Source organism: Vulpes vulpes, chromosome 1, assembly GCF_048418805.1.
Source record: "Vulpes vulpes isolate BD-2025 chromosome 1, VulVul3, whole genome shotgun sequence".
NCBI classification, from domain to species: domain Eukaryota; kingdom Metazoa; phylum Chordata; class Mammalia; order Carnivora; family Canidae; genus Vulpes; species Vulpes vulpes.
Window position 1 is genome coordinate 130,739,684 of NC_132780.1, and position 110,781 is coordinate 130,850,464.

Consider the following 110,781-nt stretch of genomic DNA (forward strand, 5'->3'; position numbering starts at 1 on the left):
GACAGCCAAAGTTATTTCTGCAACAAAACTTCACCTGTAGGCCTGCTTATTTAGACCTGGTCATTATCAGAGACAACTTCTGGTTGCCTCTTAACTGTTTTCACCAAATAGACATTTCTCCTCTACCCCCTTTTCTGCTATCTGAACTCCTTTCTTCCCTCATCTTATTGTCCCCTACCCATTTTTTTATGTTGTTCTTTTTGGTCAGATACTAAGAATCTCAACTGCTGTATATCCTTGATTTAGAGTGGAAAATGTGGCAGATTTCCTCCTCAATTGGATCCTTTACTCTCTGCAGGCAGAAGGTTAGACGGAAACAGTAATACACAAAACAATCCACTGGGGTGTGAGAAAAAAATTAGTTCTAACAATATCAAACATATATTAGTATACTAGTATGTAATATATATACAATATATAATATATATATACAATATATAATATATATACAAACATATGTTTATATATATATGTATATATGGAATGTGTGTGCAAATAGTTACATGAGTGAGCGACCAAAAATTTTAGAGGCTCCTGACTGAATGAAGGTGGTCATAATAATGAAAACCGTAGCAGAAGACAGAAATTTCTTACCATTGGGAAAGACCTTTTAGTCATCATGCACAAAGCCATTCATGATAAGAGTTATTTGTGATGACTGTTATTTTGGTTAATAGAAGAAAGCATGCTGGAACTGCCTGAATGATATCTGTGTATGTGTAATTGGAGAGACAAATCTTAATTAGATACCTTGCAAAGGTTATGAAGAACTGAGACTAAGGAGTCTTTAGAAGAAGAAAGGCAGACAGGCAGACAGGTAGGCAGGAGGGAGAAAAGGAGAAAGGAAGTGGGGAAGAAGGGAGGGAAAGAGAAAGAGAAGTAGGAAGGAAGGAGGAGGAAGGGAGGAATGAATGAATGAATGAACAAAGCTATCACAAATCTTCCCATGACAGTGAAAAATGGTGAAGACAATTGAACTATGAAGGGCTAAGAAAATTAATTACACTAAGATTAAGACTGCTGTAAGTAAGTGATAGATGAATTCACCTCAGGATGTAATGACACACCTCCAATTGGGGAAAATTGGGCAAATGTCTACCAAATCTTTCAGGCATTAGATCATGTGAGAAAATTTCCTCAACAAGTCAGCCTTCTGGGATTTTCTCCTAATGGATCACTAAAATTAATAGTAAATAGTCAGTTTGGCTTCTTTCATGCAAGTCAGAATTTCATCATTGATGTGAAATAATTCTTAGGGGAAAGGGATAACCAGGTTGTGTACTTGGATCAAGCTCTGGTGCTCCCTTTGAGTAGTGTCTGAAATGCATAGCTATTGGACAGAAGATGATCCACTCCATTTATAAGGAAAATAAGAGGAAGAATCGAAGCAGATTATAAAGTGAGGAGTATTACCAGAAGTGAGATAGCAAGTTAAGGAATTTTCCTATTATTCCAGAGGATGGTTATTTTCTTTTACTAATTCAAATTCCTGAAACCAAAGGGGAAGTCAGTGTTCTCACTCTTGAGTTGAGTTGACTGTGGATTGTTTTCCCCAGACTTCCAGAAGGATCAGTGAGAGTGAAAGAAAGGATATTGAATTTGAAAGAAAGCAGCAAGTAAGGTAAAGCAGTGTTTCAGTCTCTGAGGATAAGACATCTGAGTCAGGAATGTCCGGAAAGCCTTAGAGAGGGAGTCAGTCCATACCCAAGACTGCCATTTTCCAGGTATTGTCTTCAGTGGGTTCTGTGTCATCTGGATTTCTTTGTCAGAGGGAGATCAAGATAAAAGGAACACTCCAAGCTCACTGTTTCTGAGCAGTATGAACTTGGATGTGGGGGAGGCCCTTGTAGATAAGCATGCAGAGGGTTGCAGAGGAACTGTATGGCTCAGGTTGATCAGACCAAAGCAGACTACAGGAGTGTGGTCTATGAGGGTTCCAGAATCTGTGTCATAACAAAGAACTAGAACTTCAGAGGGGCAAGAAGAAAGGAAGAGGAGGACCAAGGGGCTGGGAAGATCCAGAATATTTTGGAGGACTTTAAACTTATGATTTTGGAAGGGAATCTACTCTATCTAAGCTCTGGAATAAGTTCTAACTTTCCAGAGATTTTGAGGCCAGAGATTGTGTTTCCATCATCTTTTACACTGAGATATGTGAAATCCTCCAGCCAAAAAAATTGCAGAGTTTCTGACTCCAGAGCTCACACTCTATTTACAAAGTCACATTTCATTTCAATCTTGGGGGCCTACTGTTCATGATAGTCTATAGATGACATGCCACTTCAGTAAACACCAGGGCCCTAGCCCATACCAGAACTGTATGTCCTGGATCATAGAAAAAAACCACAGTTTAAAAGAGCAACTCTAATATAAAGGAACCAGCCTTAGAATCCTCCAAATGGGGGTGCCTGGGTGGTTCAGCAGTTTAGTGCCTGCCTCTGGCCCAGGGCCTGATCCTGGAGTCCTGGGATCGAGTCCCATATCAGGCTTCCTGCATGGAGCCTGCTTCTTCCTCTGCCTATGTCTCTGCCTCCCTCCCTCTGTGTCTTTCATCAATAAATAAATAAAATCTTTTTAAAAATCCTGCCAAATGATGAGGGAGCTGATGAATCTTCCTGGGTCAGAAGGGCTCCACTGGAACACCACTGTTTATGGTCCCCCTCCTCCTTGATCTTATAGATGGGAGCAGGATCTGGACATGGTAGCCAGCCTACCGACCAAGATGGTGCACACTGGAACACCTCTGGTCAGTGCTCACCAAAGCTCCAACAATCACATCAAGGTGATATAGATGCAGATCACCCTGGAATATTCCAGGGCTGCATCACGTTGGCTTCAGATAGCTCTCTAGGCTATTCCTAGTGTAGAGTGTTCTCGGACTTCCCAGCTAATGTCTGCTTTGGCTCTGGCTACCCCCTGCATGGAGCACCTTGGGACCCCCTGGCCTGCACCTTGCCTTGTCCAGCTATTTCACCACATTCCTGAACTGAACACTCTAGGAACTCCAGCTTGCATGCACTTCCACCAAAGTTGTCATGCCCTGTGTGGAATGCCCTAAAACTCACTAGCCTTTGTGCTGCACCTTGGCTCCAGCCATCCCACTAGGGCATCATCTCTGTGGAGAGTCCTGGAACACCTTGGTTTATACCCACTTGAACTCTAGCTCTTCTGCCAAGGTGCTTTCTCTGCATATAGCCCTAGGACCTTCTAGCTTGCACCCAATATAACTTTATCTGTCCTTCCAGGGCATCCTGTGTACAGAGAGCCAAAGGACTGCACTGGCTTGCACCCACTTCATCTTAGGTGTCCCCAAGGTGCCCCTGAATGGAGATTCCTCAGGACATCCTCGCCCACACTTTCCTCTGTTCCAGCTGCCCCACTAAGGCACTCTCTGTGAGGAGAGCCCTGGGACATCCTAGCTTGTATCCACTTCATTCTATCTATCCTGCCAAAGTGCTGTAAATGAGTACTGCCCTGGGACCCCCACCCTGTATCCACTTCAGCTTCAGTTCTCCTCCCAGGACAATCAATCACTGTGTGGAGAGCCCTAGGACATCCTGGCTTGCACATGCTTCAGTTCAGCTGTCCTTCCAGGGCACCCTCTGTGCAGAGAGCCTCAGGATTGCCCCAGAACATGTCCACTTCAGCTTCAGCCATCCAACCAAGGCAGCCCTATTATGGACTGCCCAGTGACCTCCAGCCCATACCAGCCATAACCCCAGCCAGTCAGCAAAAATCGCTAGGCACACATAGTTCACACAGGAGATGAATATACACGTGACCATTCTCTCAAGTTTAGGAGAAATAACCATTCCATTTAATTTGTAGAAACAAACACAGAAAGTTAAGAAAAATGGAGAGACAGAGGAATATCCCCCAATAAAAGGACAAGACAAAACCTCAGAAAGAGAACTAAATGAGATGGACATCAGCAATATGCCTGACAAAAGAGTTTAAAGTAATGATCATGCTCACCAGACTGGAGAGAATAACAACAGAATGCAGAACTTCAACAAAGATAGAAAATATGAAAAAGAACCAATCAGAGTTGAATAATACAACTGAACTGAAAAACACACCAGAGGGAATCAACTGTAGATTAGAGGGTATAGGACAGGTCAGGGATCTGGAAGACAGGGTAATGTAAATCACCCAAGCTGAACAGCAAAAGAAAAAAATAACTAAAAAAAAATAAGGATAGTTTAAGGGATATCCTAGGCAACGCCAAGTGAACAAAAAATTCACATTATAGCAGTCCCAGAAGGAGAAGAGAGAAAGGTGTAGAAAACTTATATGGAAAAAATCCAAAACCAATAGAATACATTATTTGTAGGTGAACATGGAACATTTTCCAGGATGTATCACATGTTAGGTGACAAAGTCTCAACAAATTTAAGAAGGTTTAAATCAAATATTACATTTCTGACTACAACATTATGAAACATGAAATAAATCACAAGAAAAAAAACTCGAAAAAACAAACATGGAGGCTAAACAACATGCTACTAAACAACCAATAGGTCAATGACAAAGTTAAAGAAGAAATTAAGGGAAAAATACATGGAGACAAGTGAAAATGCAAATACAATGGTTTAAAATCTTTGGAATGTAACAAAGGAGTTCTAAGGGGAAGTTTATAGCACTATAGACCTACTTCAGGGAACAAGAAAAAGCTCAAATAAGCAATCCAACCTAATACCTAGAGGAACTAGAAAAGGAACAGACAAAACCCAAGGTGAGTAGAAGGAGGGAAATAATACAATCAGAGCAAAAATAAATGATATGGAGATGAGAAAGAAAGAAAGGAAGAAAGAAAGAAGAAAGAAAGAAAGAGAAAGAAAGAAAAAGAAAGAAAGAAAAAGAAAGAAAGAAAGAAAGAAAAAGGAAAGAAAGAAAGTATAGAACAGATCAATGAAATCAAGAGCTGGTTCTTTCAAAAGATAAACAAAATCGATAAACCTTTAGCCAGACTTAATAAGAATAAAAAAGAAAGGACCCAAATAAATGAATCAGAAATGAAATAGAAGCAATAACCAATACTATAGAAAAACAATTATAAGAGACTACTACAAAAAACTATATGTCAGGTAATTATACAACATAGAAGAAATGGACAAATTTCTAGAAACATACGATCTTTCAAAAAGTTCAATCTTCAGGAAGAAATAGAAAATCTGAACAGACCAGCTACTGGTAAAGAAATTGAATCCTTAATCTAAAAAACTACCAACAGGGAGGAGGGTGGGGGGTGGGGGTGAATGGGTGACGGGCACTGAGGGGGGCACTTGACGGGATGAGCACTGGGTGTTACTCTGTATGTTGGTAAATTGAACACCAATAAAAAATAAATTTATTATAAAAAATTAAAAAACTACCAACAAAAATCCACCATCAGATGTACGCAAGGTGAATTCTACTACACATTTAACGAAGCATTAATACCTGTTCTCTTCACACTATTCCAAAAAATAGAAAAGAAAGCTTCCAAATATATTCTATGAAAGCAGCTTTACTGTGATACCAAAACCAAAATAAGACCCTAAGAAAGTAAACGATAGTCCAATGCATATAGATGTAAACGATAGTTCCTGATGCATATAGATGCAAAAATCCTCAACAAAATATTAGCAAACTGAATCCAGCAGTAAATTTAAAAGATCATTTGCTACAAACAGTTTATTCCAGGGTTTCAAGGATAGGTCAATACTTGAATCGGTCAATGTTACACATTATATCAACAAAATGAAGGGTAAAAATCATATGATCATCTTAGAATGGATGAAATAAAAAAAGAAGAAATAACAAGTTTTGGTGAGGATGTGGAGAAAAAGCATCCTTGTCACCTTGGTGGGGATGTAAAATGATACCCACTGTGGAAGATGGTATTGAGGTTTCTCAAAAAAATAAAAATAGAATTACAATATGATTTAGTAATTCTACCACTTGGTATTTACCCAGGGAAATGAAACACTAATTCAAAAAGATATATGTACCCTTATGTTTATTACAGCATTATTTATCATAGCTAAGATATGAAAGAAACCCAAATTTCCATCAGGAGATAAATAGATAAGGAAGGTGTGTTGTGCACACATGCGTGTGCACATGCACACGCACACGCACACACATACACACACACACACTGGAATATTATGTAGCCATAAAAAGGGAATGAGCTCTTGCCATTTACAGCAACATGGATGGACCCAGAAGGTATTATGCTAAAAGCAAAGTAAGTCAGAGAAAGGCAAATACCATATTGTTTCACTTACACTTAGAATCTAAAAGATAAACAAAAATTAGAATCAGACCTATAAATGTAGAGAACCAAATGATGGTTGCCAGAGAGGAGGGGTAGAAGGATGGGCAGAATAGGTGAAGGGAAGTGGGAGATACAGACTTCCAGTTATGGAATGAATAAGTTACAGACTAAAAGGTAGAGTATAGGGAATATAGTCAATGGTATTGTAATAGTGTTATGTGGTAACAGATGGTGGCTACACTTGTGGTGAAGTTACAATATAAATCAATCTGAAAACCATAAAGTACATTAGACTAGCAATAATTGTATTTTGGACACTTTATTGTCCTTTTTATATTCTCTAATACATTCCATGATCACACTGTAATTTTACTTTGCCTTTTTAAGCTAAGCAAATACATAAATACATGAATACTCTTGGGGGGGGGGATCGTATGCATAGTCTTCTTTCCTACTCGTCTTTATATTTTGCATCTGCCTGACTAGGCCAGAGTTGCTTAGAAAGTTTCAGGGGGCGGTCTCATTGCATGATGAGAATGTCCTGAGATAAGAGCTGCCTTTGGAGAATTTCCATTTATACTGGTTAGCTACAGTACAATTGACCTGAACATTTGGTAGATTATGCTACTACATCATATGTGTAATGCACATGAACCCACAGATATCTTTAATGCTCATATTGTTTATTAAACAAGTATTTACTCAAACCTACTACGTACAGAGCTCTGTAGGTCAAGTAACACCTACTTAAAATGACAATGAAATTGACACACTGCAGGAGTATCAGTAACTAAATAATCAAGCACAGGACATTGTGCATATTCAACTATGGATGTCATCTGTTGCCATCCTTAAAGGGAGGCTGCACCATTCAGGATTAGACTCAATCACAAGTGACAATGGCTTTGAGATTTAAAAGTTTATTTTTCATTGAAAAGAATTCAGGAATTGAGCAATAGTTCTTTAGTTCTATGAAGCTGTCAAAAACCCAAGCTCATTCTGTGTTCTCTGCCATCCATGTCGTATTACATAGTCAAAGATGTTCTTAGAGTTCCATCCATTGTGACACATCCAGTCATCAGAAAAAGTAAAGAAAACAGGAAAAGCACACATTTTTTTCTTTAAAGACACATCTCAGAGATCATACAGAATAATTCAGTTTGTAATGCACTGGTCATCATTTAATCACATTCATCAGGGGAGGCAGGAAAATCTAATCTTCAACTAGGCTGTTATTGGGTGTAATTATAAGAAAAGGAGCCTATAACAAAGGAAGAAGGGAGAATTGATATGAGGGGCAATTATGAATCTCTGTCTCGGAACATCATCTTGAGAAAGAACCAGAAAGAAGGAAGAAAAAAATCAATTTGTGGCTGCTGGAAGTATTGTAATTATCATAGGGGCTCAAGGTCGTAATTACTCATGGAAAGACAGGCATATGAATTACATTGTTTTCCTCCACCTGGACAAGTGGTTAGGGAGTCAGGGAACCAAAATCTGAAAAATGGTTTTAGGTATCCTAAATACCTAAATACCACTGAATGTGTTCTGGGGGAAGGAAAAAATGTGGGATCTATTTGTCATATTATAGAAAAATACATCTCCAGCATCATAATCCAGGAATACCCCCACACTAAGGGGTTTTTCTCTTATAGTAAGACAGGTTTCTGGGGAGGTGGGGGCCCAGTACTCCCCCTTATAGAGACTGATGGCCCAGAGACCATTCTGTGGAGACACTGTGACCCTCCCCTTCCTTATTACATTATCCATACAAATTCCCAGGTTCTAGGAAAGTGTGCCCTCAACCTTAACCTCCAGTATGAACCTCCCCTAACTAATGTCCAATTGCCCCAGCACACAGGGGAGGGAGTGGAATCTCTGGGTGGAGCTGGGGTAGATCTTGATGTTCTTCTTGCCAGCTTACTCGTCTCCCGTTTTCAGACAGGAGGAGGGAAGGATGGGCAGTGGCTGCATCCAGGGTCACATTTACTGCAGACAAGTGGACTATTATTATTCTGGGAAGGATCTCAGTAGGCCTGAGCCAGAGGTTCCCCGCTCTCTGAGGGTTTCTCTTACCCTGGTTAGATCTAACTCCCCTCTACCCATCTTTTCCTGAGACTGGCCCATAAGGAGTAGGATCCCTCCTGCATCATTATAGCCTGGAACTTTTCTTTCCTCCAATCTATAAGGAACAAATGTACATGAGAATCCACCCTCTAAAACATAGCTGCCTGTCTCACCAGAGTACTGTGAGTATAAATGCCCTAGATTAATTCAGGAATAAGAGCAACCAAAGGAAATACTCTTCCATAACCTTAAATATCTACTTACCTTTTGCTAAATTGTGTTTGACTTGAAGATCTGACACATCCCTATGCTCTCTTTATATAAGTCTTTTCTCTTGTTTTCTTAGTCTAGCGAGATGTTTGTCAAGTTTTTTTTTATCTTTTCAAAAAACCAGCTTTTGGTTTCATTGATTTTTTTTCTCTTTTCTTTTTCTATTCACTATTTTATTTATCTACACTCTCTTCTTTGTTATTTCCTTCTTCATGTTAGGTTTGGATTTAGTTTGATCTTCTTCAAGTCCCCTAAGGTATACAGTTAGATTATTGATTTGAGATATTTATTTTTTATTTTTCAATACGTATATTTACAGCTATAATGTTTACCTTCATACTGCTTTAGCTATATTCAACAAGTTTCAGTGTGTGTATTTTCACTGTTATTTGTCATAGGTATTTTCTAATTTTCCTTGTGATTTCTTCTTTAATCCATTGATAATTTAAGAGTGTATTACTTAATTTCAGGTTTTTAATTGCCAGTTTTTCTTGTTATGATTTTTATTTTAGTCTGTTATAAAAATACACTTTGCATTATTTCACCTTTTGAAATGTTTTAATATTTGTCTGTAACTTATGTTCCATCATGGAGAGTGTTTCATGTGCACATAAGAACAATGTGTATTCTGTTTTTGTGGATGAAATGTTCTATATATGTCTGTTAATCAGTTTATAGTGCAGTCTAAGTTCTTTTTTTCCTTATTATTCATCTTGCTGGTTGCTGTATCTATTACTGAATGTGGAGGATTGTAGTATGTAACTATTGTTGTAGAACTACCTATTCTTCAATTCTGCCAGTGTTTGCAGCATTTGTTGTGGGGTTCTGGTGTTTGCTGCATTTATATATCTTTTTTTTTTTTTTTTGCTTGTCATAAGCTTATTTTTAATAATAAATTTATTTTTATTGGTGTTCAATTTGCCAACACACAGAATAACACCCAGTGCTCATCCCAAGTGCCCCCCTCAGTGCCCGTCACCCAATCACTCCCACGCCCCGCCCTCCTCCCCTTCCCCCACCCCTAGTTCGTTTCCCAAAGTTAGGAGTCTTTATGTTCTGTCTCCCTTTCTGATATTTCCTACCCATTTCTTCTCCCTTCCCGTCTATTCCCTTTCACTATTATTTATATTCCCCAAATGAATGAGAACATATAATGTTTGTCCTTCTCCGATTGACTTATTTCACTCTGCATAATACCCTCCAGTTCCATTACGTTGAAGAAATGGTGGCTATTTGTCATTTCTAATGGCTGAGTAATATTCCATTGTATACATAAACCACATCTTCTTTATCCATTCATCTTTCTTTTTTTTAAATTAATTTTTATTGGTGTTCAATTTACCAACATACAGAAAAACACCCAGTGCTCATCCCGTCAAGTGTCCACCTCAGTGCCCGTCACCCATTCCCCTCCAACACCCGTCCTCCTCCCCTTCCACCACCCCTAGTTCGTTTCCCCGAGTTAGGAGTCTTTATGTTCTGTCTCCCTTCCTGATATTTCCCAACATTTCTTCTCCCTTCCTTTATATTCCCTTTCACTATTATTTATATTCCCCAAATGAATGAGAACATACACTGCTTGTCCTTCTCCGATTGACTTATTTCACTCAGCATAATACCCTCCAGTTCCATCCACGTTGAAGCAAATGGTGGGTATTTGTCGTTTCTAATTGCTGAGTAATATTCCATTGTATACATAAACCACATCTTCTTTATCCATTCATCTTTCGATGGACACCGAGGCTCCTTCCACAGTTTGGCTATTGTGGCCATTGCTGATAGAAACATCGGGGTGCAGGTGCATTTATATATCTAATTGTTATATATTCTTGGTGAATTGTCACTTTTAAAAATATACCCTTTTCTGTATCTTGTAACAATTTTTTGACATAAATGTTGACTTAAAGTCTATTTTGTCTGATAATACTATTATAGATTACTATATACTATATACACAGTACTATCTATAGCTTTTTTCTTTGATATTTGTATGGAATTTCTATCATTCTACTTTCAATCTATTTGTATCTTTGTATCTAAAGTGAGTCTCTTGTAGGAAACATAAATTAAAATTTGGATGATATTGTTTCAAAATTTGGCTGATATTGTTTCAAAATTTGGCTGATATTGTTTCTATTTATATATGTCAGTTTTGCCTGTCTGTGCCTTTTTATTGGAGGGTTTAATCCATTTACCTTTACCAGCTCTCCAGTTACTGATGAGGGGAGCCTGAGTGGCTCAGTTGATTGAGCATCCAACTCTTGATTTTGGCTCAGGTCATGATCTCAGGGTCATAATATCCAGCCCCCAGTGAGATCTGTGCTCAGCTGGGAGTCTGCTAGAGATCATCTCCCTCAGCACCCCCACCTCGTCTCTCAAATAATAAATAAATCTTTTAAAAATAATTACTAGTGAGGAAATACTTACTTCTGTTGTCTTACTATTGATTTTGTGTATGTCCTACAGTTTTTTTTATCTTTCATTTTTCTCCATTGCTACTTCTTTTGTGTTTATTTTGTTTTATTTCTTTTTTTCTATATTTTTCAATTTTTATTTAGTGAAAATTTAAGGTGTTTTGGGTCACCAAATTTTTCTTTTACGTGATTTTTCTTCTTCTAATTTTTATTATGTCCCAATTTCTTTTTTTATTTTATTATTATTATTTTTTAATAAATTTATTTTTTATTGGTGTTCAATTTACCAACATACAGAATAACACCCAGTGCTCATCCCAACAAGTGCCCCCCTCAGTGCCCGTCACCCATTCACCCCACCCACTCCTTCCTCCCCTTCCACCACCCCGAGTTCGTTTCCCAGTGTTAGGAGTCTCTCATGTTCTGTCTCCCTTTCTGATATTTCCTACCCATTTCTTCTCCCTTCCCTTATATTCCCTTTCACTATTATTTATATTCCCCAAATGAATGAGAACATATAATGTTTGTCCTTCTCCGATTGACTTACTTCACTCAGCATAATACCCTCCAGTTCCATCCACGTTGAAGCAAATGGTGGGTATTTGTCGTTTCTAATGGCTGAGTAATATTCCATTGTATACATAAACCACATCTTCTCTATCCATTCATCTTTCGATGGACACTGAGGCTCCTTCCACAGTTTGGCTATTGTGGCCATTGCTGCTAGAAACATCGCGGTGCAGGTGTCCCGGCATTTCATTGCATCTGTATCTTTGGAGTAAATCCCCAACAGTGCAATTGCTGGGTTGTAAGGCAGGTCTATTTTTAACTATTTGAGGAACCTCCACACAGTTTTCCAGAGTGGCTGCACCAGTTCACATTCCCACCAACAGTGTAAGACGGTTCCCTTTTCTCCGCATCCTCTCCAACATTGGTGGTTTCCTGCCTTGTTAATTTTCCCCATTCTCACTGGTGTGAGGTGGGATCTCATTGTGGTTTTGATTTGTATTTCCCTGATGGCAAGCGATGCAGAGCATTTTCTCATGTGCATGTTGGCCATGTCCATGTCTTCCTCTGTGAGATTTCTCTTCATGTCTTTTGCCCATTTCATGATTGGATTGTTTGTTTCTTTGGTGTTGAGTTTAATAAGTTCTTTATAGATCTTGGAAACTAGCCCTTTATCTGATACGTCATTTGCAAATATCTTCTCCCATTCTGTAGGTTGTCTTTTAGTTTTGTGGACTGTATCTTTTGCTGCGCAAAAGCTTCTTATCTTGATGAAGTACCAATAGTTCATTTTTGCTTTTGTTTCTTTTGCCTTCGTGGATGTATCTTGCAAGAAGTTACTGTGGCCGAGTTCAAAAAGGGTGTAGCCTGTGTTCTTCTCTAAGACTTTAATGGAATCTTGTCTCACATTTAGATCTTTCATCCATTTTGAGTTTATCTTTGTGTATGGTGCAAGAGAGTGGTCTAGTTTCATTCTTCTTCTGCATGTGGATGTCCAATTTTCCCAGCACCATCTATTGAAGAGACTGTCTTTCTTCCAATGGATAGTCTTTCCTCCTTTATCGAATATTAGTTGACCATGAAGTTCAGAGTCCACTTCTGGGTTCTCTATTCTGTTCCATTGATCTATGTGTCTGTTTTTGTGCCAGTACCACACTGTCTTGATGACCACAGCTTTGTAGTACAACCTGAAATCTGGCATTGTGATGCCCCCACATATGGTTTTCTTTTTTAAAATTCCCCTGGCTACGGGATCCCTGGGTGGCTCAGCGGTTTGGCGCCTGCCTTTGGCCCAGGGCGCGATCCTGGAGTCCCGGGATCGAGTCCCACGTCGGGCTCCCGGCATGGAGCCTGCTTCTCCCTCCTCCTGTGTCTCTGCCTCTCTCTATATATATATCTATCATAAATAAATACATCTTTTAAAAAAAAACTTTAAAAAAAATTCCCCTGGCTATTCAGGGTCTTTTCTGATTCCACACAAATCTTAAGATGATTTGTTCCAACTCTCTGAAGAAAGTCCATGGTATTTTGATAGGGATTGCATTAAACGTGTACATTGCCCTGGGTAACATTGACATTTTCACAATATTAATGCTGCCAATCCATGAGCATGGAATATTTTTCCATCTCTTTGTGTCTTCCTCAATTTCTTTCAGAAGTGTTCTATAGTTTTTAGGGTATAGATCTTTTACCTCTTTGGTTAAGTTTATTCCTAGGTATCTTATGCATTTGGGTGCAATTGTAAATGCGATTGACTCCTTAATTTCTCTTTCTTCAGTCTCATTGTTAGTGTATAGAAATGCCACTGATTTCTGGGCATTGATTTTGTATCCTGCCACGCTACCAAATTGCTGTATGAGTTCTAGCAATCTTGGGGTGGAGGCTTTTGGGTTTTCTACTTAGAGTGTCATGTCATCGGCGAAGAGGGAGAGTTTGACTTCTTCTTTGCCAATTTGAATGCCTTTAATGTCTTTTTGTCTGATTGCTGAGGCTAGGACTTCCAGGACTATGTTGAATAGCAGTGGTGAGAGTGGACATCCCTGTCTTGTTCCTGATCTTAGGGGAAAGGCTCCCAGTGTTTCCCCATTGAGAATGATATTTGCCGTGGGCTTTTCGTAGATGGCTTTTAAGATGTGGAGGAATGTTCCCTCTATCCCTTTTTCTAATTTTTATATTCTTTATTATGTCTGGATCAAACATGGTGTGTCACAGTTTCATTGTATATGATTTCAGAGTGGATCTCCTTGAATTTCTTTTTGCTTTTATTTTTTTAATTTTAATTTAAATTCAATTACTTAACATATAGTGTATTATTAGTTTCAGAGGTAGAGTTCAGTGGTTCATCAGTTGCAATCAGTGCTCATTATCACATACCCTCCTTAATATCCATTACCCCATTACCCCCATCTCCGCACCACCCTCTCTTCCAGCAAACGTCAGTATGTTTTCTGTGGTTAATAGTCTCTTATGGTTTGTTTCCCTCTGTGATATCATCTTATTTTATTTTTCCGTCACTTACTCTAGGCTCCTCTGCTTTGTTTCTTAAATTCCACATATGAGTGAAATAATATTAAAATTGTTTTTCTCTGATTGTTTTATTTCCTTAGCATAATGCCCTCTAGTTCCATCCACACTGTTGTAAATGGCAAGATTTCATTTTATTGATGGCTGAGTAATATTCCATTGTACATATACACCACATCTTTATCCATTCATCTGTTTATGAACATTTTGGCTGTTTCTACAGTTTGGCTATTGTTAATATTGTTGCTGTAAACATTGGGATCAATGTTTACATTTCAGATCATTACATTTGTATCTTTGGGTTAAATATGTAGTAGTACAATTGCTGGGTCATAGGAAAGCTATATTTTTAACTTCTTGAGGAGCCTCCATACTGTTTTCCAGAGTGGGTGTACCAGCTTGCATTCCCACCAGCAGTGTAAGACAGTTACCCTTTCTCCACATCCTTGACAATATTTATTGTTTCCTAACTTGTTAATTTTAGCCATTCTGACTTGTGTAAGGTGGTATATATCATTATGGTTTTGATTTGTATTTCCATGATGCCAAAAATGTTGATCATTTTTTCATGTGTCTGTTGGCCATTTGTATGTCTTCTGTGGAGAAATATCTGTTCATGTCTTCTGCCCATTTCATGACTGGAGTTTTTGGTTTTGGAGTTTGATAAGTTCTTTATAGATCTTGGATACTAACCCTTTATCTGATAAAACATTTGCAAATATCACCTCCCATTCTGTCAGTTGTCTTTTGGTTTTGTCGACTGTTTTCCTTTGCTGTGCAGAAGCTTTATATCTTGATGAAGTCCCAATAGCTCATTTTTCCCTTTGTTTCCCTTGCCTTTGGTGACATGTCTAGCAAGAAGTTGCTATGCCTAAGGCCAAAGAGATTGCTGCCTTTGTTCTCTTCTAGGACTGTGATGGATTCCTATCTCACATGATACTAATGTAAGTTCCCTCTATCCCTACACTGTGAAAAGTTTTAATCAAGAAAGGATGCTGTACTTTGTCAAATGTTTTATCTGCATTACTGAGAGATTCTTGTCCTTTCTTTTATTAATGTAGTGTATAATATTAGTTGATTTGTGGATGTTGAACCACCCTTCCAGCACAAGAATAAATCCCACTTCGTTGTAGTGAATAATCCTTTTAATGTACTGTTGGATCCTATTGGCTAGTATCTTGGCGAGAATTTTTGCAACCACGTTCATCGGGGATAGTAGTCTGTAATTCTCCCTTTTGGTGGAGTCTTTGTCTGGTTTACGGATCAAGATAATGCTGGCCTTATACAATGAGTTTGAAAGTTTTCCCTTGGGGATCCCTGGGTGGCACAGCGGTTTAGCTCCTGCCTTTGGCCCAGGGCGCGATCCTGGAGACCCGCGATTGAGTCCCACATCGGGCTCCCGGTGCATGGAGCCTGCTTCTCCCTCTGCCTGTGTCTCTGCCTCTCTTTCTCTCTCTCTGTGTGACTATCATAAATAAATAAAAATTAAAAAAAAGAAAGTTTTCCCTTCATTTCTATTCTTTTTTTATATTGTACTGTCAATTGCCTTTATCGTTATACAGCATATTAGCAATCTTTCCATGTTAGTACTCTATTTTTAATTTTATTTATTTTATTTTTTCTTTTGTATATTTTTTTATTAGAGTTTGATTTGCCAACATATAGTGTAACACCCAGTGCTCATCCCATCAAGGATATTTCTATTCTTTGAAATAGCTTCAGAAATTTGGGTATTAATTCTTGTTTAAATGTTTGGTAGGATTCCCCTGGGAAGCCATCTGGTACTGGATTCTTGTTTGTTGGGAGATTTTTTGATGACTGCTTCAATTTCCTTGCTGGTTATTGGTCTGTTCAGGTTTTCTATTCCTTCCTGTTTCAGTTTTGGTAATTTATATGTTTCTAGGAATTTATCCATTTCTTCCAGATTGCCTAATTTGTTGGTGTACTGTTGTTCATAGTATGTTCTTATAATGGTTTATATTTCTTCGGTGTTGGTTATGATCTCTCCTCTTTCATGATTTTATTAACTTGGGTCCTTTCTATTTTCTTTTGATTAAGTCTGGCTCAGGGTTTATCAATCTTATTAATTCTTTCAAAGAACCAGCTTCTAGTTTTGTTTATCTTTTCTTCTGTTCTTTTGGTTTCTATTTCATTGACTTCTGCTCTCATCTTTATGAATTCTCTATTCCTACTGGGTTTAGGCTTTATTTGCTGTTTTTTCTCTAGTTCCTTTAGGTGGAAGGTTAGGTTGTGTATTTGAGACTTTTTTGTTTCTTGAGAAAGGCTTGTATTCCTCTATACTTCCCTCTTAAGACCACTTATGCTGCATCCAAAAAGTTTTGAACAGTTGTGTTTTCATTTTCATTCGTTCCCATGAATTTTTAAAAATTCTTTAATTTGCTGGTTGACTCATTCATTCTTCAAATAGGTAGTGTTTAACCTTCATGTATTTGTTTTCCTTCCAAATTTCCTCCTCTGTTTGAGTTCAAGTCTCAAAGCATTGTGGTCTGAAAATATGTAGAGAATAATTCCAGTCTTTTGGTTCTGGAGAATGATTTATGTGACTCACTAAGAATGAATATTCTGTTGCTTTAAGATGGAATGTTCTGAATATATCTGTGAAGTCCATCTGATCCAGTGTGCCATTCAAAGCCCTTGTTTCCTTGTTGATCTTCTACTTAGGTGATCTATATCCATTGAGGGATATTAACACCTACTATTATTGTATTATTATCAATATGTTTCTTTAATTTTGTTATTAATTGGTTTATAAAATTGGCCACTTCTTTGTTAGTAGCATAAATAATTACAATTCTTAGGTCTTCTTGTTGGATAGACCCGTTAATTGTGATATAGCGACTTTCTTCATCTCTTATTACAGTCTTCGGTTTCAAATCTATTTTGTCTGATATAAGGATTGCTACCTCAGCTTTCTTTTGATATCCATTAGCATGATAAGTTGTTTTCCATCCCCCCACTTTCAATCTGGAGGTGCTTTTAGGTCTAAAATGAGTCTCTCTCTCTCTTTTTTTTAATTATTTTTATTTTTTTTCTCTCTTTTTTTTAAAAATCTAATCTGATACCCTTTGTTTTTTAATTGGAGCATTTAGCTCATTTACATTCAGAGTAATTATTGAAAGATATTAATTTAGTGCCATGTGTTGCCAGTAAGGTCATTGTTTCTGTATATTGTCTCTGTTCCTTTCAGGTCTATGTAACTTTTGGGCTCTTTCTTTACTTAAAGGATATCCTTTAATATTTCTTGCAGAGCTGGTTTAGTGATCACAAATTTTCATTTTTGTTTGTCCTGATGAGGCAGCTCTTCATCTCTCCTTCTATTCTGCATGAGAGTCTTGCTAGATAAAGTATTCTTGGCTGCATATTTTTTCCCATTTAGCCCCCTGAATGTATTATGTGAGGTCTTTCTGTCAAGCCAGGTCTCTATGTATAGGTCTGCTGCTTGCCTCATGTTTCTACCTCAATGGGTTAAGGATCTCTTGTCCCAAGCTGCTTTCAGGATTTTCTTTTTGTGCCTGAAATTTTCCAACTTACCTATTATATGTTAAGGTATTGACCTATTTTTATTGATCTTGAGGTGGGTTCTCTGTGCCTCCTGGACTTGAATGCCTGTTTCCTTCCCCAGTTTAGGGAAGTGCTCAGCTATAATTTACTCAAATATACCTTCTGCTTCTCTCTCTCTCTCCTCTCTCTTTTTCTTCTCCCTCTGGGGCCCCAATAATTCTAATATTGTTTCACTTTATGGTATCACTGATCTGTCAAATCCACCCCTCATGATCCAGTAGTTATTTATCTCTCTTTTTCTCAGTATTTTTATTTTCCATCATTTTATTTTTTTATCACTGATTCTCTTTTCTGCTTCATTTATTATAGCAGTTAGAGCCTCCATTTTTTATTGTAACACAGTAATACCTTTTTTTATTTCTCCAGACTCGATTTTAGTTCTATTATTTCTCCAGAAAGGGATTCTCTTCTATGCTTTTTTCAAGCCTAGCTAGTATCTTTATAATCATTACTCTGAATTCTAGCTCCAACATCTTATTTTTATCCCTATTTATTAAGTCTCTGGCAGTTCGTATTGCCTCTTGTTCTCTTTTCTGGGGTGAGTTTTCCTGTCCTGTCATTTTGTCCATAGAAGAATAGATGAATCAGAGAATAAAATACAAAAATATCAACCACGACTCCACAAAATATACACTAGACAAATCAGAAGAGATTATGAAACCAAGAAAGAAAAAAGAGGGAAAAAAGAGAATATAATCAAACAAGTGGCTAGAACGGAGTGATATATTAGGTCCTGGTTGCATTTTTTTTTTCTGTATGTTAGAAGAAACTAGATCCCAAAATTGTAAATAAAGAAAAACATATGTATATATATGTTCCTCTTCTTTTCTTCTTCTTCCTTCTTTCTTCTTCATTCAAAGAGCAAATACAGTCATACACTGAGAATAAAGGGACAGTAGAATTGGAAATTTAAAGAAAGTAGATTTTTTTTTTTAAGTTGGCTCCATGCCATGTGTGGAGCCCCACACAGGACTTGAATTCATGACTCTGAGATCAATACCTGAGCTGAGATCAAGAGTCAGACATTTAACTGGCTCAGCCACAAGGGTGCTCCAAAGAAGGTGGAATTATTAATGAAACTGAATGCAAAAGTAAGGAAATGCAAGAGTGTAAGTAGCCAAGTAATTAACCACTGAACTTCACATCTCCTGTTCCACCTAAATATTCAGTTGTGGATGTCATCTGCTGCCATATTTAAATGGAGAGTGCATCAGTCAGGGATAGATTCAATCACAAATGACAAATATCCAATATATAAATGTCTTAAAGATATAAAAGTTTATTTTTCACAGAAAAGAATTCTGAAGTTACATAATGGAGTAGGTCCATAAAGAAGCCCAAAACCCAAGTCTATTCTAATTTCTCTGCATTTCATGTCATATTACATAGTCACAAATGTTCTTTCAGTTCCATTCATCATAACACATTCCAGTTAGCAGAAAATGTAAAGAAGAAAAGAATACAATTTTCTTTTAAGGATACACTCCAGGAATCGTACAGAATAATTAGTTTATAACACACTGGCCATCAATTAGTCACATGCAGCAAGTGAAGGTAAAAAATCTAATGTTCATATGGGGATGTCATAGGTCAAGGTAATTGTATGAAAACATCTATAACTGGAAGAAGGGAGAATTGATATGAGGGGCAATCACAGTCTGTGTCTCAGACAATCATAACAATGGATCAGTAAGATGAAGGAAAATATCAATTAGCATCTCCTTGGGAGAGAATTATAGTCATCACTGGGGCAAAAATAATCGTTTCTCATATATTTCTCATATAATTCTCATAAATGAATTAAACATTACCTCCATGGACAGATGGTTAGGGAACCTGAGTCGGGGGACCAAAGCCTGAAAAGTGGTCTTATAGCACGACTGAATGTTATCTGGGTAAAGGAGAAAATGTGGGATCCATCTGTCATATTATAGTAGGATACATCTCCAGCATCATAATCCAGGAATATCCCCACACTAAGGGGCTTTTCTCTTATAGTAAGACAGGTTTCTGGGGAGGTGAGGGCCCAGTACTCTCCCTTATAGAGCCTGATGGCCCAGAAACCATTCTGTGGAGACACTGTGATGCTCCCCTTCCTTGTTACATTATCTATACAAATTCCCAGGTCCCAGGAAAGTGCACCCTCGACCTTAACTTCCCAGTAGGCTCTCCCAGAGCTGATGTGCAGTTGACCCAGCACACAGGGATAGGAGTGGAATCTCTGGGTGGAGCTAGGTAGATCTTGATGTTCTTCTTGCCAGGTTACTTGTCTCCTGTCTTCAGACAGGAGGAGGGAAGGATGGGCAGTGGCTGCATCCAGGGTCACATTTACTGCAGACAAGTGGACTATTGTTATTCTGGGAAGGATCTCAGTAGGCCTGAGCCAGAGGTTTCCCCCTCTGTGAGGTTTTCTTTTGCCCTTAGTAGATCTAACTCCCCTCTACCCATCTTTTCCTGAGACTGGCCCATAAGGAGCAGGATCCCTCCTGCATCATCATAGACTTACCAGCCTGGAACAATTCTTTCCTCCAATCTATAAGGAACAAATGTATATGAGATCTCATCCTCTGAAACATAGCTGCTTGTCTCACCAGAATACAATGAGTATAAATGCCTTAGGATTAATTTAGGAATAAGAGCAACCGAAGGAAACCATAACCTTGAATATCTACTTACCTTTTGCTAAATTGTGCTTGACTTGAAGATCTGACACATCCCTATGTTCTTTTTATATAATGTTCCCTCAGGATAAATAGCAATTAAATATTTAGGATGTTGAAATGAAATAGGGAATATGGCAAATCTGATCAAATAACTTATTTTTTGTTTTAGTTTTCTCAGATTTTTAGCAGACAATACCACTCTACCTATGCTCAACCTATGCTCAAAAATAACAAAACTGCTAAAATTTAATATTTTGAACACATTGTTATCTACTAAAATATTGAGTAATCTACTGAGATCATGGATGCATGCTTTGGAGTTGCTTTGATTTTTAGCACATTGCTTTGCACACAGTAGGTATTGATTTAAAATATCTTCGATAGTAGGATTTTCTGTTTCAGAGTTCATATCACTTACCAGCATATAATTGTGCCTTCCTCCAGTCTGGGGGTGGGGGGAAAGAAGGAAACTTTTTACTTTTTTTCCTTCCCTGTTTTCTCATTGTCTTTTCCATTTCTCCCTTTGTCCCATTTATTCTAAAATCCTTGGGCTTCCTCTTTTAATTCTGTATTATTTTCATATTTCATTTTTTTCAAATATCATAGTAAAAAAGATCATGTGTAGGCCAAGTAGCAATATAGAAGCAAGACAAGGGAGCAGGAGCAGGAAAGAGAGAGCCTAAAATCAAGATGAAGGATGGAGGAAAGGAGGAAGAAATACTGAATCAATTGAAGTTTGCACTTCTGAGAGAATTTACTAAAACTCTTTAAATTTAGAAAGCTAATGCTACAGATGCTTCTTTGGCAACCATAGACATTTTTGTTGTGTTTTTGCATACTATTTTGCTACTTTCAGGAAGGACCCAAGAGATGGAAGAATAGAGCTTTCCAAGAAATAAGCATTACTCACCGAACTTGTATTGAGCCTTCCTCCTGGCTGAGAGAAAAGACATAAACACACATATATGTGATAGATGTTAACATCTTAAGGAAGACACAGTTAAATGTTTGTGTCTGCATATTGGCCAAACAAAATTCATTTCAAAATCAATTATGTTTGGCATCTCTAAAGTACATTCCATGTAAAAACTTCACTACAATTTGCAAAATATAATCTGTATACTATACAGTGTAGGACATGAAGATTTAAATAATTCTTCTTATGTGATCAGTGTAGGAATATCTTAGAAAATAGCCTTAGACTTTAGTGATATGTCATCAATGAATTTTGAGTGAAAAAAGTGGATGAAGGAAGAGCAATTTATTGAATTAATAATTAAATGAATTCAAGTAAAAATGAAAGAGGAGTAATAACTATGACTGGAAAGGGACAGTAAGCAGGCAAAGCATCCAAAAATACTTACATACTTTGGACCACTTGAAATATGGTCAAGAGAAGGAGACTCTCGTGTGTCAAGGTTTCACTTGATGTCAGTAATATGCAAAGTGTGTAAAAGGCCACCAAAAGGAGGAACTTCTCACACTTGGCAACTTTGGAGTCTGAACCCATCCATTAAGAACTGGGGTAATATTATATACAAAATGATGGGCACTTTGTCTCAGAACACATGTTGGGGAACTCAATTTAAAGGGCAGTTTTCTATTAAATGGAGAAAACCACTTCTTCTTAGCCTAATCACCTCACCTCACCAAACTTATAATGAAATTATGACAATCATCTGGAAGATAGAAGCCTAAGAATAAATCAAAGGAATGAAAGGAAACAAAGAAAAAAATATTCTTAGGGAAGACATCAGTAAAAAGAATTCCAGAAGAAAGTAAACAAGCTCCTGCCGAAGTCCTTCTCAAAAAGAAAAAAACTCATGTAAATGTCAGTAAATGTCAAGGAAAACTAACAAAGAAAATGAAAATGAGTTGAAAATTTTCAGTGCACACCATATTGGTAAGATAAATGCAATCAGAAACAAACAAACCCAAAACCAAGAAACAGAACATGAAAAACTAGCAATTAAGTACATTTTTATCTTAGAAAAGTGTGAACAATTTTTCGACAATTAACTGAATAAAAGAAGAATGATGAAGATGTGGAAAGAGGAATTACTAGAATTTCATCTAATATATTTGTCTTATAGACAGTTTTATGTATATAAATAATTCAAGTTTAGACCAAAATATATATTTAACAACATAATTTCCTAAGAAATGTTATCTTGTTAGTAGCTTATTTCAATAAGATTATTAATTTTGAAAATTCTTTTTTTTGTCAGGCTAAATAAGATGCCTTTGAGTGAAAACATTATTTGTATAATTAGTGGTAAACTATGTATAAATCCTAAAATGGTTGGTTTTTTTTTTTTTTTTTTAGATTTTATTTATTTATTCAAGAGACAGAGTAACAGAGGGAGGCAGGGGAGAGAGAGAGAGGGAGAAGCAGGGTCCCCTCATGAGCAGAGATCCTGAAGTGGGGCTCAGTCTCAGAACTCTGGGATCATGATCCGAGCTGAAGGCCCACGCTTAACCAACTGAGCCACCCAGATGCCCCTGAAAAGGTGTTTTTAGAAAATGTCACTGAGACTGGGTATAATAATTTGCAATTCAAATTATTTCTAATTCTTTGCCTTTAACAAACTTTAATTTAGCTGTCAATTGGTAGGACTTTCCAAGTTAGCTTTAAAAATCTATCCTCTTGGATTTTATCATTTACTTCAGAAGGTCAAAGTAGTAAGTTATGAGCTTTAACTAAAATCTTTCTATTCCCAGTAATTTACAATTAAGCAGAGAATTTCTCAGCACATAAATCTTTTAAAAACAAACAGAAAGGAGGATCCCTGAGTGGCTCAGCGGTTTAGCGCCTGCCTTTGGCCCAGGGCGCGATCCTGGAGTCCCGGGATCGAGTCCCGGGATCGAGTCCCGCGTCGGGCTCCCGGCATGGAGCCTGCCTCTCCCTCTGCCTGTGACTCTGCCTCTCTCTCTCTCCCTATGTCTATCACAAACAAATAAATAAATCTTTAAAAAAAAACCAAACAGAAAATATAATGTATGTTGATTACTGACTCATATATTTGGAGGAAATGAAATTTTTAAGATGAGTTATAGAGGAAAATGAATGCTGATTGTATAAGCAAAATGTTAGAAGAGTGTGCTTTAAACACTCATTTTATTTTTTCCCTAAAATGTGGCTCTATGCTTTATTGACATCCCTTAGGAAACTTCCGTGGAAATTTCAAAAGATTAGCTTACTTATTAAATTGACATTTTGTAAAAAGCAGTAATTGAAAGTCTTTATAATTTATACGATTCCAAGATTTTGTGTATGTAGGACTTTTAATTGTCCTACATTCTCTTTTTTAAGAGTTTATTTAAATTCAAATTAGTTAACATATAGTGTAATATTAGTTTTAGGTGTATGCTTAGTGATTCAGCACTTCCAAACAACACCAACTGTTCATCACAAGTGCGCTCCTTAATCCTTGTCATCTAGTTAGCCCATCTCCCTGAGTTACCCTCTGGTAACCAAAAATTTGTTATGTATGCTTAATAGTCTGTTTCTTGATCACCTCTCTCTGGCTTTTTTATCCCCCATGTTCATTTGTTCTCTTTCTTAAATTCCACATAGGGGAAATCATATTCATCTTTCTCTGAGTGACTTACTTTGCTTAGCATAATACTCTCTACCACATCCTCATCATTGCAAATGGCAAGATTTCATTCCTTTTTATAGCTAAGTAATATTTCATTTGATATATATGTATATATCTCACATCTTCTTTATCCATTCATCAGTTGATGGACACATGGCAATTTCCATAGTTTGACTATTGTAGATAATGTTGTAAAAATTAGGGAGCATGTATCCCTTAGAATTCATACTTTTGTATTATTTGGGTGAATATCTAGTGGTGTAGCTGCTGGATCATAAGATAGCTCTATTTTTAACTTTTTGAGGGACCTCTATGCTGTTTTGTAGAGTGCCTGCATCAGTTTGCATTCCCACTAACAATGTGTGTGGGTTCCCCTTTCTCCACATCTCTGCCAGCACCTGTTGTTACTTAGATTTTAGCCACTTGACAGGTGTGAGGTGGGATCCCATTATAGTTTTGATTTGTATTTCCCTTATGATGAGTGATGTTAGCATCTTTTCATGTGTTTGTTGGCCATCTGTTTGTCTTCTTCATCTATTCATGTCTTCTGACAAATTTTTTAATTGAGTTATTTATTTTTTTGGTGTTGAGTCATATAAATTCTTTATACATTTGGGACACTACTCCCCTATCAGATATGTCATTTGCAAATATCTTCTTCCTTTTCACTTTTTGTTTGTTTGTTTCCTTCAATGTGCAGATGCCTTTCTTTTGATGAATTCCCAGTATTTTTGCTTTTGTTTCCATTGCCTCAGATACACATTTAGAAAGAAATTTTGGCTGATGTCAAAGAGGTTGCTGACTTGGTTCCCCTCACCAATTTTAATGGTTTCCTATTTCATATTTAGGTCTTTTGTCCATTTCAGTTTCAATTTATTTTTACGTATGATGTAAGAAAGTGGTCCAGTTTCATTCTTCTTCATGTTGCCATCCAGTTTTTACAACAGAATTTGTTGAAGAGACTGTCTTTTTTCTTTTGGATATCCTTTTTTGTTTTTAAAAGATTAATTGACCATATAATTGTGGGCTCATTTCTGGGCTTTCTATTCTGTTCCATTGATCTATGTGTCTATTTTTGCACCAGCATCATACTGTTTTGTTCAGTTTTGTAATATAACTTGAAGCTCAGAATTATGCTTCCAAATTTGCTTTTCTTTTTTCAAGTTTGCTTTGGTATCTGGGGTGTTTTGTCTTATATTCTTTTTTTTTTTAAAGATTTATTTATTTATTTATTCATGATAGAGAGAGAAAGAGAGAGAGAGAGAGGCAGAGACACAGGCAGAGAGAGAAGCAGGCTCCATTCAGGGAGCCTGATGTGGGACTCGATCCTGGGTCTCCAGGATCACACCCTGGGTGGAAGGCGGCGGTAAACCGCTGGGCTACTGGGGCTGCCCTTGCCTTATATTCTTGGAGGAAATCTCTTTGGCATGTATATCCACTGTGTAGTCCTTTTCCCATCTTCCTTGTATTTGATAGTCTAAAACATCTGTAAATACTCATCTCTGTCTCCCACATTGTAACTTTTCTAAATTTAGATGCCTGTTAGTACAATTTTCTTCACAGAAAAAAGAAAATAATGTCATCTCATACCCATCTTGTGAGAAAAATCTCATCATTTCTAAATTACATAGTAGGAAAGGAAGAGGAAGCAATGAAGAGGGTTCTAAATCAAGTGAATCCTTCTTGGATAAAACTAACACATTAGAACTTTAAAAATACTTCAGCTTTACATACATCTTATTAATGAATTCATTTGTCAGAAAGATGATGCCTCCTTGATTGAAACAAGACAAATGAAAGAGGCAATAATGGAAATATTGATAGGAAGAGACGATGATTTGGAAAAGTAAGATACTGAGACAAATCATAAAATGATGTATACATTTGAATTGAGGTAGATGATCATTATGACAAAGGCAAGGGTACAAAAATATATGAGAAAACAACAAGATACACAGTGGAATACATTACTGGTATTTGTTTTATTTTCATTCTCCTCTAAAATAAAAGGAAGAAAAAACAGCTTATTCCAATGAAAACACAATGTCAGGAAAGGAGGAGATCAAAAATTGGAACTTGTTTCCTAATTTACTCTGTGGTCCAAGTGGACCCGTATTTGTTGAAATTGGAACCTTGAGGTTCCAGACGATATCTCACCAATCAGTGGCAATGTTTTACATCCTTCTACCCCTTCCTTCAAAAGGAACTAAATTAGTAAATAAACTATGAGAGCAGGGAGGACACATCTTCATCTGGAATTCACAATATCAATCATTCCTCCTTCACTGGAATATCACCTATTTTAGATAAAATGAAAATATGTATATGTATGTATATATATATAGGAAAGGTACTTAACTGTGATGAAAAAAAATACAGTAAAGGCACCCATCTGTCCAAACCTGTACATTGTAGGTAGTCACGTGACACCTAGAATGTACATTAAAAAGATATTTTCCTAAATCCCATTCCCAAAATATCAACAATATAATTAAATTGTCATTATAAAGAGAGAATATTAAAATTAGAATGATTATATTAGGCTTTTTTCAGAAACCTCCTAGGTCAATTATTTCTTTTGTCCACATAAAATAATTCATAATTAAGATGTTACTTTGAAATATTCTTAAGACATTTAGTCCTTCTGCCAATATTTGTTTATTTATTTTTATTATTTATTTTAATGTTTCAAGTTTTTATTTAAATTCCAACTAATTAACATATAGTCCAATATTAGTTTCAGGAATAGAATTTAGTGATTCGTCACTTACATATAACACTTAGTGCTCATCACAACAAATACACTACTTAAAACCCATCACCCATTTAGCCCAATGCCATGTCGACCTCCTCTCAAGCAACCCCCATTTTTCCCTTAGGAGTCCCTTTTATGGGGATCCCTGGGTGGCGCAGCGGTTTGGCGCCTGCCTTTGGCTCAGGGCGCGATCCTGGGGACCCGGGATCCAATCCCATGTCGGGTTCCCAGTGCATGGAGCCTGCTTCTCCCTCTGCCTATGTCTCTGCCTCTCTCTCTCACTGTGTGCCTATCATAAATTAAAAAAAAAAAAAAAAAGAGTCCCTTTTATGGTTTGCCTCTCTTCTTTGTTTTCATTTCCTTATGTTCATCTGCTTTCTTTCTTAGATTCCACATATCAGTGAAATCAGGTACATTTTTTATTCATTCATCAATTGATGGATGCTTGGGCTTTTTCCATAATTTGGCTCTTGATGATAATGTGCTATAAAACATTGGGATACATGTGCCCCTTAAAATCAGTATTTTTGTATCCGTTGGGTAAATAACTACTAGTGTAATTACTAGGTCACAGCATAGTTCTATTTTTAACTTTTTGAGGAACACCCATCTAGACTGTCTGCAACAGTTTTTATTCCCATCAACAGCATAAGAGAGTTCTCTTTTCCCTGCATTCTTGTGAAATTTGATATTTCCTGTATTGTTAATTATAGACATTCTGACAGTGTGAGGTGGTATCTCACCATAGTTTTGATTTGTATTTCCCTGATGATAATTAATGTTTAGCATCTTTTCACTTGTCTTTTTGCCATGTGTCACCTGCATATTGGCAGAGGAATAGTATACATCAAGGTGGTAATGGAGGGCATATAGATTAAAATGCAGGAAATGTTATAGACACCCAAGAAACCCGTCATTTTGAAGGAGATCAAAAGTAATGGAATATCAAAAATTAATATTTTTCCTTGTAGTCATAGTGAAAAAACAAAAGTACAAATGGAAAGATCAATGTAAAAATGGTGGGAGATAACCACAAAGAAAATTTGAATTGGCTGAAAAATTTATTTTAAATTAACCCTATAAGATTTCAGGTGAACACTCACAGAGGCATACAACAGGGGTGCAGAGATCACTGCTTTCTAGAGATATTCACTGGTAAATAAAGGATAGGAGAATAGAGTTAATTTAATGAATTGACAAAAATTTTAGGAGTTTAGTTCTGGTTGTTTAATTTATAAAAATATTCTTCTTCCTTTTCATAGTGTTTAGGTTCCTATTTATCCAGTTTGTTAGCTTTAGAGTGGCCATTAGCTGCTTTAAATATATTTGTCAAATCTCAGTATTGCAGTAGCTACATCATATAAAGTTCCCACAAATACTGTACAAGGGGATACTGAAATATTGCTCACATAAATAATGTGAGGTCATGTTTTGGGGTGCCTCTATTCACATTTTTGTCCACTGATTAATTCACAGTCTTATTTTATTTGAATATGTTAACTCATGGCTGAATGAAGATCATCTTAACTAAATAACATGGTTGCAAAATCCAGGAAGCCAAATGAACAGGGTTCTCAGAAAGATTCTGTTTCTCACCAGAGTTATACTATGCCTTCCTCCTATGTGAGAGAAACCATATAGACACATATATATGAGAAATGTTTTCTAAACATTAGAAATGAGATATGATTAAAGCCCTACATCTGCTAATGATTGTTTTTGCAAAATGGCCAAGTCATGTCCATTCCCTATTTAAGGAATCACATGAAATCCATTCCATTGAATAAATCTCATTGAATACCATGTGATATGTAGGGACATGAAGATTTAAATAATTCTTGTGGTGAGATACTGAAATTGGTATAGAAATATCTTAGAACATAACCTTAGACTTCAGAGATATAGTATCAATGAGATTAATTGAATGAAAAATGCTTGTATGGGGCACATGGGCAGCTCAGTCAATTAAGTATCCAGTTCTTGATTTTGGAGGTCATGATATTAGGGTCCTGGGATTGAGCCCCACATCAGAATCCACACTCAGTGTGGGGTCTGCTTGAGGATTCTCTCTCTCGCTCTTCCTCTGCCCCTCTCTCCTCTCTCTCTGATAAATAATTTTTAAAAATGTATGTATAAAGATCCCCAAAAACAATTTATTGAATTACTAATTGAACAGATAAAAGTGCAAGTGAAAGAAGAGTAATAAGTATGGTTGAGTGAGAAAATAACCAGTTATAGTCATGTAAAAATATTTATATAGGTCTGATCACTTGATAATATGGTCAAGGGGAGTTCAATAGCAAGTCTCAAGGTTATACATGAATACAGTATGTTCAGAGTGTTTAAAAGGCCAATGGAAGAAAAAAAACTTAACTCAGAAACTTTGGAATCTGATCCTTTCAGATTTAGGATATTTTCATATTCACTGTACAGGGCACCCCAATTCAAAGAACATGTGGGAAAATCAAAGTGAAATGGTGTTTTCTAGAATATATCTTGCTTGAAAACAAGCACATTCTTCCTAACCTAGTCCTTTGCATCTCACAAACCTTAAAATGAAATTATAATAAGTATCTGGAAGATAGAAGATGAAGAATATATGGCAAATAAAGGAAAGGAAAGGAAAATGGTGGAGAGAGAGAATGAATAGGGACATTAATATTGGAGAATTTCAGGAAGCAAAAATAAAGTGGATAGAATAATTAAAAATTCAAGAAAATAAAGACCAAAGATGGGGTGGGTAATGAGTTAAAGAATTAGAAAATGCCAAGAAAAAAATCATTTCTATACATTACCAAAAGAATGTGAGTCTGAAAAAATTTACCAATTTTTCCATGAAGTTCTTCTGAAAGAGAAATGGAGAAAACTTTTAAATGTAAAGGCAAATAAACATGGAAAAGTCAGATAATTGGAAAACTGCCAATGCAGTGCAACAATCATTGCAATAAAATGGACCACCAAAGGAATAAGAGTCTGAAAATAATTACCAATTTCTTCCAGAAGTGCTCCTGAAAAATAAAATGGAGAAAATTTTGTAAATTTGAAAGAGAATAAATATGGAAAAGTCAGATGATTGGAAAACTGCCAATGCAGTGCAACAATCATTGCAATAAAATGGACCACCAAAGGAATATGAGTCTGAAAATAATTACCAATTTCTTCCAGAAGTGCTCCTGAAAAATAAAATAGAGAAAATTTTGTAAATGTGAAGGGGAATAAATATGGAAAAGTAAGATGAGTTGAAAATTGCCAATGAAATGTAAATTTTTAGGATGAACATAATGAGAAAAAAGTAAACAAAAAGCACACAAAAAACCTGAAAAATTTGCAAGAGAGCACATGCTTATCCTCATAAAGGAGGAAAATGAGTGAATTTTCTGAAATAACTAAGCACTATGCAAATGTTGAAGTGTCAGACCACCTAGAATATTATCCCACATTTACGTCCTTATAGATGGCTTTAGGTTTTTAGGGAATTCAAGGTTTGGACCAATATATATATATATATATATATATAATATTTATTTATTTATTTATGATAGACATAGAGAGAGAGAGGCAGAGACACAGGAGGAAGGAGAAGCAGGCTCCATGCCGGGAGCCCGATGTGGGACTCGATCCTGGGTCTCCAGGATCGCGCCCTGGGCCAAAGGCAGGCGCTAAACCGCTGAGCCACCCAGGATCCCCCCAAAATATATATTTAATAAAATAAGATAATTTTATAAAATATTTTACTAGTAGTGGTCTTTTAAAATTAATTTTCTAATTTTGCCAATTACTTTGGCAAGTATACATAAACAAGTTGTCATTAAGTGAAAACAAAACTTGTATAAATAGTAATCAACCTATAAATCCTGGAAAAGTCTTTTTTGTGGATGTTAAAATCATCGAGAAATGAATGGCTGTAATGTGTGGACACAGATTTTTCTGTAAGTCTTATGGTTTCTAATTCTATGAGTTTAACAAGTGTGCTATAATTGTCAATATATAGAACTTTTAAAACAAGCTTTGGTAAACACTGAATTTTTAGTGTTGAACTCAGAAGAAATTGAAAGAATTGAGTGACATTGCTTTGCTCTAGCCCATTTTCTCCCCCTTTCTAACTAACATATATTGCTAAGCACCAATTGCTTAGCACCTGTATCTCTTATAAGCAAAGGAGAAATAAGTGGACTAAAACTGATGCTGAAATTGATTTGAGGGAAATAAAATATGTGTTAATTGTAATATAAGAATTCTATAAATATCCTGAGTGCTATAGAAATACCTTCATGTATTTTTAAGTTGAGCATAGTGTATATAAAATAAAATAAAACAGTGAGTGTTGAGAAAAACTCTCTCGTGTACATAATCCTTCAACCTCTACTGTTTTTGGTGTTAATTCCTCTGCCTGACTCTTTTCCCATCTTTCTTGCATTGTTTGGATCTTCACTTCACCTATAAATCCTTATCTCTATCTCCCAGTTTTAGATATTCTTAAATTATATACCTTCTGGTCTAATTTTCCTCATAAGAAAAATAGGGTTGTTATCACCTCTATCCATTGGTGGAAAGAAAATCTAACTATTTCTAAACTAAATAACTTAAAAGGAAGGAAAATAAAGCATTATGTGATGAGAATTCAGTTCAAAACTAATGACCTAACCTTACGTTGGGGTGATATATATCTGACAAACAAAAGTACTGTCATTTACACATGCATTATTAATAAAATTTACCTAGCAGAAGTGATTTACCTACATAAATCAAAGGGTAAAAACATGTGGAAGTAATAATGAGGGAAGTTGAAGTATAAAACAAGACTGCGAACTTTAGCTGGAAAGATAAAACAATGAGGGAAGATCGAGAAAAATATGTGTATCTTGGAGTTGATCAAGATGATGATGGAGAGTTGAAGACAAATGTACAAGAATCAGATAAAACAAAGACATACACAGAATAATAAGTTAATTAAATTTGCTTTTTACCTACTTAACTAAAAACAGAAGATGAACCAATTCATGCAAAAAGAAAGACTAATATTAGGAAGGAAGGAGGGAAAAACTTGAAACACTTCTATGGTTTCCTTCTGGTGCAAACTGACTGACATTTTTGAGAACTGGAAACATTAAGCTCTAAAGGCATTTTCGCCAACAATAGGTAATTTTGCTTTATCATTCTCACTCCTGTAAAAAGTACATTTAGCACTTATTTTAAGAAAATTTGACCCAGGGATCCCTGGGTGGTTCAGCAGTTTAGCGCCTGCCTTCAGCCCAGGGCGTGATCCTGGAGTCCTGGGATCCAATCCCACATTGGGTTCCCAGTATGGAGCCTGCTTCTCCCTCTGCTTCTTTCTCTCTTTGATTTTTGTAGGTAAATCACTTCTGTGAGGTAAATTCTTTTAGTAATGCATGTGTGAATGATAGTATTTTTGTTTGGCAGATATATATTACCCCAATGTAAGGTTAGGCCATTAGTTTTGAACTCTCATGAATAAATAAATAAAATCCTAAAAAAAAAAAAAAAAAGGAAAGAAGACCCAGTGAAATGGTACATAGGACTTCTTCTGGGATAGCCAGTGCCAAATTATTCATTTTGCATTGGCCTTCTACCATTTTGAATATAAAGCACAACATATATACGTGAGATAGGTTTTCCAAAAGTGTTAAGTAAGCATGCAATAATGACACTTAGCCACCAATAATTGTATCTTTAGGATTACTCATAACATCTTTGCTATATAAATTCAGGTGATATCTTACATTCTAATCCTTGTGAAAACATAAATAAAATGGGAAAAAACATATAGGTAAGAAGAGATATTAAACTCTATGACTATTTTAGGGTCTTATTAGAGAATTTGGTAGGAACATTGGATAGTAGATTCTCATGTCACTCACATTAAAAAAAAAAATCAGATTTAGAAATATCAATGAAATTTCCTTGAGAAAAAAAACTCCTGTACAAAGATTCAAAAGGATGGCGCTTGCAGAATTAATCCCTGGGTGAATTAAAATGTAAAGAAAAAGTGTAATTATAATGGCTGGAAAGAAAAAAAAAACAGGCAAAATTATCTAAAAGTACTTAGACACATGAGAACACTTGACTAATGATTAATGGCAATGAAAGAGTGAGCCTCAGTCTCACACTTGACAGTGAATAACGTCAGAATTTACAGATGTTTGAAAGGAAAAGGGATCAACGATTTAACTCAGTAACTTTGGAGTGCTCTTCCATCTCTTAAAGATGGAGGTAGTATCATTTGTATAGTAATGAGTACCCCTCTCTGGAATACATGATAAGGGACTTAAGTAAAGTATTGTCAATAAATGTAATTGAACGAAAACCATGTGGTTGTTGGATAAATTCCTTTATTTCACCAACTTCATAATTTTTACACACTGACAAGGCATAGAATGAAAAAAAAGAGAGATATAGGAAAAGATGGAAACGACAGGAAAACAGAAGCGAAGGAAACCTAATATGGGAAAAGTGCAGAAACCAAACAATGGGGAGGGAAAGCAGACATTCAGGAGAAGGGGAAGCCAAGGGATGGCACGCAAGTGAAAAGGCAAGAAATGCCAGTGATGAGAGGCATCATAGTGCAGTACTAAAGGGTTGTCAGAATATTAACCATTACTTTTCTCAAGTTCTGAAAAACAAAACAAAAAATTAATGTGTTATTAACATAAATATCAAAGTAAACATAAATGAAGAAAATTAAAATTTGTTAAAAATTAAGAATGTAAAGTAAAAACTAACAGGATGCTGCACACAGGCACACAAGCACACAGACACACAGTCATCTCAGTGCTAGCAGGAGAACTCATTTTGACTTACATAATGTTCTCCAGAAACTAAAAAAAGGTGGAGGAAAGAGTGCTGATTTTACTGAATTATACAGTTAATGAGGAATATTATTTCTAGTGGTTGCATTTTATGGATATCTTTTTATAATGTTATTATTCTTTCTTACTCTAACATGTTCTTTAACTCTTTCTATATATACCTTTCTGTATTTGTAGATAACACATGCACACATATATATACACATATGTTCTTTCTCTATATATGTGTATCCATACAAATGTAATCTCACCAATTACATGTTTATTCATATGAACACATGTTGTACATATATACACATATATGTACATATATATATATATATACAGCTACATAGCAACAAGTAGTACTCTTTTGTAACTCTAGGTATATGATTTTGTAATTCATCGCAAGAAATTAGAAAGAAGGGACACCTGGGTGACTACAGTTGGTTAAGCGTCTGCCTCAGGCTCAGGTCAGGATCCCAGGGTTCTGGGATCAATCCCTGTGTCAGGTGCTCTGCTCAATAGGGACCTTGCTTCTCCTTCTCCTCCCCACTTGTGGGCTTTCTAGCTATTTCTGACTCTATCTCAAATCAATCAATCTTTAAAAAAATAAGTTAGAAAGTGAATAATTCCAATGAATGCATACAAATCTTTTTTCAGCTCTGGTCACTTTCACTTTTTTACTTCAGAAAATATTGTAAGAGTATCCAATTGACTTATCAGTTAATCCTCACAAATAATTATTTGATAAAAATAATCACTAAAGAAGTTTGAGTATTTAACCAGAAAAAATGTTAAAGGTAAATGGTATTGTCATAATTTTATTCTTCTTCCTCCCTCACTTCATCCTTCTGTTCCTCCCTTTCTACTTTCTTTTCAATTACTTATTCTCAATTATTTCTGTGTCTCCAAGCTTTACTTTCCCCATGTCATGATGGTGATCATTATCATATTGAAGTAAACTAATGAAAAGAGAAAATAAGAGAGAAAATTGATAGGAAAGGAATGAGAGTGAAGAAAGAAAAAGAAGGGAGAAAATTAATTGAAGAAGCAGAAATAGGGCAGCCCAGGTGGCTCAGAGGTTTAGCACCTGCCTTCAGCCCAGGGTGTGATCCTGGAGACCCGGGAGACCCGGGATCGAGCCCCATGTCAGGCTCCCTGCATGGAGCATGCTTCTCCCTCTGCCTGTGTCTCTGCCTCTCTCTCTCTCTCTCTCTCTCTCTCTCTGTGTGTGTGTGTGTCATGAATAAATAAAGTAAATCTTTTAAAAAAAAGCAGAAATATTTGTAAAACAGCAGTGTTATTTTCACTTTGGAAGAAACCATCCACATTATGGAGATTTAAAAAAATCTAAGGAGAAATAAACAAGAATGATGCGGATGTCAGTGCTCTCTTTCATCAATGGATACATCATCTAGATGTAAAATCAACAAAGAAACATTGGGCTTGAGCTACACTTTATATCAAACGGACTTAAGAGACATATATAGATCATCCCATTCAATAGTACCAAATGCATATCCTTCTCCAGTGCACAAGAGACATTCTTCAGGATAGATCATATGTTAGGTTATAAAACAAGTCTTGACAAATTTATGAAAATTGATAGCATATCAAGTATATTTTTTTATCACAATGATATGAAACTACAGATCAATAACTGGAGGAAAGTTAACAAATTCACAAATACAAAGAGATTAGGCAACATGTCCTGAAAACTCAATTGGTCAAAGAGGACTAAAGAAAAATCACAGAATTTCTTGAGATATTCTCAAAAATGCTGAGAAAAGGGAATCACAGCATATGGAAACATAAGGGAAATAGCAAAAGCCAGTCCTAAGAGGAAAATTTATAGTGATCAGTGCCTACATTAAGAAAGAAGAAAGATCTTAAATAAACAACTTAACTTGAAACTTCAAGGAAATGCAATAATAAACTAAACCCAAAGTTAGTAAAGGAAGGAAATAATAAAAAATCATACCAGATATAAATGTAATTAAAGCAAGAAAAACAACAGAAAATATCAATGAAACTAAGAGCTGGTTTTTTTTGAAAGATAAGCTAAATTGACAAATGTTACACTATCTTAAAAAAATGGGATACTTAAATGAATAAAATTGTAAATGAAAGAGAAGACTTTACAACTGATACAACAGAAATGCAAAAGATCATGAGATCACTATGAAAAACAAATTGGATAACTTAGAAGAAATGAATAAATTCCTACAAACATACATATGAAGACTGAAAAATGAAGAAATAGAAAGTCTGAACTGACCAATAATGAGTAAAGAGATTGTATCACTATTCAGAGCCCTCTCATAAAGAACAGCCCAAGACCTAATAATTTTACGGATGAACTCTACCAAATGTTAAGCTAAAAATTAATGTCAATCCTTCTCAACTCCTCTAAAAAATTGAGGAAGTGGGCACAATTGCAATCTTATTTTTCAAAGCCAGCATTATCTTCATATAAAGGCAGAAAAGGACAGTATAAGAAAATTCTAGGTCAATATCCCTGATGAACATAAAAAGAAAAATCCTCAACAAAATACTAGCAAACTGAATTCAACAGCATATAATAAAAGTCAGAAACCATGATCAAATGGGTTTTACCCTGGGATGAAGGGAGATCAGCATATGCAACTCAATAAGCATAATATACCACGTTAACAAAAATAAGTATAAAAATCATGTAATCATCTCAATAGATGCAAAGAAAAATACATGACAAAATCCAACACCTCTTCATGATAAAAACTCTCAACAAGTTAGGTACATAAAAATGTACCTCGGTTTTATAAGGGCCATAAATGAGAAACACACAGCTAAACTCATACTCACAGGTGAAAAGCTAAGAGCTTTTCCTATGAGATCAGGAACAAGAGAAGGATGCCTTTAGTCACCACTTCTTTTGAATATAATACGGGAAGTCCCAGCTAGGCAAGAAAAAAAAGTCATCAAAACCTGAAAGGAAAAAATAAAATATTCTGTTTGCAGATGGCTTGATATGATATGTAGAAAAACTCAAAGACCAACTAAAAATGTTTAGAACTAGTAAATTCAATAAATTTGCAGGATATAAAGTAAACATATAAAAATCTGTCGTGTTTCTATACACTAACAGTGAACTATTTAAATAAGAAATTAAGAAAGCTAATCTCTTTACAGTAGTATCAAAAAGAATAAAATATCTAAGAGTAAATTTCACTAAGGAAGTTATAGACGTTCTACTGAAAACTATAAGAAATTGTTGAAAAGATTTAAGTAGACACAAATGAGAAAATATCATACGTGCATGGATTGGAAAATTTAATATTATTAAAATGTACATATTACTTAAAGCAATCTACGGATATGATGCAATCCCTATCAAAATTCCAATTTCTTTTCTATTTCTATGAAAAAATCCTAAAATTCATATGGAACAACAAAAAAACTGAATAGCTAAAGATATGTTGAGCAAAACCAAAAATAAAAACAAAACAAACAGAAAACCTAACAAGAGGCATCACACAACATGAGTACAAAATATACTGCAAAAGTATAGTAATGAGCGGCCTGCTTTCCCGCCACAGTGGATGCAGTGGCCGCAGCCCAGGAGCAGCTGGATCCCGCGGGGTGGCGAGGACGCTGGCGGCGCCTGGGAGAGGAGTGGAGGATAACTTTCAAATCATCCTGAAAAGCTATGAATTCGGCCTGAGATTTAAAGAGAGAACAGCTGGAATGCTACAGTGAGAAGAGTTCACGCTTCTATCAAGGAGGGAAGACAGAAAAAAATAAAGAAATAAAAAAGCATCCAAGGGGGAGGGGCCCCTCGAGGAGCAGGGCTAAGGCCGGCGGTGAGAGTCTCCAGGACAGGAGAGCCCCGGGAGGGAAAGGCGCTGGGGCTCCCAGGAGGGCGGGGATGCCCTCAGGCTCCCAGGGGCACTAACAGAGCACCTGCACCCAGGCGAGAGCGCGCCACACCCCACGGCTGAGCTCCCTAAAGGGCTGGAGCGGGATTCCAGGGGCGCCAGCGCCGGTCTGGGAGCGCAGGGCACCCGGGGACACAGCCCAAGATCCAGCGCTGCCCCCGGGACAGGCGGAGGCCGAGAGGACACAAGGCAGCAAGGACGCTCCTGCTGCAGGGGGCTGGAGCTGTGCAGATCACCCCCCCACCTCCCCACCCCCCCACCCCCCGAGCATCCAGGCCCCTGCGGACTGGGAGCTGTGGTAGTTACTAAGGGAGCTGACTCCAGAGTTGGAGAGCTGGCCGCCCACACTGTTGTTCCTCCTGGTGTCACCTTGTACCTGGGACTGAGCAGGGGCCTCATAGGGATAAAGAGCTCCAACTGAGCCGTGCACCTGGCAGGGGGCTGGGAAGCTCCCCCAGGTGCACAACCTGAGAATCTGCACAGCAGGCCCCTCCCCCAGAAGAGCAGCTGGAAGGACAGGGGAGAAGCAAGTTATTGACCAAGCAGCGCTGGAAAGTTCCAGGGGAAGTCGAGGGATTTACACTATATAGAATCAGAGGATACTCCCCCTTGTTTTTTGCTTTCTGTTTGCCGCCCCCAACCCCCTTTTATTTTCTTTCTCTCTTTTTCTCCTTTTCCAGTACAACTTGTTTTTGGCCACTCTGCCCTGAGCAAAATGACTAGAAGGAAAAACTCACCACAAAAGAAAGAATCAGAAACAGTCCTCTCTCCCACAGAGTTACACAGTTTGGATTACAATTCAATGTCAGAAAGCCAATTCAGAAGCACAATTATAAAGCTACTGGTGGCTCTAGAAAAAAGCATAAAGGATTCAAGAGACTTCATGACTGCAGAATTTAGATCTAATAAGGCCGAAATAAAAAATCAATTAAATGAGATGCAATCCAAACTGGAGGTCCTAACGACAAGAGTTAACGAGGTAGAAGAACCATGAGTGACAGAATACAAACAAATAAAACTGAAAAAATGATCATCCAAAAACTTTGGGATACAACAAAGGGTGTCCCAAGAGGGAAGTATGCAATGCAGGCTTACCTCAAGAAGCAAGAAAAGTCTCAAATACATAACCTAACTTCACACCTACAGGAGCTAGAAAAACAATAGCAAGTAAAACCTAAAGCCAGGAGAAGAAGGGAAATAATAATGATTAGAGCAAAAAATAAATGATAGAGAAACAAACAAACAAACAAAAAGGTAGAACAGATAAATGAAACTAAGAGCTGATTTTTTGAGAGAATCATAGGCCAATATCCTGATGAACATGGATGCAAAATTCTTGACAAGATGGTAGGAAGTTGAGTCCAACAGTACATTTAAAATGGTTCACCACGACCAAGCGAAATTTATTTCTGGCCTCCATGCAGGGTTCAATATTTGTAAATCAATTCATAACATATACCACATTTATAAAGCTGGTGGCGTCATAATACCGGACTTCGATTTATATTACAAAACTGTAGTCATCAAGACAGTATAATACTGTCACAAAAACAGGCACATAGAAATGGAACAGAGCAGGAAACCCAAAAATGAAACCAAAACTATATGGTCAACTTATCTTTGACAAAAGCAGAAAAAATATCCAATGGGAAAAAGTCTCTACAACAAATGATGTTACACAAAATCCGTAGCAGCGTGCAGAATAATGAAACTGAACCATGTTCTTACACCATACACAAATATAAATTCAAAATAGATGAAAGACCTAAGTATGAGAGAAGAAATCATCAAAATATTAAAGGAGAACACAGACATCAACCACTTTGATTAACCTGATTAAATTCTTACAAGACACATCTCTGGAGGCAAGGGAAACAAAAGCAAAAATGAACTATGATAAAATGAACTCAAGATAAAAAGCTTTTGTGCAGTAAAGAAAATAGTCAACAAAACTAAAAGGCAGCCTATGGAATGGGAGAAGATACTTGCAAATGACATATCTGATAAAGGGTTTGTATGCAAAACATATAAAGAATTTATCATAACAACAACAACAACAACAACACACACACACACACACACACACACACACACACACACACACAGACTAATCCAGTTAAGAAATAGACAGATGACAAGAATAGACATTTTCCCAAAGAAGGCCCTCAAATGGCTAACAGACACATAAAAAATGCTCAACATCACTCATCATCAGGGAAATGCAAATCAAAACTACAATGAGATAACACCTCACACCTCTATGAATGGCTAAATTAACAACACAAGAAACAACAGGTATTGCTGAGGATGCAGAAAAAGGGAACCCTCTTGCACTGTTGGTAGGAATGCAAACTGGTGTAGCCACTTTGGAGAACAGTATGGAAGTTTCTCAAAAAGTTAAATATAGAGATACCCTAAGACCCGTCAATTGCAGTACCAAGTATTTATCCAAAGGACAAAAGCAGTAATTTGAAGGGGCATATGAACTCCACTGTTTCTATCAGTAATGCCCACAATAGCCAAAATATGGAAAGCACCCAGATGTCCATCAATAGATGAATGGATAAAGAAGTGGCATATATATATCCAATGCAATACTACTCAGGCATCAAGAAGAATGAAATCTTACCCTTTGCAATGACATGGATGGAACTAGAGGGTATTATGCTAAGGGAAATAAGTCAGAGAACAATTATGATTTCATTCATATGTGGAATTTAAGAAACAAAGTAGATGAACATAGGAAAGGGAGGGAAAAATAAGATGAAATCAGAGAGGAATACAAACCGTAAGAGACTCTAAACTATAGGAAAGAAACTGAGGGTTGCTATAGGGAAGGAGGGTGGGAGTGTGGGGTAACTGGCTGATGAGCATTAGGGAGGGCACGTGATGTAATGAGCACTGGGTGTTATATGTGTTCTATGCAACTGATGAATCACTAAACTCTACCTCTGAAACTGTTAGTACATTATAGTTAATAATTGATTTTAAATTTAAAAATAATTAAAAATTAAAATAAAAAAGTTTTCATCATTCAGTTTGTAAATGTTCAACTAATATCCCAGTATTTAGTATGGAAACAAGAATCACCTTATGCATCATGATCTCTGTGCCACTTCTGCAGAGAAGACACATCTAATGGACTAAAGGAGGTAAACTGCCTGCTATATGGGCTAGAAAAAGAGATTTAGTATCTAATTGATAATTGTTAACCAATCATACTATTATAAATGCCTCTGCTCTCCCAATAATGATACAAAAGACCGACAAGGCATTCCAAGAAAAGAAAACTACAGACCAATATCCATTATGAATATTGGTGCAAATTCCTCAACAAAGTACTAAAACAAACCAAAATCAGCAACATACTAAAAGGATTATTCTGGATGATACAGTGGGAAGAACTCCCACCGGATTATAAGGATGGTTCAATATACAAAAGTTAGTGTAATACACAATATTAATAGAATGGAAGGGAAGAAAATAAACCCATGAACATCTCAGTTGATGCAGAAAAAGTAAGAAAAAAATTTTAAAAAAATTCAACACGTTTTCATGACACTCAATAATCTAGGAATGAGGGTGACTTCCTTAACACAATTAAAGATATCTGTAAAAAATCTACTACTAACATTATACTCAGTGGTGAAAGACTGCAAGGTTTTTTCTAAATTCCTGAACAAGACAAGGATGGCTGGTTTTGCCATTTATATTCAATATACTGAAAGTTCTAGCCAGAACATTAGATAAGAAAAGGGAATATAAGGCATCTGAATTGGAAAGAAAGAATAAATTATTTATTTTCACAGATGATATGTTCTTATAATAATGAACACTTGCAGGGGGGAAAAACAAATTCAGCAAAGTTGCAGGATATAAAGTCAACATGCAGAATTAGTTTCACTAATATATTAACAATGAGAAATTTAAAAGGAGATAAAGAAAACAATCCCATTTACAATAGCATCAAAAAGAATAAAATATTTTTTAAAAGATTGTATTTATTTGACAGAAAGAGAGAGAGAAAGAGAAAGCACACAAGCAGTCGGAACAGCAGGCAGAGGGAAAGGGAGAAGCAGGCTCCCCGCCTAACAGAGCCCAATGTGGGACTCGATCTCAGGACTCTGGGATCATGACCTGAGCCAAAGACAAGATGCTTAACAGATTGAGCCACTCAGCACCCCAAGAATAAAATAAATAAAACTTAACAAAAGACCTGTACACTGAAAACTTCAAAATATTGTTGAAAAATCAAAGACATAAATAAATAGAAAGACATCCCAAGTTTACCAACTGGAAGGCTTAATATTTGTTAAGATTACAATAATACCCACTATATTCCACAAAGTCAATGCAATCCATACAATATTTAGGTGTTCTGTTTTGTTTTGTTTTGTTTTGTAAAGCAGAAAAGCATCCTAAAATTCATATGGCATCTCAAAATAACCAAAACAAAGAAGATCAAAACAGAAAAATTCATACTTCCTGTTCTCAAAACTTACTACAAAGTTACAGTAATCAAAACAGTGTGATATTGCCAAAAGGACAGATGTATGGACCAAGATATACGACAAATATATGAAACAAGAAAAGGAGTTCAGAAATCAATCAATCTTTATATATATGGTCAATTGATTGTTGACAAGGTAACATGGCCATTCACTGGGAAAAGGACAACCTTCTCAAGAATGATGCTAAGAAAACTGGATATTTATATGCAAAAGAGTGAAACTGAACCTTTGTCTTCTACCATACACAAAATTAACTCAAAATAGAGCAAGACATAAAAATAAGAGCTAATACCATATACCTTTTAGAAGAAAACATAGAGAAAGTTTTGCAACATTGTTTTGATAATAAATTATTGGACATGACAACAAAAACACAAACAACAAAATGAAAAAATAGATGAATTTGACTATATCAAAATTAAAAACTTTTGTGCATTTAAAGGAAACTATCAAAATTAGGTGAATGCTCTTTTGGGTAAGAATGTTATTATAGGCATAAAATTATTTTTGCAAGTACTTTTTAAAAACTAAAATGACCAAAAAATAATAATAATAAAAATAAATAAATAAATAAATAAATAAATAAATAAATAAATAAAATGACCAGTATAGTCAATGACAACCAGAAACACAAGAAATCAAGACCACATGAAAGAAGTGCAGTCACTTTGGACATTTGATAGCACCTTAAAACAATAAACACATAACTACCTTTTGATCCAGGAATTCTGTTCCTAGAAATATGCCCCAAATAAATGAAAATAAATATGTGTAGTTATTTTTGTGCCATATTATTTCCTTTTTGTCTATCTTGCATTTTTTAATCATTAACTTTTTTTTTAAAGATTTTATTTATTTTTTCATGAGAGACACCCACAGAGAGAGAGGCAGAGACACAGGCAGAGGGAGAAGCAGGCTCCATGCAGGGAGCCCCTGGGTCTCCAGGATCACAGCCTGGGCCAAAAGTGGTGCTAAACCGCTGAGCCACCAGAACTGCCCTCATTTGCTTCTTCTTTATTTTATTTTATTTTTTGCTTCTTCTTTAAACATAAGATAGAATGAACTTTGTGTGAGATTTTTAAATTTCTGAATAATAAAAAGTCCCCAGATTAAGATGTGGTAGAGAGGCAGGGCCACATTATCAAGAATTTATGGAAAAATATTGTCTATTTTCTTAGTCTAGCTAAAGATTTGTCAAATTTATTTTTTTGCAAAAAATAGCTTGTAGTTTCATTGATGTTTTCTGTTGTTTCTCTGGTTTCTGTATCAGCCCAACATATTATCTATCCTGGAGAATTTTCCTTGAGACTTGAGCATAATGTGTATTCTACTACTGCTAGATGGACTCCTCTTTATTTGTCTGCTAGGATAATTTATTCTACACTGTTGTCAAATTTGCTGTCTCCTTATGATTTCCTATGTGGATGATCTATCCATTCAAAAAAGTGGGGCACTGATGTTCCGTACAATTATTGTATTGCCATATATTTCTCTCTTTAGTTAATACATGCTTTGTATATTTAGGGGCTCTAATGTTGGAGCATGTATTTTTTTAAAGTGCTATATTTTATTGGTAAATTGACCCTTTTTATCATAATAAATGACCTTCTTTGATAGTTTTGACTTAAAGTCTATTTTGACAGTTTTGACTTAAAGTTGATTTTGTATGGTATTTAGTCAGGCCTGTTCCGTTTTGCTTACAATTCTTATGGAATATATTCTCCCATTCTGTCACATTGAGCCTGTGTATAAAGTGAGTCTCCTGTAAGGAGCAGATAATTGAGTCTTACTATTTAAAAACTCCACTAGCCAATTTAATTTAGAGTCTTTTGATGCAAAATTTAATCTATTTACACTTAAAGTAATTATATATAGGTGAGAATTTATTTTTGGCACTTTGTTAATTGTTTTCAATTTCTTTTTTTCTTCTCTTTTTGTTTTCCTTCATAATACTGTGATTTTTTTTTGTAGTGGTATGCTTTCATTCCTTTCTCTAGTTTTATAGTTTGTGTATCTACTACAAGTTTTTTATTTGTGTTTACATAAATATGAAGCTGGCATAAAGCATCTTATGGATATAACAGTCTATTTTAAACTGTGAGCAACTTTTGATTGCTTTGGACAGCATTACACTTTTCCTCCTCTCCACACTATGTATTATTGATGTCACAGCTTACATCTTCTTATATCGTGTATCCATTAATAAATTATTATAGCTATTATTTCTAAAATACTTTTATCTTTTAAATTTCATACTAGAGTTGAAATTGATTATGATCAAATGTATGTACCACAATACAGTATTAGAATATATTGTGTTTAATTATATACTTTTACCAGGGAGTTTTATACTTTCATGTGCTTTCTTTTTTTTTTTTTTTTTTTTAATTAATTTTTATTGGTGTTCAATTTACCAATATACAAAAAAACACCCAGTGCTCATCCCATCAAGTGTCCACCTCATGTGCTTTCATGCTGCTGATTAGTTTCCTTTCATTTCAGCTTGAAGAATTAGACATATAAAGCATCACTAGTGATGAAGAACCCCTTCTCTTGTTTATATGAGAATGTTTGCCTCTATTTTTGAAGTACAGATTTTCTGGGTATAATATTCTTGTTTGGCACTTTTTCAGTGTTTTGAACATATCTTACTCTCTCTAGATCTGTAAGATTTCTGCTGAGAAATCCACTCACACTCTTAATGGGGGCTCCTTTTTTTCATGGATCATTTTTCCTATGCTTTAAAAATTCTCTGTTTGTCTTTGACTTTTGATAATTTAATTATAATGCATACATTAAACTTATTTATATTCTTGGGGCTTCATGAACCTGGATGTCTATTTCCTTGTGTTTGTAAATATATCTTTAAATAGACTTTCTGCACTCTGTTTCTTTCTCTTCTTGTGGGAGTCTCATAACGCACATATGGATTCACTTGATTGATTCCCATAGTCCATTAGACTCTCTTCTCTCTTTTTCTCTTTTTGTTCCCGTGAGAGCATAATTTCAAATGACCTTTGTTTTTATTGGTTGTACATTCTGCTCATTCAAGTCTGTTTTCGAAAACCTTTAGTGAATTTTTCAATTTAGTTTTCATACTCTTCAGCTACAGTATTTCTATTTGTTTCTTTAAAAAAATTTCTTACTGTTGAATTTCCACTTTATTCATATATTCTTTACCTGTTTTTGTTGAGTTGTCCATTTGTGTTCCACTGTAACTCACTGAGCTTCTTTAAGATTATTATTTTCGATTCTTTGTCAGACAATTTACAGATCTCCATTCTTTAGGGTTAGTTACCGGAGATTTGCCTTCTTCCTTTGATTGTGCCATGTTTTCTTGATTCTTCATGTTCCTCGAATGTTTGCTTTGTTGTCTGCATGTTTGAAAATGAAGCTACCTCTCCCAGTCTTTATGGACTGGTTTTGACTGAGAGATAATTTCACTGGTCTGCAGTGTTTGAGGCTGACCTTTTGGGGAGTGCACTCTACAACTATGGCCAATGACACCCTACCTTCCTTCCTTCTTTGAAAACAAAAATCAAAAAACAAAAAAGCCCTCAGTCTTCCTCATCTCAATCAAACCAAACAGTGCCAGCTGTGGAAGAAAACTCACTCTTTTACTTTGTTGCTGCTGTCCGGCACTCAAAATGAGGCCAGATGGAAACCAAGTCCATGTAAAGTGGTCTGTGTTACTGGGGGTAAGTCCTCCTTCACTTCTCTCCTTGATGGAGGAAAAACCCAAGTTCTGTCTTTTTTCCCAATCCTACAAAGCAGTTCTTGCTGTAGGAGCATAGCCTCCCTTTTCCTTTGTTAGTAGCTGTGTGAAGTCACCAGACACTGCAGGTAATTTGGTGCTCCATGAGGCAAGAGAGAAATAAACTCCATAGGGGGCACATCTAAATGCTTACTTTCCTGCTCATATTTTGTTGAGGATTCTTGCTGTTATCAATATTCAAATGTCTTTGTTTTGCTTTGGTATCAGAATAATGGTGGTCTCATAGAATGAGTTAGGAAACATTTGATCTTCAACGTTGAAGATATTGTGAACTATTGGTTTTAGTTCTTTGTTAAATGTTGGATTGAGCTTGCTATTGAAACTATCTGGTCCAGGGGAGATTCATGGAGAGATGTTTAATGATTTTATTTGTGGGGAGATTTTTAATTACCAATGCAATCTCCTCAGTAGTTATGGGTCTATTTAGATTTTCTGTATCTCCATCATTCAGTCTTAGTATGTTGTGTGTTTCTAGGAATTTTGCATTTCATATAGGTTATCCAATTTGTGTACAATTACTTCTAGTACTTTATGATACTTTTAATCTCTATAAAATAATTATAAGATCACACTTCCTTTCTGATTTTAGTTATTTGTGTCTTCCCCCCTTTTTAAAGTCAATTAAGTGAGAGACTTGTCAATTTTGTTAATTATTTTAGAGAATCAGTATTTGGGTTGATTTATTTTCCTTATTCTCTATTTTTTTAAAAATCACTCTTGTCTTTATTATTTCCTTTTTCTGCTAGCTTTGGGTTTAGTTTGTTACTTTATCTAGTTCTTAAGGCATAAAATGAGGTTGTTAATTGGAATTCTTTCTTATTTTTTAGGTTAGGCATTTAAGGCTATAAATATTCCTATTAGCACTGCCTTTGCAGCCTCTGCAAAGATGCAGCCTCTACATCTTGCATGTCATATTTTCCTTCTCATTTGTCCATAGGTATATTCTAATTTATCTTGTGATTTATTATTTGACAGATCGGTTGTTTAAGAGCATGTTGTTTAATTCCCACATATTTGGGGATAATCTAATTTTCCTTCTGCTCTTGATTTCCAGATTCAGGCCATTGTGATAAAAAAAAAAAAAAAAAAACTTTGTATAATTTCAGTCCGTTAAAACTTATTAAGAATTGGAGTTTTTTCGTCTAACATATAATCTATCCTGAAGCATGTTTGATACACAATAAAAATGTGTATTCTCCTTTTGCTGAGTGGAATGCTGTGTATATGTTTGTTAGATTCAATTGTATTTCAGTGCTGTTCAATACTTCTATTTCTTAGGGATAATCTGTCTAGTTCTATCCATTGTTAGTAGTTGGGTACTGAGATCTCCAACTATTATTGCAGAGCTATTTAATTCCTCTTTAAATGCTACCAATATTTGCTTCATGTATTTTGAAGTACTGGTGTTGGGTGTATATGTTTATGATTGTTATATGTTCTTGGCGAATTGACTCTTTTGTCATTTCACAGCATCATTCGTTATCTCGTAATAGTTTTTAATTTAAATTCTACTTTAATATTAGTATAGGCACCCCAGTTCTCTTTTGGTTGTTATTTACACTAAATACATTTTTTATTCTTTCACTTTCAATCTATTTGTGGCAGATGAGCTACTGAGTCCTTTCTGGACAATATAAAATTGGATTATTTTTCTCTTATTAATCTCTCAATCTATGATTTAATTGGGGATTTTAACCTACTTACACTTAACGTAATTACTGATAAGCAATGGATACATTAATCATTTGGTAATTTGTTCTCTGTATGTCTGAAAGCATTTTTGTCCCTTTTTTCCTCACTAATGCCTGCTTTTGTGTTTTGTAGTTTTTTTTGTGATGTAATTTAATTTTCTTCTCATTTCTTTTTGTGTATTGCATATTGTGTGTGTGTATATATGCATTATATAGTATATATTTTATTATATATAAATATACATATAAATATTATAAATATATTTTATTATAAGTAAAGCATATGTATTTATTAATCATATTATAGATATATATTTTGGAAGGGATTACATCTGTCATAAAGATTACATATAACATTCCGAAGTTATAATAATATAATTTTGAATTGATACCAACTTAAATTCAACTGAATCTAAAAATTCTTTTATACACCTCCATTGTTCTGTCCCCAGTTTATGTTATTAAAATTGTCACAAATTACCTCTTTATGTATTTTGGACTCATATAGATTTATAATAACTCTTTATGCATTTGGTTTTTTAAATGCTAGAGAAAATAACAAGTGGTATCACAAATCAAAATCACAATAATATTGTTTTTTTATATTTGCCCATTTATTTCCCTTTCTTGGTGATCTTTATAGCATTATATGGCTTTCAGTTCCCATCTAACATCCTTTTATTTCAACCTGAAGGAATATCTTCAGCATTTATTGTAGGACAGGCCTATTTTTAAGGTATGCTTCAGCTTATTTTCACCTGAGAATGTTAATTTCTCCTTTATTTTGAAGCTCAGTTTTTCTAGGTATAGTATTTTTGGCTGACAAGTTTTTCTCCCCATTCAGCACTTTATAGCTGCCTTCCCTTTCTGTCCTCCAAGGTCTTTGGAGAGAAATTGGCTAATGATTTTATTGAGCATCCCTTATATTTGAGGAGTCACTTCTCACTTGCTGTTTTCAAGACTCTGTCTTTATGTTTCAAAAGTTTGATTATACCATTTGCTGTGAATCACTTTTCATATATTTTTCTTGAAGGGTTCATTGAGCTTCTTGGATTTGTAGATCCACATATTTTATCAAATTTCAGAAATTTTCAGCCATTATTTATATAATCTCTCTTTCTTTCTCTCTCCTACTTCTTGGGCCTCCATCACACATATATTTGCCCTCTCTTGATAATATCCCACAAACGTCTTAGACTATATTCACTTTACTCCATTCTATATTCTTCTAACTCCTCAGACTCAACCTTTTCAACTATCCTATCTTCAGTTCACTGATTCTTTCCTCTGCCTACTCACACGTGTTATTGAACATCTCTAATAGTTATTATATTTTTTAGTTCCAGAATTTCTATTTTGTTCTTTTCTATAATTTCTATTTCTGTATTGATATTTTCATTTTGTTACTATATTGTCTTTCTGATTTCTTCTAGTTATTTGTCTGTGTTTTTATTCAGTTCTCTGTATATATTTAAGACAGTTTTGAATAACTTTGTCTGTAAACCTGATGTCTGTTTCCTCTGGTATGATCTGAAAATTTATTTTCTTCATCTGATGGTAATGTTTTCTTGTTATTTGTATGCCTTTATTTTGTTGTTATTGTTGAAATTTGTACATTTGAAAAAGTAGCCCTCCCCCAGTCTTTCCTGAATCTTTCTGTACCAAGGAATTCCTTCACTGATTAGCTGGGCATGATCTGAGCGTAGGGATGATACCAAGATGAAAGCTTAAGGTTTTCTCAGGTCTCTTTTGAGCAGTGTCTTATGTTGGCCTTCATGTGTTTTTCTCAATTCTCTCATGTACCTGGGTACTTTTAAATTCCTTAACTTTCCAAAGAGTTTCCTCCCATGTCTCTCAGAGTCTGAGATTGTCTATTGTATGTCTCCACCTCTAATGACTTGCCAAAAGGGTTTCTGGGTCTAGGCTCCTTACTACTTTCTTTAACAAATGCATTGCACTTTTTCATGTCTAAGATACAAATTAGATAAGACAGATATCAGCCCTGAAGGTAGCCCCCAGGCATCTCCTTTGCTCCCTCTGGTATAAGGAACGGAAGTGGGAGGTGTGCTGATATTTCCCCTAAACCTTGGTAGAGGAGGGCAAAAGGCAAGTAAATATGCTACAAACTTTCTTATCATTTGAACATGTTTCAGTCTTAATTGGACATTCATCTGGTTACTGTAGATGTTTGACTATTTTCCAGAACACTTAAAATTTATTCAGCCAATTTCTCTGTTTGGGTTTTCTTGAGGATCAAGAGAGCTTCATACTTGCATTTTGCTGGCATCATTCTTTCACTGTTATTTGTTAAAGTTTCTCAGTCATCTTTTGGTTGGTTAAATCTTATCCTCTACTAGAATCTTTAGGACTAATATCCTCCTTTCTTAAGTTTCCTGAAAAATATGCTTCAATTTTGTATTATTTTGAAAAATATACTACTGATAAAAGTTTTTTTTTTTTTTTTTTTTTTGTGGTAGTCTTTCTTTTCATCTGGGGATCCTAAAGATTTTTTAAATTTATCTTTAACCTTTGATATTAATACTAGAACTAGTTTTAGAATTAATTTTTCTGGGTCAATTTTTCTTTTACTTGAAAATTTTTCATGCGTTTTTATTTTATTTAAAAACATTTTGGGAGGAGGGGCAAGATGGCGGAGGAGTAGGGTCCCCAAATCACCTGTCCCCACCAAATTACCTAGATAACCTTCAAATCATCCTGAAAATCTACGAATTCGGCCTGAGATTTAAAGAGAGAACAGCTGGAATGCTACAGTGAGAAGACTTCACGCTTCTATCAAGGTAGGAAGACGGGAAAAAAGAAATAAAGAAACAAAAGGCCTCCAAGGGGGAGGGGCCGAGAGGAGCCGGGCTGAGGCCGGGGCGAGTGTCCCCAGGACAGGAGAGCCCCGTCCCGGAGAAGCAGGAGCTGCACCAACCTTCCCGGGCGGAAAGGGGCCCGCAGGGAGGTGGAGCAGGACCCAGGAGGGCGGGGATGCCCTCGGGCTCCCTGGGACACTAACAGGCACCTGCGCCCCGGGAGAGTGCGCCGAGCTCCCTAAGGGCTGCAGTGCGCACGGCGGGACCCGGAGCAGCTCGGAGGGGCTCGGGCGGCGGCTCCGCGGAGGGGGCTGCTGGCGGGAGCGCGGTTCCAACAGCGCAGGCCCCAACAGCGCAGGCCCCAACAGCGCAGGCCCCGGAGCACAGGGCGCCGGGACACAGCCCAGGATCCGGCCTCCCCCCGGGACAGGCAGAGGCCGGGAAGGCCCAGGACAGCGAGGACGCTCCTGCCGGGAGCTGAGCAGATCAGCGGCCCCGCCCGGAGCCTCCAGGCCCTGCAGATGGAGAGCCCCGGAGTTACTGCGGGGGCTGAATCCAGGGCTGCAGAGCTGGCCCCGCCACTGCGGTTGTTCCTTCTGGGGCCTCACGCGGTGAACAACCCCCACTGAGCCCTACACCAGGCAGGGGGCAGAGCAGCTCCCCCAAGTGCTAACACCTGAAAATCAGCACAACAGGCCCCTCCCCCAGAAGACCAGGTAGAAGGACCAGTTCCAGGGGAAGTCAAGGGACTTAAAGTATACAGAATCAGAAGATACTCCTCTGTGGATTTTGTTTTTGTTTTTGTTTTTTTTTTCTTTTTGATTTCTGATTGCTTCCCCCACCCCTTTTTTTTCCACCTTTCTTTCTTTTTATTTCTCTTTTTCTTCTTTTTTTCCTTTTTGTCTTCCTTTTTTTTTTCTTTTTCTCTTTTCTTTCCTTCTCTCTCTCTCTTTTTCTCCCTTTCCCAATAAAACTTGTTTTTGGCTACTCTGCACTGAGCAAAATGACCAGAAGGAAAACCTCACCTCAAAAGAAAGAATCAGAAACAGTCCTCTCTCCCACAGAGTTACAAAATCTGGATTACAATTCAATGTCAGAAAGCCAATTCAGAAGCACTATTATACAGCTACTGGTGGCTCTAGAAAAAAGCATAAAGGACTCAAGAGACGTCATGACTGCAGAATTTAGATCCAATCAGGCAGAAATTAAAAATCAATTGAATGAGATGTGATCCAAACTAGAGGTCCTAACGACGAGGGTTAACCAGGTGGAAGAACAAGTGAGTGACATAGAAGACAAGTTGATGGCAAAGAGGGAAACTGAGGGAAAAAGAGACAGACAATTAAAAGACTATGAAGACAGATTAAGGGAAATAAACGACAGCCTGGGGAAGAAAAACCTACTTTTAATTGAGGTTCCTGAGGGCGCCGAAAGGGCCAGAGGGCCAGAATATGTATTTGAAAATCCTAGCTGAAAACTTTCCTAATCTGGGAAGGGAAACAGGCTTCAGATCCAGGAAATAGAGAGATCCCCCCCTAAAATCAATAAAAACCGTTCAACACCTCGACATTTAATAGTGAAGCTTGAAAATTCCAAAGATAAAGAGAAGATCCTTAAAGCAGCAAGAGACAAGAAATCCTTGACTTTTATGGGGAGGAGTATTAGGGTAACAGCAGACCTCTCCACAGAGACCTGGCAGGCCAGAAAGGGCTGGAAGGATATATTCAGGGTCCTAAATGAGAAGAACATGTAACCAAGAATACTTTATCCAGCAAGGCTCTCATTCAAAGAGATAAGAGCTTCCAGAACAGGCAGGAACTGAAAGAATATGTGACCTCCAAAGAATTTTGCAAGAAATTTTAAGGGGGACTCTTAAAATTCCCCTTTAAGAAGAAGTTCAGTGGAACAATCTACAAAAACAAGGACTGAATAGATATCATGATGACACTAAACTCATATCTGTCAATAGTAACTCTGAATGTGAACGGGCTTAATGACTCCATCAAAAGGTGCAGGGTTTCAGACTGGATCAAAAAGCAGGACCCATCTATTTGCTGTCTACAAGAGACTCATTTTAGACAGAAGGACACCTACAACCTGAAAATAAAAAGTTGGAGAACCATTTACCATTCAAATGGTCCTCAAAAGAAAGCAGGGGTATCCATCCTTATATCAGATAAACTAAAATTTACCCCGAAGACTGTAGTGAGAGATGAAGAGGGACACTATCTCATACTTAAAGGATCTATCCAACAAGAGGACTTAACAATCCTCAATATATATGCCCCGAATGTGGGAGCTGCCAAATATTTAAACCAATTAATAACCAAACTGAAGAAATACTTTGATAATAATACACTTATACTTGGTGACTTCAATCTAGCTCTTTCTACCCTTGATAGATCTTCTAAGCACAACATCTCCAAAGAAAAAGAGCTTTAAATGATACACTGGACCAGATGGATTTCACAGATATCTACAGAACTTTACATTCAAACTCAACTGAATACACATTCTTCTCAAGTGCACACGGAACTTTCTCCAGAATAGACCACATACTGGGTCACAAATCGGGTCTGAACCGATACCAAAAGATTGGGATCGTCCCCTGCATATTCTCAGGCCATAATGCCTTGAAATTAGAACTAAATCACCACAAGAAGTGTGGAAGGACCTCAAACACGTGGAGGTTAAGGACCATCCTGCTAAAAGATGAAAGGGTCAACCAGGAAATTAAGGAAGAATTAAAAAGATTCATGGAAATGAATGAGAATGAAGATACAACCGTTCAAAATCTTTGGGATGCAGCAAAAGCAGTCTTGAGGGGGAAATACATTGCAATACAAGCATCCATTCAAAAACTGGAAAGAGCTCAAATACAAAAGCTAACCTTACACATAAAGGAGCTAGAGAAAAAACAGCAGATGGACCCTACGCCCAGCAGAAGAAGAGAGTTAATAAAGATTCGAGCAGAACTAAATGAAATCGAGACCAGAAGAACTGTGGAACAGATCAACAGAACCAGGAGTTGGTTCTTTGAAAGAATTAATAAGATAGATAAACCATTAGCCAGCCTTATTAAAAAGAAGAGAGAGAAGACTCAATTTAATAAAATCATGAATGAGAAAGGAGAGATCACTACCAACACCAACGAAATACAAACGATTTTAAAAACATATTATGAACAGCTCTACACCAACAAATTAGGCAATCTAGAAAAAATGGACGCATTCCTGGAAAGCCTCAAACTACCAAAACTGGAACAGGAAGAATAGAAAACCTGAACAGGCCAATAACCAGGGAGGAAATTGAAGCAGTCATCAAAAACCTCCCAAGACACAAAAGTCCAGGGCCAGATGGCTTCCCAGGGGAATTCTATCAAATGTTTAAAGAAGAGCCCATACCTATTCTACTAAAGCTGTTTGGAAAGATAGAAAGAGATGGAGTACTTCCAAATTCATTCTATGAGGCCAGCATCACCTTAATCCCGAAACCAGACAGAGATCCCACCAAAAAGGAGAATTACAGACCAATATCCCTGATGAACATGGATGCAAAAATTCTCAACAAGATACTAGCTAATAGGATCCAATAGTACATTAAGAAAATTATTCACCATGTCCAAGTAGGATTTTCCCCGGGACACAAGGCTGGTTCAACACTCATAAAACAATCATTGTGATTCATCATATGAGCAAGAGAAAAACCAAGAACCGTATGATCCTCTCATTAGATGCAGAGAAAGCATGTGACAAAATACAGCATCCATTCCTGATCAAAACTCTTCAGAATGTAGGGATAGAGTGAACATTCCTCAACATCTTAAAAGCCATCTACGAAAAGCCCACAGCAAATATCATTCTCAATAGGGAAGCACAGGATCCCTGGGTGGCCCAGCGGTTTAGCGCCTGCCTTTGGCCCAGGGCGCGATCCTGGAGACCCGGGATCGAATCCCACGACGGGCTCCCAGTGCATGGAGCCTGCTTCTCCCTCTGCTTGTGTCTCTGCCTCTCTCTCTCTCTCTGTGTGACTATCATAAATAAAAAAAAATTTTAAAAAAAGAAATAATTCAATGGGGAAGCACTGGGAGCCTTTCCCCTAAGATCAGGAACAAGACAGGAATGTCCACTCTCACCACTGGTATTCAACATAGTATTGGAAGTCCTAGCCTCAGCAATCAGACAACAAAAAGACATTAAAGGCATTCAAATTGGCAAAGAAGAAGTCAAACTCTCCCTCTTCACCGATGACATGATACTCTAGGTAGAAAACCCAAAAGCCTCCACCCCAAGATTGCTAGAACTCATACAGCAATTTGGTAGCGTGGCAGGATACAAAATCAATGCCCAGAAATCAATGGCATTTCTATACACTAACAATGAGACTGAAGAAAGAGAAATTAAGGAGTCAACCCCATTTACAATTGCACCCAAAAGCATAAGATACCTAGGAATAAACCTAACCAAAGAGGTAAAGGATCTATACCCTAAAAACTATAGAACACTTCTGAAAGAAATTGAGGAAGACACAAAGAGATGGAAAAATATTCCATGCTCATGGATTGGCAGCATTAATATTGTGAAAATGTCAATGTTACCCAGGGCAATTTACACATTTAATGCAATCCCTATCAAAATACCATGGACTTTCTTCAGAGAGTTAGAACAAATTATTTTAAGATTTGTGTGGAATCAGAAAAGACCCTGAATAGTCAGGGGAATTTTAAAAAGAAAACCATATCTGGGGGCATCACAATGCCAGATTTCAGGTTGTACTACAAAGCTGTGGTCAACAAGACAGTGTGGTACTGGCACAAAAACAGACACATAGATCAATGGAACAGAATAGAGAACCCAGAAGTGGACCCTGTACTTTATGGACAACTAATATTCGATAAAGGAGGAAAGACTATCCATTGGAAGAAAGACAGTCTCTTCAATAGATGGTGCTGGGAAAATTGGACATCCACATGCAGAAGAAGAATGAAACTAGACCACTCTCTTGCACCATACACAAAGATAAACTCCAAATGGATGAAAGATCTAAATGTGAGACAAGATTCCATCAAAGTCTTAGAGGAGAACACAGGCTACACCCTTTTTGAACTCGGCCACAGTAACTTCTTGCAAGATACATCCACGAAGGCAAAAGAAACAAAAGCAAAAATGAGCTATTGGGACTTCATCAAGATAAGAAGCTTTTGCGCAGCAAAGGATACAGTCAACAAAACTAAAAGAAAACCTACAGAATGGGAGAAGATATTTGCAAATGACATATCGGATAAAGGGCTAGTTTCCAAAATCTATAAAGAACTTATTAAACTCAACACCAAAGAAACAAACAATCCAATCATGAAATGGGCAAAAGACATGAAGAGAAATCTCACAGAGGAAGACATGGACATGGCCAACATGCACATGAGAGAATGCTCTGCATCACTTGCCATCAGGGAAATACAAATCAAAACCACAATGAGATCCCACCTCACACCAGTGAGAATGGGGAAAATTAACAAGGCAGGAAACCACAAATGTTGGAGAGGATGCGGAGAAAGGGGAACCCTCTTGCACTGTTGGTGGGAATGTGAACTGGTGCAGCCACTCTGGAAAACTGTGTGGAGGTTCCTCAAAGAATTAAAAATAGACCTGCCCTACGACCCAGCAATTGCACTGCTGGGGATTTACCCCAAAGATACAGGTGCAATGAAATGCTGGGACACCTGCACCCCGATGTTTCTAGCAGCAGTGTCCACAATAGCCAAACTGTGGAAGGAGCCTTGGTGTCCATCGAAAGATGATGGATAAAGAAGATGTGGTCTATGTAGACAATGGAATATTACTCAGCAATTAGAAACGACAAATACCCACCATTTGCTTCGACGTGGATGGAACTGGAGGGTATTATGCTGAGTGAAGTAAGTCAATCGGAGAAGGACAAACAGTGTATGTTCTCATTCATTTGGGGAATATAAATAATAGTGAAAGGGAATATAAGGGAAGGGAGAAGAAATGTGTGGGAAATATCAGAAAGGGAAACAGAACATAAAGACTCCTAACTCTGGGAAATGAACTAGGGGTGGTGGAAGGGGAGGAGGGCGGGGGGTGGGGGTGAATGGGTGTCGGGTACTGAGGGGGGCACTGGACAGTATGAGCACTGGGTGTTATTCTGTATGTCGGTAAATTGAACACCAATAAAAAATTAATTTATTAAAAAATAAAAATAAAAACATTTTATTTATTTTTTCATTGAAAACACAGAGAGAGAAGCAGAGACATAGGCAGAGGGAGAAGCAGGCTCTCCACAGGGAACCCAATGTGGGACTTGATGCCAGGACTTGGGATTATGCCCTGAGCCAAAGGCAGATAGATGCTCAACCACTGAGCCCACCCGGACATCCCATGAATTTTGCTTTTAAATATGATTACTGGTTCACTATTTTGATTTTCTTTTTTTTTAATTTTCTTCATTCTTCTTGATTTTCAAGATTTTGAATCAGTAATATGGAATGTTCAATCTTTTTTTCTGGCATTTCTACTACTTGTTTCTGATCCTTTTTACTTAAAAGAAAAACCTTTAAAAATTCTATTTTTTTTGTTTTATTCAATATTCTTTACAAAATTTATTATCTTTATTCTATTATCTTTATTCTTTATTTTTTTAAAATGTCCTTTCTGATTTCAGTGAACCTTTGTGCAATTTCTTTATTATTTTTGCATTTCTGCCTTTGTATTTGCATTTTTCAGAGGGTATAGTTCTCCTGGGTAGCCACTTTACTTCCCACATACTTTCAAGTCCCTTTTCCACATTTAGATTTTGATCTACCAGGTCCCAATCTTTGTTTAGTCATTTTCTTTCCTTTTTGATTTAATTTATTTTTATGGGACTAATTTTCTGTTACTAAACTTACTTATTCTTTCTAGAATCTGATTTCTTGTATCCCCGTATGTAGACAATCATATCACCCAGAAATAGAGAATGTCTTCTTTATTCTTTTCCAATATGCATAGTTTAATTTCTGTTTCTTGCCATATTGATCTGGCTAGAATCTCTACCAACTATGATGTTTAGATGAGAGTGATAAGAGCACACATCTATGTCTCATCCAGTTTTGCAGGAAAAGCATTCAGTCTTCATTAATTGTGATGTTAACTGTAGTTTTTTTGTTTGTAGATGCCCTTTATCAGGTTAAAGACTTTCACTTATATTTCTAGTTTGTTGATAGTTTTCAACAAGAATAGAAGTATGGATATTGAATTTTTATTGAATATGTTTTATGTCTTTATTGTAGTGATCACATTATTTTTCTTTTTTAGGTCATGATATGGTAATTTATATTCATCACTTTTTTTTTTTTAATCTTGGACCAGTTTTGCATTCCTGGAATAAACTTGATTTAATTACACTATATTATCTTTTGCATATGTTGCTGTATTTACTTGCTAATATATTTTGAGAAATTTTTTCTATGTTCTTGGAAATATTGACCTGTACTTTTCTTTTAGAATTTTTATCTGATTTTTTGTATCATGATAATGTTGATTTTATAAAGCGAGATTTTTCTACCTCTTTTATATTCTGGTAGTGGTTTGTAAACTGATGTTATTGCTTCAGATGTTTAGTAGAATTCCCATTGAAACCAGCTAGGCTTGGATTTTTCTCTGTTGAAAAATTTTAAATTACAAATTCAATTTATTCAGTAGACATAGGACAATTTAGATTATCTATTTATTCTGTAATAATTTTTGCCATTGGCATTTCTCAAGGAAATTGCCTATTTCTTATAATTTGTTGAATTTATAGGCTTGAACTTGATCACAATATTGTCTATTTTTTAATGTCTCTAAGTCTTTAGTCATTGCCTTCTTTCATCTTAATCTTGGTAATTTTTGCCTTCTCATACATACATGTATATGTTTTACTTGCCAGTCTGGCAAGGGGTTGATCAATTTCATTATTTTATCAAAGTACAAACTTAGCTATTAATTTTTTCTATTTTTCAGCTTTCAATAGAATTCATTTCTGATATTATCTTTATTGTTTATTTCCTTTTAATTGCTTTGAGTTTATTTTGTTCATTTAAAGAATTTTAATGTGGAGCTTTAGATAACTAATTTGAGACATAAATAAATAAACTAATTTGAGACTTTTTGAATATAAGAATATAATAAATTCTTCTCTAAGTACTGTTTTAATGACACTCATAAATAATATGATGCATTTTCATTTTTATCCAAAATATTTTTTATTTCTTGATTATTTCCTCCTTGATTCATATTCTGTTTAGCAGTGTGTTGTTTAATATCCAAATCCTGGGGGGTAGGGTATAATTTGTTTATATTTCTGTTACTGATATATAATTAATTTATGATCATAGAACACAATTTGTATGATTTCTATTACTTCAGACATCTTAAAATATGTCTGTCACCTGGATTTTGTTTTTAGTTTATGTTCTATGTGCAATTGAAAACAGTTCTACAATCATTTGTAGAGTGTTTTATCAATGTCAAATTGATTGAGATTGTTATTTAGTTATTCTAAATCCTATTGTTTCCTGTCTACTGAAAGAGGAATGCTGATATCTTCAAATATTATTATTATTTTAAAGATTTTATTTATTTTTTCATGAGAGACACAGAGAGAGGCAGAGACGTAGGCAGAGGGAGAAGAAGGCTCCCTGTAGGGAGCCCAATTTGGGCTCAATCTCAGGACCTGAGATCATGACCTGAGTCAAAGGCCAACGCCCAACTACCCAGGTGCCCTTCAAATAGTATTCTATCAGTTTTCACTTCATGTATTTGACGTTTTGCTACAAAGTTAATATTTTCTGTTAATTTAGGAGTATTAATGATCTCAATGAATTTACTGAGGTTTTTTGTTTGTTTTTGTTTTTAAAGATTTTATTTATTTATTTGAGAGACAGAGAGAGAGAGAGAGAGAACCGGGGAAGGGGCAGAGGGAAGAGAGAGAAGCAGACTCCTCGCTGAGCAGGAAACCTGACCTGAGGCTCGATCTCAAGACCTTAGCATCATAACCTGAGCCACCTAGGCCCCCTTTATAATTATTTAATGTCTAATTGTATCCCTTATATTTTGTGTTCTATTTTTCTTATTAATATGTCTTCTCCAGCATATGTTAGTATTGTACATATTTTTCTATCCTATTTATTCATTATTTATATTTTTTATTTATTTTAACCAATATTTGTTTTCAATGTGGGTTTCTAATAGTGTGTAATTGGGCCTTTCAAAAAGTCCAATATGATGATCTCTGGCATTTTGATTGACATATTTAGTTCATTTAGAATTAAGATATCTATCTTAACCGCTGTTAAGATAGATTTGAACCGCTGTATCACATCTGGTTAATGTTTGTCCCTGCACTTTTTTCTCTGTTCCCTCATTCTTGTCTTCTTGTGAGTTATTCTAGCACTTTTTAGTATTCTATTTTAACTTAATTATTGTATTTTGGCAATATATCTTTACATTCTATTTGTTTACATTTGCTCTAGGAATTAAAAAAGTTCATACCTAAACTTTCTTATTCCACTTAGAATGAATATTCCACCATTTCAAGTAAAATGTAGACATCTTAAATTCATACGTGCATTATTACTTTCCTTTTCTTATGTCATAGTTTTCGGGTGTATTATTTCACATATCTGAGAACCACACACTGTTAAAATTATTATATTCAATAGTCATTCATATTTTTAAGTTTAAATATTAAACAGAAAATATTTCACATTTACCTACACATTTATTATTTTTGTTGCTTCTATTAATTTCTGATGTTCCTAGTTTTCCCTATGCTATTGTTTTCCTTTATTTCCTTTATTTATTGTTTCCTATTGTGTTCCTTTCAGAACAGCTTTCTTTGTCATATTTTTAGAATAGATTTCTTAGTGATGAAGTCTCCTAGTTTTCCTTTATTTTATCTGCATTCTTAAAAGATTTTTTTCATGGAGTATAAAATTATGAAGTGATGTTTTTCATTTCAGTGATTTCTTTATTGTTTATATTCTACATGAATTTATTTTTATTTATTTTAATTATTTATTATCTTATTCTACATGAATTTATTGTTTTTATTCGGCATGAAGACAGACAAATAGATCAGTGGAATAAAATTTTGAAACCAGAAATAAACTCATGATCAATTGATTTTTTTTCAAAAGATGCCAAGGCAATTCAATGGGGGAAAGGAATAGTCTTTTCAAGAGTCAGTGCTGGCACATCAGATATCCACATGCAAAAAGATGTCTTGGGATCTTTCCCTCACCCCACACAAAATTTGAACTCAAAATGTGTCATAGACCTAAAGGCAAGAGCTAAAACTATAAAACCTCCAGTAAGTAAAAATTGGAGAAAAATATTTGAAACTTTGAATTATGCAAGGACTTCTGAGATAGCAAGCCAAAAGCTTGTGATAAAATAAACTGCTAAATTGGACTTCATCAAAATAAAAACCGCTATGTTTCAAAACACACTGATAAGAAAGTGAAAGAACAATACACAGACTACAAGAAAATTTGTTCAAATGATTTATCTGATAAAAGATATGTATCCAAATATGTAAGATTTCTTAAAAGTAAAAAATAGGATGACAAACATTCCAATTGAAAAATGACAAAATAGAGATGCCTAGGTGGCTTAGTTGTTTAAGCATCTGCCTTCAGCTTAGGTCATGTTCCCAGCATCCTGGGATAGAGCCCCATGGGGAAATCCTTGCTCAGTGGGGAGTCTGCTTCTCCTTCTCCCTCTGACCCTGCCCCCCGCATGTGCACTCTCTCTCTAGCTTGCTGTCTTTCTCAAATAAAATCTTTTTTTTAAATAAAAAAATTTTAAAGGCAAAATAATAGATATTTCAGCAAAGGAAGGAATACAAAATGGTTATAAACCACATGATAAAATATTCAACATAATAAGGATTATAGATAATAACAAATGGTGTCATGCATTGCTGCCCAAATGTAAAATGGTATTTTGGTAAACAGTTTGATGATTTTATTAAATGTTAAACATAAATTTATCTTATGATTTAGAATTCCCATTCCTAAGTGTATAGCCAAGAGAAATAAAATACATTTTCACTCAAAGATGTGTATGTGAATATTCCTAGTAGAATTGCTCATAAGGCTTCAAAAGTGGAAACTGGTGCAGTCACTCTGGAAAACAGTATGGAATTTCCTCAAAAAGTTAAAAATAGAACTACCCTATGATCCAGCAATTGCCTGCCGGGTATTTACCCAAAGGATAGAAAAATATTGGTTCAGAGGAGCACATGCATCCTGATGTTTATAGCAGCATTATTTACAATAGCCAAATTATGGAAAGAGCCCATATATCCATTGATTGTTGAATGGATAAAGAAATTGTGGTGTGCATCAGGCTCCCTGAAAGTGGCCTGCTTCTCCCTCTGTGTCTCTGCGCCTCTCTCTCTCTCTGTGTCTCTCATGAATAAATAAAATCTTTTAAAAAAAGAAATTGTGGTGTGCATTTTATATATATATAAAATATATAATATAATATATGTAATGGAATATATATGTATGATATATAAATATATATAATGGAATATTATTTAGCCATAAGAATGTTGCCATTTTGCAACAACATGGATGGAGCTGGAGTGTACTATGCTAAGCGAAATAAGTCAGTCAGAGAAAGATAAATACCATATGATTTCACTCATATATGGAATTTAAAAGAATGAAATAGGTGAAAAAAGAGAGAGACAAACCATAAAATAGACTCTTAAATAAACAGAACAAATTTATGTCAAATAGTAAAGCAGTAAAATAGTTTTAAATTTAATTAAATTTCTTGTGACTGAACCCTTCAAAATAATTTCCTAAAGTCTTCTTTAGGCATGATATCATTGTCATAATCATCACCATTGCCATTACCATCATTATCATAATCATTACCATTGTCATTGTCACCACCATCCCCAGCATTCCCACTGACATTCATTAAGCGCTTTCTCTGCACTAAGCACTGTGATACATGCTCCATAAGCAGCATCACATTTGGTTACCAGAAGTACTTCGGAAGTTATGATGCTTAGGCAGAAGAATAAACTGAGATTAGAGCAAGGCTACATTACTTGCTGAGTTTCCCACAGTCCTTATTTCAGAGTGGAATTTTATTCAAAGTGAGTATTCTATTACTAGGAAAATATATTTTCAGTAAAAGAGAAAAAAAAAAAAGCATTAGGGTAAAGCAACAGTCTCCCTGTAACTATGTAGTGCTATGCAATACTATGAAATACACAGCAATATTATGTGAAGAGTTTGGCAGACCTTCAAAAAGTTAAAGAATAGTATAAGACATACCTTTTTTTTCTTATTTCAGCCACTTTATTTAACAATCTAATTAGCAATTTAACATTATGGTTCATTTTCCTATTAGGATAGGACATTTAGAGTGCTTTGAAAATGGTCAGCCAAAAAAAAAAAAAAAAAAAAAGAAAAGAAAAAGAAAATGGTCAGCCAAAATCTTCAACTATTAAATTATATACACAGGCCTTATTCATTATTTTATGTTCTGCTGTATTTATAGTATTTACTTAAAATGGATCAAAGACCAAAATTTGAGAGCATAAAACAATAAAACTCTTTTTAAAAAAATAGAGGTACAGTGGAGAACCTGGGTGGCTCAGTCAGTTAAGCATCTGACTCTTGATTTCGGCTCAGGTCATGATCTCAAGGCTGTGGGATCTAGCCCCTAATCAGGCTCCTCACGCAGTGGAGAATCTGCATGAGGAACCTCTATTTCTGCTCCTCCCCCACTCATGTGTGCACATGCACGTGTGCACGCACACACACAAACTCTCTCTCTCAAATAAAATAAATCTTAAAAAAATAATAAATAAAACTGAATTCATAAAAGTCAAAATTATGGATCAAAACAGAAGCAGTGAAGAGATAATGTGCATAATGAGAGAAAATATTTGCAAATTATGTTTTAAGGGCCCAATATCAAGAATATATAAAGAAGCTTTACAACTTCATGACAAAAAGAAAAACAATCCTTTTAGAAAATGGATAAAGAAGATGTGGTATACAATGGAATATTACTCAGCCATTAAAAAAGACAAATACCCACCATTTGCTTCGACGTGGATGGAACTGGAGGGTATTATGCTGAGTGAAATAAGTCAGCCGGAGAAGGACAAACATATATGGTCTCGTTCATTTGTGGAATATAAAAATTAGTGAAAGGGAATAAAGGGAAAGGAAAGAAAATGAGTGAAAATATCAGTGAAGGTGACAAAACATGAGAGACACCTAACTTGGGAAATGAACAAGGGGTAGTGGAAGAGGAGGTGGTCGGGCGGTTGGGGTGACTGGGTGATGGGCACTGAGGGGGCACTAGGTGGGATGAGCACTGGATGTTATGCTATATGTTGGCAAATTGAACTCCAATTAAAAAAATAAAAATAAAATAAAATAAAAAGAAAATGAGCAGAAGACCTGAATAGACATTTATTCAAGGATATACAAATGGTCAAGAAGGAAATGAAAATATGCTCAACTTCTTTTGTCATTAGGGAGGTGCACATCAAGATTACAATGAGATACCACTTTATAGGTACCAGTAAGGCCATAATTTAAAAATTGGAAAATAACAAGTATTGGTGAGTAAAGGAGAAATTGGAACTCTAATACATTGCTGTTTGTAATGTAAAATAGTGCTACCACAGTGGAAAATAATTTGGCATACTGTGTAAAAGTTAAACATAGTATATTGTATGATCCAGTAATTCCATTCATGGGTCTATACCCCCTAAATTGAAAACAGGTATTTGAACAAATACCTGTGCAAAGATATTCATAGCAGCACTACTCACAAAAGTCAAAAGCTAGAAAAATCCCAAAGGTCAATGAATAAACAAAATGTGTCACACCCATACAATGAAGTCTTTCTTATTCAATCGTAAAAAGGAATAAAGTACTGATATGTACTACAATATGAATACAAGCCTCAAAAATTTTATGTAAGTGAAAGAAGGCAGACACAAAATGTCACATATTTGTTAATCCCATGGATATGAGATCCTACCAGAAAAGGGAAATTCACAGAAATAGAAAGCAGATAGTGATTGCCAGAGACTAGGAGTGGTAGGAGAATGAGAAGTGACTTCTTAAAGAGTATGGAGTTTACCTGGGGTGATGAAATTTTTTTTGGAACTAAATGGAAGTAATAATTATAAAATATTTTAAATGTACTAAATGCCACTGAACTGTCAAAATGGTTAATTTAATTTAATGTTATTTAATGTTTGAATTTTATCTCAATAAAATTAAGAAATCAAATCAATAGAAGTGACCTGCAAATGAAATAACAGAAGGTCACAATTCATTTACTAATAGACAAAGTCCTTGGTTCAACACAATGCCAAGATGCCTAGTGCTACTGTCATCAGTCAAGAGCTAACATTGCTTAAACTGCATGATTTGTACTTATGTGAAGATGAAATGCCTACCTGTCTTTTGCTTAGTTTCTTCCCTCCTTGCTCCTGAAAAAGAAAAATAGACAAAAATTTGGAGAGTTTAGAAAAAACAAAACAGGAAAAATCTGTTACATATTAAATTGAAACAAATTGCAAGTGTAGCAATAGAGTTGGTAATAGATTGGTATACTGGGAGGAAAATTTTATTTGCTATAATGTGAAGCTACTGAACCCCGTTTCTTTTTATTGTCTTATTCTTTTTATTTTCTTTTTATTGAGTTTGCTGCAATGATACACTTTCTAAGTGATTTAAGATTTGAAACTCACCATTTTTTATTTTCTCTGTAAATCATATGAAAAATATTGATAAAATAAGTGAAGTGATTCATAAATAAAGATATATAGACGATCAAATATTAGTTCTTTTAGGAGCAAATTCTGCTTTTACAAAATTCTAAAGTACCAAGAACATTGCTTTTATCCAGGACAGGTTTTCCTTCAATAATATATTTTCTATTTTGGTGGAGATAAATTTCCCTTTGACTTCCTCCCTTTTCTCTAAATAAATGCATTAAATAATTAATTTTTTAAAATAACTGATACAACATAAAAATAAATTAAAAGAGGGTAAGACTTATCAGGTCATTAATTAATTAAATCTTTTGTTTATGGATGAAGAGAAAACTCCTTATTTCACATTTTCAAAACAAAATAGAAATTTTTAATTTTCAGGATTCACAATCTCTTTATCTTATTTCTGTTCATATGTTTTTCCCTTCTCATTTGCTCCTTCTGTTATTTCCTGTATGCTTGTAGAAGTTTCTTTAGCATTTCTCATGGGACAAATGTGGTAACTAATTTCTTCTTTTCTTGACTTTTCTTTCTTCCATGCATTAAAGTTTTTATTTTGTCTTTTTTGCTGAAGACTATTTTCACTGAATATATAGACTACTAAGTTGACAGTCTTTTCTTTCAGTATTTTAATGATTTCACTTTATTGTATTCTTGTTCCTATGATTTCTGGTGTGAAATCACCTGGTTTTGAAAATTTCTTCTTTGTTGTTTTACGTTAGATACCTCCAAGAGTTATTTATCTTCAGTTTTCAAAAATTATGATTGTAATATTTCTAGGCTTGTTGCTTGTGTTGTTAATTTTAGTTACTTGATGGGTGTGAGGTGATATCTCATTGTAATTTTGACTTGCATTTCCCTGATAATGAGTGATATTGAGCATCTTTTCATGCGTCTTCTGGCCATCTGTATATCTTCTTTGGGGAAATGTCCATTTATGTCTTCTCATCTTTTAATCAGGTTGTTTATTAGGTGTTTCTCTTATACTATCTAGCTCCATCCATGTTGTTGCAAATGGCAAGATTTCATTCTTTTTATGGCTGAATAATATTCTATTTTGTACATATCCTATTTCTTCTTTATCCATTAATCTATCGATAGAGACTTGGGATGCTTCCATAATTTGGCTATTGTAGATAAGGCTGGAAGAGATGTGGGGATGCCTTATATCCTTTGTATAGAGAACTTTATATATTTTGGACACTAACCCTTTATCAGATATATCATTTGCAAATATCATCTCTTATCTGCCACGTCTCTTAGGTTGTCTTTTAGTTTTGTTGACTGTTTCCTGTGTTAGAACTTTTCATATTATCTCACATCTCCCAGGCTTTTGTTCATTATGTCTATGTTTTCCTATCTGTTCTTCAGCGAGGAAAATTCTGTGGATTTATGTTCCATCTTCTGGTCTTTTTGCTTATCATTTGCATTTTCCTATTGTGCTAATGCAGTAATATTTAAATTTCAGATGTTATATTTTTCAATTCTAAAATTTTGATTTAACTATTTTTTCTAGTTTCTTTTTTTTTAAGATTTTATTTATTTATTCATGAGAAAGAGAGAGAGGCACAGACACAGGCAGAGGGAGAAGCAGGCTTCATGCAGGGAGCCTGTGTGGGACTTGATCCCGGGTCTCCAGGATCACGCCCTGGACTGAAGGCGGCGCTAAACCGCTGAGCCACTGGGCTGCCCTTATTTTTTTCTAGTTTCTATTTATCTGCTGTGAATTTTCATTCTTTTCATTTCTTTTTTTTTTTCATTCTTTTCATTTCTAATCTCTTTTATTGCACTTGATGTAGCCCAGCAACCATAGTCTCCCTCCCTTCTTTAAACATTTTTATATAAAGCTCTGTATATTCTTTACCCAGATCCCCCTAATGATAGAAAATATCTTGTATAACTGTAGTAAGATATCAAAGCCAAGAAATTGACATGGGTATAATACTGTTAACTATGCAACATACCTCATTTGAGTTTCATCATTTTTGCATGTGTGTGATATGCATGTGTGTGTTTATGCAATTTCTCCCATCTGTGTATATCCAGGTTTCCCTGGAGGAACAGCCTTAGAGTTCTGGTATTTTATGGAGCCAACTGAGTATACTTCTCAGGTATTAAATGCTTGGCATTTAGAAGTCAAGCTACAGGGATGCCTGGGTGGCTCAGTGGTTGAGCATCTGCCTTTCGCTCAGGTCCTGATCCTGGGGTCCTGGGATTGAGTTCCGCATCATGTTCTCCACAAGGAGCCTGCTTCTCCCTCTGCCAAGTCTCTCTTTCTCTGTGTCTCTCATGAATAAATAAATAAAATCTTTTTAAAAATTCTTTAATTCAAAGAATTGATTTCCTTGCATGCTTTAATATATTTATAATAATTTAATTAAAAAATCTTTGCCTAATAAGTCCAACATTTAACACCCCAAGTCCCCCAGGCACAGTGTCTGCCTTTTTTTCATGTATTGGCCATACTTTCCTGTGTATTTGTGTGTCTCCAAATTTTTGGATAAAAACTAGTACTGTGTCAACTCTAGAAATCCAATTCCTCTCCTTCCCCCAAGGCATGTTATTGTTGTTGCTGCTCTTTATGTGGTTAGTGATTTGCCTGATTCTTGACTTCCCTGTAGTGTGTAGCCACTGTAGTCTCTGATTACTTAGCTTATTGGTCAGCTAATGATTAATCAGAGATTTTGTTATTGCCTTGAGGTAAAACATTTCCAACTTTTGCTAAGGGGTTCTCTGTATGTGTTAGGATATGCCTGTCTGCTTAGAAAGTTTACAACTTTGCTTTAGTCTCCATTTTCTGCTTCCAACTTCAATCAGCCAGAGGTGAGAGATTGGAATGCTCTTAGGCTCCCTGGGCATTCAACATAGCCCTGCACGTGCGAGCAGTTTTCTAGATTTCTAAGTCAGAATTTCTCAAAGTCCCCTTTGTACATCTCATTGCCCAGATCTTCCTTTAAAAGCTTTGTTCCGATTCCTATTTGCCTGACTGATATCATATTTCTAGGTAGATGTAAAAATGTGCAGTTGATTATTTTTGACAAATTCCCTGATAGAATTTTTCCCATTAAGGAAGTTCTAAGCCTGATCAAATAATGGCAACATCTTGTGAATGGTGATTTTCCAGGGAGCTGTGAGACAGGTCAATATGGCAATACTTTGCTTGTTTCACAGCTACCATTGTTGCCAGGCTGCTGTTTTAAAGGCTATCATAAATAAATAAATAAATAAATAAATAAATAAATAAATAAATAAAATAAAGGCTATCACAGGGCAGTCCTGGTGACCCAGTGGCTTAGCGCCACCTTTGGCCAGGGATGTGATCCTGGAGACCCAAGATCAAGTCTCACATCGGGCTCCCTGCTTGAAGGCTGCTTCTCCCTCTGCCTGTGTCTCTGCCTCTCTCTCTCTCTCTCTCTCTCTGTGTGTGTCATGAATAAATAAATAAAATCTTTAAAAAAAAAAGGCTATCACAGAGTTGGAGAGAGAGGGACAGGAGTAGGCCATGTTACAATGCACAAACTTGTACTGTTCTTATGCAGTTTAGCAGTTCTTCCCAAAGAAATAAGCCGTGAATTGTTGCACAACATTGTTTAATTTCTAGAGTTGATTGATTTTGACAATAAGCCCAGTATTTTCCTTGCCTTTTTTTTGGTATATTTTTTATTTACTTTTTTGGAGAAGTGTATTTATGCAGATTCTTACTCTGCCAATCAGGAAGTTCTACCCTTAAAGGTAAATTTGTACAATGTTATTTTGATGTTTCTCTGACATTTCCAGTAACTGGTATATGCTATACAAGAAACTGAAAGTAGCTTCAGTATTTGTTTATAACTCAAAATGTTTTTTTAATGTACTGTAAAGTTGGATCTTTGATTACACAGTAAATTAACTCAAAAATGGTCTTCTTCGGGGATCCCTGGGTGGCTCAGTGGTTTAGTGCCTGCTTTCGACCCAGGGCATGATCCTGGAGTCCCGGGATCGAATCCCATGTCAGGCTCCCTGCATGAAGGCTGCTTCTTCCTCTGCCTGTGTCTCTGCCTCTCTCTCTGTGTCTCTCATGAATAAATAAATAAAATCTTTTTTAAAAATGGCCTTCTTCATTAATACTAGTTCATCCAAAGCTATGTATAAACATGTTATTTTATAAATTGAATGTGACAACCTTTAACTTTAACTAATATTTGCAAGCCTGTGAATCTTCCTGTGCATTGTTTTAGTGGTTTTTCAAAACCCTAACTCTAAACCGTTTGAAGAATTCTTTCACATATGAATCATTACAATGTCCATTTGTACACTTTTATTTTAAAATTATTTACTGGCAAAGTATACTGACTAAACTCTGGCAGTTCCTCTCCCAGTACTTGGAACAGAGAGTTAATATTTGTGCACATGCCTTAGGAATAGGCGTTGGGGACATATGGGCAAGTTGGCTTCCCATGGCAGGCCCTTTCCCTGCACACATGAAAACCTCCTCTTCCCCACAACTTTAGCCACTAATGCCACTTCTGATGCTGCTGCCAATGCCACTGTCACATATCTGGGCCCAGTTCAAAGCCCAAGTCACTTCCCTGGCCCCATGGTGTTCTGTTCTGCCACAGGTATTTGGGAATGCACTGGGCCAATCACTGTTGGTGCACTGATAGTGTTACCTGGAAGCCTGAGCCCACTGTGTGTGGACTGCTGCTGGAACACAAATGCTTGCATGTACTGTGAATCAATTCACTGCTTTCTCTGTTCATATGCATGGTCTATTGTCTTACTGGACTTCATTTATAAAACAGATATTCAAAGATAAACTTACAGAAAATTCAATATAATGAAAGAATATTATATCAAGGATATTCTCAGCACTGAGCCCTGAACAGCTACATAAATTGCATACCTATGAAGCCAGTCCTGCACACATCCTTTTCATGAAAAATGTCATTGCAGGATTTTAGTGGTTACATATGCAGTATATGTGTAGCACTATGAGGACTAACATAAGAACACATGGATATAACTAGCTTCGTGTCACATCTGGGGCTGACCATGCAGAATCTTTGCAATTCCATAGGTCTGAATATTCCCATTAGAGTTATAATGACTTATTGGGGCAAGAGTCACACAAAGAAAAACCAGTCTATCTCTTTTAACACCTATGAGATTAAAACAGCAGCTTTCCTATTGTCTGTTCTAAAAATAGTCTCCGGTAAAATATTTGCAATTAGTCCTTATACAGATTTTGTATCTGAAATTCTTAAATTAGATTGCATGACTATATATTTTGTACCAGATTCTAATAGTATAGTGAGTGTTTCAATGTATGATTAGGAATGTTAAAAGATATTTGTTCAAACTTTGCTTCTGTTTTGTACCAATACCCATTTTTATTGTTGTGTTGACAATGTTATATTCATTTAAATTTTTTTATTTTGTCTTGCTTTTATTTAATAGTATTTTTTTAATTCAGTGTTTTTGTTTTCAGAATAAAATATATTTTGTAGGATTTCATTCAATAATAATAATTTATTCCTATTGCCTTCTATGAATAGTGACAAAATCCCACTTTATTTATTTGGATGTTTCTACATGTTCAGGATTTTTGAATTTGTAGGTACTGTATAATATGTTATTCTAATGAGGTATTTTTTTTTTTTGCACAAAACAATGTTAAAAATTGTGAAAAAAAGTAGTAAAAATTCCTTAACATTTCCCCATAAATTTTGCTTGAAAATTAAGAATTTCTTATACTTTCACATTGTTTATGATAAAATATATTCTATTTTAATCCTCTATCTAACTTAGTATCTATTCTCTAATATAAGAAACTATTCTCTAATTAGAAAAATAACTCCTTCATGTGACCATTAAGATTTTGATTAAATGCTATCAGTGGATTGAACTCATGACTTCTTTGGAAAAATACTCAATAAAAAGAAAGATCTCATTATTAAAATTCTTTTTTATATAGAGTCAAATATGGCACCTTACAACTTCAACCATTTATTTCTAATCCTAACAGTTGAAATAATGGAAGAGAGAGAAAATCTTCTTTTAATGACAAGTTATCAAAATAATAAAATATTTTACATGTAACTCAAATACTGTGGATTTCTCTGTTAAATATTATTTATACTGTTAATTTTAAAGACATGTTTTCAGAACCTTTATAATTCTGGGAATAATATACTTGATGAATTGTAGTTTGTCAAAATCTCTCTTAAATATGTTGCTTAGAAGTAAATATAAAAAGTGAAAAGTGGTCAGCCCTGGTGGCCCAGTGGTTTAGCAGGGCCTTCAGCCCGGGGTGTGATCCTGGAGACCCGGGATCGAGTCCCACATCAGGTTCCCTGCATGGAAGCTTGCTTCTTCCTCTGACTGTGTCTCTGCCTCTCTTTCTCTCTCTCTCTCTCTGTCTGTCATGAATAAATAAATAAAATCTTTTTTAAAAAGTGAAAAGTAACCAAAAGAGACTATTACATTTCTAACCTCCAATTCTGTTTTTATAATGAGGTTAGAGCTTGCTTATCTCTGTTATAATCATCATTCAGAAACCATGTCAAAATTAGAGTAGTAAACGCTTAAGATATCATGATTTTACATATTTACTAACTTACCACTATCACGATATTCCTTTATGAACAGAGAAATAATAATGATGAAGGTCTCTAGGAGTAAGAGGCAATTGAAGTTTGTATCTACTCCAGGGTGGAACTCTGAAAAATGAATGCCAAAGAATTTTCTTATTAACATCCAGACCATCTTATTGCTGTTTCTACCATACAAGTTTTATTCTATACTTCCATTAACCTATAGGTCTGTGACCAAGTTTCAATTTTCAGAGATAAAGCTAAGAGATCTCATTACTCCTAAACACCACAGCAGGAGATGACAGCAGCCACTCAGAAGACAGCATGGGATTGAATATCTCAGGGTAGGCCAAAGGTTAGGGAAATTCTCATTCCATGAGTTTTGAAAAATTCTTGAGTGTGAACACCTCACAGTAAATGAGGGAATATCTGTCAAGTTTCAGGGCTCTTCTCATCACTTTACTATACTCTATGGAGCCAAAAATGATATAGCCAGACTTTGGTCCAGAAACCAAATCAGGTCTAATATATATTTTTGGAAGATTTGTGATTTCAGGATAGATTTCAGTTTTTAAAATCAGACATGTGAAAAAAAATGCTCCACATCACTTGTCATCAGGGAAATACAAATCAAAACCACGATGTGATACCACCTTACACCAGTCAGAATGGCTAAAATTAACAAGACAGGAAACAATAAGTGTTGGCAAGGATGTGGATGAAGGGGAACCCTCTTACACTGTTGGTGGGAATGCAGCTGGTACAGCCTACTCTGGAAAACTGTATATAGTTTCCTCAAGAAGTTAAAAATAAAGATACCCTTCAAGTCAGCAATTTCACTACTGAGTATTTACCTCAAAGATACAGATCTAGTGAAATGAAGGAGTACCTACACCCCAATGTTTGTAATAGCAATGTCCACAATAGCCAAACTATGGAAGGAACTGAGATGTCCTTCAACAGATCAATGGATAAAGAAGATATGGTATATTTATATAAAGGAATATTACTTGGCCAGCAGAAAGGATGAATACCTACCATTTATATCGACATGAATGGAAATGGAGGGTATTATGCTAAGTGAAATAAGCCAATAACAGAAAGACAATTATCATATGGTGTCACTCATATGTGAAATACAAGAAATAATGCAAGGAACCACAAAGAAAGAAGGGGAAAGTGAAGGGGAAAAATCATAGAGGAAGCCAAACCATGAGAGACTTTTAACTCTGGGAAGCAAACTGAGAGTTACTGAAGGGGAGGGTTGTTGAAGGGTGGATGGGGTAACTGGGTGACAGGCCTTAAGGAGGGCACATGACATGATTACTAAGTGTTATATGCAAATGATGAATTATTGAAAATTACCTCTGAAACTAAGGATGTACTATATGTTGGCAAGTTGAATTTAAAGAAAAAATAAATAAAAAACAAGGTAAAGTCATTGAAAAAAAGAAAAAAGTGATGCAAAAATAATATGAAATTCAAATGTCAGTGTCCACAGAACTCAACTATGTTCAACCATGGTGTATGGCTTATAGCTGCTTTTCACTACAATAACAAAGATGAGGAGTTGTAATCAAGACTGTTTGTAGTGCAGTGATGGAGTTATAACATCATTTGAGTCACTTGACTATAACAATACAACTACATTTTATGTCTTTGTTTTATTACCAGGGAATACCAGTCATGCCAAAACAAGAAAAGAAGGCAAAAGTAGACTTTGAAAAAAAATCTTAAATTATATTGGAGTGGATTATTTTCTTATTTAATTACATGTATTCATTATGCAATGACACCATAGCAAGAAAACAACAGAGTGAGAAAATGGTGGCAGACTAGCAGGACCCCAGGATTGCTTCCACTTATGAATGCAACTTGGTAACTATCAAATAATCTTAAATACCCCAGAAACTGGCCTGAAGACAAGAAAAAATTCCACAACTAAAGGTAGATAAGATACCACATTGAAGAAGTTAGGAAGTGCATAGACATAATTTAAGGAAGAAATGATTCCTGGTTTCTATGCAGGGGAGGAAGCTCTGTTTATGAAGAAGAATAAGAGAGTGACAGAGAGAGAAAGAGAGACAGTGAGGGAGAGAGAGAGAGAGAGAGAGAGAGAGAGAACACATAGAGGAATGAATTAGGAGAAAATTTCCCATAGTCATTGTCTTGGAAAGCGAAAGTGGTTAAATTTCATGAATTCTTGCCATCAAAGGGGACTAACCTGAAGTATTAAATGTCAGGGAGCTTGGCTCCAGTAGGTCTTGAAGGCATTGGGGCTGCTCTTGGAAAGAAGGCAAACAATTCATAGAGATGCAGCATGGAAACAGTGATCTGAAGAGTACCTGGGGTGCACAGTAGGGAAATTATTTCCTCCCCTCAGAGTGTGTCCCTGAGAGGGAGAGTTCACAGAGACACCTCTCCAAAAACAAAGGAACTAGCTGGCATCATTTCCCTTTCCTGTCCCTTATCAGAAGCCCATGGCCACCTGTGGGAACTAGTACAATGCCAATACTGACTGCCTAACTGGCATACACCAAGCCCCACACCCTGCACTCTAGTAGAACTTCCCTTCTCAGCCAAGCTGGCCTCAGTCCCAGCATGACATGTCATTCCCCCAGAAGACAGCAGAAACCCTTGCCCACATGTTTTCTCCCAACCAGAGAAGTATGCAGGGCCTCCTCTGGTGGAGGAGATAACAGGTCTTATTTCACCAATAGACCACAATACACCTAGTTAAAACTCACTATATTCAGACCAGGGACCAAACACTTGCCACAGACAAGGAAAGCCTCTGAAGACCACTGCTTGAAGAATAGAGCAGTCAGAGCAAAACTGTAGAGCACATGCAGCACAAAGTGGAGACACTTCCTAAAGCACCAGGCCCTGGAAATTACATGACCTCTTCTTCATAAGCCATTATTTTCAGGAGCAGGAGACATAACTGGGTTTTCTAACAGAGAGAAGGTGGCAGAGATTTAGGCAAAATAAGAAGACAAGAATTTCTCCCAAATGAAAGAACAAGATAAGACCAAGGCCAGAGATCTAAATAAAACAGATATAAGTAACATGCATGATGGAGAATTTAAAACAATGATTATAAGGATACTCACTGGACTTGAAAAAATAATAGAAGATGTTAGGAGGGAAAATGGCAGCAGAATAGGACGATAGGCTCATCTCATCCCATGGACATAACTAGATAACTATCAAATCATCCTAAATACCCAAGACCACCATGAAGAGTGACAGAACTAATTCCACAACTAAAGGGAGAGAAGAGAACACCCTAAAAAAGTAGCAGGTGCAGAGATATGGTTTATGGGAGAAATGAATAGCAGGTGCTGTGGAAATCAGAGAGAGCTGTGGTCAAGAGAAAGGCAAGGAAGAAAGGAACACACAGTGGAATGCACAAGGAGAATGTTTCTCCAACTCCATCAGCTTGGGAAATGAAAGAGGCTAAATTTCATGAGTTCTTACAATCAGTGGGACTGGAATTTTAAAGTTCAGCAGGCTTGGGTGGGATAGAGACCTGAAGGCACTGCCCTGCTTCTGGAAAGAAGACAGGCAAACAACCTGGGGGACAGAGAGTGTGTAAAAAGAGATCTGAAAAACACCTGGGGCACACAGTGGGGAGATTATTCACTCTTTTTGAAGCATATTTCTGAGAGGCAGCATTCACAGAGACAATCTCTGGGAACAAAGAAACTGGCTGTCACCATGTCTCTCCCCTGCCCCTCAGCATAAACACAAATCCACCTTGGGAAGCAGCACAGTGCTGACACATCTACTTAACTTGCTCATTAAAGCCTATCTCCTCGCACTCTGGCAGGACTGCCTTTCTCAGTCAAGCTTGCCTCAGTCTCAGTGTAGTGGCCCCTGCCCTAGAAGACCAGCACAAACTACCACCTACATCACATTTCCCAACCAGAGAGTTTTGTAGGCCTCCATTCTGGTGGAAGTGGTGTCAATCATCCCGTCATAAGCAGACCAGAGCACACTTACTTAAAACTTGCCACATTCAGGCCAGAGACAAAGCACTGCCCACAGAAGGCAAGCAGAGCCTCTGTAGATGGCAGGCCTGAAGGATAGTCAGCCAAAACACAATAACAGAGCACACAAAGCACATATAAGAGACATTCCCTAAGCTCTAGGCCTGGACACTACGTGATCTCTTCTTCATTAAGCCATAATTTTCAGGAGCAGGAGACATAATTTCTAACACAGAGAAGGGAGAGGCTTAGACAAAATTCAAAGATGGAAAAACTTATGCCAAATGAAAGGACAAGATAAGGTCACAGCCAGAAATCCAGAGCAAAACAGATATAATAACATACCTGATGGAGAATTTAAAGTGGTACAAGTATACTCACTGGGGTTGAGAAAAGAATAGAAGACAAGACAAAAAGGAGATTCTTACCATAGATATAAGAGGTTAAAAAGAGTTGATCAGAGATGAAGAGTGCAATAAATTATATTGGATACAGACTCGATTCAATGAACACATGCTGGAAGAAGCAAAGGGACAAATTAGTGACCTAGAAGACAAAATAATGGAAAATAATGAAGGTGAACAAAAGAGAGAAAAGAATTATGCAAAGTGAGAATAGACTTAAGGAATTCAGTTACTCCATCAAACATAATAACATTCATATTATAGGAGTCTCAAAACAAGAAGAGGGAGAAAAGGGAGAACATTTATTTGAAGAACTAATAGCTCAAACCTTCCCTCTTCTGGGGGAAGGAAACAGACATCCAGACCCAAGAGGCACAACTGGGTCTTGATGGCAGAACTGCCGTCAAACACGACAAGAGTAGACCAACAGTAACACATATTGTCACTAAACTGGCAAAACATAGTGATAAAGAAAAAAATTTTAAAGCAGCAAGACAAAAGAAGTAACATACAGAGGAAAACCCATAAGACTAGCAGGAGATTTTTCAGGTGAAGCTTTCCAAGCCAGAAGGCAGTGACATGATATATTCAAAGTGCTAAGTGAGAAAAATCTGTAGCCAAGTATACTCTATCCAGCAAGGGTATCATTCAGAATAGAAGGAGAGAGAAAGTTTCCCAGGCAAACAAAAACTAAAGGAGTTCATGGCCACTAAACCACTCCTGCAAGAGGTAAGGGGACTCTGATTGGAAAAGAGAGACCAAAAGTGACAGTAAAAAAGTAGAAAACACAAAATAGTAAAAATGCATATATCTATAAAAAATAAGTAAAAACTCACAAAAAGGATATAAAATATAATAACATATACTTAAAACATGGAGAGGACAAGAGAAAAGGATGTCTTCAAACTAAAATGACCATAAACTGGGCGGGGCAAGATGGTGGAAGAGTAGGGTCCCCAAGTCACCTGTCCCCACCAACTTACCTAGAAAACTTTCAAATCATCCTGAAAAACCTATGAATTTGGCCTGAGTTTTAAAGAGAGAACAGCTAGAATGCTACAGAAAGAAGGGTTTTTGCTTCTAACAAAGTAGGAAGATTGAAAAAATAATAAAAAAGAATCAAGTGGGGGAGGGGCCCCCACTAGGAGCTAGGCTAACACTGGGTGGTGAAAGCCTCTGGGACAGGAAAGCCCAGAAGTGGGAACTTTAAAAATCCGCACCAGATTCTTTCCCTAGAAAGAAGAACTCACCACAAAAGAAAGAAACAAAAACAGTACTATCTGCCACAGAGTTACAGAATTTGGATTACAATCTGATGTCAGAAAGCCAATTCAGAAGCAATTATAAAGCTACTGGTGGCTCTGGAAAAAAGCATAAAGGATTCAAGAGACTTCATGACTGCAGAATTTAGATCTAATCATGCCAAAATTAAAAAATCATTTAAATGAGATGCAATCCAAACTGGAAGTCCTAACAAGGAGGGTTAATGACATAGAGGAAGGAGCGAGTGACATAAAAGACAAGTTGATGGCAAGGAAGGAAGCTGAGGAAAAAAGAGAAAAACAATTAAAAGACCATGAGGAAAGGTTAAGGGACATAAATGACAGCCTCAGAAGGAAAAATCTACATTTAATTGGGGTTCCAGAGGGCGCTGAAAGAGACAGAGGACCAGAAAGTGTATTTGAACAAATCATGGCTGAGAACTTCCCTAACATGGGAAGGGAAACAGGCATTCAGATCCAGGAGATAGGTCCCCTCCTAAAATCAATAAAAACCGTTCAACACCTCGACATTTAATAGTGAAACTTGCAAATTCCAAAGATAAAGAAAATATCTTTAAGCATCAAGAGACAAGAGATCCCTAACAATTATGGGGAGAAGTATTAGGTTAACAGCAGACTTCTCCACAGAGACCTGGCAGGCCAGAAAGGGCTGGCAGGATATATTCAGGATCCTAAATGAGAAGAACCTGCAGCCAAGAATACTTTATCCAGCAAGGCTCTCATTCAGAATAGAAGGAGAGATAAACAGCTTCCAAGATAGGCAGAAACTGACAGAATATGTGACCTCCAAACCAGCTCTGCAAGAAATATTAAGGGGGACTCTGTAAAAGAAAGAGGATACCCAAAGAAATAAGCCACAGAACAGGGACTGAATAGATATTATGATGACAATAAATTCATATCTTTCAATAGTAACTCTGAACGTGAATGGGCTTAATGACCCCATCAAAAGCCGCAGGGTTTCAGACTGGATAAAAAAGCAAGACCCATCTATTTGCTGTCTACAAGAGACTCATTTGAGACCTAAGGACACCTCCAGCCTGAAAATGAAAGTTGGAGAACCATTTACCACTCAAATAGTCCTCAAAAGAAAGCAGGGGTAGCCATCCTCATATCAGATAAATTAAAGTTTATCCCGAAGAGTATAATAAGAGATGAAGAGGGACACTCTATCATACTTAAAGAAACTATCCAACAAGAGGACCTAACAATCATGAATATTTATGCCCCTAATATCGGAGCTGTCAAGCATATCAATCAATTAATAACCAAAGTTAAGACATACTTAGATAATAATGCACTTATACTGGGAGACTTTAACATGGCCTCAGTGTCCATCAAAAGATGAATGGTTAAGGAAAATGTGGTCTATGTATACAATGGAATATTCCTCAGCCATTAGAAATGACACATACCCACCATTTGCTTCAACGTGGATGGAACTGGAGGGTATTATGCTAAGTGAAGTAAGTCAATCAGAGAAGGGCAATCATATGGTTTCACTCATGGGGAAAATAAAAAATAGTGAAAGGGAATATAGGGGAAAGGAGAGAAAATGAGTGGGAAAAATCAGAGACAAAACAGGAGAGACTCCTAACTCTGGGAAACGAACAGGGGTAGTGGAAGGGGAGGTGGGCAAGGCGTTGGGGTGACTGGGTGATGGGCACTGAGGCGGGCACTTAAGGGTTGAGCACTGGGTATTATACTATATGCTGGCAAATCAAACTCCAATAAAAAATTATACATAGTAAAAAAACACCCTCCCAATAAAATCCAGTTAAAAAGCGTGCAGAAGACACGAACAGACACCTATGTATATATACATATATATACATTTCTCCAAATACACACACATACATACATTCACACAAGGGAATATTATTCAGCCATAAAAAGGAATGAATCTTGTCATTTGCAACAATGTGAATAGATCTAGAGAGCATAATGCTAAACAAAATAAATCAGTCAGAGAAAGACAATACCATAGGATTCCACTCATATGTGGAATTTAAGAAACAAAACAAACAAACAAAAAGGAAGACAAACCAAAAAACAAACTATTAACTATAGAGAACAGAGGGTGACAAAAGGGGAGATTGGTGGGAGGATAAGTGAAATAGGTGATGGGGGTTAAGAATACACTTATCATCATGAGCATTGGGTAAAGTATACAATTGTTGAATCACTACCTTGTACGCCTGAAACTAATATAACACTATATTAACGATGTTGGAGTTAGAGTTAAAAACTTAGTAAATTTTTTTTAAAAACAAAAAGGCAACCTACTGAGGGGGAGAAGACATTGCAAATGATATATCTGATAAGTGACTAATATCCAACATATATAAAGAACTTATATGCAACTGATAAATTACTGAACTCTACAGCTGAAACTAATACTATATGTTAACTAATTGATTTTAAATAAAATAAATTAAAAAAAGAACTTCTACAACTCATCACCCCCCTTCCCCAAAAAATTCAATTAAAAATATTCAGAGGACCTAAACAGACATTTTTCCAAAGAAGACATAAATGGCCAAGAGACACATTTAAAGATGCTCAAAATCACTAATTATCGTGAAAATGCAAAACAAAACCACAATGGGCTATCACCTACACCTGTCAGAATAGTTAAAATCAAAATGATAAGAAATAGCAAGTGTTGACAAGAATGTGGAAAAAGAATCCTTGTGAACTATTGATGGGAACTAAATTGCTGCAGCCACTGTGTAAAACCGTATGGATTTTCCTCAAAAGATTAAAAATAGGGACACTTGGGTGGCTCAGCATCTGCACCATCGGTCTTTGGCTCAGGGCATGATCCTGCAGTCCTGGGATCGAATCACACATCGGGCTCCCTGCATGAAGACTGCTTCTCCCTCTGCCTACATCTCTGCCTTTCTCTGTCTCTCATCAATAAATAAATAAAATCTTTTTAAAAAGGATTAAAAACAGAACTACCCTATATCCAGTAATTATACTACTGGATATTTACCCAAGGAAAATGAAAATAGTAATAGAAAAGATATATGCACCCCTATGTTTATTGCAGCATTATTTACAATAGCCAAGATATGGAAGTAACCCAAGTGTCCATGGATAGATGAATGGATAAAAACGTGATATCTGTCTATCTTGGATTATACTCACCTATAAAAAGGTCAAGATCTTGTCATTTGCAACAACATGGGTGGACCTACAGGGTATAATGCTTAATAAACCAGTCAGAGAAATATGAACAAGTTATGATTTCACTCATATGTGGAATTTAAGAAACAAAACAAATGAATAAATAATGAAAAAAGATAGATAAACAGACTCTTAAATATAGGGAACACAGTAGTGGTTGCTGCAGGGGTGATTTATGGGGGAAAGGGCGAAATAGATAAAGGGGTTACGAGCACATTTTTTTAATGTTTCAACTTTTTATTTAAATTCTAACTAGTTAACATATAGTGTAATATAATTTCAGAAGAATTCAGTGATTCATCACTTACAATACCCAGTGAAAAGCACACTTATCTTGAGTACTGAGAAATGTATAGAATTGTTGAATCTTTATATTGTATATCTGAAACTAACTTTGTGTCTTTACTATTTTTCAATTAAAAAAAGAAAAAGAGATGATTACCTACCAAAAAGGTTTTGCAGAAAATACTGCTGAAGATCATCATGTAGTCCTATATGTCATTCAGATGATTTAAATTTTTTTAAGGACAAGTGACTTAAATAAATGAGATAAATACAAGGATTTAAATAGCTGAGATACAGTTATTCTTACTCAATTGATCTGGCTATTATAATACAACTCTGTTATATCCTCATTTCTTTTTGTTTTATATTTTCATCTTTCTTCTTGTTAGAGATAATTCTTTGTTTTTTTTCTCAGCCAAATGCCTGATAAGGAGGCTTGGATTTATGTACATAATCACCATTGGTACTATTTGAGCAGAAGGCTTTTGTCCAGCTGTCCTCCTAAGTACTTTGGTCATCTTTGGAGTGTTACTTTTGATGTTGCATCTCATCTTCTTCCTATAAAATAGGAAGACCAGACTACTTGCTTTTGTTTTAGCTGTCATGTATAGTAACACTAATTCTCCATTTGTTGTACATGCCCTCGTAGAGGTCAATAATAGTGACTTATTGCTAACTCAGCTGCTCATTTTTCAATGTCCTTAAATATTCTACAGCAGGTATGTCTACCACTCCATTCTTTTCTAAAATGTAACTTGATTTGTATTTCTATAAAACATTGTTTCCTATCTCCCCACCCCCAAACTCTCATTCTCTCTCTCTCCCTTTTTTTTTTTATTGGAGTTCAATTTGCCAACATATATAGCATATCACCCAGTGCTCATCCCATCAAGTGCCCATCACTCAGTTATTTATTTTTGTCCTCATGTTTTTCCACTACTGAATATTACTTTGACATTAAGCAAAGGATTATATATGACATACATAAAATCATAATTAAGACAATGAGAAAAATTGTCTTAAATTTCAAAAGTGATATGATTATTAATGAGAAAGAATATGACAAACTATATTTCCTATTCTGTTATATTTGCCTAAAATTCTAAATAGGTTAGTCAATAGTAGCAAAAATGCCTCTGTGTAAGACATGGTCTTGTATATAAAACAAGAAAACATAGGAGAAATTGTACACAACTATGTTTCACACAGCTTATTGTGGAAAAGGGAAACACTTTTTTAAAATATTACAAAGCAAACAAAAATTGAAAGTAAACATCAAAGTAGTCCAATGCCGTATTCTTGCATGAAGCATTTTTAGAGTATAATATAAATCTTATGCAAGTAATAACTTGAATGATACTCTACTGGTGAACAATTTCCATTTTGTATCTGGACAGTCCTTGATTATTTTCCCAACCATAAAAAGTTACTCACTTATTGACAGTCTTAGTAAATATCAATTTTTAAAGTACTTACTATGAATCAGAATTATAATCAGTATAGGTTGGATCTTACTCTAGTCCTAAAACCCCTAGTTGGTGCACATTAAAATTCATTCACTATGAATATTAATAGCCTTTTAGAATTCTACAGCAATATGTTCCTTTAAAAAAGCTTTTATTTCATTATTACACAGAGTGGCCAGTATGAGAGTAGCAGCTTTTAATCATATTGTATCATCTTTTTCAACTTTAGAATGTAAATATCACATATATTAAATGCTAACTCTTGGACATATTTTTGAAATAAATGACATTCTAATGACATATAGAAAAGGATGGATTGAAGTGAGCTAGGAGTTGGAATTGTGAGGTTAGAGAGTACAGCAAAATTTAAACTACATAGAAAGCATCTCACCTGGGAGCATTACTGATAGAAGAGAAAAATATAGGGACACAGAGATTCTCCAAAATTAGAATGCATGGGTGAAAATGAAAAAAAAGAATCTTTCTTCTTATTGGAAAGAAATATCTAATGAGAGAGGTTATCAAACTGAGAACTTTGGGACCATTTGTAATTATGGAGTGAGAAGAAACGAGATGTCAGGTTGACCAGACCTGAGAGAATAATAGATTCAACTCTTAGCCATTGCACCCTGGTGTCTGCTCTATCTTTGTGGCTCAAATACTTTTCCTAGGAACATTAGACATGTGGACTTACACACACACACACACACACACACACACACACACACACACACAAATAATAATAGCAGTAAACAAGTAAAACTTACTATTTTGTGTCTTATTATTCATACATAAATTTGTATCTTGACCTATTTGCTGAGTCACCATTTCTGGAAGGAGTTCTTTTCAGGTCGTTCAATTGTAATCTAAAGGAAATTCCCAACTCTATTCTGAGCTGTGTTGGCAGGATTCTGAAATGTCTTTGTGTTCCTTATACAAGCACAGAAATGAGTGATTTTACCATCCAGGGCAAAATCCTGGATTAGACAGAAGCTCAGTCACATGCACCAGTAGCATGAAGGTATCTTAACACTGCTCTCTGTAGCTAGGTGGAATATGGACTTATTCCAGAAGCAAGGGTACTCTGGACTTTGGACTTTATAGACTCATAAAACATTTTAGTTGCAATTGTTCATTTAGTCATTTGAATACATGCACAGGTTTTTTTTTTTTTTTTTTTTTGGTCTCTGTCTAGATCTCCAGTGCTTGTTGAATAGAAGTGGTAAGTGTGGATATCCTTTTTGTTCCTGAACTTAGAGGAAAGATTAGATATTTTCATTATTTATTATGATATTATTTTCATAAATGGCCTTCATTAGTTGAAAACATTCCCTTCTAGTGTGTTAAGTGTTTTGTTTTTTAATTAGGAAAAGACATTGGATTTTGTCATTTTTTTTTACATCCTTTGAGGTGATAATGTGTTTTTTCTCATCATTCTCTTAATATTGTGTATTATATTGATTGGTTTTTGTATGTATGTAAAACCTTTTTTAAGGTTTTTCTTAAAGTTTTGAAAAGCTATTAGCCAGAATCATGGTGTAATAAGATACAATATTTTTCCTTTTTTAAAAAAGTGAATACATGTGTAGAGTTAAGAAGCAGTTGCACATTTATGATTTAATAAAATAATTCTAAAGGAAAAAAATAAGGTTTTTATCTGCCAAGTACAATATCTGGACTTCCTCAGGAACAATTGCTATTTATTTTTTCCCCTATGTATTAACAATGCTTTCTGCTTCATTGCTTGCTTCATGACTCTTTTGTTGAAAACTAGACATTTCTAGTGAAGGGGACCATAAGAGAATGGGGAAACTAAGTGCAAAAAATTAGAGAGGAAGACAAACCATGAGAGACTCCTAACTCTTGGAAACAAAGGGTTGCAGAAAGGGAGGTGGGTGGGGGGATGGGGTAACTAGGTGATGGGCATTAGGGAGGGCACATGATGAGATGAACACTGGGTGTGATATGCTGGTAAATTGAATTTCAACAAATTTTTTTAAAAGAAAGAAAACTAGATATTTGAAATAGTGTGATGTTTCAACTCTAGAAATGTTGTTGCTTGTATGTTTATTTAAAGACTTTTTTTAAAGCCTAATTCCTCAAATTTACATTTTTGTTTGCTGTAGCCATTGAAATCTCATTCATCTTGCTTGGTCATTAGCTAATGATTGAACAGAGAACATTTTTGGCACCAAAAAGAAATCCCAGTCTTTGACAAGGAGCTGTATGTGTATATTGAGGCTGTACATGTACATTAAGTGCTCAGGCAGGCAGTTTACAGCACGCCTTGTTTTCACTTTCTGCTTGCATCAGGGTCAGCAATAAGTGAAAGATCAAGATTGTTTTCAGGTCTTTTCTGAGCATACACACAGCTATACAGAGTCTCTAGCTGAGCCTACAACATAGCTGTGCAGATTCTCAGAGCCATATGGGAGCTTTTGAAAGACTATATAAGGGCAGCCCGGGTGGCTCAGAGGTTTAGCACCGCCTTCAGCTCAGCGCCTGATCCTGGGGACCTGGGATGGCCCAGGTCGGGCTCCCTGCATGGAGCCTGCCTCTCCCTCTGCCTGTGTCTCTGCCTCTCTCTCTCTCTCTGTGTCCCTCATGAATAAATAAATAAAATCTAAAAAAAAAAAAAAAAGACTATGTACATCCCATTCCTCAAACTTTATACATTGCCTTCTCCAGGTCTAGAATTAGTACTTTTTTTTTTTTTTTTTTTTTTTTAGAATTAGTACTTCTCTAAGAAAGTTTGAGTTGTGTTAATAAGAAGTAATAGTAAATGACCAAAATTGCACACTTTCCAATTTAATCCCATATGTAAATAACTGTAAATTATCACTACAAGAAAAGTTGAACAACCAATTACTTTTCTTCTAGTCAACAAAGAATTGAGGTTGCAGAGCAAACCATACTCTCTTCGCCCCCTCATGTCCAGAAAGACATGGCTCTACAATTTTCTCAGGACTCCTATAACAAAGTACCACAAGATGAGTGACATAGTATTCAAAATCTTAACTATCTCTAAATTGGGGAACAAGGCATGGAAACATATTTCCAACACAAACACTCCCTGCGCAGCCATACTTTTCCTTTTTAAGAAAAGTTTTTATCTTTATTAATTTTGTAGTAACTCTGCATTGTTATATTTCCCCAAAACATATTTTTAAAAGATTTTATTTATTTATTCATGAGAGACAGAGAGAGAGAGAGAGAGAGAGAGAGAGAGAGAGAGAGAGAGAGAGAGGCAGAGACAGAGGCAGAGGGAGAAGCAGGCTCCATGCAAGGAACCGGATGTGGGACTCGATACTGGGACCTTGGGATCACACCCTGAGCTGAAAGTAGATGCTCAACCACCAAGCCACCCTGGCATCCCCCAAAACATATTTAATTAAAAGATTGTAAATCTGGCAAAGATCAAGAATTTTGCAGTAAATATCTATATACTAACAATCTAATTTCTATCGTTAACATTGTACTCCATTTGTTTATTAACTCTGCATCCTTCTATCCATCCATTTATCAATCCATTCAGTTTGACATCACTAATAAAAAACTTCAGTACTCATATAATTAACTATAATTATTGATTTGTTTTCAATTTTTTTCTTTTTTTAATAAATTTATTTTTTATTGGTGTTCGATTTGCCAACATATAGAATAACACCCAGTACTCATCCCATCAAGTGCCCCCCTCAGTGCCCGTCACCCATTCACCCCCACTCCCCTCCCACCTCCCCTTCCACCACCCCTAGTTCGTTTCCCAGAGTTAGGTGTTTCTCATGTTTTGTCTCCATCCCTGATATTTCCCACTCATTTTTTCTCCTTTCCCCTTTATTCCCTTTCACTATTTTTTATATTCCCCAAATGAATGAGACCATATAATGTTTGTCCTTCTCCGATTGACTTATTTCACTCAGCACAATACCCTCCAGTTCCATCCACGTCGAAGCACATGGTGGGTATTTGTCTTTTCTAATGGCTGAGTAATATTCCATTGTATACAATTTTTTTCTTTTGATGTCAAATTTACATATGATGACTTCGTGAGGAAAACCAGCTCTGCTTTGTAGTATCTACTGATTTCTGTGACACAAATACTTTCACCATGGTCAGCTTCAAGCTACCAATTGTGTTATCTCTGAAAGCACATAAATGATGCACATAATCAACTCTCATGTCATTTTGTAGATTTTTTAAAAGTTTACTTTGAGAATAACCGAGGAATGGAATTGCTGGGTTAGACTTCAGGTTTATGGATATAATTTAAAAGAAACTCCTATATCTTATTCCAAAGAGCCAGTTTTCCAAAGTTCCATTTCAGACTCCCTCCAAAATATATAAGATCTTGTTAGACTTTTTTTTCTTTTTGCCAATTTTATTCTTTCTGGTGATTGTATTCTGCTTTGAATTAACATTTCTTAGATGACTAATAAAGTTGAACATGCCTTTTTGTACATGTTGGCAATTTGGATATCTTATTTTTTGAAATATCTTTTTAAAACTCAGCCGATTTTTATCAAGTCATCTGTTTTTAAATTGTGTATGCTGTAGAAATCTTTATCTTTGGATATAAGTATTTTATCAGTTATATATTTTGAAACTCTTTTCTCTCAATCTGTGGTTTGCATACTTATTTTATTTTGTGTCTTTTGATGTGCAAGAGGTTTAAATTTTTATTAAGTTTAATTTATCATTTTATCTTCTGTGATTTTATATCTGGAAATTGTTAGAATGTGTTTGCCTATTTTAAGTTATGAAGAAAGATATGTACTTATATATACTCTAAAAATGTTATGCCTTAAGCGTTTATGCTTGGATTTATAATTGCTTTTATTCTTATGACTCTGATTTTTAAAAGTATTGTTGACTATGATATGAAGCAGAGATGAGGACTCTTATTTTTTAAAATACAGATATCTATCCAAATTTGGGGGGAACATTTTATTGAAAAGATGTTTTTTTTCCTCTGGAATGCTTTGGCTTCTTTGTCAAAATTCAAATAATTATATATGTGAGTGACAGTTTCAATTAAATATATATGTTTGCTGATTCTTACATTAGTGCCACCATTTCTAGATTACTATAGCTTTATTATAAGTAATTAATTTGGATGTCTTTGTTTTTTTTTTAATTTATTTTAGATATTCTAGATGCCTTGCATTCCCCAAAATTTCACAGTTGGAGTATTGTAAATTTTTGTACTATACATGAAATTGCAATAAAAACTATAGATCATTGGGGGGCTTTATTGACATTTAAAATATCTTAATACTGGGATACCTGGGTGGCTCAGCAGTTGAGTGTCTGCCTTTGGCTCAGGACATGATTCAAGGATCCAGGATAGAGTCCCACATCAGGCTCCCCGCTGGGAGCCTGCTTCTCCCTCTGCCTATGTCTCTGCCTCTGTGTGTGTGTGTGTGTCTCCCATGAATAAATAAATAAAATCTTTTTTTAAAAAAATCTTGAATCTTGCAAATCATGATCTTAATATATTTATTCATGCATTTAGGTCTTCTTAATATCTCTCACCTTATTTTTGAGTTTTAAAAAAGGGTTATATGAAGAGTTATAAATGGTTATATTACATACCAAAGTAAAGCATTTGTAACTTTATTAAGTAAATGGAACAAATTAATCATTAAGGCAAAGGCATTTTGAAAAATAAGTAGACACAAGACATATTAAGAATTTTTGTGTGTGTGTATTTTTTATTGGAGTTTGACTTGCCAACATATAGCATAACACCCAGTGCTCATCCTGTCAAGTACACCCCTCAGTGCCTGTCATCCAGTCACCCCAGTCCCCCGCTTACCTCCCTTCCACCACCCCTTGTTCATTTCCCAGAGTTAGGAGTCTCTCATGTCCTGTCACCCTCATTGATATTTCCCACTCATTTACTCTCCTTTCCCCTTTATTCCCTTTCACTATTTTTTATATTCTCCAAAAGAATGAGACCATATAATGTTTGTGCTTCTCTGATTGACTTATTTCACTCAGCATAATACCCTCCAGGTCCATCCATTTTGAAGCAAGTGGTGGGTATGTGACGTTTCTAATGGCTGAGTAATATTCCATTGTATACATAGACCACATCTTCTTTATCCATTCATCTGTTGATGGACACTGAAGCTCCTTCCACAGTTTGACTATTGTGGACATTGCTGCTATAAACATCGGGATGCAGGTGTCCCAGCATTTCACTGCATCTGTATCTTTGGGGTAAATCCCCAGCAGTGCAACTGCTGGGTCGTAGGGCAGTTCTATTTTCAACTCTTTGAGGAACCTCCACACAGTTTTCTAGAGTGGCTATAGCAGTTCACATTCCCACCAACAGTGCAAGAGGGTTCCCTTCTCCACATCCTCTTCAACATTTGTGGTTTCCCGTCTTGTTAATTTTCCCCATTCTCACTGGTGTGAGGTGGTATCTCGTTGTGGTTTTGATTTGTATTTCCCTGATGGCAAGGGATGCGGAGCATTTTCTCATGTGCTTGTTGGCCATGTCTATGTCTTCCTCTGTGAGATTTCTCTTCATGTCTTTTGCCCATTTCATGATTGGATTGTTTGTTTCTTTGGTGTTGAGTTTCATAAGTTCTTTTTAGATCTTGGATACTAGCCCTTTATCTGATAGGTCATTTGCAAATATCTTCTCCCATTCTGTAGGTTGTCTTTTAGTTTTGTGGACTGTTTCTTTTGCTGTGCAGAAGCTTTTTACCTTAAGTTCCAATAGTTCATTTTTGCTTTTGTTTCCCTTGCCTTCATAGATGTATCTAGGAAGTTGTACACAAGCTAACCTCTCACCTAAAGGAACTGGAGAAAAAACAGCAAATAAAACCTACACCCAGCAGAAGAGAGTTAATAAAGATTCGAGTAGAACTCAATGAAATAGAGACCAGAAGAACTGTAGAACAGATCAACAAAACCAGGAGTTGGTTCTTTGAAAGAATTAATAAGATAGATTAAACCACTAGCCAACCTTATTAAAAGCAAAAGAGAAAAACGTTAATTAATAAAATCATGAATGAAAAAGGGAGATCACAACCAGTACCAAGGAAATGCAAATGGTTTTAAAAATGTATTATGAATACCTATATGCCAATAAATTAGGCAATCTAGAAGAAATGAATGCACTTCTGGAAAACCACAAACTACCAAAACTGGAACAGGAAGAAATAGAAAACCTGAACAGGCTGATAACCAGGGGGGAAATTGAAGCAGTCATCAAAAACCTCCCAAGACACAAGAGTCCAGAGCCAAATGGCTTCCCAGAGGAATTCTAGCAAATGTTTAAAGAAGAAACAATACCTAATCCACTAAAGCTGTTCTGAAAGTTAGAAAGGGACAGAATACATCCAAACTCGTTCTATGAGGCCAGCATCACTTTATTTCCAAAACCAGACAAAGACCCCACCAAAAAGGAGAATTATAGACCAATATCCCTGATGAACACAGATGCAAAAATTCTCAACGAGATCCTAGCCAATGGGATCCAACAATACACTAAGAAGATTATTCACCATGACCAAGTGGGATTTATCCCCTGGACACAAGCCTGGTTCAACACTCATAAAACAATCAGTGTGATTGATCACATCAACAAGAGAAAAACAAAACCATATGATCCTCTCATTAGATGCAGAGAAAGCATTTGACAAAATACAGCATCCATTCCTGATCAACACTCTTCAGAGTGTAGGGATAGAGGGAACATTCCTCAGCATCTTAAAAGCCATCTATGAAAAGCCCACAGCAAATACCATTTTCAATGGGGAAACACTGGAGCCTTTCCCCTAAGATCAGGAACAAGACAGGGATGTCCGCTCTCACCACTGCTATTCAACATGGTGCTAGAAGTCCTAGCCTCAGCAATCAGGCAACAAAAGAAATAAAAGGCATTCAAATTGGCAAAGAAGTCAAACTCTCCCTCTTCACTGAAGACATGATACTCTACATAGAAAACCCAAAAGCCTCCACCCCAAGATTGCTAGAACTCATACAGCAATTTGTCAGTGTGGCAGGATACAAAATCAATGCCCAGAAATCAGTGGTGTTTCTATACACTAACAATGAGACTGAAGAAAGAGAAGTTAAGGAGTCAATCCCATTTACAATTGCACCCAGAAGCATAAGATACCTAGGAATAAACCTAACCAAAGAGGTAAAGGATCTATACCCTAAAAACTACAGAAGACTTCTGAAAGAAATTGAGGAAGACACAAAGAGATGGACAAATATTCCATGCTCATGGATTGGAAGAATTAATATAGTAAAAATGTCTATGCTACCCAGGGCAATGTACACGTTCAATGAATCCCTATGAAAATACCATGGATTTTCTTCAGAGAGTTGGAACAAATCATCTTAAGATTTGTGTGGAATAAGAAAAGACCCCGAATAGCTAGGGGAATATTGAAAAACAAAACCAGGGCCGGAGGCATCACAATGCCAGATTTCAGGTTATACTACAAAACTGTGGTCATCAAGAGAGTGTGGTACTGGCACAAAAACAGACCCATACATCAATGGGACAAAATAGAGAACCCAGAAATGGGCCCTCAACTCTATGGTCAGTCACTATTCCACAAAGCAGGAAAGACTATCCACTGGAAAAAGGACAATCTCTTCAATAAATGGTGCTGGGAAAATTGGACACCCACATGCAGAAGAATGAAACTGGACCATTCTCTTACACCATACACAAGGATAAACTCAAAATGGATGAAATACCTAAATATGAGACAAGAATCCACCAAAATCCTTAGAGGAGAACACAGGCAACACCCTTTGGGAACTTGGCCATATTAAGAATTCAATTCACTAGGAATGAACACAGTTCTGAACTTCTATGTGTCAAATATTAAAATCAACATATATGACTACATTTGAAATAATGCAAAATTTATAAAACCAGGATCGCTGTAATGGGTTTTATTAAAATTTACTCTGTATTTATAAATTTAGTAGATATTATTTAATTGAAGATGTAGGAAGATTCCAATAAAAAATGTAACAAGTTAGGGATCCCTGGGTGGCACAGCAGTTTGGCGCCTGCCATTGGCCCGGGGCGCGATCCTGGAGACCCGGGATCGAGTCCCACATCAGGCTCCCTGCATGGAGCCTGCTTCTCCCTCTGCCTGTGTCTCTGCCTCTCTGTCTCTCTGTGTGACTATCATGAATAAATAAATAAAATCTTTAAAAAAATATATAACAAGTTAGATATTGTAATTTCATTGATTTAGGTTACATCTAAAATAACATTCTTAGATTTTTTAGTTTTGGCTGATATATAGAACTCTGTTTCTACAAACCCAAAAAGGAAGAGAATTTTTATCATTCCAGATAGCTTCCTTATGCCCCTTTCCAGTCCACTCCTCTACCCTGAAGCAAATATTGTTTTGGTTTCATTCACCATAACTGTTTAATTTTAAATCTACCAGAAAATTGTTTCTTTTATTGGTATTATTTCATTATGCGAATATATGACAAATGTTTATCCATTTACCTAATGACATTTGTGTTATTGCTAGTGTTTGGCCTTTATAAGTAATTCTGCCCTAACACTGTTGTACAGCTCTTTTGTGGGTATTTGTTTATATTTTGCTTGGGTAAATATCATGAGTGAAATTATTACCTCACAGCAGAGAAAAAAGCTTAAATTTGTAAGACATTGGCAAATTGACTTCCAACTGGTTGCACCATTTTATATCCCCACCATTGATGTTTGAATTTATTATAGTACAATGTAAAAACCAGGGAATTACCATGGATACCACCCCTCACATCTTATTCAGATTTCACCAGTTTCACCTGCACTTGTATTCGTGTGTGTAGTTCCATGCAATTTTATCACGTGTGTGAATTCATATAACCAACAGCTCAATCACAACACAGAGCTTTTGCATCACTACAATGGTTTCCCTCATGCTACCCCTTTAAAGCCATACTATATTTCCATGTTCATTCTTTTCCCAGCTCCTAACTCCTGGTAATAGGTAAACTGTTCTCCATCTCTATGATGTAAACGTTTTGAGAATAAGTTTTTCTGAGCATGCATATTGAGAAAGGTGAAGAATTTGGACCATTAGTGAAATTACTATACCACTCAGGAATACAGCACATTAGAAAGTGACAACTACTGAGGGAAAAGAAAATATTAGCAATAGGTGGGGACTATTGACAGCTGCAAGAGAGAATGGGGTTCAATTTGAGTGGGTCAACCTGGACAGGGCTTTGAGAGAAGATAATACTTGAGTAAGAATAGGAGAGGTAAGGGAGTTATCTAAGTGGATTTCTGGAAGAAGAAATTTCCAGTCAGAGGAAACAACTACAACAAAGTCTGTAAGACAGGAACATGCCTGCTGTTTTTAAGGAATGGAAAGAGGCTGATTTGACTGGTGTAAAGGAGCCAGGAGTACAATAATTGAAGAAAAGGTCAGAAAAGTAACAGATCATATAACATGCATATAATATCATACCAACATTATTAGATATAAGAATATATTTAAAAACCTATGCATTTCTTTAGAACCAAAATATACAGAACATACAATTTAAAAAGGTATGTAATTCACATTATTATCAGCATCATAAAATACTTAGGAATAGTATTCTTATATATTTTGGTAAACTCTCTAAAAAATAAATAATAAACTCATTAATGCCAATAATTTAACTGTGGAATTTTTTGTAGTTGCTAAATATACAATTATTTCACTTGCACTTGAATAAATACTAAGAAAAAGGCTCAAAACTTTAGTATGTTTAAGTTCAAAATTTATGTTTAAAATACTTATTATTAAAAGAGATATAAATGGTCACAAAATTATTCTATGAGTTCAGTGAAATCTCAAACAAAACTTAAACATAAAACTTCTGCTTTGGATCAAGAAAGAGTAACAGGGGTTTCAAACAACAACAACAAAACTGAACAAAATATATGAAACAATGATTATTGAGACATTGGGCATCAGACATCAAAGGACAATGATAACTGAGAGATAGAAAACAAGTGAGGTAGGCCCTACAATTGTCCCAGCTGACTTCCTAGAGAGTTTCCAGGAACCCCAGAAGAATCTACCTTTCTTTCTGACTTGTAGATCAATTTAGGAATTCAGGGAAACCAAAGTGGCTAGGGTTTGCAAAGTGCCAGAGAAGAAACAACTGTACAAACAAAGGGAAAGAATATCACAGAGATCTATAGAGTGCTCCCCTTAAGTCTCCGTGTGAGCACTGAACAATGTATATAGATGAAACTACCCAAGGTTGGAGAAGGAATCACCTGGGAAGAATTGGGGGAACAGTCAATGGAATCCACACAAGGTCCAGAATAGTCCTAGTTTCCAACAGTCAAAGTGAAAAACCTCACAACTCAAGACATCAGGTAGAGTACTGAGGACAATTTCACTTTAGTAGTGGGGAGAATTTAGCTCTACACTAAAAATAGTTTTAGATTCTGCCTAACAATCCTAAAACAATACCCAAAAGGATCAAATCATACCAAGAAACTGTGTTTTAGAACAAACCTCAAAACTACTTATGGAATGCAGAAATATGTATCATCTAATAAGGGAAATTCCCAGTGTTTGACATCCAATTGAAAGTTACCAGCCATGCAAAGAAACAAGAAAATATGACCCAGAAATAGGAGAAAATTCAATCACTAGACAAGTATAACCAGAAATGACATAGATGAGAGAATTAGTAGATACATTAAAAACAAATATAACTATATTTCATATGTTCAACAAGCTAGAGGAAAGATTGACCATGTTAAGTAGAAACATGGAAAGTATATGTTAAAATACTCAAATCAAAATTCTAGACAGGATAACTAAAATGTTTGTCATGAAAACTATACTAGATAGGATTAGCTGCAGGTTAGGCATTGCAGAAGAAAAGATTAGTGAGTTCAAAGACAGAATCAATCCAAAATGAGATACTGAGAAGATAGGAAGTTGGGGAAAAAAATAAAGAATGCATCAGTGAGCTGTGATATAATTCAAATGGTCCAGAATGTCTGATTTGAAGAAATAATGTCCCAAATTTTTCTCAAATTTGATGCAAAACAAATCCAAAGATTTGTATCTCTACCAATACTAAAAACAAAGAAAACTAAACCAAATCACATCAAAATCAAATTTCTCAAAACCAATGACAAAAAAAAAAAAAAAAAAATCCTAGAAGCCAGAGAAAAAAGTAACATTATATAAAGTGGAATGAATATAAAAATGGAAGCAGATTTCTTACTTAAAATGGTGTAAACCAGATATGAGAGGAATAATATTTTTAAAGTATGAAAAGAAAAAAATCATTGCCATCTTAAGGTTTATGTGATTTCAAGAAATACCAAGTAACTAAAACAATCTTGAAAAAAAAAATAACAAAGATACTGTGTCTGGCTCCCACTCTCACAAACATTGCAGTGCAATGAGCTCCAGAGAGACAGTTCCAGGGCAAGTGAGAGCCAGATGGCACTGGGCAGTTCTATTCCTCACTGAGACAATAATTAAACACGTGCAGAGGAGATCCTAAGAAGCTGAGAGGAAAATGTCATCATACACATTCTTTGTCCAAACTTGCCAGGAGGAGCACAAGAAGCACCTAGATACTTCAGTCAACTTCTCAGAGTTTTTAAAGAAGTGCTCAGAGAAGTGGAAGATCATGTCTTCTAAAGAGAAAGGAAAATTTGAAGACATGGCAAAGGCAGATAAGCCCCATTATGAAAGAGAAATTAAAACTTATATCTCCTCTAAAGGAGAAACAAAAAGGAAGTTCAAGGATCCCAATGCAGTCAAGAGACCCCCCTCAGCCTTTTTCCTGTTTTTTTTTTTTTTTTTTTTCTGAGTATCACTCAAATATCAAAGGACATCCTGATCTATTCATTGGTGATGATGCAAAGAAACTGTGAGAGATGTGGAACAGCACTGCTGCAGATGACAAGCAGTCTTATAAAAGGAACTGCTAAGCTGTTAACTGCTAACTGCTAAGGGAAAATACGAAAAGGATATTGTTGCATAGCAAGCTAAAGGAAAGCCTGATGCAGCAAAAAAGGAAGTCATCAAGGCTGTATAAAGCAAGAAAAAGAAGGAAGAGGATACAGAGAGGCATTCAGTTAACAGAACAATTATTTAATATAAGTTGCATCAGAGACAACTGATGATGGAAACGACTATCTCATATATAATTAATTTGTGCTGTGTACCAACAAGAACCTGGCTTAAATTTCCATGCCAATTTACAACCCCCATACTGTACCAGACAAGGTTAGTGACTACTAAAATATCACCAGGACAGAGATCTTTAAAGACACATTTGGTAGTGTGTTAACGGCAAAAAGACACTGTAGAGTTTAAAAACATATCTTACACAGCCTTAAATTTCTAAATAAATACAATTTTTAATATAAAAAAAACTCACAAAGATGGTGGATTCACACTTCATAATTTGAAATCTTACCACAGAGCCATAGTAATCAAAACAGAGTGATATTGGCATAAGGATAAACATATAGAGTAATAAAAAAGAACAGAGTCCAGGAGTAACCTCTCACATATATGGCAAAATAATTTTCAATAAGGTTGCCCAGACCATTCAATGTAAAAAGAATAGTCTTTTTAACAAAGCGTGTTGTGAAAATCCGACATCCATTAGCAAAAGAATGAAGTTGGACCTCTACCATACACCATTTACAAAAATTAATTCAAAGTGTACCAAAAACCTAAATTTAAGAGTTAAAACCATGAAACTATTGAAAGAAAAGAAGATAAAATCTTCATGAACTTGGATTTGGCAGTGGTTTCTTCAATATCATATCAACAGCACAGGGAACAACCCTCATCTTCCTTGAGAACAATTACATAAATTAGACTATTTTAATACATCAAAAGACACAACAAGAGAATGAAAAGACAACCCACAGAATGGGTTGCACAGATGAAAAATCTAATTAAAACAGTAGTATGTCAAAGCCAATAATAAATAAAAACTGTAATACATAATGAAAAAATACAGTTTAATTCACTATATTAACAGAATAAAGCAAAAACAAAATTGGAAACAAACAAATAATACACAAGTAACAAAAATTATATGATCCTAGATCATGTCGTTTTTTTGACAATAAATGACAAGGAATGAAAATAAAATTATAAAATAAATGAAATGTGTCCACAATAGACTTTAAAGTGAATGTCTTTGGCAACTTTATTCATAATAGCCCAAACCTAGAAACATCCCAAATGCCCATCAGCAGGAAAATAAGTGGGAAAATTGTAGCATATTCATGCAATAGAACTCAACTAAAAAATATAAAAGGAATAAACTATTGACATATACAATAGTTTATACCATATACCTGGTCTCAACAACGTTATGTTGAGTGACAGAAATTAAATACAATAGTGTATTATTACAGTTATAAGTTCTTGAAAAGGCAAAACTAAAACGTTGGTGATAGAAATTAGATCTGAAAAAAAATAAATTAGATCTGATTGCCTGGGGAAAATTGATATTCTATATCTTGATTGGAATATGGATTATTTGGGTGTGTACATTTGTCTACATTTGTCAAAGTTTATACTTGAAAGCTGGGCTTATAAAAATATATGTCTGCAAATTCTACCTCAATCATTACAAAATGAGGTATTTCAACAATTTTTAGTATGAGGGAAGAAACCCCAGACAATCCTACTAGACATTTAAGACTATTGAATTGTAGGAAGATACATTTTATCATTTTATGACATTAATGTATGAGTTGGATGAGAAAGAAGAAAATTATTTTTCAACCTTTCATTGTAACCATGCCTTCATATATCCACAATGTCTTCAGTATCATATCTTTGAATATTTTGCTCACAAATATGGAACAAAAGCCCTAAAATTCTTGTCTAGGAATATCATGTTTTCAAAAGAAGAAAATCCTATTTTACTACAATATTCTTATAGCAGTAGGAAATATGGAAAATATGATGGTCCCTCTATTTTATGTGAGATAGAAATATAGAAACAGGGAGAAAAAGGTTGATTTAAGAGAAAGAAAAAGCAAAGCACTGTCAGTACTGGGGGAGCAAATAATGAAAATGTTTTGCTTTCTAGGAGGATATGATAACCAGTCTCCACAAGGATCCCCAATGTCTCTCAACCTCCAGTAATTAACTCTTGTACAGTCCTCTCCCACATTTTATCAGAATTGGCCTAGATATCACTATGATCAAGTGAAACAGCAGAAGTGATAGTATATCAATCTCAGGAACAGGCTATGGAAGACATTGCAGCTCTGATCCCTTTCTTTCTCTCATCACTTGTTCAGCTGCATGATATGAGGAACTGAGTTCTCCAGTCAACAGCCATATGAATGAATTTTCTTGCAAGTAGATCCACCAGCCCCAGTCAAGCCTTCAGATGACTGCAGCTTTAGCCAAACCTTGACTGCAACATTATGCAGACTAAGCCAAACTACTCAGCTAAACTGCTCCCCACTTTCTGACCTAAGAAATAATATGTATTTATTGCTTTAAGCCACTGAATTTTGGGGTAATTTTTTATACAGTACTAAACAGCTAATTCACTGGGACTCTATCATAAAATGTGGATTACAGTTACTCACTTACTACCATGGCCTCAGAAATGCACGCTGATTTCCAGAATTCATCCAGTAGTTTTTCTTTAAATGTAGCAGTTTTTCACTTTATATGTCGTGTTCTTTAAGGTTGGTTACATTACATATTTGAAGATGCAGAATAGCCTGCCTTGACCCTCAAAATTAGTCCCTGTCTCCTCTAAGAGTCTGGCTGCTGTTTTCAAAATGCTGCTCAGCATGGTATTATCCTAGCTCGAAGTTTAATTGATAATTCATAGACATTTACTCCATTATAGAGAACTAGCAATTTCCATGTGAGATTTTGCATCCACAAATGCCAGTTACCCTTGTTCTACCTGCCTGTCCAAAAGCATAAGTCAATAATGGGAATAAAGTGAGAAGGAGAAACTGAAGACACCAAGTTCTTATAGAACTATTATTTATTTCTGCTCTGAACCTTCTTCTATCCTGGTTATAGATGCCTTGAGTCTAGGCACAGGGTAATTTTGAATAGCATAATCATGTACTTTACCCCATGTAAACTGGCAATCAAAAGTATGGGAGATGTTTTAAGTCTCTTGACAATACCCGAAAGAGAAAGGGAATTTTACTTTTTTCCTTTTAAGGTCTCTATTTAGCCCATTGATGGGGAAAGAAAACTTGCCCAGGGGGAATGTCCTTACCAGTGTTATTTTCCAAAAATGTTCACCCAAAGCAGAACTTATCTATGCTACTTGCCTCAATCTTAGGCAATAACAACTGGAGCCGTAACTTCTTCGAACTTTCTCACCTGTCCAGATTTATGAAAAGAAGCTTTATTTTCTCCTCTTTCCCCCAGTCTCATGGAAAGACCAGGAATAATCCTAATACAGGAAGTCCCTATTCTATCCTATTATTCTTGAATTAGCGTAATTCATAGCATCTCTGAACTGCCTCGGGTGGAATGAGAAAGTAGGCAGAGGAAATAGGGTTAGGAAAAGAACTGCAGACTTCTTTTGTATCACAACCACCAAAAGTATAAAATTAAGGATGCCTGGGTGGCTTAGCAGTTGAGTGTCTACCTTCAGCTCAGGGTGTGATCCCAGAGACCCAGGATTGAGTCCCACATCAGGCTCCCTGCATGGAGCCTGCTTCTCCATCTGCCTGTGTCTCTGCCCGTCTCTCTCTCTTTCTCTCTCTAATGAATAAATAAATAAAATCTTTTTTAAAAAATATAAAAGCAATCCCAAATTCTGCTTAGTAAAAATACAAAAAATCTAAAACTTTTTGGTTAGCCAGCAAACCACGTACAGATTCTCATTGTCCTTGGTTATAAATATATATTCTATGTGGCACAGCACAATAAAGACTGGCATCAAAATCCATTTGGCTACTCAACTGGTTTGAAATATTAACCCTACTTCTTGATCAGTAATAGTCGATTCCAACTTCCTGCTAGGTTTACCTGAAGAGCTTCACAAAAAGTATCATTACCAGGGTTCCACCTCAGACTAATCAAATAGAAATTTCTTGGTAGTGGAGGAGAAGAACAGGAGGTAGAGTTATCAATCAGTAATTTAAATAATATTCTCAAGTGATTATACAATGCACCCAGGATTAAGACCCACAGGCCTATGCTGACATCTCCATGTCTCCTGTTTCTTATCTAGTAGCTCATGCTGAGTCTTCAAGGCAGAGTGAGGTGGAAGGGAGTACATTGTTCAAGGACTCTCTAATCACACCCACCACAATGGGCAAAGACAGGAAATACTTGAACTCTGTTATTCTCATTAAGAGTTTCACCCACAATGCATTGAGTGTTCTTTATCAATATCACTATCTTCATGAGTGTAAAGATATTGAGGTGCCTCATAAAACTTGAATGTCACTAAAAATCATACAGGAAATTACAGTATAACTGGCCTTCGAGTAAAGCTATGGTAGAATCCTTTGGTTCTATCTTGAAGGTGTTATTTCATTTTCTTTATCTTCTAAATACTCTGATTTCAAAGAATATATTAGGCAAGGGTGATCTTTGAAATGAAATTATAAGAGTAAGAGCTTGCTTATGAAGAAATTGAAGGTCATTACTCTGTAATTACAACAAATAAAATTTCTAGCCATCTTATAAATGTAGAGAAGCCAGAGCAGATTTCCTTATGATGTGGGAAACAAAGGCAAAAGAAATACAGAAAAAATTAAACTTCATTATAACTTAGAGCCAGCCCATTGACAAGCACTTAGGACAGGCCAGGTGATCTTCCTCCAGGAGCCCAACTGCCTTCATGTTAATACAAAGCTAGAGGCAAAAGAAAACCTTAGCTTGACATTAGCCGGACCTCCAGGATCCTGTAAAATTCCCTTTGGAAACTTCCTTTATCTCTACTCCCCCAAGATATATGTTAGCAACCATCCCCTAAACATATGGCCCACTGATATGCATCTGAAGGGTCGCATGACTAAGGTATTACTAGACAGTAGTAGATGACCCTCAAGGTCCTGGAAACTTTGCTTCCAAATTCCTTAGAGACTTAACACTATACCCTAATCCCCTCCCAACTTGAAAGTGTATAATCAACCACTCCTCACAATCCCAGTGCTGCTCTTTCTGCCCATGGGTCCCATTCCTCATGCTTTAATAAAACCACTTTTTTTTGCACCAAAGACATGTCAAGATTTCTTTCTTGACTATTCACTCCTGAACCCCAAATTTTACATCATTTATATCTGTTATATTAACTAGTCTATTAAATTTTTTTTTCTGAATTGCTTGTAGATAAATTAGAGAATCATGAGCTCTACCTCTCATTCTGGCATGTAAATTTATAAATTCATTTGGATAATCTGGTCAGAACTCTCATTGATTCTGACTTTAAATATTCTGTAAAGCTCAGTATTTTGGAGTATCTAGGTTTCCATTTCAACTTGTAATCTTTAGAAAAATCTTCTCATCATCTCAGATCTATGATAACCATTTAAATTTCATCTCTACATCCAAATTGTGGGATTTTAAAAGTTGTGGTCTGAAATATAGGCTGCTGAACATTTTAGACATCCTTTTTGTGTCTGTCTGTGACCTCACAGAAGCATTTCTAGGAGAAGGAAGGGGAGAAGAAAGAAAGAAGAGGAGGAGAAGGAAGAATTCTAACTCCAGCACCTAGGCTACTTGTGTCTTAGGTACCATTTTAAAATCTCCAAAACAAATGGCTTGATTTTATTCTTAGTGGGTTTTCCAAAATTATGAATGCAGCCTCTGTTACTACTTAATAAGAGGTAACTTCTGGTGTTTTTTATTTTGTTTTTAATAGTCCACAATGAATCCTTGAGTATGGGAGGGGCAGTGCATAGATGGTCATAAATACCCTCAATAAAGAAGACTGCAATATAGGGGATGTGCATGGCAATGGCCAAAAAAAAAATATTTGTCTGTACTGCATCCTGACATTTGGGATTACTAGTGTCAGGACAGTTTCATACCCTGTGTTTCAAACATTCTCTCTGTAGTGGGTAGTGAACATTGGAGCTGAACTAGTTAGAGTTTGAAGTCTAGATTTACCATTTTCCAGTTTATACATTTTAAGTCTTGCTTTCTTCACCTTTAAAATGAACATGATATCAACTTCACAAGGTATTGTTGTTGTGCCCAAGATTGCGAATCCGAGAAACCACCAAGGAGCTGACACCGATGCAAGTGCATGAGGGTTTATTAGCAAGCTCCAGCTTGGGTCCAAGTATACCCGACACAGCGGAGCAGGGACTTTGACCCCCAGGTGGGTTACAGCTGGGTTTTTATGGGCTGGTCTAGGGGATTTCCAGAAGGAGTGGAGGAATTTCTTAAGCTCTGTTTTCATTCTGATATGGGGCTTTCAAGGGCGTTCTGCGGTTTTTCCTATAACTGAAGTAGGGTAAAGTTCAGCTCTTATTCACAGGGGCCTGAGATGGCTGTACTTGTGCTAATGCTGAACTTGAGGCAGAATGGCCTTAATTTTCTCCGCCTCCACAATTGTAAGATCTAATAAGATGTTGTACATGAAATTTAGTATAATGTTAACTGGGCACTATGAAAACACTCAATATAGTTTGGGTTTTGATTATTAATTGTCAGAGGATACTGGTGTTAACCAGAAAGCCAGGCCCAAAATGGAGTCACTTGCCCCCAGGAGAGCAAACCAAGACTTAATTGCAGTTTCAACTTGCCAGGAGTAGAATTTTAACCCAATCCATCTAGAATTTTCTGGTCAGCACCAATGAGGTGATTTGTCACAAGGGCCCTCCATCTCCCAAAGGAAGATGAGGCAATCCACCTAGTAAGACCCCTTTCCTTACCTGTCAGGGAACATGATCACGCCTGAAACAGTTCCTTCTTTTCTCTTGCTACTAGCCTCTTCAGCATATTGCTTCCCTTGATGTTTAACTATCACAAACTACTAAGACATTTTTGTAAGCAGTTGTTGGAAAATGCATATAAATGCCATTTGTATAACTTTATGATCTGACACCAAAAAAGCCCTAGGATTAATTTATGGACAAATTATGTTGCTCGTATCTTTTCTTTGGTTCCTCCCTAACTTTATTATTAATGCAAAGGTTTTCAATTTTATAGCTATGTATCCTTGGTTCATCTGTGTAGCTCTTTTAGAGTAAATGAATTAATGATTAACTTTATAAATCAACCAAGACATTCTCACCAAAAAAATTATTGCACAGTTAATCATTTTTTTCTTTTAAACTGGCCAAAATCTTGTTCAAAAGAGTACACATTACATGATTCTAGATAGATATCCAACAACACAAACAATATTTCAGGAATGAATGTAATTTTTACAAATAAATCTAGATGTTGAGATTATAGTTTTGATATACAAAAATCAAGAAGACAGTGGAATACTTTATACCTGAAACTAACATAACACTGTATATTGACTTTATTGGAATTAAAATAAAAAAAAAATAGAAAGGACCGCGGGATGCCCTTGCATATAGGATATGAAATATAGAATTGACTTCAGGGTGTAGATTTATATATCACTGGCAGCATTTGCCATAAACAATGGCATAGGTTGTCTAAAAAAAGCAGAAGGAAAAAAAAATCCTTGTTACCAAAGATTATTTTCCACATATTAAGTATTCAACAATAATAAATAATATCAATATGTATGTTAGAGATTCGTATTTTTAAAATGATGAAAAATCTAATTTATGAAAAAAAAAAAAAGAATTCAGTATCTTCTCTGACAGAAAAGAAATGCCTTCCAGAAATGGCATGATAACAGGGCCACACCTCCATCTCTTGGCTCTGCCATGCTTCAAATTAACTTCAAATTGAGGTAGGATCCATCTTTACAGTTATCCACAGTATTGCCAGGCTCATATCTTAAAAGATTTAAGCCAAATAAAAGATACAGAGCTTTCCCTCTTGGTAGGTCTTGTAAGTCTGGAGATTCCCTCTAAATGGATCAACTTGGGTAGCATACTTCTTCCTAAAACAATTATTGTGGCTGAAGAGATTTGATATATGAACTGGCTCAGCCTTAATCACCTATTTAACCCAAAGTCCAGGATTTGGAGCCTCACTCAAAAGTCATGTATGGAAAAACAGGAAGACATCGTTTCTCAAAAGAATTTTGGGGTTCTCAGGCAAAAAGAATTGGGAGAGGATGGTTGGTGTGCAAATATAACACATTCATTTTAAGATATAGGAGTAGAAAATACCAGTTAGGGAATGTTAGAAAAATCTCACCCTACTTTCTTTCACATTGGCCATAGTGTATATATAACCTTTATTTTTTTAGTCAAAACATTACTCTTTGAACCCTGTTGAATCCTTTTCTTTCTTACATGTTCTCACTGGGGACTTTGTTTATCCTTTGGGGATAGGAAAACAGATGGGACTCCATGAAAAAAAAGACTTTTTACCTGCACCCCCATCTTATACATGCCTTATGGTTCAGATAATATATGTCCTCATTACAAAGATCAAGGAGTTAATGATATTTTTGGAGTCTTTCAGTGCAATAGATAACATCTAAGGAGTGACTGGGTGTAATGTCATTTATGTTTTCCAGACCACTCACCATGACCCCTGGTTCCCAGACATAAGCAGCTTATTGAGGACACCTAAACCCTAATCTTTGTTTTAAGCAGCTTCTGGATGCCTGAGAAGACAGGTACACCAGACCATAACCCTTAATAAAAACACTGGGGCCCCAAGCAAAGATGAGACTTTTTCTGCTTTCTAAGTCTCTCAAACATTCTGCACCTGCTCTCTCTATGTCTTCAATAAACTTGGCTCCCACTTTCTTTCAGTTCACATTTGATTTCAATCCTGTGCAAAGCCAAGGATGCTTTTAGTTGGTTCTGCAGGAACCCCCTCTGGGTCCTTGTAATGCACTTTTGGGATATAGGTGGGGTCTGGAGCCAACAGCCAAGAAAGAATTCTTGAGATGTCTTTGGTGCAAAAAGGTGATTTTACTAAAGCACAGGGACAAGACAGTGGGCAGATCGAGCTGCACTGGGGTTGTGATGAGCAACTGATTATATACGATGAGGATGGGGAAGTAAGAAAAAAAAGGAAGTGTCCAAAAGGACTTTCATATGCTAAAGCAGATCTTAAAGGTACTGGAGGCCTTGCAACTATCAAGTTAAGTACATTTTTCCCTCTAGCAAAGCATTAACATCAAGGGAGTTGGAAGTTTCTTGGAGGAATGTCACATATATCCCTCCCAATGTGGGGGAAGTGGAGGAGGTTGCAGGGTGTCAGCTCGTGCTTTGTCTTCAACTAGCGTTCTGCTCTCTCATCATTTGGAGCCAGCCAGTTTGCATCACTTTTTTCACAGATGGTTGTATCACCTCTTTTCTCTCTTCCTTTTTCCTAGGCAAATAAAGCATCTTCTAGCACTCTGCTTTCAAATGCCTAATTTAAGAGTTGTTATTAACAGCACCAAACTTGGGATACCTGGGTGGCTCAGTCAATTCAATATCTGGCTTGATTTTGGCTCAGGTCATCTCAGGGTCATGAGATCAAGCCATGAATTGCACTCTGCTCTGAGTGTGGAGTCTGCTTGAGATTTTCTCCCTCCTTCTCTCTCTGCCTCTCCCTCTAATTTCTCTTTTCTCAAATAAATAAATTAATCTTAAAAAAAAAGTACCAAATTTTTCCAGCATCAGTTTTCTTCCATTATTTCAGGAATGTATACTAATTACTGTTGTGTATTTCTTGCACATACACAGAGAATTTACTACTAACAGAAGTTCTGCTTTATACTGTTAAATATAACAGTAAATAAATATATTGTTAAATATAAATAACAAGATTAAACAAGGTAAATTTGAAGACCTAATTAGCTCTATTAAACAATTCATGAATCAGGCAGCTCCCCATCTAGCAAGAGATACTTCAAGGAGTTATATAAAATGTCACGTTTTACAGAAGGAGAGTATGAGCAAGAACGTTATTAGTAAAGAAAAGGATTGGCCACTTTTTAGGGGCAAAAGCAAGGGGTCCATTTCAGATGATGACCCAAGCTGAAATCAAGAGTTGAGCTCTTAATGGCCTGAGACACTCTGGTGTCCTGGGAATTATACATTTTATCAGACTATTCACTCTTTCTCACTTTTCTCCACATATTCTCCCTACCACCCACTCAAATGTATTTGTCCAGTCCTTTTTTAAAAAATTAATTAATTTATTTATCTTTTAGTAATCTCTACACCCAACTTGGGGCACAAACTCATGGCCCCAAGATCGAGTCCCATGTCCTTTTTTTTTAAAAAAAAAGATTTATTTATTTATTTATTTATTTTTATTTATTTATTTATTATAAACATAGAGAGAGAGAGAGAGGCAGAGTCACAGGCAGAGGGAGAGGCAGGCTCATGCCCGACACGGGACTTGATCCCGGGACTCCAGGATCGCACCCTGGGCCAAAGGCAGGTGCTAAACCGCTGAACCACCCAGGAATCCCCGAGTCCCATGTTCTACTGACTGAACCAACCAGGTGCCCTGTATTTGTCCAATCTTAACTCAGTTATACCAGTTACACTTTAGCTTCTATATTGTTAAGGGTATTAATATTGATATTTGTACACACAAGTCTTTTCCCTTTTGCTCATTGGTTATCTCCAATCTGAGTACTGACAGAAAACATTTACTTTATGATTCTATAAAAGTTGCTTTTTTTTCCAAGTTCAATATCATAACTACTAGGTCACCAGAAGACTATTCCTGGTATCATACTAAATGATGTATCTGTTCTTACACTTCAGCAATTGCTTAAGATCATACCTTATACTTCTTTAAAATACCTCAATTTTTCTCAAGTTACCTTTTTTGCCAACCTTCCACTTCTCTCTATATTTTTTTTCCAGGATAATTTACTCTCTGAATGCTCTACACTTAAATCTTTGGAGCATCAGTTGTCATTTGTGGTTTTCCACCCTCTTTGAACATTCTCCTTGCTTGCTATAATTTTCCCACATTAGAGGCTTTCCTCTCAAGTGGAATGTAGACACTGGTGATACAGGTGTTTTCTCTAAACAGCTCCCATGATGGCTAGGAGTTTTATTACTGCTCATGTTCATGAGAATCTAGCTTTATAATTACCAAGTAGTTTGTGTGCTATCCTTTAATACAAAACTTTTCAGCTAACATTTCCCAGAAGTAAATTCTTTCCTTTCCAGTTTATTGTGGAGGCCGAGAAAAATTAAGGCCATCCCACCTAAAGTTTAGCATTAGCACAAGTACAGCCATCTTAGGCCCCTGTGAATAACAGCTGAACTTTACGGGAAAAACTGCAGAATGTCCTCAATGTCCTTGGCAGGGAATTCCATATCAGAAAGACAACAGAGCCCACGCCCATGGTAGAAAGTCTCATATTAGAATGAGAACAGAGCTCAAAGCCCTTGAAAGCCCCATATCAGAATGTAAACAGAACTTGAGAAATTCCTCCACCCCTTCTGAAAATCCCCTAGACCAGCCTATAAAAAACCCAGCTGGAACCCACTTCGGGGTCCAAGTGCCTGCTCCGCTGTGTCGGGTTATACTTGGACCCAAGCTCAAGCTTGCTAATAAACCCTCGTGCGCTTGCATCGCTGTCGGCTCCTCGGTGGTTTCTCGGATTCGCAATCTTGGGCACAACATTTATAATATTGATGGGATCAGTTTCCCCAACCTTGAAATATTTTCCTCTGAATCTCTTGCCCTTTGTTACTTTTTACTATTCAACTGGAATGGATCCACTTTCTTGGTTTAGGCCTCATTTCTCTGGAATATCATCTTCAAGGTCTTCCTCGGAGCACATGTAGTAGGTAAAATTTCTGAGACCACACATCACTGAAGATATTATTTTCCCCAAAATACGATTTATACTTTAGCTAACCATTAAAATCTTGATCCCTTCAGAAATTAGAAGACATTGTTTCACTGGATACTATTATATAATGCTGCTGATGGGAAACAAGATGTCAGTTTGAATCATGTCCTTTTATAGATAATCTTTTCATAGAGATTTACTTGGTGAAGATTTCTCCTTGTCTCAGTATATATATATTGTTATGTATATATAACATTGCATATATATTTCTTTTCACTGTTCCCATTTTTAATCAATTCTTTCTTAATTTATAAATAGGTTAATGAATTTCAAAAATTGTGGATTCCACTATGTGTGTATTTATATTAATTTTTACAATAACTTTTTACTGAAGTATAGTTGACATAACATATTCGTTTTAGGTGTACAACATAGTGATTTGACAATTCTACACATTATGCTATGCTCACCACAATAAGGTAGTTGCTGTCATCATATATTATTACAATATTATTAACCATATTCCCTGTGCTATACTTCTCATCCCTGTGATGATTCTATTTTATAACTGGAAGTTTGTACCTCTTAATCCCCTTCACCTATTTTGTCCATTCCCCCACCCAATTTTACAATGGTTTTAGATTTATAGAAGAGCCCAGAGTTAGTGCAGGTGTTGCCATGTACTCCATCCTGGTTTACCCTATTAGCATGTTAAACATTTGTGTAAAATGATATACGTTTTATGTATATTTATATATTATACATTTTTACATAGTGCTATACTCACAGTAATAAACCAATGTTGATGCATTATTATTAACTGAAGTTCATGCCTTATTCAGATTTCCTTAGTTTTTACCTAATTCTCTTTTTCTGTTCTAGTATTTTATCCAGATACCATATTACATTAATTTGTCATGTTAACCTAGGCCACTCTTGGCTATGATGATTTCTCATAATTTATTTTTAATTACTTTGATGGTTTGAAGGGTTCTGACAAAGTATTTTATAGAATGTCCTTCAATTTGGGTTTGTCTTCATTTTTCTTAAATGGTTAGACAAGAGTTATGTGTTTTGGAGATGAAGCCCACACTCTATTGAGTGTAGACAGTCACATCATGTCAAGGGTACATGTGGTCAACATGACAACACTTTTGACATTAATCTTGATCACGTGGTCTTAATCTGGAGTTATCAATTAGTGATAGCAGAGAATGATAGGCAGAATAATGGCTCCTTAAAGATATCTACCTCCTTATTCCCAGAATCTGTAAAATTATGTTATATTACATAGTAAATAGGGATTATCTTAATAGCAGAAAAAAATAAGGTTGTCAATCAGCAGACTGTAGGATAGGAAGATTATCCAAGATTATCTGAATGGGCCTATTATAATAAAGATCTTTAAAAGTGGAAAAGGGAGATCAAGCAAAGGTCAGAGTGATGCAGTAGGAGATGAATTCAACCTGCCATTTCTGGTTTGAAGATGAAGGATAGAGACCATGAGCCAGAGAATATGAGCAGCCTTTAGAAACTGGAAAGGGAAGGAAACAGATTCTACCATAGAGCTTCCAGAAGGAAATAATGGAATCCTCCCAAAACCTTGGTTTTAGCCCAGTGAGATCTGCCAGACTTCAGAACTTTAATATGATAATTTGTGTAGTTTTAAGACACTAAATTTGCGGTAATTTGTTAGAACAGCAATAAGAGACTATTATAAGGATGTTTAAAATTCAAATTGTAATAGTCGATTTATCTATTTCTCCATTTCAGTTCTATTAGTTTTTGCTTCATGTACTCTGATATTCTGATGTAGGTACATATACATTTAGGATTAATGTTGTTTTTCCTCAAGTTTTTAATTAGATTCTGTTGTGCCCAAAATTGAGAATCCGAGAAACCACCGAGGAGCCGACAGCGATGCAAATGCACGAGGGTTTATTTACAAGCTGGAGCTTGGGTCCAAGTATACCCAACACAGCGGAGCAGGCACTTGGACCTCGAAGTGGGTTCCAGCTGGGTTTTTTATAGGCTGGTCTAGGGGATTTTCAGAAGGGGTGGAAGAATTTCTCCAAGTTCTGTTTACATTCTGATGTGGGGCTTTCAAGGGCTTTGAGCTCTGTTCTCATTCTAATATGAGACTTTCTACCATGGGCGTGGGCTCTGTTGTCTTTCTGATATGGGATTCCCTGCCGAGGACATTGAAGACATTCTGCAGTTTTTCCCATAAAGTTCAGCTGTTATTCACAGGGGCCTAAGATGGCTGTACTTGTGCTAATGCTAAACTTTAGGTGGGATGCCTTAATTTTTCTCGGCCTCCACAATTCTAGTTAGTTAATATACAATGTAATATTAGTTTCAGGTGTAGAATTTAGCAACTCAACACTTATATACAAGGATTGTTATGTCTTCTTAGGGAATTAACTCCTTTATATGTATTACACTTCAAAGGAAATTAATATAAATACTTCAGCTTTCTTACAATTACTGTTAGTATGATATATCTTTCTCTATCCCTTTACTTCTAAGTATCTGAGTCTTTATAATTTAGAGTGAGTTTCTTATTGACCATTTAGAGCTGGGTCTTGTCTTTTTTATCTATGCTGACAATCACAGTCATTTAATCGATGTATTTAAACCATTCATGATTAAGATGATTTTTTTTTATGGAGTCAAATTAATATCTACTACCTTTGTAACTGTTTTCTATTCATTGTATTTTTTCTCTTTTATCTCCCTTCTCCCTTTTCTACCTTTTCTGTTTTCTTATTTTTGGTTTTCTTTTTTTCAGTGCAAAATAGTGGTTTTATTAAAGCATGGGGACAGGACCTGGGGGTAGAAAGAGCTGCTGCATGCTGCTGCCCGCTGTTCCCTGCAGATGCCCACTGCTCCCTGCTCACCTTTTCTAGTCTTTTTTTCTTTTTTTTTTTAAAGATTTTATTTATTTATTCATGAGAGACAGAGAGAGAGAGAGAGAGGCAGAGACACAGGGAGAAGCAGGCTCCACACAGGGAGCTCGACGTGGGACTCGATCCCGGGTCTCCAGGATCATGCCCCAGGCCAAAGGCAGGAGCTAAACCACTGAGCCACCCAGGGATCCCTCACCTTTTCTAGTCTTGACAGATCTTTTTATGTGATTCTATGTTACCGTCTCCTTTAGCATATCGGTTGTACTTCTGTTAAAAACCTTTTAGTGATTTACCTGAAGCTTGCAATATATACTTTTAAATAACCTAAGCTCACCTCAAATAACCCTATACCACTTCATACATAATGTGAATACTTTGTAATAGAGTATTCCCAAATAATTTTTCTTATACCTTTTCTTATACCTTATACCTGTCATTCATTTGTCCATATGCTATAAACACCCAAAATACTGTTGTTATTATTGCTTCGAATGGTTAACCTTTATATCTATTAATAATAAGAAAAAAGAAAGTTTAATTTTATTTTCCTTTTTTCTTCTCTGACCTTCTTTCCTTTTCTTATGCAGACCTATTTTTCTGATCTATGTCATTTTTCTTCTGCCTTTTCACATTTCTTGCAGGCCAGGTACACCAACAATGAATTCCTTTGGTTTTTGTCCATAAATCTTTATTTCTCCTTCACATTATTTTTTATTGAGGTGGAATCCATGTCACAAAAAAGTAACTATTTTAAAGCATATGATTCAGTGGTATTTATTACATTCACAGTGCTGTGCAACGATCACTTCTATCTAATTGTAAAACATTTTTATCAC

The 110,781-nt window shown here is 36.0% G+C and overlaps 1 protein-coding gene and 1 pseudogene across 1 annotated transcript; one reads left to right on the forward strand and one right to left on the reverse strand.

Moving 5' to 3' along the window:
- Positions 1-18,884: 18,884 nt before the first annotated feature.
- Positions 18,885-73,853, reverse strand: LOC112913734 (butyrophilin subfamily 1 member A1-like). The gene is made up of 10 exons (XM_072748669.1): positions 73,769-73,853; positions 71,572-71,670; positions 64,655-64,687; positions 29,798-29,818; positions 29,633-29,653; positions 29,470-29,490; positions 21,199-21,225; positions 20,707-20,733; positions 20,132-20,158; positions 18,885-19,956 (listed from the first exon to the last, which is right to left on the reverse strand). Exons 1-10 carry the CDS (start codon positions 73,851-73,853, stop codon positions 19,433-19,435), a joined length of 885 nt encoding a protein of 294 aa, XP_072604770.1. The 3' UTR covers positions 18,885-19,432.
- An 18,361-nt stretch (positions 73,854-92,214) lies between these two features.
- Positions 92,215-95,297, forward strand: LOC112913735 (putative high mobility group protein B1-like 1; annotated as a pseudogene).
- Positions 95,298-110,781: the final 15,484 nt, after the last annotated feature.

Bases quoted from the DNA above. Each gene is read 5' to 3' on its own strand.
- LOC112913734 (XM_072748669.1), bottom strand. From the start codon at position 73,853: ATGAATTGTTTGCCTTCTTTCCAAGAGCAGCCCCAATGCCTTCAAGAC. The intron at 20,734-21,198 runs GTGAGTAATGCT...CCCCACCCCCAG, and splicing joins GAAGGCTCAATACAAGTTCG to ACTGGAGGAAGGCACAATTA. The intron at 20,159-20,706 runs GTAAGTGATATG...TGTTCCTTATAG, and splicing joins GAAGGCACAATTATATGCTG to ATTGGAGGAAAGAATTGTTC.